The 129401-nt window shown below is 40.7% G+C and overlaps 3 protein-coding genes across 4 annotated transcripts; 1 reads left to right on the forward strand and 2 right to left on the reverse strand.

Annotated features, from left to right (window-relative positions):
• Positions 1–13527: 13527 nt before the first annotated feature.
• Positions 13528–14889, forward strand: NDUFB2 (NADH:ubiquinone oxidoreductase subunit B2). The gene is made up of 4 exons (XM_005151826.2): positions 13528–13674; positions 13784–13928; positions 14008–14123; positions 14807–14889. The coding sequence occupies exons 1-3, from the start codon at positions 13601–13603 to the stop codon at positions 14080–14082; spliced, it is 294 nt and encodes a 97-aa protein (XP_005151883.1). The 5' UTR covers positions 13528–13600; the 3' UTR covers positions 14083–14123; positions 14807–14889.
• A 14655-nt stretch (positions 14890–29544) lies between these two features.
• BRAF (B-Raf proto-oncogene, serine/threonine kinase) lies at positions 29545–98731 on the reverse strand. The gene is made up of 19 exons (XM_034063070.1): positions 98448–98731; positions 83230–83331; positions 72449–72712; positions 56680–56783; positions 55654–55756; positions 54223–54371; positions 53020–53139; positions 44859–45018; positions 43274–43310; positions 41770–41889; positions 38996–39132; positions 38211–38328; positions 37438–37522; positions 36023–36199; positions 35205–35251; positions 34500–34618; positions 33609–33740; positions 30974–31108; positions 29545–30119 (listed from the first exon to the last, which is right to left on the reverse strand). The coding sequence occupies exons 1-19, from the start codon at positions 98580–98582 to the stop codon at positions 29946–29948; spliced, it is 2418 nt and encodes an 805-aa protein (XP_033918961.1). The 5' UTR covers positions 98583–98731; the 3' UTR covers positions 29545–29945.
• A 13496-nt stretch (positions 98732–112227) lies between these two features.
• Positions 112228–117108, reverse strand: MRPS33 (mitochondrial ribosomal protein S33). Of its 2 annotated transcripts, none has more exons than XM_005151740.3 (3): positions 117029–117108; positions 114454–114712; positions 112228–112724 (listed from the first exon to the last, which is right to left on the reverse strand). In XM_005151740.3, exons 2-3 carry the CDS (start codon positions 114666–114668, stop codon positions 112619–112621), a joined length of 321 nt encoding a protein of 106 aa, XP_005151797.1. In that variant the 5' UTR covers positions 114669–114712; positions 117029–117108; the 3' UTR covers positions 112228–112618. The 2 variants fall into 2 exon arrangements, with proteins under 2 accessions (XP_005151797.1, XP_033919254.1); XM_034063363.1 differs by having other exon boundaries at positions 116996–117062.
• Positions 117109–129401: the final 12293 nt, after the last annotated feature.

A 129401-nucleotide genomic window follows, 5' to 3' on the forward strand; every position in this document is an offset into this window, starting at 1 on the left:
AATGATTTGAGATACTATAATACTAAATATATTCCCAGATATACTGCATGTGAAACTGTAGCAGCCCAGGTTTTCTGCAGTGGTCCATTTTCGGATGGTTAGGCAATCAAGTAAAGGACCTTAAGCAGACAATCTGTTCTTTTATGATGGTTATAAAATAATGATTAATACATGAAATCTGAAAAATAAGTTTAAATTCCACTTAATATATTTAATGTATTTTCCTTTAATCATTACATGTTCCACTTCTAATACGTAAGGATAAAAGTAACAGTAGAGTTTGAGATGAAGTTTTAGGTTTGTTTCTTTAAGTCTAATAGACTTAAACTCACAACAAGGTACACTGTTAACTAGCGCATGATTTTGTGTAAAGGAGAAATGTAGAATCACAGAATGGTTTGGATTGGAAGGAACCTTAAAGCTCATCCAGTTCCAATGCCCTGCCATGGGCAGGGACACCTTCCACTAGACCAGGGTGCTCAAAGCCCCTTCCAACCTGGCCTTGAACACTTCCAGGGATGGGGCAGCCACAGCTTCTCCAGGCAACCTGTGCAGGTGCCTCAGCACCCTCATAGTGACGATTTTTTTCCCAATATCTAATCTAAATCTCCCCTGAAAGAAGAAAAGCAAGAGAACCCCCAACTTCACTTTAGAGAAAACCTCCATGTGCTGCCAGGGCCTGCTTTCCCTCTCCCACACCCACTTAGCTTGAGAGGCTGAGTCCATCAGCTGTGCAGGTCGGGGGCACAGCCACCCATCTGCTTCATGGGCAAATTTCAGCCAACTTTTCCAGAAACTGAACAGAGCTCAAATCAAATGACAGAATTCAATGTGAAATGCAAAAATGTGCCTCACACGTAGTTTCCATATATGCAGCAAATGATATTTGTTTCAGATCTTAACTAAATGCCTAAGCCTTCACCTTAGATTTAGGTTAATCTTTCCTTTCCCCCCCTTCTTTTTAAATAAAAATCCCAGTTCATGCATATTATAGATTCTAAAGTTAAAAATACCCCTTTTAGCTTTTAAGGCCTTAGAATAGTTTGTAAACATCTGGCTGAGACTTAACTTTAACTGCCTTTTTGGGGAAAGTTGACGGCATAGCTGCTCAGTTATCTCCTAAGGAATGCAGCCTGAGCCTCACTGCTAAGAAGCTGCTGGCCACAAAAGGTTTGGCGGAATTACAGAGGGGCTCCCTTTTGCAAGTTTAATTTTTCTTTCAGAAATTGCTGTTATGGCTGATGCTGTGGTCCTGGAAAAGGGGAGAATTTTCATGACACGCTTTTTGCTGAGTGATGTGCCAGAAAATGTGGAACATGTTTCTAAGTGCACACAGAATGTTAGACAACAACATCTACATTTTGTATCTAGTTCTGTTCTAGGTATTACCTAAAACAAGATACTGGAAATGTTAGCTATATTTCAGCATAATTTTGTGTAAATTAACATTCTTCAATAGAGCCCTGAGTGTACCAGCAAACAAATTGTGCCATGTCCATTCTCCTTTCCTAAATATCCATATGAATAAATCAGTTACCTTTCTGGCTATCCAAGGCTGACAACAGCATTCTGTGATACAGCCGCTGTATTTTGTACCACTGATGATATGAGGAAGAAGGACAGAGCTTCAGGATGTGACAGGCATAACCTCCTCCTCCCCTCTGTGAAAGAAGGCACCTCCACTTGCCAGAATACAGCATGTTAAAAACCGTTTACTCTCCTGCTGACAACACATGCTTCACTAAGTAAGTCACTAATGTGCTTAGAAAATAAGGGAGGGGAGTCATGAGCAAGTAGCATTGGACTCCAAGTGGTAACTGTGTTTTTCCCTGTAGCTAGAATGGGGAACTCCTCCTGGCCCTACTGGCTTCAGTGGATTCTTGCATGAGTTGTTAACTGTCAGTTTACCAATTCATTTTTCTGTAGCATTCTCATTTATTCATGGTGAACAAAAAGTCTGTTTATTCTGACCAGGTGCCCTATCTGCAAAGATACCCGAGTATCCTTCTGGTATAAGATTACCTGCTGTTGGAGACTGCCAGCCTGAACAGAGGATTGTAGGCAAAAGAGACCGCCAAACCCAGCACAGGGCTTAGTGATTCTCCAGAGACAAATACGGCAGAGAACAGACATTTTTCACATCACAGTGCCTAGAAAGGGTGGCTTATCACCAACAAAAACACATTCCTTTTTGCATTTTGGGCTTCTGCAAGTCATTCTTCCTCTAGGGGAGTGGCTTGCGTATTCCAAGCAGTACGTAACCCTGACAGTCAAAGATCTACACTTACCTGGAGCCCAAGCTGGAGGGTTCCAAGTTGTCTTACCAGGTTTTCTGTAGCACCTCACCTGCCCTTGAATCCTTGCCCTGTCCCCTACAGCAGTTTTGGCAGGAAGTAGCACAACCCTAAGGCCAGGTTGGATGGGGCCTTAAGCAACCTGGTCTAGTGGAAGGTGTCCCTGCCCATGGCAGGGGGTTGGAACTGGATGAGCTTTGAGGTCCCTCACAACACAAACCATTCTGTGATTCTGTGAACTTTGTCAGAGGTATGGAGACTTCTCTATATTTCTCTACAACTCATGTGCAATGGGGCACTTGTAAAAGTCAGTTGTTAATAATGGAAACTGCAGTGGGTAATTTACATCGTATTTTAGTGGATACATTTCCATTGCTACAGGATTGGTTTTGGTTTTGCATCTAGCTGGTGTCCAGCTCTCCTTCCCCATTTTTCATATAACTTTAACATAGCAAGGCAAGTCACATGACAGCATCACTTAACCACACTTCCTATTTTATGTGGTCCTTGACCTTAAATAAATGTGCTCTTCTGGCACTGGTCTGGAAGAAACATAGCAGGGCAGAAAGTTCACAGAATGCCGTAGCAGAATGGGGAACTCTTCAGGCCTTTATTTAAGTTCCACACAGGCTTGTATTAGCAGGACTTAACCTGTGCCTGTGCTTCCACCACTTCATGTAATGGACTCATTCCCAGGGTGTTTCTCCTGATCTTTTTTCTTGTTCTTCACCTCCTACTGTATCTATTGCCCATGCCTTCACTTAACAATTCCTTTCTCTGTCGTTTGCCTCTTGAAAGCAGTTACAACCTGACGCCACCACCAGGCTCTAGGTCCTGTGTCCTTTGAATCACTTTTATAACTCAGGTTCCCTGCTGCTCCACTCTGAATTGCCCCATGACATTTTCACCAGCCTCTGACTACAACTTCACATTACAGGCACCAACTCCTTGAAGCCCTGTGGAAAAAGCTGTGCACCTCAAGATGCCTTTGGGGCAGAAACTCGTCAGTATGGCTGTGTTTCATTAAATACCAAGGTAGCTTTTGGTTGCAGAGTTGGGTCTGTCAGCAGGGCCAAAAGAACACTTGAGACTAAAGAACAGCTTGACAGAGGTGGACTAGAACAGTAACTCCAGAAAAAATGTGTGAAGATCCCTTCTAACCCAAACTATTCTATGATTCTACCAAAGTGAACTCTGGCTGCAACGAAAAGGAGACGAAAGACCTCCCTGGAAACCACAGTTCTACTTGTCACAACTGCATTCTCGCACCCAGGCTCCAGTACACTGACACACAGCTACAAGATACAGATGAGGTCTGTGAACGCCTCAAGGGCCTGCTTACCCACTCTGCAGCTTCCTTATGCTAGTAGAGATGCCCGGAGCATCAAAAGATTCTGTTCTCTGAGGTACTGCTGGAGGTCACTGAGTTTCTGGCCTTCTCTCTCCACCTTCTGGCATGAACGGTCTCTGCTCTGGAACACTCTCCCTTTGGCAGCCTGCTGCTTTTTTTGTTGCCTGTCCTGCTCCCGTGATTCTTGTTCCAACATTTCCTGCCGTGACTGCATTCTGCTCCTGAGAAAATCCTACATAAAAATAAAGACATTTACAATTGCACAGCCAGCTTTCATGCTGAATTTCATCCACATTTATCACCAGCAGAAGCCAGAAATGGGTATAATTTATGGAAATTCATTCCTTGCATGTAGAAGGACTCTTTCTGTGGCAGAGATGAACAAATTTACTGCCCATCTTTCATCTCTATACATGTGTCAAAAAAACCTGTTACCCTTCATTTCTTTATCTCTAAATTATATTGGATATATTGCATATGAAACAGGTGAAAGAAATACTCTGGATGGTGCCACTGCTGGAAACATGGTAGTACAGGAAAACCAGTTTGGACTTGCCCTTACCAGCCTTTCTTTCTCTTGTTCAAAGCTCCTTTCATTGCGTTTTGCCTGCAGCTCCTCTCTCTGCACACGCTGTGTCTTTAAGAACTGCAATCTCTGACTTGCCTTCCTCTTCTCCTCCTCTGGCAAGAAGGATTCCTTCCTGCTCCTCTCTGCCCTAGCAGCCTGGAGCAGTGCCATGTGCTGCAAAGCTCTCTTTTCTTGCTCCAGCCGTTTCTCCAGCTCCTGCAATATTCTCTGACGCAATCGCTGCCTGTTTCCAGAACAAAATCTCTCAAATTTCTCAGCAAGAAAGAGCAATAAAAGAATAAGACAGTGCATGAGGCAGATATTCTGGCAATCTGTGCTCTGTTAATATTGCAGGACTCTTCATTAAGTTATGAGGGTTAAACCTGTGTCCTAAGCAGGGGTGGCAGAAACCCCCAAATGGGCTGGTGCTGTCATCTGCTCACCTGACTTTCCTAACCTGGTGGGGCTGGGTGCTCCAGGCCCTGAAGAAACAGGAGCCATGAAAATGGATTGTGCAGACAGGGCTGTAACTAATCCAGGCAACTGTGTGGCTACGTGCCTTGGTGGTAGAGCTACAGTGGCAACAGAAGAGATGGAAGGAGGTGGGTCATGGGGGTGAAGATCTGCTGAACTTAAGTGGACTGGGTCAGGGAATGGGGATTTGGGAGGCAAAAGGACTTTGGGTGAGTATGGGATTGAAGAGAATCTGCCCTTGAAAGTAAGTGTGAAGGCCATGTGTACCCATTCAGCTACATCTCCAGCAGAAATTTTATACCTGTTAGTAAAGTACCATGACCCCTCTACAGAGACTTGTATGAGGCACAGTGGGTGGTGTTCAGAGATTGAATGAGAGCACCAGGGAGTAGACATCACCAACCTTCTCATATTTACTACAGAAACATTTAGCTCGTAGGTATCACCTCTGACTGTCCCTGCGCAGCTGGCGTCGGATGCCATCTGCATCTTGCTCCTGCTCCCTCTTCCGCTGCCTCTGTTCCTCTTGCCGTCTTTTGTGCTCAATCTTGGCTCTGTTGAAGTCCATCTCCTTCCATCTCTCTTGAGATGCACCATTAAGGATTGATTTCTAAGAGGAAAAAAAAAAATCAAACCAAACCCCTTAATCTCATCAGTATATTTTCCTAATGCAAACTGTAAACCTATAGAACCAGAACAGCTCAGTGTTCCTGAGCTCTGGAAGCCACACTGGCTTCCATGAAAACTGTTCCATGAATACTGGCTCATGAAAACTGTTCCATGAATACTGGCTCATGAATACTGTTGTGTCACTTCCCACCCATGAAAACTGTGAGTATGATGCTAAAGCCTGCACAAAATAATAAGCTTAACCAACAAAGGGATGTCTGAAAATCCAGTTTTAAGGTTCTTCTTAGGTCAGTAGGTTCTTCTGTACTGGTTGTTCCAGTGTTGAGCCAATGCTTAAACTGCCCAATCTTTGTGTCAGCTCCTGGACTGGATGGAAACTACAGGTTCTGACCACAAATCAGAGTACAGAGTCCTAATTAGATTTAGTAGAAAGAGAAACATCTGCCTCCCTCTGGCCGAACACAAAATCTTCCCGGAGTTCTCTGCAGGTGTACTAACTCTTCACTTCCTGCTTGAGATTTCTACCCAGGGTCAAGGAGTCTATGTTTATTCCTGTAGTAGCTGCATTGCAACGCTGGGCAGTGTTCCTAATTTGCATTTTAAAATGCACTGTGCTGTGTAAAGATGAAGGAGCATCTATGAAGCTTCTTTTCACAGCCATTTATTTCTTTTGTACTCCTACAGTGCCCTCTATGAAGGAGGGAGCAAGGGAACATCATGAAAACACAGATAGGCTTCTAGATTACAAAGCTAGAGCTGTTTGAGTGTGGAACAGAGTTTCCACAAAACGTTTTCCTCTCTCAGATGCACACACTCTCTGGGCTATGTGATTCAGCTCACTACACAGACTCTCTTTTTTGCTTTCAGTGTCAGCAAAAGAATTATTCCTCTTTTACAATCTAGTAGACCTGGCTGAAAGGTTGATTTAGAAAAGATTAGAGCCAAAATAAAAACCTCTATCAAAAACGCTGAGTAAAAACACCAGAAGTGCCCTGTTCCTGTACAACACTGATTCTCAAGTGGAAACCACATGTTTCTATTTATGCATAGTCATTAGTCTACATAGGCATGATTTTTGTTACAGTCAGAACCTTCGAGAAAGAGATCAAAAGTGGGTTGGACCTAGACGATTTTAAGGTCCTTCCCAACCCTAACCATTCTATGATTCTATGATATGCCCCCATGACAAAAACAAATCACTTGGTCCTAATAGCTAAATCTAGTTTGGACCAAATACTTACTGTAATGCTTTTGTCTTTTAGAAGACTGAGAGTTGTGGATCTCCTAAGCTGCACACTGGAGGTGCTGTGTGGCCTCTGTGTACGCAGAGCTGATCTGATGGTCAGGCTGTCTTTCTGTAGCGATTGATTCACTTGGTCAAAGAAGCTTTGGCACCTGAAAGGAACCAAAGCACTGGTTCCCATGGATGGGTTCCCTTGGGAATGCTGGATTGGAGCTTCTGCCACTCTGGACTCCAAAAGACCTTTCAAATAAATCAGGAACATATGGGACATATGAGGTTATAGGCAGCTTATAAAAAGAAAGTCTTCTGATATAAATTACATTCAAGCAAGACTTCCATAACTTATGTCCCAGTTTTGGCTGGGATAGAGTTAAGGAGTAATTTAGTACCAACATTTTCCTCTGAGGAGGTGGGATATTTTTTGGTTTCCACAAAACAGGTCATAGCTTTCAAAAGCCAAGCTTGCCATTGTAATCAAGCACAAGTTTTGCCTGGTAACACAAGATCACTGACTGCACTTCCAGCTACTCAGGCTTGGGGATTGTTTACATGGTATTTCACAGACACACATGAGCTGCTCCTGCCAGTGCTCTGAGACATGAAAGAACTACACATTCCTTGCCAGGGCAAAGCCTGACCTATCTGTCCTGCTGAGAGACAGGAGAAATTAGCTTGGGCACAGCACTGTGCTAACGCAGCTTTTGGATAACTGAGAACACGAGCAGCATTTGGTTGCACCTTTCTGCTAAAGACAATGTGCACCAGAGTGACAGCTGTTGCATGGAATGATACTGGGACACCAGCTGGGAGGAAATGTGCACTCCTACTTGACTTTTCTTTGTCCCTCTACCAGCAGTGACACAAAACAATGTGGTAACAGAGAAAGCTTTAGGCTTTCAGAATCCTCACTTAGATGCCTGCAGTTGTCACTGGCTTAAATAAGAACAGTAACAATATGTTTAAAATCAGGATCCAGCCCCTTTTGGATGATAAGAGAACAAAAGTTTACTGAAAGGCATTACGAAGTTGTCATTTTCAGCACAGAGGAGGAGTGTTCTGCAGAACAGTCCTGGTGGTCATTCTGCTATCACAGTCATAGTTAACCTTACAGATTGATTATTAAAGTAAGGAAATGTTGTAACAAATTACATTTATAGCGAGCATTATGGTAAAGGTCAAGAAAACTCAAAAGCTGCTACTTCAATAGGTGTAGAAGCCAAAACCCCCAACCTTTCACCTTGGGAAGAAGATGAACAACTACTCAAGCCATACCACCATAGAATGGCACTATATTATAGTGACTGTATTCACAGCATGGCATTATGGCATTTTCTTTTGAAACATCAAGAATATGGCAACAGATCTTAGACATGATGGCCTGCAGCACTGACACTGTGTGGCAAGTCTTATGTTTGAATGAAAGAGCTACAATTTCAATACCATGTTTGTGTTTAAAAAGAGCCTCAGTTTCAGCATCCTGCTGTCTGCTGTCTGCTTCTTCCTTGTGGACTGTCTCCATTAACCAGCTGTCTGTGTTGACGGCAGTATCAACCATAGCATGAGCCATCTCCATCTGAGGACTCTAGAAATAACAAGAAATATAAGCAGAATCCAGACCTAGTGTGCAAAAGAACAGGTTAGTTTCATGAACCTAGAGATCTTACGTTGCAACTAGAGTTTGAGAAGGTAAAAAGAAATTCTGGGCAAGTTCTTTACTACAGAAACAACTCCATAGTAGAGCAAGTTATGATCCCTTTGTAGCCCTCTCTGCATGTTCAAGTGACCTAAAAATTGCAGCACTTCCCCTGTAAGGGTCCAAACTGATACAAAAGAGATCAGGCCAGAGGATGAAGCCAGTCACATTTATGGTGCCAGAAATGAGGATTCTAACCCTTACATAACCATGGGCAAAAGCTTAGCACTAGCTGGCACTCTTCCCAGTGCCCTGTTCACAAGCACCAAATCAGCTACCAAGGATCACAGAAGTCTCTTGTGCTCTTTCACTAGGAGAGGTAATGCCTTTAACAGAGTGGAGAAATCTCTTAATACAATTATGCAGGGACTGCCTTGGTATGGATCAATCCTCACAGTAATCCTTATCCAGGGTAAAGTCTTCTGTCTGAGACTTTTTCCTGTCTTTACTTCCCTCATAAAGAGGCAGGATGTAAAGAAACTGCACTATGTGACACTCCTTCATATTCTGCATCCATGGAAGAGGTTCTAGGAGTCTGTTCCAGGCAGTGATAATAACAGCTAGCTCTTTCCACAGCCGAAGGATCAGGAAGACAGTGCAGAACACATACGTAAGTACCAGGCCTAAAACCTCTAGCAATTTTTTTGGTACCAAGAGCAGAAAACCTAAGTAACAAAGCAGGCATTATACAAATAGCAAACCACATGCTAACAGAAGAGCCAGGGTGAAGCATTTTTTACCTTCTTAGGTTCTATAACCTCATTGTTGTCTTCCAAACAAGGCTGAGCTTCATTGGGAAGATTTTCTGTCTTCAATCCCTTATCTTCCATTTCCTCTTCTCTGAAAACACTTTCCAAGCATGAAATACTCAGTTCAGACATTTGTTCTTCTATTTTATTGCTGAGCTCTTCTTTAGTGAAGCTTGTTCCTGGGATCAAGGTATCCTCTTGCTGCACTTTGCACCCTGTAGGCTGCGTAGATTCCCAGGCTTCAAGGCTGCAATGGGGAAGCGAGGTACACCTACAACTGCACTTAACACATGGCTGAGTTGAATACAGACCCCTTGGCCAGTAGTGCAGGTCTGAGGGATCCTGTCTGTAATGGCCTGAGGCTCTATAACCCGGTGCCACGATGTATGGATAATCCAAGCTTGAATCTACCACCATCTGCCTGGCTCCTAAAGGCATCTGCAGTTCCAGGATGATGCGTTCACTTAAGGGCAGAGGAATCCGCAGAGCTTGGTCAGAAGACACCTCCTTAGTCTGCCCATTCCAGAAATTCACAAGCACTCCCCTTCTGTTGTCTGCTGTGCATATTGAGAAAGAAAATAAAGGCAAAGAATGCATATCAACCTGTGTGCTTTATCTCTTAGAAGGCAGGAGATAAAAGCAGCAGCTTGTGTTTCACACAAGTTTGTGACAACTTCTGTGATTTTTTTTCCTGAAAGATTTAAAATTTGACCTCGTTTTGAACTTCCTATGAAGAGTCAGCAGATAGCAAAATTCCTGCTCATCACAGTGAGCCAGGATTTTACTCTGCAAAAGCTGGAAACTAGACAGACAGATCACCAGGTGAATATTCATGGGGGCCAGGAACATTTTTCTCCTTGTGTTAGGAGGATGTGATGTGCCTCTCTCCCAAGTTTTTAGGAAGTTTCCACTCACAGAACAAAGCAAAGATTAATTCTGGGGCCTGCATTAATTCTGGCACCGATAAAAAACAGGCTGCTTGGTGCCAACAACAACAACAACAATAACAGCGATGCTGAAGAGAACCCAAGCAGCAGGTGGTGAATGCTCCCTGATTGAGACTTCTCTTTTCTGTATAGTAACCAGCAGCTGTTGCAGGTGTAGCACTGTCAAGAAAGCCAATCCCCCATACCTAAACGTGCTTCCTTGTTCTCCAGAACCTTTAGCACGGTGCCTGGGCCAAAACGTTCAGCTCTAGCCTCCCATGGTGCCAAGACCCTGTCTCCTGGTGCAAGAGGCTGTCGCCTGGCATCTTCATAGTGGACAATGTCGTAGAGTGGGGTTTCCTGTATTCGAAGCTGTGCCTTGCCTTTCAGAGTGCCACTCCTGTCAAACTCAATTACAAAGCGCTCCCTGGAGCCCTACAAGAGTAAAACATGCTGTTTGTGAGACACATCTGGGGCCAATTAACGGCCAAATGTAAGTGCTAAGAGGGAAGTGGCAGAAATCCCAGGAAGAGAAATGTAATCTGGGAATGTAAATTTCCTCTTCTACCAGGTTTTTCACTGTACCCTGTCCATGTTGGACTTTAAAAGCAATTATGAGGCTGGGGCTCCAGGGGCTGGCAGCCTTCCTCTTTCTTTCCTTTTGGACTTGGATTTTAGCAAGAACACAGCATGCTAAGGCAGAACTTTACCAGGAAAACCTCCCATCAGAAAGAATAGCCAAAAGAAACTACTGTGTATGGTGTGGTTTGTTATGCAGTAATTAAAAGGATAACAAACCACTAAAATATCATTAACTGTCATAAATCTGAATGCTTTACTTTAAGCCTTCAGCAATGGGTGAGGGGAAGATCTATTTCTGAAGTCTCAGTCTCCTCTGCAGTTCTGTGAGTGCACTTACACAAATAATGCCATCAGCAGTTCTACTGCATTAGACTCCAGCTAATGTCACTTGTGCCTTTAGCTGTCCCCATCTGTTCCACCCCATGCTGGAGCTTGCAGCCATCCTGACCTATAGTAGTATCACTATTTATTTACAATGTGAACTGCAGAACAAACTGGATTTTTAAAGAAAGCCTGCAAGGGGGGTTTTCTGTCTGGAACCCAAACTCATCTCACCAATCCCAGAAACATAGCTGGAAGAGAAAGAGGAAAGCTTCTGGCCCAGTAAGGAGGAGGGCATGGTCCCTGGAGGAGGATATTCTGGGTTACTGATACTGGTTTGGCTCATTGACTTTGCTGCTAGACTGGGCAGAAGCAAGTAACAGAGATAGGGGGCCTGGTTTGTTTGACTGTCTCTGGAAACCAGCTCATTATAACTACTAAATGTATTGATTTCTGGGCTGCTTTCACTTGCAGGACTCCTCCCAGTAAAGAGCCAATCATCACCAGGAAACATGAAAGTAGGATGTGGTGAGACTCTACTGGTTCTAAGTGCACCGTATGAAAGGAGAGCCACCCCACAGCAAGTGCATGGGACTGGGGAATCATGGGAAAAACGGGGAAGATGCACAGAGCAGCAGAGTTCCCAATAAATAGCTACCTTCACCTCCTGAGCAATGTGCCCCAGGTAATAATAGCCGTCAGCTTCTCTCCTGGCCAACACACGAGCCCCCCTCAGGAAATTAGAAGCCTCTGGGGATGAATCAATGAAATTCCTTTTTGCTGAGGATATCAAGGACCCACAAAGGGAATCTGGGTTCCAGGCACAGACAGGAAAGCTGCGGAAAATGGAAATACAACTAATGAAGACTCTGGCAACAGAACTCCTGCAACTTGCTGTAATGAAAACAAGTGAAGTACCCATGTAACACCCTTCCCACCCCACAGATATTGTCCTTGTTTCCTGGCTTTTTCTCCTATGCCTTTCCAGTGACTCATCTATAGAATTTGAACTCACTGTGTTGCTGGACATGTTGGCAGCAGAGAGCCACAGGGATCTTTATGAGCTGTGTGACAGCACCGGACACATGAAAAGGACATGGAGTTTACCTGGAGGGCAAAAGGAGATGGAAGCAGAAGATGAGAATGATATTTTAACATTTAAATCCTTAAACAGGAATATGATTTATAAAACTGAAATTTACTTCCCAGTGTATTACTTCCCTCTTTGTTTTCATTCTTCCATCAAACCTCAGGATACTACGCTATTTATCTGTAAGCTCATCACAGATTGTTAGGGTCTTAAACACTCAAGCTTGAAAAGGAGACAAGAACTATATTATAAAAGAACCCTTGTGTTTCACCTGCTTTCTATTCAGCTGCTAGGTACATAGCAGCTGCGTCACTCTTTCTTCAGTCACTATGAGGTATATTGTTCAAAGGATGAAGTGTCATTTCAGGTATACACAAAGCTATAGCAGATATCCATTTTGGCCCATCTCAGATCCTGTCATCATTTTACTCTGCCATGAAGGAGGTACTAGACATGTGGTTCTTGAATCAGAATAGTTTTACCATCTTACTAATTCTTACTCCTTTCAGTTAATTGAGTTTAGTAAAGAGCTTTGAACCTGGAAAACACACCAGTTTCTCAGACCAGGCATAGCTTGGAGACAGGCAGCACATCGCTGGGGCTGCCTCTCCATGCTCAGCACTGATGCAGGTGTATCAAACTTGCTGGCCTTCTTCCACTCCACTCACCCTGGCTCTCAAACAGCAGGTTATGGGCAGCCAGTGTTATGTGTGCATTGCTGCCTCTTGTACCCTGCTCCTTAGCTGTCCAAGCTCCCCGGGCAAGCAAGAGCTGCGAGGTCAACGAGAGGATCTGAAATCAAGGAAGAATGAAAAAAGTGGAGATTGGGAAAAAAAAGGAAAAATAAAGGGAGGAGGAAACAAAGCAAAGAGGACGAACAGGAGCGCCCTTCACACGTGCAGGTTCTTGTTAACGTGGGACAGGTGTGCAGTTCTTCATTGGGTGCTGCTGTGCTCAGGCACCCCACAACTCACCCCTACATCCCCCCCTTGCCTTGCCCCCTGCGGCTGCCGCCCTCCAGCCACCGGTGCCCCCCTCCCCTCCTCTCCTCTCCGGGGAAGGCCACCACGCTGGCGAGGACCCCGGCCAGCAGTAAATGCTCCGCACCAGGCGCTCCTTCCGCACGCAGCTCCCACCGCTGCCTCGCTTGAGCACCGTTGCTACGCAACTGGACGCTGTGGGCTGGACCACCCGGTCCTGCTAGGGGGGAGAAGAGGAGCAGGTTATACCTTTAGCCCCTTCCTTACAGACGAACACCCGGCATCGCCTTCTCCCGTTCCGAAGCAGGCACTCGCCGCGCTCCCTCCTCTACGTCCTCCGTGAGCGACAACTTCTGTACCGCACGATGGACTCTCTTTTGCCCCCGCCCGTGTGTTGGTGCCATCCTGCCTCTTCCAAGCGCTGGGGGAGGCGGAGAGGCAGGGCTGCCCCCGCAGACACAGCGGGCTTACCCGCGGGGTGGGAGCGGCACAGCCTGGCGACGCCCCGTGAAGGTGTCTCGGTGCCCCCGCGTCTCCGTACCAAGCCGCAGCCTGGTACAGTGTGTTTCGTCTCCCCCCTACCCAGGCTCGCTCATCCCTCCGCCGCCGGAGTTGGTATGCGCCGGTGGGCGTGGAGGACCAATCGCGGCGGCTGTTGTTGGCCGGTGCAGGGTGACATTGGGGGGTGGTGGAGCTACCATGGTGCTGGCGTCGTTGGGCCGGTCGGCGGGACGGCTGCTGAGTGCCGGGAGCGGCGCGGTCGGGCGGCGGCAGTGAGTGGAGCGGGCCGGGGCCGGGGGCGGGGCGGGCCGGGGCCGGGGGCGGGCCGGGCCGGGTACCCTCGGGGCCGGGAGTGAAACAGCAGCGGTGCGGTTGTTGTAGCGCTGGCGGCGGGGTGCACATCCAGCCGCGGTACCGGCAGTTCCCGGAGCTGACGCGGGCGCAAGTGATCCGCAGCGAGTTCCTCAGCGGCTTCATGTGGTTCTGGATCCTGTGGCACTTCTGGCATAGCTCGGACATGGTGCTGGTGAGGCCGGCGCGGCGGCGGGGGCCGGGTGGCGGGGGCCCGTGGCTGTGGCCGGGCTCTGAGCCTGCCTCTCTCCCAGGGACACTTCCCCTACCCCGACCCTTCGGCCTGGACGGACGAGGAGCTGGGGATCCCTCCGGACGACGAGGAATAGGAGGCTCCAGTGGCGGTGCCCTCGGTCCCCGCAGCACACCGGTACGGCTCCTCTCGCACAGGCCCCCGGGCGCTGCGGCTGGGCCGGGATTCGCTGTAAGGAGCGATGAGCGCGGTCACCAGGCCAACCGCAGCCCGGCTTGTGCTTTACCTTTCCTTCCGAGCTCTCGGTGCCAGGGCATCGCGCCAGACGGTGCTCGCTGGGCGCCTTCTCTTGGCACTGCTACAGGTACTCTGCTTACAGAAGTTATTTGTGCACTTCTGAAGGTAGATGTGCCAAAGCTCTGTTGTACAGAATGCAGGTAGCTGTTGGCACCGTTTACTGCCTTCGCACACACTTGTCTTCGGTACCAGAATGCTCCAGTGCTGACAGTTGAGTTGTGGCAATGTAAGCCTGCAGTGTAGCAACTGAGTTGTAGCTTAACTGCTGCCCATTAAAGATTATTTTCTTCATGCTGTCCTGTAAACCCAGCATGACCTATTTTCTCTGTTTCTAGAGCGAGACCTGTGCACTTGTCCCTTTGAAGGGCTGAAGCTTTTGCTTGGTTCATATTCTTAATTGCTCTCTCTCTGAAGCTGCTGTGTCACAGCAGGGCTCTAAACCAAGCAGCTTAATCTAGCACAGAAGGCAGTGTGGGTTCTGTCGAGAGGGTCCTTCCCCTGCTCTCAGTGGTGGGAAAAGGGTGGGTGAAGAGGTTCTCAGGATTCTCTTCTATTACTTGCAGGTCCCTGGAACTAAAGAGGCCCCTGGAACCAAAGCTTTGGCTCCTCAGGTCCTTATTTCAATAAAAGTAACTGTAAACAAACACTAGGTTAACTCTGTACTTTGTTTTTGAGTGCTGTAGAATTGCTGGAGAATGAACTCCAGCTTTGGAGTCGACATGAACTTCTCTAGTGTTTGCTCACTACTGCTTACTTGTTGCTGCCTCAAAGAAATGAGGTGATAGATTAATGTCCAGGGAGTGATTTAAAACTTCATAAATGCACTGTAGGTAATAATCTTACCAGTAAAGCTCTGTCAAATAACTTCTGAAGGGGGGGAGGAAATAAAACTTGTCTGTGTTAGAATGCAGAAAAGCTAAGTTAAACACATTCTCCTGGCATCTTGTCACCACCTAACAGTTGCCTTAGAAGCAGGGTAAATTACCCTGAAGAGAACTCAGGCCAGGCTTTCTCCAGGGTGAAGGGGAACGGGGCCCTTGGATGTTACCAGAGCCCAGAATAATCCCTGGTGAAGCAAAACCCACAGCAAAGGTAAAAATCCCTGATGCTGCCTTACTGTGCTTAGCCCTGGGGAAGGTGGTGGTGGTGTTGGGGTTACTCTCCTGGCATCCCTTCATTGTTTTTTCAGTTTATTTCTCCCCTCTTTTTTGGTTTTTTCCTCCCACAGTTACATCCAAAAGCAACATAAAGTAATGTTTTCACTGCCCTTAACCACCGTAGTCATACCTGTGGGGAAGGAGGAGTTGGAACTGCACGATAAACAAGCTCCTTCACTTTTCCATGCAGTCAATCTTTATTATAGCAGTATTCTCATATTCACATCAAGTACATAGAACTTTTTGCCTTTTATATAATACAGAGTTCTTTAAATAACTTTACACAGAAATAGTTTTCTTCAATCTGAATTCAGCTATCAAATTTTAATATGTTTTAAGTCTCCATGCTCTCTAACCAAACTGGACAATATTTCCCATTGTACAAATTTACATGAGAAAAACTCCAAAGTACAAATGAAGGGACAACAAAAGTAAAGGGGGAAGGAACAAACAAGAAAAAAGAAGTTGTATTGGCAATTACAGGGGAAACTGGAGAAGGAAAGAAGGGGGGGGGGGTTGCCATGACCTACATAAGAGGAAACCAAAAATAAACATTTTGTAATGAAGTAAAAAATAAATACAAGTTTCAAAACAATTACTCCGTTGTAGGTTTTAAAAAGCAGCTATGGGAATCTACTAACACAATTGGGTTGGTTGGTTGGTTTTAAGTAACCAGACTGGACCTTCTACTTTGCAGTTGCAAGCCCCTTGCAAACCTCTGGTGGTCAAAAACTGAAAAATACAGCTGAAAGGAATGTGTTAGCACAGAGTTTAAATCGGTGGGACATACATTTCATTGCACTAAGGAACAAACAGACAGACAAAAAGAAATCAACTCTGTATATAAATTTCCCTTTCCTCTCCTTACTACATACTTTGCCTCTCATAAACAAGCCTCTGTATTATGAGGTAATGCCATTGTCTTGACTATATATAAAAATAATAAAGTTTAAAGGTTATAGATCTGTGTATCTATAAACTTTAAACAACCCAGTCCTCTCTTACTCCCCCATGGGGTCCAACTATGGAGTGCTACACCTTCCATCACTCTCTAATGAAACATAGGCATTGTGCCTCTCATGGAACCCCCCCGCAGGAGGCCAGTGCACCTTCCCTAATCTAGGAAAAGCAGCCTGCGCTCAAGTAAGAGAGACAGACAGTGCAAGTAATGCACAACGGATTACAACTATACCTGCTCCTTCAAAACAAGGCAGAGTCACAGAAGCCAGCAGTGGCCAGCCTGCACGTGTGTCTGGGCAGAGGGGGAAAGGAATCCATTGGGCACCCAATGACCAATTACATTTGTGACTGTGGAAGGAAAATGTCACCTGTGCAGCCCTGGGAGACCACAACTACCCCTGACACAAGGGGAGGATGAAGGGGCAGGAGGAACACTGCACTGCTGTCATGGCACTGGCTCCTGCCTCCCCAACAGCAGCAGACCCTGCTCCAGCAGCACAGGTCAGTGCCAGATCCCAACGGGACCTCCAGGGTGGCAGGAAGTAGGGGGCAGGGCTTTCCCCAATCCCAACACATGAGATAAAAAGAACAGCAACGTTAATGGGGGCTGCCAACACGTGCAGGTTGGGCACTGCTGGGTTTCTGTCAGTTGAGAAGTGTGGAGAGGGGGAGGAAGGGAAGGCAGGTAGGACACAAGGCTCATGAAGGAATGATGTGCTTTTTTTTTGTCTTTTTTTTCTTAAAGGTTCACAGCTTTGAATAAAAAAAGCACATTTATTGCACTTACATTTTATTTTAGACAGAGTTAACTTAAATTATGCCCTTGGAACCCCTCCCACCATCCCAAAATAACCCAAGTTTGGTCCATTTTGCCCCCTAGACCCAATGGCCATGCCCAGCTGGTAGGCTGCATTTCTTCTCCTAATGTTCCACTGAACTCCCAACCAGAGAGAGAGATCTTTTCTTCAGCCCTGGTGAATACAGCAATGCAACACAGAATAACAACATCTAGCAAAACAAAACCCAGCCATTTTCCAAACCCAAACAAAAAACAGTTATTTTTTGTGGTTTACTCGCTCAAAAGTACATGTCACACAAGGCTTGTTCTACAGTACAGCTGCTGTAAACAGGACAAACTACATCAAATGACCGCACAGGCCACTGCTGGCTCTTAAGGAGGCTGGATGAGCTGAAGACACTGCTGCTGTGATACTGTGAAGCAAATGCCTAGGTAGTTTAGAAGGTTCTAAACTCTCCCATCAGCTCCCTTCTCTTAGGGTAATAGTTTATCCATGTCCTAACATGTGCTTTTAGTGCAGAATCTGGGGTAGGCAGAAGGATTCCAGATAGATCCTGAAACATGAGTAAAATGTTTTTACACTTTGCTGCCTAAAAGGAACAAAGCCAAATTAAAACTGCTCCAAGATTTGGTATGAACTGTGCATTTCGACATAATAATTTACAATTATGCCCAAAGGCTTGCCCCAGAGAAGAAAAAATCTGAAAAGCACTGATACCAAAGCCCATTATTTTGTCCTTTTTGGACAGGTAGGTAAATACGACACTGTTTTTTTTAAGTACTGCCATAAGTCTACATAAGAGGTTTGAAACTTGAACAGATCAAATTCAAACACACTGGTGGTCCCTCAGTTGACAAGACACCTACCACCTCCCACAGTTACTGTGCAGTAACAGTATGCATCACTGTAAGAGGCCAAAACAATGCTAAGGAAACCTGCTGATGTTCCAGAAAGCAATTAATGGCACTTTCTGGGCCAGGGGATTGAGTGTATAGTCTGATACATGCACACTTGAATTACACAAGTACTAGCCATCATTTTCTCCTCATCCAGCTCTCATTTTTCATCTACAATTACATTTCAAGAAGCTATAATGGGGGAATTTTGTAACAGTGTAACTTTGGGCCTCTTCAGGGCTTTCCATTACCTTCCTTTAACAAGATCTTTGTGTCTTTGGAGTGGGAGGAGGGTTTACTCTGAATTAAATGAACCTCATTTAACTTTGGATAGAGCAGATTTCAAGCAGCAGGTTTACTGTAACTGAATTAGGAATCCTTCAGTTCTAGCTTTGAAATGATAATAGGTGTTTTAGGGAATGCTGTCTGCCCTCCTTGCTACTTTACACAAGTTTACCAGCTCCAAACTACCTACCTATAAAGTAATAGCTATGTACAAAACTACTGCACCAGAAGTAAACCAAAGCCACTGCTCTAGTTACAAAGCACCTGGTTTACATTCTGTTGGACTTCTTAGGGTTGTGAAGGCACATGATCATTTGGCAAACTGCAAAGACTGTTGTGGGGTTCCCTACACAAACCATGTAACAGAGGGACAGTCTTGGTAGCTCTCTGTTTGAAAGGAGAGGCCAGTTTTTCATCTGCAGTTCTTCCTGTTTTGTCCTTCCACAGTTTCGTAGTTAATTACTGCTGTCACGGTGCTGACAAGGTAGCTTCTGTGTTAGCATCCTTGAAACTTAAAGCAGGGGAAAAGTTTTAACAACTTTTCTCTGCTCTTCTGATGATTCCATTTACTAAGCAAGAGGTAATGAAGCAATGAAGATAGACAGACATCTAAAATGCATGCCAAAACAAATGTGAAGTGCAAACGCATATTAACAGGGATGCAGTCAACGGAACATTGATTTCACAAACTTCTATTTAAGATGCATAACAGAAAACTGGAACACCCAGCACCTTCAAAGTGATGCCCTAACAGTCCTCTCATGCAACTGCTTTTTGACTGAACTTGACTGTACCTAGAAGCTTTGTCTGTCACATTGTGCTACTGGTGATGCTTTTTTCAACAGACAGAAGACACATCATCTACAGTACTACGAACAGTTTGTGCTACACATGCTGCACTCACAGTCAAGAAGGCAATGAAATCTATAGGCTGCGAAAGTGTGAAATGTCTACATGCTTCTTCCATAAATTTAGCCCCTCCAACCTATCAAAATGTCAACTTGTACTTGTTCGTGAGGTGTCTGGTGATCTTGCTTCCCTACATATTCTATTAAATGCTGGATGCATTGACATCAACAGGTAAACAGAGAAGCAAACCTATTTATGTGTGATCTTCAGTGTATTTTCTTCCCCTGATTTGGGCTTTTGTGGAAAGATGTGGTATTTATTAACAGTCAGCATTTCACTCATTTTATGGCATGAAGGCCAAATTCTGCCTCTCCTGAGCATGTACTAATCCAAGTAATATTGACAGGCCACAATGAGATGGCAGTATTTGGCCTCAAACATTCTGCATCAGCAGCAGCTGCTAAAGCATTCAGGTGCAAAGAAAGATGATTTTGGGTAAGTGTGAAAACTAGAAGCGGCTTCATTTAATGGCCTGCACAAGTTTAGCAATAAAGAAATCACTGGGCTAATCATATCTGGGGCTATGTAGGGCTTAATTCAAGCAGAAATGACTTTCAAAATAACCAGGCCTCTATGCTCATACCATTTTGTTTAAGCTCCATTATTATGTTCCAGGTCCGGCAAATACGCCACAGGAAACGAGCCTGTACTGACAGTGAAGATGTAACAGATAAGAGGCCTCTTCTAAGTGTATAGAAAAGGAAAGGCAGAGGGGAAGGTATATGTGTGGTTAATAAAGGCATGAATAACTGGAATTGGATACCAGTAGTTTTCTAAATGATTAGGTACTAGATACGGTAGAGCTAAAAGCTGTATGACTGTCTGGATGTTTGTCCCAACACGCACACTCACAATCATAGAATCATCACAGAATCACAGACTGGTTTGGGCTGGAAGGGACGTTAAAGCTCATTCAGTTCCAGCCCCCTGCCATGGGCAGGGACACCTTCCACTAGACCAGGCTGCTGAAAGCCCCGTCCACCCTGGCCTTGAGCACTGCCAGGGAACCATCATATCCATAATATGGCATGTGCTTGTGGTTAGGACACCACAGAGAAACTTGAGAAATTTGGTGTAATGGACAGGAACACATTGGTCATTTATCTCCTTCATCCCACTGCTATACAGGGCACTCAGTTCTTGTCTACTCTTACCTCCCCGTTCACTAAACATCTACAGGGCACCTTTAAGACTGGTTCTGATGGCATGCAAGACATCCAGAAAAAATCCCAAAGGAAAAGATTAAAAAAAAAATTAAAATCCCAAATATCTACAAACCAAATTTCTTCCAAAGTTTTGCAAGAGTATGACATGGGACCTTGTACAGACAGACACACACTCCTACAGCTATCTGGAGGGCAACAAACAAACATGAAAACCAGTGGAAATGCATCCTGAAAGGACTTCTCTAAACAGCAGCCAAACAACTTGCACATTCCTCAGGGAAAAAGAAAAATACCCAAACTCCCAACGCCCCTCCCAGAACCCCAGAAAAAAAACCTTACAAACAAACCCCGTAAGAAAAAACCCAAACAACAAAACAAAACTGAAACCAAACAAACCCCAAACCCCTAAAAACAAGAGAGATAATGTGTTACTTATAAAGTGCTTTGCATGGACAAGGATAGCAATTTTCCTTGTGCTTTTCCTATGGGCTCAAGAAGCATACTGTAGACTAATGGGTAATGAATCTTCACCAAAAATAAGTTCATTTTAAGCAAAGGTGAATGCAATTCCTAACAGTTGTATTTTAGCAGACAATCTTCCGCCAGCATGACTTTGTGGAAGGAACCCAGGGCTTCTAAGAAGCTCTGTGAAACAAATGACTGTTGAACCACCTTGCTCCAATAAGTTTCTTTCGAGAGAACATTCATTTCCAGTATGCCCAACACCTACAAACAGGGCCACAGGAGAATAAGCAGCGACTACTTCATCCTCCCACCTGCCTGCTGACCACAGTGGCCCTGGCCCCTTCCACCTCTTAGGTACTGGCCTCAGATGATCACCAGGGAGCACTATGGTTTCACCGTATGCACGCCACAGTTTGTGCATCAGCTTCTCCACAGTGGGAAGTGGCTATTGCTACTGTTTAAATTCCTGCCAATCTCAATAAGGAAAAACCTTACAGCATCTGAAGACCCACAGCAGACAAGAAAAAATTGTGCTTTTTTTTTGTTTGGTTTTTTTTGTGTGTTTTTTTTTTAAATGCATCCTGTACACAAAGTCAAATCTATTCATGTACCAACATGAATCACTTCATTCTTGTAGTGACTATCAAGTCATTCACTATTGCTGTCTCGCTAATGTTTGTGGAATTAATATGAATACACAGTATTTCAGTTATAATTCCCACTTCAGATTAGTCCAGTCCCTGTAACCCCAGTAAATATTTACTGACAAACATAACAAACTACCAGCAACACCGCAGAACTCCAGCGGTTTAAAACTATGTCCCACTACCGATGTGCGTTTCTCCCTTCAACTGGGAGCAACCTTCTACAGACAGAAACAGTCCAGCTCTCCTAGGGAGGGAAGGACAGTGTCCTCATCCAATAAACCCATGTTTAGCATGGACACCACATTCACACACATTTAACTCCTTCATTTATTTGTCACTCCTCTCCTTCCCAGCAAGTACCTCCCTGCAAGAGGGGGGGGTCGGTTCTCCTGCCTCACCTTGGAGTGGTACAGGGCAGATGTGAATCAAACTCTGAGAACTTCTGTCTGAGCTTGGATTTCTTTCTCATGTGGTCTGACTTGCCTCTGTACAGATAATTTACATGTAATACCACACACCAGAGAACTCTGCAAACAGATCACATCACAACATACTCTATGAGAGGTAAATAATGTGCAGGACTTGATGAGTTGGGTTTTTTCTTCTTCCCTGACTGGGTAACTTGTGAAAAAGCTACCAACCATCCGAACACCAGGACTGGAGGACAGGAAAACAAAGCACTCTAGTGGAAATACCGCCACCTTCATCCTAGTTCGCAAAGCGTACATAAGGGAAAGACAAACGGAAGGGAAGAGATGACAGGGCAGAAAGCTGTGAGAGGAGAAGTAGTCAGCGTGGATCCAGCAAGTACCGTTTTGTTTTGATCTAACAACTTGCCATTAGGACAAGATGCTCCACATTTACACACACACTATCAGAGGACGTTTAGTTAACAGGATAAAAATCCTTTAAAAAAAGCTCTTGAAAGTACCAAAACATAATTTTTCGGAATGTCTAATTCTAGGGGGGTTTGGATTTGTATTCAATTCAACCTGAGAACTTTTTTCCCCGTTTATGAAAACATTACATCTTGGTAAGGTACCTGGCATTAACCTGCACCCTCTTTTAAAATAAAACTTTTAAAGTAGGTACATACACCATTCACAGTCTGTATCGGGAATTCTACAGACTTCAGATGCTGTGGTAGCATCTTTGATAAACACATTGTATCATATGATACAAAAGAAAAAGAGTAAGAGAGGACAATCTCGCTACATTTTTTGTTTTGCTTTTTAAACTTCAGTTTGTTGCTGGATCAAAAAGAAGGATCTATCTAATCCTTCTCAAAGATGCTGTATATGCATACACCAAGAAAACACTGGAAAAGGAAACAGGTTAAGGTTGGTGGTGGTTGTATGTTTTTTTGAAGAAGTGAAAAAGTAAATCTGAAAAAAGGTGCAGCAGCATCCCCTTTTCCTTCAGATTAACCTCATTGCCTTAGAGTCACATCTTCTCCAGCTCCCATCACCCCCCACTTTTAACTTTATCAGAATAAGCCCCAATAATATAGACAGATTAGGTGTCTGACGTTGTAATACAGTGAAAAGGGGATACTGCATTGTCCATAAATCAGTGAGTACACCGGGAAAAAAAAGATCAGAACAGAGGATGATTCTTGTAAATTAGCACTCATCAGATTTTCAGCCTCTGATGGTACGTTGTTAGAGGGAGAAAGCTGACCGGCAGACCATCCAAAGCAAGACTCCTAAGTTGCAGCAGCAGTTCCATCCCCTCATGCCCGAGCACCACAGTCAAACCACGAGCGCTCTCTCCTCTCTCCTGGGAATGATGCCAACGGCACAGGCAGCCACTGCGGGTCTCCGAACGCACGTGGTGGTTTGTGTTGAAGGAGAAACACTGGCAGCAGAGGATTCTGGTTCCCAAAAAGGTACTTTTTCCCATTGTGTTGGACTGGCAGTTCCATTCTGCTCCACTTTTAAGCTTATGGATATCTTTTCTAAATTACTTTAGGTTTTGTGGAGCAGAATAGAGTTTGGATGTTAAGAAACTGTCGGAACACAAGACTTAAATAACAGAGTGGGTGCTGCCATGGTGCTGTGGCTACTTGAACGCTGCAAATTCTCCTGTAGAGGGAGGACAAGAGCTTGGTTTAAAAAGGCGGTATCAGTTACCAGGTGGTCAGAGGTTTTCTCTAGACTAATTGAACATTAGATTGAATATAAAAGATGTTAAAAAATGCAAACTGTTAAAATCAGAGCACAAGAGAATACACAGTGAGAAAACATCGAATACAGACCCAGCATATTTTACCAAAAAAAAGGATTTCTTGAAAGCAAGCTGTACCTGTTCTTCCCAAGATAGAGATCTGAAAGTTCAAGCAAAGCCTAATTCACTATGCATTTGAAAATATGTCAGGTTAATTTCAGTTTAAACTCCTTATTGCACATACATCCTCCTGAAAAGCACCAACTGCAATAAATGCGCCAGGCTGCAAGCTCATTTCTAGTTTGGTGTAAAACTGGTTTAATAACAAAGACACACTCGTTAACCTTTAAAGACTATGTACAGTAAAGTGCCTGAATATTAAACCAGTATTAAAGAATGCTGGGATCTGGTTTAGAGACCAACACAGCAACCTACTGTGAGAAAAAGAATGGTGAGATTGTGTGCTCAATCTCAGACCAGAAATTAGGCCTTGCTAATAGAGAGCACAACAAATCCAAGCAAACCCCTGCTTTCTTCACAGTTACTGAATAAACAGCATTGTATGCAGTGCTTTCACATGCAATGATCTCCTGAAATTCTACAGTTTGTTTTTAGTGTCAGCATGCCATGAGATAGACTGGTAGTCCCGTTTCAGAGAAGAAGAAACGATGGCACAGAGTAAAAGTGCTGCCCAAAGTCTTCAGAATTTTGCCAGCACACTGAACAGAATCTGAACCTAAGATGCTCATCCTCGTCATCTTATACTTCAGCCAAAAAACTCTCCTGCCACCCATAAAGAATTTGCATTTCATCAGATTTTTAGGGAGGAGTGTTCCATTATGCTTAACCAAAAGGACTCAGGAGCATGAGAAAAAGAAACACATATCTAAGTTCCCCATGCTGGGTTTCACATGAGGTTTGGGTTAGTTTAAGCCCCTTTCTTGACAGCATTCCTCAGAGCTCTGCTAATAGTGAAGGAGAGATAAGCAGACGTCAGAGACCCTTTGTTGTGTTCAACAGAGGCATGCTGAATGCCCTTACTTCCAAACAACTGCTGCCTACCATGCTGTCCTTCCATCCTTTCAAGAGAGTGTTTTGTTGGCTTTGTTGCTTTGTTTTTTCCTAAGACTCTTATTCTGATTATTGGAAACAAACCATAAACATCCCTGCAAACAGGATTTTAGGCTAATATCATTAATTCCGTGAATGTCTTGTTCTCTAAAGAAGAGAATCAAGAGCAATCAGGAGACTGCATGAGGATGTGGAAGAAATCACATCTACACAGGGCCTGGCAGGAAAAGCTGATCCAGCTGATCTAGGGGAGCTTGAAGAAAGCAAGGAGAGGGCTCTGTCTGTTGTAGGAAATGAGCAGGGAGTGCATTCACAGTCTAAAGTAATGGTGGCTGGAACAGGCAACTGTGACAGACCCCAGGCTCTACATGTCTTGACAGACTGTGGTGGTAGGTTTAAGTTTTAACAAGAAAAGGATAAAAGCTTCACATTGGGTCCCACCGCCCATTTTACCAGTTCTACCAACAGGTGAAACCTTTGCTATAAAATACTCTTAAGTATTTGGTAATTTTTCTTGCTTCTCTGACACTTTTCACCTATTTCCCAACTCTCTTCACAGGATCTTCTAGAAACAACTCACTTTTGGTACTTGTTTTTTGTTTAATCTTTTAAAGACAAAAAAGTCATCAAGTATTTGCCTGTGAGGCTAATTTTTAAGAATGACATTCAGGCTTAGCTACGCTTTCAAAACATGCTCTACTTAATTTATTTTTCAGTCTGCCTTCCTAAACTGCTGATTAAAGACCAATTTATAAACAAGAGATCGCTCCCTCATTACTCATCTTGTCCTTCTGCCCATTTCTGGTAATAATTCAGCTTTTAATAGTCATACAGGGATTTCAGAAGATAAGATGAACCATTAATTGGGAAAGGGCAATGGAAAAACAGAATCAGAAGTCAAGAAGCAACTCAGATAAAATGGTAGCTGTAAAAAGGTGATTTTCAGACTTTTCTGCCATTTAAATAAAACCGTAGCAAAGACATTTTATTTTCTTTGACAAGTTAATGTTAAACCTCTGCTTTCAAAATTAAGGTGCTACTCTGATCTCCAATCAGGAGACCAAAATATCTAATGATGGGATTATGTTGATTTAACACCTATGAGATACATTAGCAGCAATGGCTTTCCCTACATGAAGAATGTAGATAAGATAGCTAAATCCATCCATAAACAGGAATCTTCCATCCTGGGTGTTGACAAGACTGAGGAGCAGCTAAAATGCTTTGTGTCACCTTTTCTATTCTGAATATATAAAATATTTGTAAGTTGGTTCCTTTTATCTTCTGAAAGAAACTTTACCTGTAGGAAAAGGAGAGAGAACACAGGCAACCTCTTCCTGAGACTGAGATGCACACATATAAATGAAGCCACCTCAACTGTGAATCTATCAGGACAGGAAGGTCATCCCCAGGGGAAATGAACGGATGAAATGAAGACAGCCTTAGGAACGCAACCCAGTATGCCCCATCCTGCAGGATCATCCTGATTCTGCCCTGCTAAATCTCTGGGCATGGTTCCGTAACAGCCAGTGTTAATCTAAACTGGGATTACTGCAGTCCCACTCTCCCTACTGCCTGTTGTGCCACACTGAGCACTGTGCCTCACTGGCCCTGAAGCAAGATGGCTCAAGGAGCTGACCTAGTAAATGCTAGCTTAGGTTGGTGGGAAAGAAGAGTTTTGTAACTAGTTTTTGGATAGCTGCTCTTCTGATGGCAGGGGGAACCCACTCAACTGTGTGGAATGGACTAGTGGAATTTGCCAGTGTAAGGGTAAGGAGCTGGGCAACAGCTGCTCCAAATGAGATCAGCTTAACCATGAAGCTATGAAACCACATACTTCACGATTTGTGATGTAAAAAAAACCCCAGACATTTTCAGTCATTGTGAGCCAGGCAGCTGATGTACTTTTTACCAAACAGGGCTTCAAAGACTTGCTTGGACTGGTAACAAAGAAATTCCTTTCCAAAGGATGAATAGCATTTGAAAATATACACTTACAGAGCCCTTTCAAGTTAGTTGCTACAGTCTCCACACTTGTCACATGCAAAGCCAGAGGAATCTGCTCTAAATGCGCTTTTAAAAAAACCTGTACTAAAAACATGATAGAAGTTCTTTCACGTTGTTTCCAAACAGTACATTGTAAGGGCATGACCTGAGTGAACCTGCTGCCCCTAATTCCTTGAGAGATAAGATGCCGTTACCAATCTCTACTATCAGAAATTCAGAACTTATCTGGACTCATGAGGTTACTAGGTATATGCATGACATCTTGACTGTACTCCTTATCTCTTCATCCTGGGGTACATGCCATGTTTCTCAGAATGGTAAGAATACTTCCCTTCCAGGCCTGTGCCACCTTGTGTATCAGCAGAGATTAACTGACTTATCAAAGGGAAACACCAAATTCCAGCACCTTGCTTGGATTACATTCACAGGAAGTAGGTCAAAAAGGCAATTTTCTGTTGGATCTCATGCCAACCTTCTGGTATGGAAGCCATTCACTAGCTGAATAACAATCTGGATGCGGGTAATTAGTATCCTCAGAAGACTATACAGCAGTGCTTATGAGGATCTCTCCTTCTAGAAGGTACCAAGACAGATTTTGTTTCTATACTGAGACTCAGGGAAGTAAAGAATAAAAGGAATGTCATAAAGTATAAACTACCCCTTCAGAAAAGACAGGGATCCTACAGACCTGTTTTTAGGACCAACTGGTATGAGTTTCTAAATAATATAGATGAGTAGCATTTTTGAGAACACTGACCCAAATCCACGGGTGTATTTAGGTATTTTCATCCTACATACGTTCCCAAATCTCACTGAAGCAGCAATTACAACTTATAGAAGTTAAACCCCTAAATGCCTTTATGTCAGATAAAATTAATGATCCACAAAACCCAGCCTCCTTTTAGGCTTCAGAAAGTGTTTAGTGAGAAACTAAGATCACATTATGGTCATGGGTTCCATGGATTACAAACCATGCTCAACATGTAAGAGCAGGTGACAGAGGAGTAAATCTAATACACTGACCACACTGCAGGAAACGGGTTCAAGTGTTTCTAAGGATGGCAGCATTTTTCCCCCTGTAACTGCAGTTCCAATAATACAGAAAAGCAATCTTAACAAGGAATAACTGGTCTGAACTCATCTGGCAGACCTGAAAAAGACTAAGCCTGGGCAGGGCAGTGATGATGATTCTGCACTCCCTGTAACTCCCCCTGTGGTTAAGGCCTTTGCTAGGTGGGATGCCACCATTTCTAGATTTTGCAGGAGACCCAGCAGCACCTTCTTGCTCTTACTGGGATGAGCATTGTAGCCTGTACTCAATATAATACTTCAAAGCTTAGGAAGCATTGCTCCTCACTGTCTAGAATTAAATTAGTGAATAAGAGGAGAAAAGTCCTGTTTTCATGTTAAGATAAACCTGCCAAAATGAGGTGAAGCTATCAGAAAGATGGGAAACAGATTTCCTAAAACAATAACAACCTTCATCTTCCATCACTATTTCCATGGATTTCAACAGCTGCATTTTCTCAGCTAACAAGATGAGAAGACAAGTTAGTTTCCCGAACGGTTCCAACAGCAGAAGCCAAGATCACTTGGATCTGGCCAGAAAATGTAGAAATGACTTACATATCTTCAAGCTCTCTAATTCTGCTCCCTGTTTTAAAAGGCTCAGTTGCCAGACAGAAGAAAACCAACCCTGTTTTGAATTCCTGATCTATTTCAAAAACCTATGGCTAGCAACATGCAAAATTCTCTGCAAGTATGTAAATCAGAAGCCATTAAGAACACTCTTGGCCTTTGAAGTTCTAACAACAGCAGCAAGAGCTTGTTTCTGATGCAGAAGAATCTGTGAAAATTAATAGCTTAGTAGTTTAAAACAAACAAACCCATGTAATTGACTTCAAAATAAGCAAGAATGCAGTCAATAACATTAATGTTTACATATCTGACATCCAAGACTGATACAACCTGAACCACTACTCTGATTAACCTGTTCCAGGGGAATGCTCCAGGGAAGAATACAATCTGTAAAGTGAGCTGACAGGACCTGGGTAAGGTGTCTAGCTTTCTTGGTTAGATATCTGGTCTAACTGATTCACTTCCAGTCAAACTAGCAGCTTTTACATGGAAGTGAAAAAAACAATTCATCACTGAACAGAAGCATGTTCAGTGGTATTCTTAACAATATTAAAGTAATTAAATCCTTTCATCTTATCAGAGTTCATGGTATAATACTGACTTCCATGAAAGTATCTGCTTTTTCAAATCCTCTTTTCCCATTATGGGTGTTAGCAGCCTTTTTCTCCTAAAGTATTTGGCTATGCCCAAGATTTCAAACATTTGTGCTCTTTCTAAATTTTGAAATCCATGCTAATTGCAGGATAGAGGCACCAGCACCAGCACTGCTCTTGCAGTTCAGCAAAAGCAGGTTCAGAATTTATTCTATGTTGCATTGTAATAGAACATTTTGGGATTGTCTGAAGCACAACAGGTCAGGGCATTCATGCAAAATTAAACGTTAAGAAACCCCACATCACCACTCCTCTGCAGGAATACACGTTCTCTAAACTGCTCTATTTTAAACTTCAACTTTCAAAATAAGAGTCACATTTCACTAAGGTCTTTCTTTGGATCGTGTGCTGTATCTGATCACCTCTCCTGGCCACAAGAAGTTTCAACTGTGCTCAGGCTTGAACGTAAGTTTATTTTCCCAGTTGCTTCCCACACAGGAGTAGCATTTTTAACGGAGGAATCTAAAGCCTATTGCTCAAATATAATGACATCAACTGAAGTAAAAAAAACCCCAAACCATCATAGCTTGAGTAGATTAAAATTAAATACACTCTAATTCCAATCAAATAACTGGGCAAAACCAACACAGACAAACAAAAATGACACCCAATGGCCTTAAGAGAATTTTTGCTTGTTCTGAAGTGACTTCTCCCATTTCTCTTATCTTATAATTCTTCTTGTGCCAGCTGCTCCCAGGGCAGTTGTTACCAACATGGACTTTGTGCTCAGGACATTCAATGCCCACTGTTAGGAAGAGAGTCTTCATTCCCTCAGTAAACCTTAAAAACATAGCTGGTAGGAACCGAGAACATACACATGTGTTGCACTCATAGGAACACACCAGCACACAGACACACAGGCACATGCTTTCACATTTCTTTTCAGTGCACTGGAAACCCACCGTATCCCCCTGCTTGGATGGGCGTTTTTGGAGAAGCACAAGCATATAGACTAAAATCCTCTGTCTGGAAGCCAGCCCGGTTTAATGAGGGCTCAGATGCACTGCGGTGAATTTTTGGCAACGACCGGGCCAGAAGCTCAATGGAGGCAAGAATCTAAAACATGTAGAAAATAAGCGATCAAATCCGTTGTCCAAAGCTGCAACACTCTCTTAAAACCAAAGGCAGAACATAAATTAACTACAAAAAAATAGAGACATTTAAACGGGAACGTTAAAAAATAGATTACTGTCTTGAGCTCTGATGTTTGATCCTGAAAAGCTAAAAAGGACACTTCAGAAAAAATTGCCTCATTTTACCCATTTAAAGGGCATACTGCTTTCCCTCTGTAAGCATAGTGAATATAGCCACCTTTTATTTTGCCTCCTTGTTCATGCACTAGTACCTATACCTCCCATTGCTGCAAATAAACAGCACTTTGGCAGCAGTTCGCTTAACACCATCCGCCATAAAGCCAGCAGGTGGAGCTCCTTAGTTTTTGGAAAAGCTTCGGTTACATTAAGAATAAAATCCAAGGTTCCCCCCCTCAAGCTTGTAGAGCCCAAACCTTCCCCAGCAGGCACAGTAGACCAAGTTTTGTGACAAAACTACCAGCTTGCCTTCATAAAGCTTAGGGCAGAGCAAGGAGGGTGGTGTAAAGATTTCCAAGAACCTAGTTGCAGTTTGTGTGTCTAACTGTGCTTATGAATTTGACTGTCTCCCTGTTGAAACTCTCTCCAACACAAACACTTTTCCACCCATACAGGTCACTTTAATACCTGCTTTTTGAATTCAAAAGAAGCATTTCTAATTAAACAATACTAACCAGGTAATGAACCAGCACTTTGAAGAAGTTATGCTACAGCACTAATCAATGAGATTCTGAATTGGCCAGGGAGTTCATAACCGATCTTAAGTTTTAATATTTGAATTGTAAAGTCTACTGAGAACTAAAGAGGAACACTTCTCACCTGTGGGAAAAGGGGTCTCTCATCTCTTTTCTTTTTTAAGCATTCTGCCATTAGTCTCTTCATAGCTTTTGGACAGTTGCTCCGTACTTTGCTGAGGTCTGGAGATAGGTATCCTCGTCCCACCATAAAAATTATCTTTATTTAAGGGAAGAAGAGATGAAAGGGGAAGAAGATGAGTCCATAAAACAACACTTACAAAAGATTAACATTCTACTAGACCATTCTAATCCCAGCAGCAAGTTTTCTGTTCCCAGGAAACAGAGTCTGGTGCTGAAATTGCCAAATTTGTTGGGAGTAATGCTTGCTAAACCTATTCAGTATAGAGAAAAAAAAAGATTTCTTCCTCCTCCTCCTCCAAGGAGAGATTTCAGTGGAACTTGAACACTAGTAAATGGTTACCATTTATAGCAATTACCATCTAAGGAGCGGTCCTTCAGTGTCAAAAACTGTTACAAAAACAAGAATAAGCAACTCTGTGGCAGGAACAGAAAGCCTAAAAATATTCTGTTTTATAAATCAACAGCAAGTTTGCATGGAAAGGCATTTTAAAAATACACAGACTTCAAATAGTAAGAACCCTTACCTTTTGAGAATAAATTTCATCATCTACTTTTTCCACCACAAAAGATTATTTTTGACTCTCATCACCTTCCCCAGCCCCCCCAGAGAAGCCACAAAAGAAAAAGGGAAACTGTGTCCTCTGTAGAAGAGGAGACAGACAGGCTTTGTATTCTTACAGTAATGCCTTTAATATGGAAGGCTTATATTTCACCTAAGTATGGTTAAGCATAGAACAAAGTAAACTAATAGAAAGCAGGAAAGCAAAACATTAAATACGGTTACTGTTCTCTTGGATATACACAAATATACCATCAAACATCATCACATCAAGCCAATGTTAAATGCAGTGTGATGAGTACTGCAGTTGTGCTGACACTAAAAACCCCTTTCAAACTAGCTAATCAAAGCTCCATTCATGCTGCCGCAGATAATCACTACCTTTTCTGAATACTCAGACAGACCCAGCAGGTGTATCATACCTTATATTTAATGAAGTGTAACTATTTTGTATCTGGACACTGGCAAAACCAACAGAAAACCCACACACCTCATGCAAGCTATACGTTTTATTTGTACTAACACAATCCTGGTGCCTTTTCAACTTTCTGATTCAGTCGCATCTGTGCTGGCATCAAGGAGATTAAAACTCCCATATGGTTTCTTTAGAAATCTCCATGTGCAAGAGCAGCATTTCATAGTAGACTTGTCTACCCCATCCCTTACCACTGCTGCAATTAGAGTTATCATCTAAATATTACTTTTCTCTAAACAATTACACTACTTAAGTTGAAATTATTAAAAATTCATTATTATCTATGTTTTCAACACTCTCTTTACCAATAATAGAGGGATTAAACTTTTATTCTAACTGGAGAAAAGAAAGTATCACTAAAAGAACAGCCCTAGTCTGCCTAGAAAAATCTGTTAAGGTGAGAGAAACAAGAAGGATGCTTTGCTCACAAAGAATCCCAGTTGTGCCATAGTAGCTGATGTAGATGCACCAACAGAGAGTGTGCAGTACTTCCATCTTCTCAGACAATCAACTGGGTGTGACAAAACCCAAGGCATCAGATTACATTTTATATGTTGGCTTCACTTGCAGTTTAGAACTTGCTTCAGCACTCAACTGTTAGCACCCACATCACTGGATTCGTCTTTCAAATCTCAAGAGGTAAAACCAAAACAATGCCCTAATACTGCTTTTAGAGGATAATATCCACCTGGCCAGGAATCTGGATATTTCTCATCTTCCAAACAGCAAACCCAATTAAAAATAAAAATAATAATAACAAAAAGTCACTCCAAATTTGATGAATTGGAAGTGTTCTGACAGATATGGAAGCAGCCTTATAAAATGGCATTCACAAATGAACGTTGCTATGGTTGCAATTCTCAAGTACCGACAGTGAAAAAACAAGAGATGTGGACACAGAAACAACATAAATATATCACCACCCAGACACTGAATAGTTTACACCAAAGATCTTAATGTATCCTGTGGAGATACATTACAGGTGTGAATATTAGTTCACAATTAAGTAATCTTCTTACAGAATTCACACACTTTGCAAACTCCATCAAGCAGGATTTGAGAAATGCTGGTAGCCTGAAATTCAATTAGATGGTGTGTGCATTCCTCATGATCAAAATGAATACAAAAACCCCAGAAAGGCGACTGCTGCTCCGTTTTGTCAATCCCATTGCTGAACTATTATTCATTGCAAGGAAGGCAGAAGAGAGGAATAACTCGACATATGGAGGATCATTTTGCCTTTGCAGAACTATTCTAAACTGGATTACTATTAACTAACCTGCTCTCTCCTTAATAAGTATCCTGGCAACCAGCTCAGAAGCTGAAAAGCTATACTTGAAGTATAAAAGAACAAAAAAAAAATACCTCTAGTGAAGTGAATTGATGCTACATGGCTGAGACAGAGCTAGAAAATTTAGAAATGTCATCTCATAACATCAGAAACACAAATCAAACACACAAACCATCAGAATGTGCACTTCACAAAGCTGAATCTCTCTCTGTTTCCGGCCATAGTTGACTGAAGTCAATCCCTTCCCTTACCTGGTCCCTGTTGTTGATGTTTGAGTATGGTAACTGTCCAGTCATCAATTCATAAAGAACAATCCCAAACGCATACACGTCCGACTGAAAGCTATATGGGTTTTTATCTTGCATTCTAATAACTTCTGGTGCCTGTACCGGAAAAGGAAAGAATTCATTTTTATTTCACCATGTCAGGCTGCACCTCACATGCCAGGAACAAAACACAGACTTGTTCAAAATATAACAGTGCAAATCCCACTCTTGCCTCCAGATGTTACTGGGTCCTAATACAGAGTGGATGTTGATATGAACCTCAAAGTCCACTGGTTCATTTTAGCTTGGTGATCCTTTTATTTATACAGAATTACCTTGTTTGGGCCAAGAAGCTACTTTGAAACTAAGTTATAACAACATTGAAAATAATGTCTAATAACAGAATCTTCAGGGTTTTTGGGGGGAGAAAAATGCACAGTTGCATAGTAGGGTGCAACTGCACTTCTTAAGACTTAAGCAAGTTGTACAGTCTCTTGAGAGTAACTATGCTTGAATGCTTAAAACTGAAAGAGCACCTTCCTTTTGGCTCTGCTCCTTTGTGGGACATTTTCCATGGCTTTTCTCACCTTCTCAACCCTGGATATATGATACCCTTTTTCCTCAGCCATCATTTAATTTTCAGTTTAAATCTCAAACTAAAGGATGAAGACACTAAAGTTTTTTTTTGCTGACTGCTCAAAAACATGTGCTTAAAGAAGAACTAAAAGGCATTCATTTTAGTAATTCATATTACTGCTTGTCACTTCCAGCTTAAGACAGTTTGTACATGTCAGTGTGCTGGAGGGGTAGTCTTAGAAACTTTTGACAAAGGCAACTGAATTTGTTGAAACAAACTCACTACTTCCCCTTGCTTACCATCCATAGAATAGATCCAGACAACTGTTCAAACTGATGGGATCCACTCCATCGTGATTTCACTGTAGCTAGACCAAAGTCACCTATTTTTACTGTGAGGTCTTCATGAAGAAATATATCTAAGGGGAAAATGTTAAGGGAAAACAAACAAGTGGTACTTCTCCTGTTCTACAAGAACAATAAACAGCTACACATGTGCACCATTAGACATAACAGTTCTAACTATTCACCATCATTAAATAAGGTTTTCATGTAATACAAGTTCTACACAGTCAGCATGGTGAATTATGCTACTTAAGGGTCACAGAAGTAACAACTGGGCCACTGCTGAAAGGACCATGGTCCAGGTGACTTTCTTGAAATGCCATATACATGAAAAGCCAAAAATATCCCATGATCAAACTAGTGTAATCTTTCATTGCATGCAGAAACCAAATGATACAAAAATGTCCTGATACCACAACAAAACTTCCTACATTATGGCAATTGCATCAATAGACACAGTAAGTATTCCTTACTTTGCTAGTGATATTACCCCTTCTCAGTGTAATTTCAACTCAGGAAATACTCACACACGAGCAGCATTTTACATCAGTAAGGTCATTTGTGACAGAAAAAAAGCAGAGCAAAGCAAACAAAAAACTCAACTCCCCCAAAACTGGGAATGCTGTCATGTTCCACAATCACATCTCTGGGAAAGGATACTATTACTCTTGAGGTCTCTGTGGATGATTGACTTGGCATGCAAATAACTGAAACAGAACATCATAGATTAGGTAGGTTAAATGATATTTCACTAATCAAAACCTCAAACTCCACCGTATTACTGAAACACGATTTCTGTAGATATTCAACATGCACATATTTATTAAGGTAAAACTGCAGTAAAAGTCTATAAACTAAAGCTTACATTTCCAGCTCAAACCTGATGCTACCAACTTCTGCTTTTCAGTTCTAACTCAATATTCAGAATAAAAGAACTTCAGTAATTTTTGACATGCCATTCTATGTTGCACATTTTTTCAAACGCTGAAATCTATTATCTACAGAGTTATAATACTTAACAGGAGAAAAAATTGATTCTTTTTGCTATCAGGACTGTTTGCCTTCTGTGCTATCTTATAGGATTACACCCTATTGTTCACTGGGTGTTTTTTTTTAAACTATGTTTTATCTCCTACCATAAGACTATCTGCACTGTCAAGATCAATCATAAAGCCTGGAACACGAATATCTACTCCAACGATTGAAAGGTTAACTGAACTAAAATTATCTTCATTCTCCTATTTAAGACTATATTTCCTTCACGATTTGTAATTCCCTACGTTCCAAAAAAAACAGAACACAGTCTATCTAACTAATGAAAATAATAAGCACTTCACCAAACACTCTGCTCATCAAGGCAGGACCCTGGGCTTGGCTAAGTGAGTAGTTAGTTGGCCTTATTTGCCAACATCAGTCAGTGTGAAGAGAATAAGTAAGCCTTGCCCCAACACTTATTTGCAAAGTAATACAATACTTACTCCATGCCCTGTGCAGTCTGTCGTGCAATATCAATTAGTTTGATCATTTCAAATTTGGTCTCAATGATATGTAGATGGTGGTATAAGCTGGACCCCTCACACCATTGTGTAACTATAGCCAACTGGGGTTTTGTTGAATAACCCATAAAAAGCAAGATATTCACATGTCGTGTTTTCCTGTTGAAATAGGATAAAAAAAAGGTCAGGAGGAAATCAGACAGATCAGGTAATAAGGATAAAGTCAGGCAGATCTATCACCATCTAAATATATATTTCCAAACAGAAATTGTTGGGTCAATCTCTACCAAGATAATAAGGTAATGTGTTGCTAAATTCAGTTTAATGAATTATTCCAGCAGTCAGCCTTTCTGACGATGACACAGAAGAGCTATTCCAGGGTAAGCACTGCTTCTGCAAGCAACCCAGCACAGGACTGCTCAAAAGATGCTGTTACCACTAGGTCCCCATGAGACAGCTACAGTTTGCACACAGGTCTGCTTCTGTGTAACTCCAGTCCAGCTAGGAGATGTTGCTTCCCATTAGGAGGGCATCCAAAAGGGAATTCTATTCTCAGAGGCTCCAGGAAGGACAACCCTTTTATCAACACACCCCAGAAAGCCTCTACTTCCAAACTATGAGCTTAGATTTGTTTCAGAACTAACATTTCCTGGGGGAAAAAAGCTGACCATCTCCTGTTTGCCATGTAGTTTATTAGGTATACTCCTCCAGCACATGTGCCTCGCTCAGCAAATCAGTCAGTTTTTCAGAGGCAAAAGCCTCCTTTCTATTTTATTTCTTGAACTGAATTATGTCTGAGACTGTTCAAGACTGTACTTGGATACTGATGGTTGTCCCCAATAAATATTCTATTGTATCGTACTGATGGACCCTTTTAAGAAATGAACCCAAGATAAAGGCTTCCTCTGAGAATGTACAAGTAGTAGATAGGAGAAAAGGATATCAGGAAGTGATTTTGAGAAGTACATTAAAAAAAACCTCAAAACGCAAAAGAAAAGTCAATGCTACTGAACAGAAACTATTAAACAATGAATAATAGGGGCAGAAGTGTAGGTCAAAATAATTAGTCATGCTCTCCTTCAGTCTCAAAATATGGATGAGGAAAGGAAGGCCTACAATTCACACTAAGGCTTGACTGTGCCCTGGGATAATACAATAGCTAAAATCAGTCCTGTCTTGAGTGGACATGCACATATTCACAACATAGGTATATAGACAAACACATGCAAGGGAAAGAAGAACTAGGAGTAGACACAGAGAAATACTTTTAAATGGCAAGCTACAGTTTTTGTCCATGGGGGAAAAAGACCAATGTGTTTTAATGGAGATCTAAAATTCAGTAATTAATGAAGTCTAAATCTACACACATTATTTTATGCCATTAAAAATATTCTTACCTGAGCACTCCTACTTCATTTTTGAAAGCCTGTAACTGTTGAGGTGTGGGTGCCGTAACATTCAACATTTTCACTGCCACATCACCTTTAAGATAGCAAGTTTTAATAAGTGTCATTGATAAATCTTGCTTATTGAGAAAATCTATATAGAGCATCAATAATACTGAGATACCCTATTTTCTAGTTTTTGTAAAATAAACCACTACAATATTAAGTACATATCCTGTAAACCATATAAACACTATTCCTAGTTTACTCTGAGAAATTCTCACCAAGTCAAAGCTTTGTAAATACACTTTTAAAATCATTATTCATCAAGATGGATACTTTAGTCTTTCTAGTAACTGTGTTTCATCTTGACCCTAATAATAATTAATTCAGAAGAACATGCAGGTGTTGAGCTTCTAAACAGTCTCAAGTTCTAACGTTATGTACACACTACAGCACTTATTAATTTCAAAGTCACCTTTATGGCTCTTCAATGAACTCTCTCCAGTACGTCCATGTCTCTCATACAGAGGAGCCCAGAACTGGGCCCAGCACTCCAGATGTCACCTCACCAGTACTGAGAGGAAGGATTAACTCCCTTTACCTGCTGGCAATGCTTTGCTAATGCAGTCCAGGATATCATCAGCCTTCTTTGTAGCATGGGGACACTGCTGGACCATGTTTAACTTGATGGCCACCAGAATCCCCAGGTGCTTTTCTGTAAAGCTGCTTTCCAGCAGGCACTGTTACTTGCTTAAGAACTGTTTGCCATGACGGCCACATACCGTGCCATTTTCCTTTGTAGACTGTTCCAAATGATCCAGATCCTATCCTTTGCCCAACTGTGATCTGTCCATCTGGTATCTCCCAGTCATCACTTGAATCCCGTCGACCAAGAGTTTTCTTTATAGATAGACATAAAAAATAAGAAGGAAGAAAGCATGGGCATTAACGTCTGTGAAAACACTTCCTTTGTTAAAGACTTAGTACAAGCATTTTGTATCTCTAAAGTCTTAAAAAGAACTTTCTTTTTTCAGATACCACATTTGACTTCTCAAGCCAAGCATACACAAAACCTCAGCATGCAGGTATACTAAATTATTACCTGGCATGAAATATTTGTCATAGGTTTCTGGCTGTGTTAAAACCAGTAAATGTTCAAAAATGTTCAAAAAGAAAGTCTCAATTATAATGCCAAATTGTGATTTAAGAAAAAAAAAAATGCAGTCATTTTAATGTGTTGTTAGATTTGAGAATTACCAGAGAACTTTTGAAGTTCATGAATCATGGTGGGAAAAGTTAAGCTGTTACTTGAAGGCAAACTGGCATTATAATACAAAGCACACCAAGACATTTGGATGCAATGGAGGTGAGTATAGCCAGTTATTTTACCTATCAGTCCCACAATTTCAATATTCCATTATATATCAGTTTAAAGCCCTTGATCATTACCATACTGATCTTCCAAATAATTCAGAAGGCTTTGACCAAAGAGTGAGAGGAACATGGTTGTGTAGTATCTCTATACTATGAATATACTACAAATGAAAACAGCTGATCTCTCCCTTACCATTCTATTTCTGTCTTCTGAGGATGAGGATGATTTCCTTTCCCGCTGGGGTCCTGGTGATTTCTGTAACGCTTTCACATTGGTGAGTGACCCAGGCAAAGAGGCAGGAGGTGTTGCAGACAAACCTGCAGTTGAACCTAAATTTCAGAAACAGGATGATTTTATCTATAAGAAGCCAGCTTATTGATACTAGGTGCAAGAACTGTCTTTAAGATGCAGAATCTCCAAACATCAATGTAAATGTTACAAGGAAACAAACATATGCTAGAAATATTCTCCTATTACTAGATAAGTGATCAAGTCTTAGATGTCAGGAAAGGAAAAGTCTGTATCAGATATCCCTGTTCACCACATAGCCCCCAGTCTCTTGTTCATGAACTACCAGAAGGACAATGTCTCTTTAAATAGAGGAAAAAATAAAACAACCCCTCAAAAATGTATTTTTTTAATTCCACCAGATTCTTTGTGAAGAAAAGTAGTAGCAATTTAGTTAGCAGCAGCTACCTCTCAGATTTCTTGTAGCTAACCTTTTAGGAACCCAATAAATAGCTGAAATGCTGTACTTTGGAATCAAAATAGACTAAATGCAAAAATAAATTAAATATTTTCTAGTTGAGTCTCCAAGTGCCACCTGAAAAACCATTTGGCTGTTTTAAAGCTATCTGTTAGCAGAGTGCTCTTTTTTAAAAGTAAATCATTGAAAGGATTAAAAAAGAACAAGTACTTTAGTTAGCTATTTGTAGCATATTCTATTAAATACAAAAAAGAACAGTACATCTGTAGCCAACATGTTATCTAAACCAAATCTATGCAGGAAAATGTCACCAGCAGAGCTATGTTTCAGAGCCCCAGTGGCTCTTTACAAATAGAGCACTTCAACTAGACACTGCTTTTTAAAATACACCCTAATTATTCGTAACAAGGTTATGGTGACCCTCCCAATGTGAAGGATATAAAACAGGGTCAACTGTTAATTAAATTCATGCTGCTCTGCTAAACAATTTCTGTCACTGTACTAGACCTCCAACATTCCAATGTTTCTCCCACATCAGTGTTCTGGGAAGTGGTAGAACACAGTACTCCTCAAATTTCTTCAGCAGCTCACTTTTTTTTCCAAAAAAGTGTCTCCTAATGCCAACTTGGGCTCAAAATCTGATTTTATGACTGTTGCTCGAGTTCAGTCACTCAGTGCGTGCTAATTTATCAGACTATGTATATCCATCACTGCCTGTCCTCAGACCTAAAATCTATGCATTTAGAAGTGGAAGTACAAAATAACAACATACTGACACATCAAAAAGGGGACAGAATACGTAAACCTTGTCCCATATGCTGAAGCAACAATAATGATGCATAGTGAGCATCCTGACTATATATACAAGAAGCTGGAACCCAGTCACCTGAAGGGTGGACTTCTGTTCCTATTCATGTTATGGTCATTATGCTGTCATATATATATTATTTGTCTGAAATCACATATGTATGGAATTAAATGTTCCCAGAACATGACCAATTTTCCAAAAGTTTACTGGGTTACACTTTCTCTGCAATAGCAAAACTCTACTAGAATGTGTTATCTTTAGAGGTAACTAACTTCTCCTGTTTCAGTAATACCACTAGCACAATATTCACCCTTCACTAAAAATGCTTACAGCACATGGTAGAACATTACAGTTAATCTGTTCATAATAATACCAGATGGCCTGTTTCCCAAGTTATTAGAGTAGAATACTTCAGATAATATTAGACTTAAGTCATTAGCTTGGACTCTGAAGCTGTACGTAACGTATTCCATTCTGTAGACAGTTTGCTTGTTGGGAACACCTGTCTTCTTACAAAGACTTCTGGAAGAACTTTACAAGTTCATAAGGTGAAATGCTCTTGATATATTCTGAAACAAAAGTCTTTGAAACAGCCAAGATGGTAGCATTTGAAAACAATACTACATGCACTGAATTATCCATTCCTATATGTATAGACACAAATATTTACAGTTCATGCTATTACTCAACAGGTGGTTTCTCCAGCATATGCAATCCCACAGAGGGGGATTTTGTGCAATACAACAGATCCATTGACAGCTTTAGGCCTGAATTATCTCCAGAGTCAATGACATGAAAATGGAAGAGTCTTATTTTACATGGTACAGGACAAAAAACAAGTACTGTTTCACTGGAAATTTACTAACTAAATAAAAAGTGCATGGTCTAAACCATCTAGGGCCCCAATGTGGTATCAAGAGCAAAGTGAAAGTATTTGTTGAAAGCTGACATGCACATTATGAAAAGCTTGAGACCTAACAAGGTATCAATGGAAATGGTTGTAATTCACATCTGATTTCCTAGGCTGCTTTTCAAGACAAATAATATCAAATATAGAAAACTGTTAAAGCACTGAACTGACTTAAACTGAACAGTCAAGGAAATTCTAAGTTAAGGACATAATTTTGTATTTAAAATCACTGCAATGCACTCTAAGGACCTCTGTTTAGTAAAGTTATGCTGAGGCCCACATAAAAACCTCAACTATGAAATTCCTTGCCTTTGAAGATTTAAGTCAGACTTCATTTACAGTCATTTTCAAGTGTGTAAAGGTGAAAGTGGGTATGTGTGAAAAGCACATTCAAAGCATTCCAGCCAGGCCAAGCAAAAAAACAGAGGTGTTTCGATAAACTCACACACTTACATACACACGGTGTGAGGGTGAGGCACAAACAGCATCTGTGGTTTTACTTATTTTGTTTGGGTGAAAACAAGAAAGAAGAGCCCAACTACCTCTGAACACTGGGCCAGGCTCAAAATCAAACACTATTTCACTGGGGACAGAATGAAGGAGGGGACTGGGAGTCCGGGATTGGTATTTCCGAAGACAGCGCATCAGCTGGTTCAAAGGGGCTGTTAGAGAGAAAGAGACGGGCAGGCAGAGACAGAAAGACAGACACATAGAAGAAATGAAAGAAGTCATGGGAAATAACTAGGATGCTTTGACTCCTATGCATAGATTGCTTCTGTACTTTGAAGGGAGGAAAAAAAGTCAATTACTAATAACACTATTATAGGACTGGGAATAGCCAATTGTTCTCAGATGCCAAGCAGACAGTTTATGATCAAAAGTTAAAACCAACATGATAGCACAACATTTAAATGCTGGACAAAATGGGCAAAACTGCGGAGTGCCACACCTACTGACACATACGAAAATAGCTGAATCTGGCAACTTTAAATTAGTAGGCTTGCAGGAATAAAGGAAATTTCTTTTTAAAGAGCATTCTATTGCTGGCATAAGAAAAAACAGCTCCATCAAACACAACACAGTAGGTAGGTGCTGTCCTACCAACTACCAGATTTGGATGGGAGACACGAAGTCAGTGATAGCCCACAGTACAAAACCTTAATGATCACAATAGAGTGCACTAACATAATTCAGACTTTACTCATGGCTGAAGCAAGTTATGAGTTGACTGTGTTAATGATTTGGAGTTGAAAAAACTGTCATATGCCAGCCCTACTTACTATTTTTTTATTGCTACATTATTATTGTATTCATAGGAATAAAGACAGCACACAAGAGGCCAGTGAGAGAAGTGACTTAACAGGCCTGTGCATAACACATGAAGAAATCTTTTGGCAGTAGTTCTGACTTTACTGTGACAGGGTTGTGTTACTGAAGAAAACATAAAAAGATCTGGCTTTAGTGTAGGGTCCTAACAACCTGGTTCCAAAAGTAGCACAGGCATGCAGTACAGCAAAGCAGCATCTTCAGCAGGGGTAGAGGGGGAGAAGAACTGGAGTTATTTCACACTGCTTTAGGATGCAGCAGTTCATATGGAAGGTCCATCTACCATGTTGATGGCTTTCTATGAAAACCCCTGTTGTTTCCATGGGTGGAAAGGTAACAACAGGCATAAAAGCATCTTTGAGAGTTGGGAAGTTGAAGCATATCTGTGTGCAGCCATGTGAGTGAATGAGGGGGTGTGTGTGTGTGTGAGAGAGAGAGCAAAAAAGTGATGGTGTGAGGTAATTTTAAAACTAAAAAACTAGATACCACTTCAAAACTTTTTCTCCTTCTGTCTCCCCCACTCCCAGAATGACCGGCAAATGACTCGAACCTTTGTCAGACATATATTAAGTTCATGGACAAGCAAATGCAAATTCATTTTTTGTCCTAATCATATTTTCCTTTGTGCCTGTGTTTTGTTGAAGGAAGTAGAACAAAAGGAAGGGATGGAACACTTGTGTGATTAAATATAGCACAGTAGGTAGTTTAAACACTACTTACCTCCCTCTCCTCCTAAACCCTGGTCTCTAATCAAGTCCTATAAATAATAATAAAAAAAAAATGTGTTTAATTTAGGTATTATTTTTTCATTTACATTCCAGAATCAACTGAGACTGATCAAATTTAGAATCTATAAACTTGTATGTTGTATATGAAATAAGTTATTTCCCCACCATGGCTAACTAACAGCAGCGACTCCAAAGAACTATTTATAACTACTATAGGCTTTAAAATTAGTTGCTTTAAAACAGCATCTCTCAGTAGTAAAGCGAAACGTACAGCACTCAAAATAGACGCTGACAAGATGCTATTGATTTAAACACTCAGCTGGCCAAAACACATAAAGAAATATTGAACCAAGCATTCTCGTTAGTGTTTGTGGCACAAACTATTTGAACTGTCATATCAGGAGCTGGGACACCGATTTCCCGTACCAAGATGCATCAGTCAAATTTGTTCTGCTTCATTTTTTTCTTATAACAAATCACCTCATTTGCATAGCCAGGCGCACACTGTTCTCAGAAATTACTAACTGCAAAAGGTTTCCTTCACTTACAATCCAGCGAACTGAGAACAAGCAAACTACACTACAGATTTTCTAAAGAGAAGGAGAAAATTCTAGCAGTTTCCCTCCTTATTTAATTTTCATCAGCAAGCTGGGTTTTTTTGGTTACACAATTATTTTATTCCCTTACACACCTGCACTGCTGTTGAAAGCAGTGGTCTTGCCTCTCAGATGCACTGCTGCCATATACCATATGCAAATGTCTACATGACCACATTCTTAACACTCAACTAGCAGTTCACTTATCACTCAGCTCACATGCAAAACATTTTGGGCCTCAGTGTTCAGGCAGACTGATAAATAACTAATTTCTAGAGAGTAGGCTTAAGGCCCATACAAGCTATATATGGTGGCAAAATTAAAAAGATGTTGTTGTGACCAACATTTTGAAAGGTCTTAGTTGGCCTTTTACCTAATATCAACCAATAGTATGATTTATGATTCAATGTCCAGGAATTTCAACAATGTGGAAAATAAATTAATTGTAACAGCTTCTGAACACTCCGAAAGAACTCTCAGAACAATATATACTGGGCTTTTGAAATACTAAGGAACATTCTGTAAATCTGAACTCAGCCTGCTGCAATAATTTAATATTCTTCAATGCCAGAAATATTACTGAATTACAAATAATAAAAATCCTTATTCCGTGTATAAAGAAATATACTTTACACACAGAATGGTTTGCAAGAGTGGTTACTGGCTTTCACATTCTTAACACTAGGGCATAGCTAGCAGTATGAGCCTAGGGACTAATGACAAAAATTAGCAGTGGTTTGTGGCAGAATGTTTCTTTGAATGAAAGGATAGGACTGTCAGAAGACAGTTTCTGCTCCTGGAGGATGAGTTATTTGGGTACTTCCAGCTCTCTCAATGGCAAAAATATCTTACATGGGATCTATTATATTCTGACAGACCACTAAGGATTAGCTTAATGTACACATGGTAAATTTCACACACTGATAGTCATAAGGGAAACATCAAATCTACTATTCCTATTCAACCATTATCAATACTTACATCAATATTGACTGGCTCGATTGTATTGATGTGAACATTGGGAGCTGAAGAGGATCGGTCACGTTGCCCAAATTGATTCCGATGGTCTTCATCTGCTGGTCGGAGGGGCTGTGGGATTGGAATGGATTTTGAAGGAGAAGGACTAGGGAGAATTGGTGGTCTGAGAAACAAAGTCAAGGAAAAAGAGGATTTAGGTCTACAAATGGCTTCAAATACTGCATAGTGGGTGTGGTAAGTCCTTTTCAACTATAATAATACATACATTAAAAAACCTCTGATCTAAAGACCTACATAAAACAATTTATAATGAACGATCTTTACTCCCTTATGATCAATTGCAACAACTCTAAAAAAACTACCTAATTAGATGGCTGTGTTCAGAGTTAAAACAAAATGAAAACCCTCTACCATAGCATACCAAATGAGTAATAATAAATCCTGATCTGAAAAATGCATGTAGCCCAACATGCACTGCAGAAAGCAAGATACTCCGCAGTTTCCTCACTTGAGACTTAATGTAGTTAACGTTTTTTAATGGCAACCTACTGAGAACTAAAAGCACTTAACATCTCACATCAGTACTACTATCAGAAGATGTCACAAATTGTATGGATGAGATTATTGCTCAATGAAGAAAGACTGAGAATTACATACTGGTTACTGAAAATAACTGATTAATGTTATGGCCAATGTGACACAGATTATTGATATTAAAAATAAACAGATCACCCCTTAACCTCAACTTTTAATACATAACTTTGAATGGTGCAAAATTTCAAATGTCAGTTAGTGCTACAGTTAGGCAACAGAATAGTTTTGGCTTGAAAAATAAGCATTCACTCTATACAGACAAGCTTTCTGAAAAAACGTAAATGCTGCTGGTCATAAATGTACATAAATTCTTTAATTTATGGTATCATGAATCATATATTTAAAAGACAAACATTTAAATTCTTGCTTTTTCATTTGTGTGAATATAAATTCTTCGGTTATCCACTTATTTTGTCAAAGTACAATAAATCAGCATTTAGCTCTTACTCAAGTCATGGGCAGCCACTATTAAGTCTAATTTAACAGATTTAAGGTAAAAGGTCAATCAGAAACATTTGTCACCTTTGGCAGTGAAAACTTCCATGTTAAAACATACATGATACTTGACAAGGTTTTTAGAACTGACAGAAAACAAAACACAACTCCTGAGAGAGGAGTAGCATCCTCCAGGTACTCAGTTACTCATGGGTTAGTTACCATGTACACAAAGGCTATGCCCACAGGGAGAAGCTTCAGAAATAAGCCACAGAGCAGCATACTGCAGCAACAAGTCTTGGTGCTGCCACCTGTAAATGAACGCTCCTTAGCCCCTCCGAAGACGGCACCTAACATTTTCAACAGGCTCTCTTAATATTTTCTCAGAAACACGTCTGCCTTAAAGACTATTACCCTACCTTTCATTGAGGAGTTTACAGTTTGGCACTGGTCCCAGAACTCAGTGCTATCTGTATCCTAAGTGCCTGTCATCTTTTCCTTCCTGGCCAACAGTCTCACAATTGAGAACAGCAAAACAGAGCGCTTGCAAATTCAAGTAACAATACAGCAACTCTCATAATGAAATACTTCAATTATATGTGGGAAGTGGGGCACAGCAAGGGGGGTTATCCCTGCTAAACTTAAAAAAAAAAATTAAAAATTACCTATTGTTACATGACAATATAAATACTGAGAAGATATGGGGAAGCAATGAGCTAAAACTGCCAATAGACACATCTCTGAGAAAAGACCTTAAACAGCCCAGCATTTCAGAAGATGCTCAGAATTTCAGAGATGTTTTTAAACGCAGCTGATGTACATATACATAAGCTTTCATTCACTGCTAACAAGTGTCTTTGGGTAATTCTCTATTGTAGATGAGAAAGGTTTGAACTCCTGGACATTTCTTGTAGGAAATCATGCAACTAGAACCCACATAAGTAGGTAAGACACTGCAGATACAAGTGAAGCACTTGGTTAACGTTCTAATGCACTGCATTTCTATGCAAAGGCAGGCATGTCAGGTGCTGCACAGAAAGATTTAAAGCCTAAAAATATCTCAGCCAGGCCAGTACTGTCATTATGATAGCTAACTCCTGCTCAAACTTCCCGAGAGTTCTCAGTAAGAATGGAATTAAGGGCAACATGTAACCACAGACATCAGACCATTGCACTAGGAGTGACCGCAACAGAGCATTTGAGCTCTGCCACACTGTGAGAATAGAAGCAATCAGATTTTCTGTGATTATGAGTAAGCCAAGGGAGAGAAAACCAAATTGCAGAACGACTGTTTCAATTACATCCTCCTTTGAGTCATAAATGGTCATCTGCTAAGGGAATCTACAAATAGTTCTGTATTCCTGCTTACAGGTCATCATGCCCATCATGTTGCTAGCGCAGACAGCATGCTATGTCATACCATGTCTAAAACCAATTTGAATAACTTTTTCTACTCATTAAATTCTAACTGGGCAAAGTGCAGATCTTTCAAAAACAATTACAGGCTGACAAAGACCCCTTTCTAGTGTATCTCTGGGCTTTAGACACCAAAGAATCCAGAGATGGGAACCTCATAAACAGCCATGTGCTCCAGCTACATACAATCAGAATTTCATTAATGGGTGTCCTTGGGACACTTAAAAAAGGTAAGCTATTTTTGCTAAGTGGGAATTTTTCTTGAACAAGGTAACTAGTGAAGAGAAACACAAAAGCCATTTGCTGGCCAAGATGACCTACTGAGATCACAAGCTGAGGAGCAATTACCACCAGCCTCTGCCAGAAATAAAAGCTAAAAGTCAAGAGGACTAGAACATAACTGCTGCAAAGAACTGCTTACAATAGTAACAGGCTGGGGCTTAAAGAAGCAGCAGTTCAAATACCAGGATCCGAGTTTCTGGTGCTCCTGTGACCCTTGTGAGCAGTTAACAGCCAAATGCTAGCTAGAGGAGACCTTCTATAAAGGTCAGTACACAGACAAATTAGAGAGGTTATTCCACCTCATCTTGCACACTTACTTTCAGCCTCTTAGATGCAGGAATTCCTTTAACAAACAATTCTCAGCTTCCAAGGCAACAAGCTGGTAAGAGCTATCAAATTCCAATTTAATGTGTTATAACCTTTCCTGGCAGTATGACAGAACGTGCTTTGGACCATGGACTTGGGATAAGCACGTTGTTCCCTCCCTTTCTATCAAAACCAGAAAGGTTTTGTCAGGAGACAAGAGTAATTGCAGACAGACATAGATTTTTTCAATTTTGGCAATCGTCTTTGTCAATCACAGCAATTGCCGAGGAGCCCACAGATTTACTATTCCACGAACCTGGGTCCACAGGGAAGAGGAAGGTAACTGAGGAAAGTGCCCACGCATGCTACGTTATAGATAAACAAATAATTTTATATAATCATATACAGTACCTCCACTGGATCTCAGAATTTGCAATGATACAAGTTAGTTCACTTTACAAATACAAAATAAAATTTTAATATAGACTTCCCTCAGTTTCCTTTATCTGACCAATGTGATGTGATGTTTTGTATACTTTAGAGCTGGTCTACTCAGGAAAGATTTTTCTTAAAATAGGTTTGTTTTGGCTTCAGGATTTTAGCTTGGATTTTTATTTTGCTGTAGTTAGGCAAATACACTGCACATGCACATTCCCCCCGTTTCAGTTACAAGGTGTGTGCCACTTCTCTTTTAAAATGACAGCATCCCTACTATCTGTTCAGGCCCTCCTGGCTTCAACAAGTACATCTCAGTTCGGACACAGGGCTCAGTGCAGTACATACTATTCACCTCCTAGACTGCTTACTCATACCCAAGTTAAACCTACTGCAAGCAAAAATGCATACCAAGTGGTTTTGTTTTGTTTTGTTTTTTGTTTACACCAGAGTATTGTTTGCTTTGTTTTTTGTTGCTGCTGTTAACGCACAACACAGCACACCTCCGTTGTCAAGCAGTTTCTAAGGACTCCTAAAATATCTTAGTATTTCAGCTACACTAGCAAACCATTAAACTGTAAATTTTGGAGGCCAAACATGTTCTAATTTACTTACTCTGGTACTCTATGGATATTGCCAGAAAATGAAGTAATTTTTTATCTTTCCCCACCTCTACAGTTATTAACCCTAAATCAACTGTTGATTTGGAGAAAAGAATAGCAGTACAAATTTTCAACTATAGGCTGGAGAAGATCCTGTGAAACATCCTGTGAAATCTGTCTAAAAGCATCATGGCACGGATCTGAAACAGTCATAACTTCATATGGATTAGTACTTTTTTATACTATGATAACTTGTTTTCATCCATGTTGGCCTGTAGATGAAAAACAACTGCCAAGACTACCACAGTGGTGTGCATTTATACTGGCCTTTGGGCCCAGATCAAAGCTTAGCAATGCTAAGGAGCTAGGAAAAGAACCTCCAGAGCTGTCATTAGTTCTCCAAATCAGGTTTCAGTTCACTAGCTTGTTTTTGTAAATAAGATTATGGGGAACATGAGGTACTCCCCACCTGATGAAAGATGATTTTTCTACAAGATTCTGTTACCAGGTCTCTTCTACTCATTAGGAATGCATATCAAATTGGATAACAAAATTTTTAGGTGAAAAGCTCATCACTGTTTTATTCATGAAACCACAAAGCTTTTGTTCACCTTAACACATGTGGATCTAAATGGTGATGTAGCACTAAATATAATATTTTAAGACTGTGCCTTTGCTTCTTGGCTTTTCAGAAGCTTTTCTAGACATCTAAATATCTTCAGCCCAGGCAGAACAATCAGCGAACATTTGGAAGACAGAAAGGAAAGCAGAGGTGTTTAATCACAGGCTGGAGCCTGCTCTAAGACAGGGACTGGCAAGCTTCCAAGAATGGTGCACCAGACAGTCCCCCTTTTTTTCTCACATTTTGAAGATTAAGCACGTTGAGAAATGTTGTTTTTCAAAGAGCCAAGATGTTGCCAACCTGCTTACCAGCAGTGCTCAGCCTCAAGCAAAGCAGATGCTTTCAGCTCCTATTAAGTTCAACCTGCCTCTGTGTTACCCAAAGTCTGACCATGCATCCCCTTACCACCCACTCCACAAGTTCTGTACTCTGCCATAATATCTGCCTCACGAGTTTGCTGAGTTTTGCTCAACATCAGAATATCTGAGAGAATAGACATTAGTTGAAAAAGACAGCTCTGGAAAGTTCTGGATAGCTAATCTATCACCTTTTCATGTATCTGTAAGATCCATGGAACTGGGTTCACAGAAACTCTGTGCTGATATTTTACGCGCAAAAATGTAGAAGAAACTTCATGATAGTGCAATGAATGAAAGGAATACAATGTATTATATACAGTTTGCACACTTCAATTTTATTACAAATGGCTATGAGGGAGACCTACACTTTCGGTAATTGTTTTCAGTTAAGTGCAGATTGTAACTGACTGCTTTGGCACAACAGAATAGTGCAAACTGGAAAAACTAAAATGGGACAAAAAGACCTAAGGTGGAGGCTGGACACATTTTTCTAAAGAGTTCAGAACTGTGTAAGTGGGACCATATGTGCTCTCTTCTCTTGGGGTGTAAGATCTGCAGGGACTGCCTACAGCTGACAGAAGAATGAAAGGCTACAGGACTGGATTGCTTTAAGATGCTACACATGAGCAAAGTGAAACAAAGTTCTCCATGCTTAGCAGCTTTTACATCATGTCCAGTTGTCTTTTATGTCCCTTTCTCTTTCCAACTTCTCCATTTGATCCCTTGACAATTTCTCAGCATATCTCACAGGCCTTTGCTCTTGAGCTTGTCTTGCAACACAAACTCTTCCTTTCTTTGGGCACTTTGCCTGCCGTTGGAATCCCTTCACAAGGCTAAAGATGAAGAAGGATGTTTGCCTTCTCTTTCCTCAGGTTTACCAAACGATTAGTAACATCCCTTCTTCTGTGGGCTGTGCCATGCAAAGTGCTAGGAGAACAGAGAAATCAAAGGAATAATTATTAAATTATTAAGTGTTAATAAAGCACTAGGTTACTCACAATTTCAAACCCATTGCCCAACTGTCAAATTTCAATCCTTTACACTCTCTTAAATTACAAAATAAGCTCAAACATCGGACTTCACTCCAAATTGGGTTCTTGTCCCATATTGTAGCAATACCCTTTAACAAAACCATGCTCAAGTATATTTTTCTAGAAAAGGCCAGCATATTTTTAAACTCTAAAAAATCAGAGAAATTAGTATTTCCGCAATTACATATTTAAAAAACAGAGAAGTATTTTAAAAGAAAGGCAAAATGATAACTGTAGAAAGGTACAGACAGTGCTATACGCTCATACAATAGCTGCTTCTGGGGAAGAAATGCTACAAACACAGATGCCTGGGGAAAACTGCATGACTAACATGCACACTACTTATGAACACCAGCTGATAATCACAAACCATTTTCAATATAAACCAGATTTTGAAGACACAATGTATGCCTTTTTGTTGTTGTTGTTTAACAATGAAGTGCACAGCAAGGCAAAAAAAGCAAATAGGAGAAAGCTGAAAACCTTTTACAGTTCCTGCAACCACAAACATCTACACTCAGGAAAAACTCCTTAACCTAAACTGATAAGTATGTTCAAGTATTTTTATATACATGAAGTTAAAAACCTTAAGGCATTAACCAGCTTTGATCTCAGTTTCTCCTTTCCCTTTTTACTTCACAAGCATAAAAAGCCTTCTCATAGTTCATGTATCAATTAAGATTTTCTATCCTGTTGTATCCTCATAGACTGCTAAGAAAGCATAAATGTGACACAGGAGCAATTAAAAAGTTGGAAAATTTAGCATATTCCAGCACCAGGACAGGGCTATATGTAGTGCCTTTGGCATCCACAGGTGTTTAACATAGCTGGTATGAACAAGATTTTTCACAGATTAGTTGTATCATGGTTGTAGTTTCAGCTTTACCATGAGAAAGGCAGAGCCTGCTTAGCTTAGAGAACAGCAGCCGCCTTGTCCACAAACTGCTGTACCAAAATCCATGGGATATAAAGGCAACATCCACTACCTGGAAAAGGCACTTTAAAATTTACTTGAATCTGCACAAAGTAGTACAAATAAGAAAAATATCTTTCTTTGTACTTACCAAATGAGGTTCCCTCTGCAGGACTGTCAATCTGTTTTCCTGGGAGGCATTGTATTTGATCTTTCAGAAAATAGCCTTGGCTGTCCAGGGAATTTCTCTTCCAGTTAGAGTCCATAGGTGCCTGTGTAGCTTCCAGCTGTGTTTCTCCTTTAGTCTGGGCACAATGCTCACTACTCCAAGAGAGCCTCTGCTAAGTTCAGTTCATCTCCATGCAGCACATGTCACAGAAACGTTCCTCTGAAGGCTTTTGTATTTGGTGTTCCTAATAAATCTGCATCAGTTTTTTTTTACTTTGATGTACATCCTTGAGTTACCAGTTCCTGAAGATTTGTTCTACTATCTAGTGCGGGGTGGTTACAGTGATCTCTTAGCTACTGGGAACATAATCTCAATATGATCACTTATCTTTTCACAGAGTGGGTCCCAGAATCTTTGGTGGCAATACAGAGGACAGGGGCTGTGGTCAGATTTAGAAAACTGATTTTACAAAACCTGATGCTATTGGTATATCCCAACATCTAAATAAGAGAAAAACAGCTGGTCTGAAGGATAGTAAAGCAGTGTGCACATACAAAAGCAACTGAAGAAGTATCATGAACCTGGAAACATCTCTTTACACTGATCTTATAATGGAGTGGCTTATTCTGAAACAGAGGTATGTCACTTCAAGGCACATAAACTGTAGTTTGATAACACAAACTGAAAGAATTTGTGAGGATACAGGTTCAGTTAGCATTAATTTTAAGTATAAAAATCTTTCCAGTTTAGACCAGGAAATCAGTTTAACAGGTAAGACCCCAATTCTACAGACACTTAAGCACATGTTTAACTTTGGTTCATTACTAATTCATATCATTCATGTGAACAAAATTATTCACTTCTCTGAAGGTAAGCATAAGTATATATACACGACAAGTCAGATTACAAAATGGAGAAAGTTGCAAAGAAGTATTTCAAGTGTTTCTAAGCATACAGCACTGAAATGTTACATCATTAAACAGCAGGAATAAGGTCATACCCAACAGAATCTGAGGGGGGTGCCGAGGGGTACGATCCAGATGCTGGGGTGGTCTCTCCTAAGGAGGCCTCCTCCTGTGGTATGGGGTGATGTTCAAAGAACTTGGAGACAAACAGCAAACTGTGAGGCAAGAACAAAACAAAAACAACCTAACCTTGTGCAAAACCCAGAAGCTTCACTCAAAGATTAAAACAAACCCTGTCACTGATCAAATTCTGTATTTTGAAATTAAGACTATGCTAACACATGGATCTACAAGATTTGTCAATTAAAAATATTATTTAATTGACAAAGGATCAAGTGATTATGCCTTAAACATATCTTTGTGGAAAGTAATTTTTTAATCTTTTAGTTGAAATTGCAAACATCTGGTTCCTCAAGACAGCACAACTTGGAACTGTTTTTGGAGTACATGAACTTATGTTTGCACTGATGCAATGCCAAAAACCAGATGTCAAATAGACAGAACTACCTTATCAACAAGCCCTGAGCACAAATTCTAGAGATACCAAGAAAACAGGTATAAATACCTATGTAGGCAGAATTTAAATTTACTTTTGGGGGAAAACCTAGAATTTGAATGATTCCTTATATGAAAGTCTTTAAACTTGATAGCCTCTGCTCAAACCAATCAAATAGAGCACAAAGACAGTTTATACCAGATCCTTAACCTACATTAGATTATCAATAATTAAATTCAAGAACACATGACTGTTTGGGATTTTCTATGTTTCTTACCTAGGCATCAAACTCACTAATGGATTATTTTAAATCACTGCAAAACTAACTGTAATTTTACCATATTAAACTAGTGTTTCTTCACATTTTTTTTCTGTGAAGAAAATAAACCTGCATCTAAACCCACATCTAAACATTTAAACAGGGCTCTAGCCATCACATAATAAAGAACCAGTTTGATTAAGAACAACAACTGCGAACAATGAGAAGTCTGTCTGATATAGTCAAGTGCTCATCCAATCCATTCATGCTACAAAGAAAGCATTTCATAGTCCAGCAAAAAATATGAACTGGTTGTCTGAGTTTGCAAAGAAAGAACATGAATTATGCAGCCTCACAAGAACAGTTCAACTCCTGTATTTTTTTCAGGCAACTCCTCTGACTTACTGAATTCCAGACCTAAAACACTGACAGCTGTAAGCTTAATAAAAGACTCGACTTTTAAAATCAATTGTGATTACTTACTCAAGTTGGTCATAATTAACACACATCAGTGGCACTTCTGTACTACAACGCTGGTGAAATTTGTAGCCACATGTCTGGCATCGGAATCCCTGGAAAAGCAGCTTTCGACAAAAGTCACAGAACGCTAACGTGAAGAATGTTTTTCGTACCTATATTGTCAAAAAATAATCATAATTAGAGTCCTTTTTAAGCCTAGCACACGCTATTTGCTTTTACCTCCCTCTAATACACTTACAAGCCTCTTTATGCTGGAGCTACAGTCTAATGTATCAAACAGATTTACATAAAGGGTTTGCCTCTTTTTCAAAGAGTCTTCATGCATTAGATTTTTCTTTCAACTATTTATTAGACATAATGCTTCACTTCATTATCAGTGTGAAAATCAGCAAAAAAACTGAAACAGAACACTGCACTATTACCATGCTAGAGACAAACATTCAGAATTTAACTGGATACAACCTATAAAAACAAGAGCTGCTGAAATATTATCTCATCTTCTAATTTTTCCAGGAACCAAATTACTTTTCTATCCAATATTTACAGGACTGTAAATATACATGACCTGTATATATGACTTCTGTATATGATTACATATATAGTTGTAATTTTGATTACTGAAACTTAAAACATTTAAAATCACAAAAGGGTGAACATACATTATCCACATATTATAGGGGGGAATTGATTTAGTTTAATTTTCAGATTTAGCAATACTTGGTATAAAACCACATTCTAGTTGTATTACTACACGTAGTAAAGGAAATTCAGAAGGATATCAAAAAAATGTTAAGCTTACTACACTTTCATCTAACTAGCCATAGCCAAACTAAGTTCTTTGAGTAAAACAGTTTAAGCAGCTTGCAAACATTCTCAGGTTTTAACTTAAATAAAAGGTCTTTCTTGTCAATGCTACAAACATTATTTCTGGGATTTTGTATGTAGCTGTAAGAGTTCAGATGGATTCTGTTTAGCAGCTTTCATTTACTTGGTGCCTTATCAGGTCAAAACATATTTGTGCACTAGCATCACTGATGATGTCAGCACTGCTCTGGGAATAGTTAGTTCATTAGTTAATTGCTGCTGCAGAGCCAGCAGGGAGGCCCAGAATACATTTTATAGATACAGCAATACAAAAATAGTAGATTATTATTACAGCTCTGCAATGCAGTGCTGATTTAAACCCCCTACGTTTATAGATTTTAGAGGGTGTATTCCATCCAAATGTGAAAGTTTTAAGGGTGATGAATACTCTAACATCACTTACTTCAGTTACAATTTTATCTAATTCACTTAAGCTATTGTGATTCGAAACTTCTTTTGCGACTCCTACCATATTCCACAGACACAAAATATTATTCAAAGCTGTTCATTTGAATTTGAAAGTACAAAGTTGATTTAACCCTAGTCAACATCTCAAAAACCAGTACATACAAAATTGTGTGTTGTGAGCGGCACATTCTCCAAGACTTCCACATGCAATTCCTCCCCTGTGAGCCAGGAAATGTCAGTGTCCCAGCCAATTGGCTTCTTCTCTCTAAAATGTAAATAAGCTTTTTATGTATAATAATAATAATAATAATAACAATAATGCCTTTTTTGTTAGCACCAGTGCAGGAGGCCTGCAATGGCTCATGATATGAATTTGGTAAAAGGGCAGGAAGTTATAGGGGTTTACTACTCAGTCTCTAATGGCAGGAAACTTTAAAAGCAGGACATTAAGCTCTGCACACACTGAAGAAAGCACACCTTCCCTGGACAAACTGCATGAAAGAAACGCACTTTTTCCAGTCAGCTCTAGTAGTGGCTGATGCCTTGCTTCTGAGGTGATAAATAACATTCTTGTCAAATAAAGTGCTTGTGAAAATGCCTGTTCCACGAGAGTTTCAAAGAGATGGCTAACTTTGTGCATTAAGATAATCTACAAGCTTTTTAGGGCTGGAAACTCATTTTTTTCCCCACAGGAACTCTATCTTAAGCTAAGAATGCGCTATAACCAAGTCAAATAAATTCAAAAACTGAAGAAAAACAATTTAATACTTGTTTGGTTAGCATGAGTTTGATTAATGAATCAGCCAGCAGTCTATAAGCTCACATTACTCTATATGTACCCTATACTCAGTGTTCAAGGTCAGGTTGGATGAAGCCTTGGGTGATATGGTTTAGTGTGAGATATCCCTGCCCATGGCAGGGGGGGGTGGAACTAGATGATCTTAAGGTCCTTTCCAACCCTAACTATTCTATGATTCTATATCATGCCCATTCTTGAAGTTATTCAATCTTTTTCTAGGAGTCTGCCATTCTTTTTAGATGTATCTTCAATGCACAAGCTGTTTTAGTGTAAAGTATCCTATTATTCTGAACTCTGAAAACAACTTCCATGGTGTTGGATAAAACCAGACATACTGGGTAACTCCAAATGAGATTCTATGAGCAAAAACCATCACCCACAGACCATACCCATCTTGTATTCTGTAAACAGCACAACACTCTGGAATAAGACCTCTCATCATCAGAGCCTTCTTTAGGCTGTCTCGGACTGTCACTCCACATCTTGCTGGAACCTAGAGGTCAAAGAGAAAAGAAATAAATTAAAACAAGTTCCAATTTATCTCCCCCCCCCCATACTGACACAAACATTTTGACCTCCAAGTGCTAAACCTCACTTTTCATGATTCTTTACAGAATGCTCGGTTTTTTCAAAATCTTTTTCTACTGTGTACAGTTTTATTGATGCATAGTATATAAGCAATTTAGCTCAGCTAGAAAGAAAACAAGCTTTACATTTCTACTAACATCTAGCATGAAATCTTGATCCAGCTCCAAAAGTGACTTTCCAACTCTTCTCAACTCAAAGAAGGTGGAGACACAGCATGCAGATAGCTAACAACTACGTACTTATACAAAAAGTTCAGGCCAAGCTGTAAAATTAAGTGAGGAAACATGCCAAGGAATTAAAATGAAAGAACTAACTTGGACTTCACTCAAAAAACCATTAGGATAAAATGTAAACATTTTATTTTCTATTTCTAAAAGAGAAGATAAGCATGCAAACAAGTAGAACAATCATCTGAGTCAGGCAGATCATCACCTCTCACTTCAACTTTTATTTGCAACTCCACAGACACTTCCTGTTGGGAAAACATACTCCTTTCTTCTGTTTCATTGTCTGAAAAGTTTAAACATCTAGCAGCATGGGAAGAATGGAGAAGCACACTAAAACTAGTAAAAGATCTGCAAACTTTGAAAAGGTATTTTCCCTGACTCTATTCTACCTGTAGGCATATCTTATAGGAATAAATGTATCATATCTAGGTATACCTGTGACTTAACAGTGTATAGCATCAAGCCACAAAACCAGAACAATACATAATCTGGTGATTAAGTGTAGTTAAGGTGTTGGGTATTACCCACTTACTATTTCTAGAACTCAAGAATGAAAATACATAATGCTTTAGGTGGTATACACACTGGGACATCTGCTGTAATCATGGACAGCACCACAAACATGAACCAAAAGAAAAACCCACAGACTTAACTAACCAAAAAAGTCTGTCTGAACACCTGAGACTTAATTCTAGCTTGCTAGTGGCCTAAACCAGAGCTCTTAGTAGCCAAAAGCAGTCTCTTAATCAGCTTCAAGTGGCTTTGGATTGGAGCCTAGTTTTTGCTCCTTGCACTTCATTTTCCATGAGTATTTAGGGGCCCTATGTCCTACTTAAGGGTGACAGTGAGAAGTAGCAGTCTATTTCAAGCAGCTTTGTGAACACCACTTGAGGTTACGCTATATATTGCATGTCTAGAACTCCAACGTATGCTCTTCTGAGAAGAGACAAATTAAAGGATTATCTTGCTTCACAATATTGCTCCTATTAATATGAAAACACTTCTTACAGAATATTTATGCATTTCATCTGGTCAACATATAAACATCTAAAAAAGAGAATTTCTACTAATTCTTAACCTATAGCATACTGCTTTACAGTCTAGATATTGAGCCTTAAGTGACTTTGTTTTGCACATTCCATTACTTCTTAATGCATCTTTTCATAAATATAAATAATTGATCCCATCCTGGAAGTTAACACTGTGGCTTTCACTCACTTGTAGGTCATTCCTCCGGCGTAAGACATCCTTAATTGTTACTAATATCCGTCACTAGTATTAAGAGGAAGGCTGGGTGCATCTATTATTTTCAGTGTTGTCAACAACTTCCCATTGTAAAACTCAGTCCTCTGTTAAGTCTCTACCAAACTCGGTTGGTTCACACTGAAAACAGCTGCTCATAGGGTCCTTCTCTGACTGGTACCTGCTGCTCCCAGTCCCTGGCAATGCAGTTAGCATAACCAGCATCATTTTACGAGGCAAGTGGCCATTCTCTGTGACCAAGTGGATCATGTATTTATTCTCTTTCCCCTCATTATCAGGCCCTAAAAGTCTTGTGAACCGAAGAGACATACCAAACAGATTTCTTCTTTTCCTCCCTCAGCCTCAAGGTTCCCGGATGCCAGGCTGACTATTCCATCCCTTGCTAGCCTTGAAAGTTCCAGGAACCCAGGGCCACCAGGTGGTAGTGGTGGCCCTGCCACAGAACAGGGAAGCTTAACAGCACCCAGAGCACTGTCTATAAAACTCAGCAGGTACCAGTCATAAGACAGGAATTTGGACCGGACCTGCTCCTGGACAGCGACACTTGGGACCAGGCAGTGCCAGGGATGCCTCCATCACCCTCTGCTTCCTCTGAGGATTAAGGGAATTAGTTCAGATTATGATTGTTCTATCGATACAGCAAATCATGTAGTAAAGATTTGGCTTGATCTGCAGAGGGTGCAGCTGATTAGAAATTATAAGTTATAATATAAATTCTGTATTACTCCACTCATAAATTGTATAACATCAATTCTGACTGGCAGGAGTTCTGTGCTATGCTAATCACAATATCCTGTTCAGAAAATAAAGCTTTAATTGTAACTACAACTTAGTGCCATCATCATTCTGCCAAGGATCCCTAAGAGAACCTGGTGTCCCCTCAGTGTCAGGTGACAAGATCTCCCTGCCTCCAACACGTATTTACAGAGTAAACGTTTAATAATTTTAGTAAAAATCTCTGAGGATTTCAGAGGTGTGCTCCAACCTCCCACACACATCAGGTCCAGTGAGCGATTTGATGGAGCAAACCAGTGTTCTTTGGCTCAAGGCTATTTTTCCTTCAAGTACAGCTCCTGCTGGATTGAGGTAGAGCCCCCACAGACATTTCAGGTCTACCTTTCCAGCAACCTCAGTTACTTCACCACTTCCACATTGAAGGAAGAAATTCAGATACTGGGAGGATAACAAACAGACCATGGAGGAGCAGGCAAATGAAGAGAGTCAGGAAAAGAGCTGGGCATGAAGGAGAAATGGGAGAAAAGAATCAGGACAAACTTAAGTACTGACCAGGGAATGCATGTGTATACTGGAAGAGGGCATCAACAGCAGCAGGTTGGTGGGAAACAAGCAAGCAGGACAGAAGAAAGACAGACTGAAGAGCAAAATGAGGCAGAGGGCAGGAAACAATGATACAATGACTCCCTGTCACGTAGGTGGAGCTGGGGAGGCAATCACATTCTGAATATGGAGCTTTCATGCTGTGACTAGGAGAAAAGATTGCTCTTTTTGGATAAGAAGCCCCACAGGGAAGGGAGTGCCTATGAGAAGTGCTAGAACTGAGCACAGAGGGGAGAGAAAATTTCAAGACAGTAAGGACTAAAAGAAACCAGGGTATTAAAATCTAGACCGAGATGAGGGAACAGAACAGGACAAGGAGGAAAAGCCAAGCAGCGAACAATGACTAACATTAAACAAGAGATTAAAAGAAAAAGAGAAGGAGCCTTGTGCTCACTGGAAGGTATTTTCTTCCTCCAGCACTGCTCGTCAGCAAAGAGCGACAACACCCCCAGGGCCTCACAAAGCAAAGATCTGCACCAGAAGCCTAGAAGTTCCAGCTTTACTAACGAATGGCACTGGTTTAAATAATGCCTCTTCAGCTGATTTTTTTTTAAATTTTCTTTTAATTTTGCTGAAAATGAAAAGGATTTGTGAAGTTATGGGCTTCCATTTACGAGATTAATAAAATAATTTCTCAAAACTTGGAAAGTATCAGTGAAGGTTGCCTACAGCAATGCAAGTGCAATAGGACTACGAAAAACATGCATTAAGCATCTTGCTCACTTACAGTTCGCTATTTCTCAGTATTACTTCCCCAAGTCCCCTTAATTAAAGTCTGAGACATATTTATGCAACTTACAATAGAAACAGAACATTTGCTCTCTTCATTGCCATCTGCAACAAGACACCCCCCCCCAAAAAAAACCCACCCAGAACAGTTAGGGAACTTTTTTGATTACTTTCAAAAATCACCAGGACCCTGTACTAGCATCACATTTAGAACGTTCTCTTACAGAACTCTTGAGCAGAGAAATAAAAGGCTAAATTAAAAGAACTAAATACTAGAATATATCCCTGTAATACTGATTAATCATTTTCTCAGACTGGTACAGTACAGTCTATCACCATCTGTGCATGCAGCCTCTCCAGCACCCTCCTTCAGACCCTATCAGCACCTGCTACAGAGCAGAAATCCCACCCTGCAAAGCATTCCCTCTAAAAACCTCTCTTTCCCCCCACCTCATCCTCTTCTCACACCGAAATCATGGCAGTGCTAACAAAAAATCCTGCTCCGACACACTGATTTGGAAAGCAACTCAATCTTAAGAAAGAACACAAAACAAAGAACAAGTTCTTTTTTTTTCCCCTGCTAGCAGACTGGCTCCCTGAAGCAGGATTTTCAGGACAGCCTCCTACTCACCCCAGCTGGAGGGAGGGCCCTGCAGCATGGGGAGCAGGAGCCGCAGCACAGTGCAGTCCCCCATCCTGCTGAGTGCCTGCCAGGAGCCAACAGCTCCAGCAGAGTGGGCAGGCGAGCACCAAGCTGCGTTTATCAATTTCATCAAAAGCATTGACAGGATTCCCTCAGAACATTTTAACCAAAACACATCAGCATTTTTGACAGAATCAGTTTCTCTTGAGATCCCCTCAGCAGTCCTGTGTTCATCCCTAGGGCCCCCAACATAGTAAGGACATGGACCTGCTCAAACAAGTCCAGAGAAGTCTGCGAAGATGTTCAGAGGACTGGAGCACCTCTGCTATGAAGACAGGCTGAGAGAGTTGGGTTTGTTCAGCCTGGAGAAGAGAAGGCTCAGTGGAGACCTTAGAGCAGCTTCTAGTACCTAAAAGGCCTACAAGAAATCTGGAAAGGGACTTTTTACAAGGACATGTAGTGACAGGACAAGAGGAAATGGCTTTAAACTGGAAGAGGGGAGATTCAAACTGGGTATTGGGAAGTTCTTCACTATGAGGGTGGTGAAGCCCTGGCACAGGTTGTCCAGAGAAGTTGTGGCTGCCCCAACCCTGACAGTGCTCAAGGAGAGGCTGGACGGGGATTGGAGCAACCTAGTTTAGTGGGAGGTGTCCCTGTTTGTGGCAGGGGGCTGGAACCGGATGAGCTTTAAGGTCTCTTCCAACCCAAATCATTAGATGATCCTATGAAAAAATGCACCCTTGTGATTGTAAACTGAATAAAACTTGCATTTTACTGAAACAAAGAATGCTTAGTATTATTTCAAACCCATTTTGCCCACATCCATGCACCTTTAGATTCCTCTGGTTTATAACTATGAATCTAAATATGTTTCATAACAATTATCACCTAGAAATTCATGCTACTGAATTAGTGGGATCTGTTCCTAAATTGTAATTGCTAATGATTTTCTTTTAAAGTTACTCACATACCTAAGATTTGTAAATCAGAAAAGGTGTAGGTTTTTATAATTTGCAAGTTTATTCAGCAAACAATTTTCAAATGAGAAAAGCATGAAAGATTACAGCTATACAATACTAAGGAATAGCAGAGAAGCTGCCAATATAGACTGTACGATGCGTTCGATATGTAGCTTAATAATATGCCAGAGGTAGTAATTTCTTTGTGCATCTGGCATCAGGTAAGTAGTTATTCAGGAAAACACCAAACCACATGTTCAACTTGGCCAATATGAAGTCCCAAAGAAACAAATGAAAATTATTACAGATTCCAAAAATTCTCTAAGCAGAGTCTTATTACCTAGACAGATCAAACAAACTTTAGCACTTTTCTCATTTCTTTTAATCATGTAAACTATTTCTATGGACAATAAGCATTCGTAACAAATTGCTGATAGATATATTTCGTATTGCAGCCACACATTTAAGCAATGCATAATGTATCATTTATTTCTGTAAATCAGGTCATTCCCAATTCAGTACGAAATTCAGGGCTACATCCCTAAGTAACTCTTACATCACTTTTCTACCATCAGAGCAGAAACTGGCATAGTCTCAGTAAGTTAAACACACTTCCTTACACCAGTGCCGTTTCTAGTATCTTACAGCAATAAAGAAACTGAAGAGTCTGAGAAGCACTTCAAAAATCAACACAAAGGTGCTCTCTGAAAGTGGAGAAGCTGAACAGCTCTGAGTATCTAGTGTTATACTTCTCACAGTCAGCTGGTTCAATTTTTTCCTCAGCTTATTACTGCAGTTCAGCTCACTTTAGCCAAGTGGTATGTGTGCATGAATGCATGGTATGAGTAACATAATTTAGAGCTTCAGAAAAATTCTAGACAGTTAAACAGAGTATTAGGTACAATACTGAGAATATTCCAAGTAGTATGTACTTTGAATTATCACTTCAAAGTACTGATTTACTTACATACACCTTGAAAAGATCACACCTTCTCCTATCGCAGTACCTGTATGAGACTAAAAATGCCAGCAATGTGCTCACAGAATTCAGTGTTTTGGACAGAAATAAGCTAAGCTTTCTTTTTGCCAAGTAACTAGTTTTGCTTTCCAACATGTTAGGTTTTATGGTAAGAAATATACACATGAGCTCCACATTTACTTTTTCCATCTTAGGTATGAAAGGTGAATGTTTAACCAAATCAGCCACTTTCCAGGAGAAAGCAGCATTTAAGAAGATACATTCTTAATGGAACACATTAGTAAGACAAATGGGAGACAAGTCCACTGCATTCAGTCTTGTTTCCAAGGGAAGTTAAACAGAATTTACCCATTTTATAAAGCTGTTGCCATTCCATCAAATGCATCCTATTTAACTTGCAAAGACATCAGTTACCAGCACCCACTCGCACCTCCAACACAGTCAAGGGGTATTCATTTGTAGAACACAATGGACTCATTTATGTCAAGAGTATACCATCACTAAACCATACTGGATCAAACCTGCTGTGCTTAGTCAACAGCAGCTTCCATACACTATCATTTTTCAACCTTTTGAGGGACAGCTCCCAAACTGCATTCAGAAGAACACTGATCATTGTTAAGGTTATAGTAGACCCACTCATTTAAAAAAAAAAAAAAAGTGGAAAAATACAGCTTTAGACTTCAGACTTGAGAGAAATGCTCATCTAGAAAAATATCTGTAGCCACTATATGTGAATCAAAACCCAGGACCTTTAAGTTTTCTATTCAAGTGACAAAACTGTCAGCTGGCTGCTCTCCAAAACCCACACACATTAGAAATTTAAGTTTCAAAATAGTTTAAATAACTCATATAGGTCAGTTCCAGAGTCCACTTGTGTAGTATGATCACACTCCATATGCTTTAAAGGCAGGGAAGCAAGAAACTGTACTGCAGAAGGGCTAAAATTTACATCTCTCCCTGAACTGTTGCAACTGATCCTAAAAACAGATACTCTCATCTCCAGGTAATATACATGTTCTCTACAAATCTTAAAGTTCTGGTTGGTTAAGCAACACAAGAAGCCATGAATTTAGGCATGACTTACCAGACATGAAATTAAAACATTTCTTCTGATTCTTTTCAGATTTGCGACTTGCGTTCTGTTTCACTGAGTGCCTGCCTAGCATATCATAAGATAAAGGAAACACATGCCAAAGAGTATTTTCTTCTATCATTCATTACATCCTACAGACAGACTTTCCATCTCTTAGGAAATCACTAAGCTCTCCTTATTTCAGGAACACTCTTAAAAAGTAGCAATCAATGTTGCACAAAGCATTCCAGATGACAAGCCATTTTATAATAGCAAGCTTTCAATATTGTTTGACTTTGCAATCTAAGACTGCGTGTCAATAAAACTGAAGTAGATTAAATTACTTTCTCTTCAACACATACTACTTTGAATTTATCCAACACTGAGTTTAGCCTGTGTGGTGGGTTAACCCTGGTAAGCAGCTAAGCACCACCCAGCTGCTTCCTCGCTCAGTGGGATGGGGGAAGATAACTGGAAGGATGAAAACAAGAAAACTCCTGGGCTGAGATAAAGACAATTTAGTAAGTGAAAGTGGGGGGGGGGGAAAGGAGGGAAAAAGAATAAATTCCTAGTGATGCAGAAGCAATCACTCACCACCAGCAGACTGATGCCCAGCCAGCCTCTAAGCAATGGTAACCTTGGAAAAAAACTCCCCTCTGTTTTATTGCAGAGCATGATGTTATACACAATAAAATATCCCTTTGGTCAGTTGCAATCAGTTGTCCCTGCTGTGTCCCCTCCTCAGCCTACTTGCTGAAGGGGCAGTGGAAATGGGGAAAGTCCTGGCCCTGGGCAAGCACTGCTCAGAAATCAGCACTGTTTTGATCACCAGTCTAAAGCAGACCTGTAGGAGCTGCTGTGAAGAAAATTAACTCCACTCAAGCCAGATCCCAGTAGAGTCTGCTGTAGCACTACTGCTCACCTTGCTTCATTGAACACCTCTCAAAGACACATTCTTCAGGCTTTCCTCATGTCCTGGGTTCAGCAGTAGCAGTCATTTTTCTCCTCCTTAGTAGCTGGTGCAGTGCTGTGTTTTTGACTTTCAGCCTGGAAACAACACTGATAACACCGATGTTTTTAAGTTGTTGCTCAGTAATGTTTACTCTAACCAGGGACTTTCTCAGTCTCATGCTCTGCCAGGGGAGAGGGGAAGCTGGGAGGAAGCAGAGACAGGACACCTGACTCAAGCTAGCCAAGGAGGTATTTCATACCACAGCACATCATGCCCACTATATAAACTGGGGGGAGTTACCTGGAAGGGCTAGATTGCTGCTCAGGTCAGGCTGGGTATCGGTCGGCGGGCAGTAAACGGTTGCATTCTCTTCCCTTGTTATTTCCCTTATAATTATTATTATTAGTGGTAGCAGTAGTGGTTTGCGTTATACCTTAGTTACTGGACTGCTCTTATCTCAACCTGTGGGAGTTACATTATTTTGATTCTCCTCCCCATCCCTCTGGGAGCGGGGGGAGGAAAAAGGAGGGAAGTGAGCGAGCGGCTGCATGGTCCTAAGTTACCGGCTGGGCTTAAACCACGACACCTAAACATAAAGGGACTACTCATAGTAGCTTGTAAAGCCTATTTCATTGTACAACTTCTTTGATGCATTAGAATTTCATTTGCTTATTGACAACCTAAAGGAGGTCTTCCATAGTTAAATCTCTTCCCAGTGAAAACTGATAACTTGTTTCTAATTTGATTTTGCCTTTCAGCAACAGGCTAGGTAGGCCAGTAACTTTCCGAGATGATCCAAGTACTTAAAAAACCTCCAAGCTATCAAGTGAGTTTCACTTAAAAGTAAATGCTGCATATTACCTGTCTGTTCATATGATGCATAAAATTCCAAAGCATGCAGATACATTCAGCAAGCATCCATTGGCACAGGCTACAAGTAAACTCAATTTCTGCTGCATGTTTGATATGACACAGGAATTTTTTAATTGTTTGGTTAGAAAAAACTAATCATGTTAAACCAGGTGTGTAATTAAAAGCAACAAACTAGTTTATTCACCTGCCTGAACATTGCTTCTCTTGATTTTCCTTATATTGACAGGTGAAACTGGTAGGACAGCTTGAATGCCTACAGAAATCCAACGCTTACTACTCAGGAAGCTTGAGGCACAAACTCACAGCATAAACTGCAGAAAGCAAGATGCAAATCTTAAGTCACAAGAGATGCATCGAGTACCAGACTTAAAGCCAGAACTTTTGAAGGATCCCAGATGGGCATGCGTGATGAATTAATATATGCTAAGAATTTAGGTAGGGTAAAAATACCCTATTCTTCCAGTCTTCATGACTGCAGAGAAGACCATGATTGGTTGTCTAATTAAAAGGCAGATGTACTAATTAACCAAGGTGTGACAAGGGTGAGAAACCTGAAGTAGGTGTTGCCCTCACGCACAGCATTCACAATCCTGGTTAGTTTCTGTAAGCCTTAAAAAGAGAAATTCTCCCTTTAAAAAAAACAAACCTGTGTCTCATTTTTTGCAGTTTGAGAATATTCATTAACTTTCTAATACATATGTAATTATGACACTTACATGAAGCATACCAACACTGAAAGCGGAGAATAGCTTCACTGGCCCAAATTCATGCTGAGTTTTTACACAGCTCGTTTCTAATTACTCTTAAAGATAAAACAAAGAATGCCAAAACCCCACATAATCTATAGTTGAATATAGAAGGGAAATTAAAAAAAAAAAAAACCAAACCCAAACAAATGACGTATTTCTTTTCGTTTCAAAGCTGCTGTAGGAAGATTTTAGACCTCATGGTGAGTAAAAAACACACACAGTGATCTGATCCTATTGAGACTGTGAGGACAACCTGAAGTACTTGAAGGCTACCAAGCTTTCCCAAAGTAGGAACAGCACCAGCTACTCTTCCTCCCCTCCTCCACTGGCTACTCAGACCATCACTGAACAGCAATTAAATTCAAAATGGCCAAATCCACTCCTTGTTCATGCTCAAAAAGACACCAAGCACTGGAACTGCAAGAGGTCCCACTATAAACTTCCTGAGCACAGGAGCAACCTCCTTCCCACCCTTTAAGCCACTCCACCAAGAAGGCCAGAAAATGCAAAGCAAACATTTCCTCTAGAAGCTAGGAGTGTGTGGCAAGCAGCACCAGGCTATGTACAGATCAAGAGCAACTTCTAACTTCTCATAATCATTTAGGACATCTAATTTGCTTTCAGATTGTTTCTTCCCACACTGTAACTACTTGGCTGGAAGAGACTTCTTAGGTAATCAAAATCCTTTAAGGCTGCTAATATCAAACAAAATATATACATAATCTTGTTCATAAAGAACCTGAGTTAGAAGTATCCCTGTCATATTCTCTTCTTTCCTACTAGACTTCATGTCCTGGTTTCAGCTGGAGTATTTTTCTTCTTAGTAGCTGGTGCAATGCTGTTTTGGCTTTAACCTGAGAAACAACGCTGATAACACATCAGTGTTTATTTGTTCCTAAGTAGCACTTACTCTGATCAAGGACTTTCCAGTCTCACGCTCTGCAAGGAAGGAAAGGCACAGAAAGCCAGGAGGAAGCAGAGACAGGACACCTGAACCAAACTAGCCAAAGAGGTATACCATACCACAGCACATCATGCCCAGTATATAACCTGGAGGGAGTTACCTGAAAGGCCCAGATCACTGCTCAGGTTGGGCTGGGTATTGGTTGGCAGGTGGTGAGCAATTGTATTGTGCATCACTTTTGTTTGTTTTGGGTCTATATTCTCTCCCCTTGTTATTTCCCTTACTATTAGTAGTAGTAGTTGTAGCAGTTTTGTATCGTATCTTAGTTACTGGCTGTTCTTATCTCAACCTGTGGGGTTTACATTCTTTCAGTTCTCCTCCCCATCCATGCCCAGAGTGCGGGGAAAAGGGGAGAAGTGACTGGCTGCATGGATCCGAGTTACCAGATGGGCTTTAACGATTGACACTTCACTACATCAGAAACCTAGTATTGTTCCTCTAAGCAGTTATAACTAGTTTTAGCTATTTGGTTTTGTACCAGGCCTTGTATTAAATGGCTTCTCTCAGAAGCCTTTATTTCCTCCAGTACAAGAAAACATGTAAGTGTATATATATTAAAATGAGAGCTAGCCTGTGGCAGATTTAAAGATAACACAGAATATGATTACTCACACCACACAGAATCATGCATGTGGAATTCCATACCATAAGACACAAATTTCTAGTATCCATAGTGTGGGTTTAATAGGGACTGGACAGAGGGTTTCCAATCAAAAGATGCTTAAACTTATAAAATTCCTGAATGAGAAACAGCTCAAATTTGGAAGAGGAGTTTGGGAAAATATTACATGTGCCTGCCCTATTCTTGTACTCTTTCAGTGCAATAGAGACACTACAGATACATCCACAAAATTTATGTTCCATTAAAGGTCTCAGAACACTTTACTGCAAGGGGCCAGCCACCACTTACGTGCCACAGGAAACCTGTCATAAGTTCTACAGTACCCAAGCAATCTAATAGCTGACACTGTAAAATAGTTTTAGCTGTTCTGTCAACTTTTACAGAGAAAGGCAAAACTTAGAACAGTCCTTACAATTGGGAATAGGCATTTTTTCGTTATCCCAAGCCTATCAGTTTCAAACTGGAAGTCCTAAAGACATGCAAAACATACTTCATCCAGGTACGCAAAGAACATTCAAAGAAGGAGAAAAAAAAATAATCACACAACAAGAAGCAACACCCAAAAAAGGCTTAAATCTTTTCCCATATACAAAGATCGTATTCCAGTAATCTGGGATGATATGGATAAATAAATGGAATAAATGGAATGAGCTATTTATGCTCATTGCCTGGAGCTCCTTCAGTTCATTTTCAACTTTTCCCAGTTTTCTGCCTCTTACACTAAATTGAAGTTACCCTGTTTTGATTTTTAATGGCTTCTTCCCATACCTCTAATCAATTGCTAATCCTCATTCTCCCTGAATTACTACCCATTCCCAAGAACCAGCAATGTGTCTCCTCCTGTTCATTTGTATGAGTGTCATATTCTGTCTCTTTTCTCTCTCTGCTGGCACCTTCAAACATATAATCACATCATATGAAAAAAACAACCAAACACCCTAGTCCACAACACAATTATTTAAGGATTCCACAAGGCTGCATTTTCTTCTGGCTCCATGCATTCTCTCAGAAATCTCAGCAGTAAATGTCAACTTCGTTTTGTGCTGACACACTATCATCTGCTTCCCATTCCGGACTATCTCTCTCACGCCAAACCCAAGTCTCAGCATCTAAATCTCTGGGACTTCTAACAGCCAACTCAAGGTCAGTCCTTACATCCCTCTCCCATCCAGGAAGCTCTCCCTTAATTAGCAGGTTTGTTGCTATCCACCCCACAACCATTTAAATTCCTAACCCAAACAAGCTCTAAACTATTTTTTCCCTAAATTCTCCCACCCACAGTTTGGATAAGTCTCATCATTTTGTTCTGCAAAACAACCAATGGCCTCAGGTTGAATTTGACCTTCTTGCATTTTTATTAGTTCAACATCCTTCTCTGTGGCCTAGAACACAACAAAACAAATGCACCCACACAGACTTATCCTGGGCACATCTATACAGAATGCTTCTTCCAAAGGACACTTAACTTGCCAGTTGAACAAAACCACTGAGGAAAGAGGAAGTCTAAGTATTTCAGACATTTATCTCTCTGTATTATAGGGGATAAACATTTTTCCCCAGCAGAAAACAGCAAACAAAATCTTTTTTAAGAGATTGTTCAGTGAAGGAAATCTCTCTTCATCCCTTCCCAAGCTGACAAGAGAGGGAAAACAATCTTCAATTTCTGATGCTACATATTCATCAATTCCACTCCAACCAGCTAAGCTAGCTACTTGGTTTTGCTTTCAAAAAAAGTTATGTTCTAATCCTGCTCTGTCACTGGCTCAACCAAGGTGCTGACTTCCAACTGCTAACTGGTCAGCGCCAGTAGGGTCTACCACATACTGGCTAGGCTTCCAAGGAAGCACCTACTCACCTTTTCCTACATTAGGAAAAGCTTTGTTCAGCACTGTGCTTTACCATGACACATACAAAAAAACTTGACATCAGTTACCCTAATTATGCACCAAAATTACTTACACTGATCAATATGGTCTAATTTCTTTGTACTTGTCCTGGGTTCAGCAGTAGCAGTCATTTTTCCCCTTCTTAGTAGCTGGTGCAGTGCTGTGCTTTTGACTTTCAATCTGGGAACAATGCTGGTAACACCGATGTTTTTAGTTGTTGCTAAGTAATAGGGACTTTCTCAGTCTCGTGCTCTGCCAGGTAGGAGGGGAAACCGTGAAGAAGCAGAGACAGGACACCTGACTCAAGCTAGCCAAAGAGGTATTTCATACCACAGCACGTCATGCCCAGTATATAAACTGGGGGGAGTTACCTGAAAGGCCCAGATCACTGCTCAGGTTGGGCTGGGTATTGGTCGGCAGGTGGTGAAAGGTTGTATTCCTTTCCCTTGTTATTTCCCTTATTATTTCCCTTATTATTATTATTGGTGGTAGCAGTAGTGGTTTTGTGTTATACCTTAGTTACTGGACTGCTCTTATTTCAACCCATGGGAGTTACATTCTTTTGATTCTCCTCCCCATACCTCCGGGAGGAGGAGAAAAAGTGGGGGAGTGAGCGAGCAACTGCGTGGTTCTGGGTTGCTGGCTGGGCTTAAACCACAACAGTACTCCACAGTTTTCTCACATTACATTTCTAACTGGAGCCAATTCAAACAGATGTATTTGCTTGCTCCTTCACACAAACAATACTACTAATAAACAAAAAAATGTAGACAGCTCTCAAGCAACAAGGCAGCTGCTAGTCAACAACGTAGGCACTCCCCCTCCTCCCCATCTCCTGCATTTTTAACAGTTCTGAACAAATAGCAGAAGGCTGTTGTAGCACTTGGGACTGCTTCAGAGACAAATAAAGAGGTTGGTTCTCTGTTACCAACTTAATTTCAGTCACTTTAAATTAAGTCATTATAAGAACTGTCACTGCATTCCCAGATAAAAATAGACTCCCTAACATAAGACAAGATTTCTCCCATCCTAAAGTGGGTCTGTGGTTGGAAGTAAAGACTGAAAATATTATTGTGATATTAAGTAAGATTTCTTTCAGAAGTAGATATTAATTGAAAGCAGTTAAGGTTGGGGTGGGGGAAGCTTGTTGCAACACTGCAACTTTCACAGCATCTCTCTTCTCCCAGCTACACACCTGGTTGTAAGGACACATTTTATCCATACTTTAACAGCCATATGGAATAGCAAACTGGATGGGAGGTGAAACCCTAATGGCAGTTACCCTGTATTTTCACAAGCAGTCTCCTTCCTGCTTCAACCCATCATACCAGAAACTATCCTATATACTTAGAAACCCTAAACTACCATCATGGCTACATAAGCAAACAGCACACTTAATGGTACAAGTAAGACATGACAGGTCTGGTTTTAAAGCCAGAGGTTATGAAGGAAGACTAAGATGCATGCAGTGTGCAGCACTTCTCTATCCATTGAGACTATGAAGGAAGTCTATCATAGCAAGTAATGTCAGTGTTCACTGAAAACTGCTGGGTCCTTTTTAGGCTAGTACCCTATTACCTGACTACTGGCAGCTAAACCTGCACTGTAAGCTTTAATTCTGAACTGTGGTTGCTTTTGAAACTTCCTTAGTTTTCAATAGACTACATGTAGGATCAATAAATACTGAAAACAGAGTAAATATATTGAGTCACTGTTAAGAAATTCCTCGTCTTCTCAATAAGATGAGAACTACTTCAAGTTTCCAGAGAATAAAACTTCAGCTCAAAGGCCACTAATAACAACACTCAAGAGTTCCTATAAGCATCATTTCCCAGATCTAAACCAGAGATAATTTACTAAGTCTGTAAAAAAGTTCAACTTAGTAACGCAACTGGATCTAATTGTGTGTAAAACTGAGTAAAAAGACATCAGCTCACTCCCTGAGCTGAAGCTGAACCATTAGTTTGTATTATTTGCTGACCAGACCAGAGTATATCTTTCCAATTTACACACAAACAATACTACTAAATATCTAAATTTTGAGGTATCTTCATTGTTGTAGAACTTCTAAAAGTCTTGTATTCTGTACTGTTGGTGTAACACACATCTTTGTTAACACATCTGTGTTAACCCCCTAGAAAACATTCAAAAGATCAAAACAACTGAATGTGCAGAGTACAAATACTGATTGTACCACCTCTTTAACCTCCGCACAGGTATTTTTTCAGCTCCTAAATTAACTTTTGCATACAGAGGGAGAGAGATACAGGAAATACCGAGGTTACAAGTACGTGAACAGAATCTGACTCACCACCGTCCTTTGCTTATTGGGCAGGAAGACTCTAACAATAGGCTTCTGTGGAGACTTGGGGTTATTCCGTGACATATCAGCAGGGTTTTGATAAACTGAAAGGGATGAAGGTGCTACAGAGAGGCTAGATGAGGAAGATGATGCAACCGTGTCTGTTGAAGCTGAACTAGAGACAGAGAAATCAGTTCCATTCCCCATGGATTCCAGTAACTGCTGTTCTCTCTGCTGTAGAGCATCTAGCTTGCTGGTGTACTCTTCATAGGCCTGTGAAGGAAGAGCAGCTGTTTTAATGATGCAGTAGCCTGAGACAAAACCAGAAACGGAAAGTCAGAATGAACATGTAACAAAACACATTCTAAACTAATTCAAAGTTCTCAGCAACATAAACAAAGTCTCTGGTGAAATTTTTCACTAGGATACAAAGAAGAAATGGCTTTGAACTCTTTATGTTTAACCTGCTGAACCAACAAAGCATTATTTAATAAAAATAACAGGTAATAGGATAAAAGACACCATAAGTCACAGTTTCAAAGCACCTGCACTAAACAGTCTAATTCAAAGCCATTTTAAGGACCACAGCAGCCTTTTACAAATGTTGTCAGCTGCACTGCCAAATTGCTGTGCTATAGCTAAATTTATCATACTGTTGGAATGACAGCTAATACATCTAATGTAGTAATTAAGTGAAAGCTGAAATCTGGTTTTTACTATCTGTATCTGAGCTCACCTAGTTCACTGCTCACCTTTATTCACCTCTGGCACTGTCCCTTTAACACCAGATAATACAAAATTCTTTCAGTTACAAGACAGCTAAGTTTGCTCTTAATGTATGTTTGCCCTGTTACAAAGTCATCCATAAACATGTAACAGTGATTCTTTGAAAGAATGCAACATCTGTATGAGAATTTGATTTTACACCAAGGTTTAAAAAAAAACTTGACTGCACACTGACCAAGTTTGTTAAATAAACAAATATCCAGTAATATTAAATTCACGCACTAAGTTAAATGCTATTGTCAAGCTCTACACTGCAAATATATAACTGGTACACATTTTTGTTTAAATACTATTTCCACCAACTTTGTTTTTATAACAAGAAAATTTTTATCTGTATGTAACTATCAGAATTATTTTTTCAGCATGAAAGTCAGTAGAGAGTATCTTAAAAAGTCTGAGTCAGTTAAGGAACATGTGTTTCATGCTACATATCAGTGTTAACCAAGGACATGTTAGACCTTTACAGACACAAGGAAACAAAGATCTTGCAAACCTAGTATCTAAGCAGTAGGGAACAGGATTTTCTACTTAGCTCTGCGGCACAACCAAAATCTGCCAAGCTGCTTTGTCTGTTTTCAATGCCACAAAGGATATTTACGATACAGAAACATAGCATTTCTTTTAATTTGATTTCCTCGTGTTTTCTGTGCATAACGTGTTGTTAAAGTTATAGGCAACCTGAACTGACCAAAAAGTCTAAAGGGTCTACAACTGGAAAAAAAAAATCTATATAAATAAAACTTAAGCAGAAAAAAGTAACTAGCAATCAGTAATGCTGCCACAAATACTACATTATACTACAGATTTATTTCTCCGGTTGTACGTGCAAGTTCACCTAACCCAGGCTGATTTTGTTGAGTAAACAGTGGTTGGCCCCCACCTTTTTATGAAGATTTAGCATCCCCTAGGATGAGCCTATGTTCAAAATCTGTGCCATTATCCCCACAGTGTTAACAGAGAATGGTAATTTGACAGTGAGGACTACGAAAGTGCATTTCAAACAATTGTGGTGAACACAATTTCAAATTCTCAATTTTAAGTGTCCATTTTTAATATATGGAGATTACTTGCAGGAAACTTAGAACTACTTAGTGTTTCTATTTAAACTGAGCATGTCTAGTGTTTCACAAACAGACTCCAAATTTGGAAGCTTTAAACCAAACCATATTCACTGTAGCTCAATTCTACTGTCAAAAGTAAATTGAAAGGTTACCCAATTATAAATAATGACATTTTGGGGCTGTACAGTAACATAAGTGTCTCTCTCCTACTTTCAGGATCAACTTCTCATACAAATTCCAGTAAATAGCTCCATGTGTCAAGAATTATTTTCAGTAAACAAATATTAAGAATCATAAACTGTTACCATTTCACCAATGCTTTTCTAAATATTTACTTCCTTTTCTCATGAACATTGCAAAATATTATTTGAACACATGCAACATTACATTGCTTCCGGATACTTGTGGGCTTAGTTCCTTCACAAAATTACACACATCTTTCAAAATACTCAATCCTACAATGTTTACACTGGCAGCTTAATCTGTCACTAATGCAAACTCCAAGTCTCAAGTGATTTATCTTAAGAGAATAAACAATGAGCATGGAACACTGGGAGCTGCTGCTGGTTTTGGGTTCTATATCATTAAGTTCAGCATGAAAAGCTCTCTTTTTTATGGAGACAAAAGCTCTCAAGTATTATACTGTTACCCAACATCTTACAAGAATATCCTGCAATAAAATATACTGGAACCAGAAATGCATCAGTAGGCTTTAAATATATTTTTCTCTTAAAAAAAAATTATACAGAAGGAGCAACAACAGAAACAATAAAATCCCATTTTCAAAGATTAACTACTTTGGCAAGACATTGATTTCAGCTGACGACTAGCACCCACAGACCCTACACAGCCAACAGCACCAAGCCAAAACACAGAACCATCCCACAGAATTAAACTGAAAGAGTATTACAACAGCAAGTTGTAATGCCGAGTATTCCTAGCTAAAATAAAGATTATGCTGCAGAGTTGGCTTATCTACAATAGATCCCTGCAGCACCATGGCCATATCAGCAGACAGGCATCGAGAACTACACAAAACTTCAAGTCAGTCAAGGTCCTCTGGGTCAACTGTAAGAAATTTTCTAAGCTTGTTTTTCAAAAAAAAAAAACAAAAAGCTCCTTATTTTTAAGTTTACAGAGGATTCACACCATGAAGATGAAGCTGAACATTCAAGCAATTCATTAAATTAAGGATTTTAAAGGTGTTTCAGAAGCAAAGTTTATGAAATCCATTCAGTTACACACTCTATTAAGAACTGAGTAATGTTCTACAAGAAAACTTAAATCTTGCTTTCAGCTTGACATAGAATCACAGGGGGGAAAAAAAAAGGAAGAAGAAAAAAAAGGTTGGAAGGTATCCATTGAAGTCATCTACTCCAAACACTTTTTTAACACAGAGGTATTTTTTAAGTTCAGTCAGGTTGCTCAGGGTCTTGCAAGTTCTTAGAGTATCAAAGGATGGACACTCCACAACCTCTGGGCAACCTGTTCCAGGGCTCAAAACCCACTCTCATAGTGAAGAATTTTCTCTTATGAAATTCACTTGATACTCTCTGTGGCATTGCCTCTTCCCCTTTTTGCTGTGCATGTCTGAAAAAAGCCTGGCCCTCTCTTTGGATTGCAAAGGCCTGGCAGGTTCCTCCTTAGCCTTCTCTTCTCCATGCTGAACAGCACTCCAGTGCAGTCAGTCACACGAGTAGACAGGTCCTTCTTCATGCCACCTTCCAGCACTGATGGACTCCTTGTCCCAGGTTCAACATACTACATTTGTCTTGATTATTGTGCTGCTTCTTGCCATGAGGCTTCTGTTCTTCAACTCCTCCAGTGTTTATTAGTTACCAAAAAAGGACTGTCCTTAACAACATATATTATCCTCAGCCAATATTTTTACTGATCAATAAAGGGCTACCAATTTAGTATGAATTTCAAAGTTTGACACATATATGAAAAACTGAATATTAAAATCCGTACATCCAAAATAGAACAAAAAGTTATTTTTAATTATATTGCATATAAGTATATATGCATATCATATAATATAGTCTCACACATGGGGGAATACTCCTGAGGCTTCAAATGAGCAAAACGTATAAAGGCCTGGTAAGCTGCCAAGTCCATCTAAAGCATTAAAAGTTGGCATGCTTATATACATGCCATAACACAACTGCTGCTCACTCAGGAGACACAGAGTTAAAGTTACTCCTTAAAGGCTGCAACCTATTGACAAAAACTGACCTCAGAAGTCAAGAGAATTTACATGATGTTTACAGATGTGCCAAAGTTCTGTCAACAAGATGTTAAGAGATTTTCTAAATATGCATTTTAAAAAAAATCAATTAAAAAAAAATCACATATTCTTTATATTATATTTGAAATTTGCTTTCTTGAGCCATAACCAGGCTGCACATTCTAGTAATACCATCTACGAAAACAAAAAGCAACAAGTCAAATATTTGAGTTTTTTTAAATTAAGCTGGTACAAAACCAAGTAGCGAAATATGGCTTCTCCTTCTCCCTGTCCCTCTCCACATCTGGTTAGCAACTCAGTCTAAACTCATATAGGTAAACTGGGTTTAACATTTTCTCCCCCTTCATTAATTTTAGATATTACTCACACAGTGCAAGGCTCTTAAAAGCCTAAACTATAGTTTCCTGGTCTTTGAAACTGAGATTCTGTTTCTATTTAAAAGATGTTTGACCTTTTAGGCTGTTGATCAAATGCAAATCCCACTAAGTTAAATGGGAGCTGAAGATAGACAGTAACGTACGTCAGGATTTCTTCATTTAGTAAGACTGCTAAATCTGTTCTTAGTCTAACTTTAGACACTCCAGTTTTGGTCCAACACATTTGATCAGCATCTGTTAGGAGCCTGGTAAAAATTAATCTGAATTTCCCCAGAGGACTGCCACACTTCCCAGTGCCTGCACTCAGACTTGGTATTTTCCTGGAATCCCACGAACAGTCTGAAACAACCTGAGATTCTGCACTAAGATCCATTTCAGACTGTATCTGCCTGCTGTTGCAATAGGCATACTTTAGACCAGCAAAGAGGTAATCTTCTTCAATTAATTAATTTAACCTCCTGCATGGATTCTTCAGATACACAGGAATAAAGAATTAAATACCCTCCTGAAATTCAACAGCCAACTCTCAAACATGGCAACAGTAAGGCCTTTGAGTAAGATACATTTAATAATCCAGGAAACAAGTTACGAGAAAAAAAAAAATCATTACAGTAGTTGAGGACAAACACACCTCTACCACCACAAGTCTCATTTTAAATTGGTTCCAGGAGTAGGAAAGAAGATGATCCCTTCAAGACAGCACTAGAAAGCTGAGTTGTTTTAAAATGTACTTTGAAACCACTATCATGCTACCTATGCATCTGTATACTGCTTAGGTTTGTGTGGAGTTTGAATAAAAAAAATGAAACAAAAAAACCCAGGCAGCTTATTTCTTACTGTTAAACGAAGTAACCTACAAGTCCATGATGCAACCTTATACCACATGAAAAACTGTTTATATGCAAATGGGCTAATTCCCGTTAAGTTCTCAAAGATGAGACCTTAGTGGGTAATACTGTGCACATGACTATGAGGCAAGGACAAACAATGCATATTGGAAGTTTAAATAGGTAAGGCCTCCCTGAACAAAGTCTCTACTAAGGCTAACAAATCTGATTAAGTAATTTAAGCAAGATCCCTCCATTCCAAGTTTGAGCTGACTGCTTTTGGCCAGTCGGAATCTGTACAACCCATTTTAGTTTGTAAACAGTACTTTTTGCCAATGCTAAGTTGAAATGCACAGATCTTTATTCTCCTCTCCTAAACTCAAGTTATTCTTTTCATCAGTACTTTGGTCACAGAGACAAAAAAAATAATTCTTTATATCCATTTTATAATAATATGCAACTGCATATTTTAACCATAACCCCAGGTGTTCCCCATATCACAATATTAGACTTCTCTGCAGTAAAGACTTCCAATATTTACGATGCTCAGACAAACCCTTAAGAAAAGGGTTTTTCCACAGTGAATCATAAACTGTGTATTTTGGGAAACAGTACTTCAAGGACAGATATAACGCACTAAGAAATTATGTGGGAAGACAAAAACCATTGATGTTTTCAGCTGCTGTGATAGAGTGCTTCCAAAAAGAGTGGTAAAACCTACTTAGGAGCTCCTGCAGCCTCTTTTCCAGAAGAAAAGAGAAATGCTATTAATGATATTTCTACATCTACTGAGTCAAGTAGTTATTTCAAACATTTGACAATGATTTCCAGGGGTCTGTTAGATCTGAGATACACGCAAGCATGCGGGGGATGGAAGAAGTTAAGAACTAGGATTGCCCAAAGAATTTTAGCTACAAGCCATTTTTAGATTTTAATACAGCCATTGCTTACTACATTCATTATTTCTTCCATCTGGAACAAACAGAAAATTTTTTCTTGTAATCAAATTAGAGAACATTGATAAGACTCCCCTAGCTATTACTAATTATAACAATTAGAACAAAACTGTCATTAATGAGAAATGTTCTTTTCTTTCTTCTATTTATTTTGTTTCCTACCCCTATACCTTATGCACAGAACACTCAGAAATCTCTCTGCAGCTTTGGTTTCCACTCCTAGCCCACTCAGGCTTGCAGGCCCTCCTCCCCATGCTCTACAGTCACCTTTAGAAGGCCGTCACTGAGGAGTGATGGATGAAGATGGATATACCGTTGAATCCCAGTACCCCCTCTTGCAGGAATAATATAAGCTGAACTCAACATAGCACACATCAATCAAGAGATGCCTTCCTCTTTCACAGTCAACTGATGAAACCTGAAATGATGGCTGCAACAACAGCTATCAGTTTTAAAGCTCTTTTGATGTAAAACACATTGACACTCTCACCAGAACTAAAAGAAAAAAAAAATCTGCAGAATACCCCAATTTTTGTCTTTGTACTCTCAGACAAGCACAGAAACAAAAGCTTCTATTTTCTTACGCAACAGTAACTAAGGCATAAGTTCCTTTCTATTTTTAAATGAGGTGTATGTTTTATATTCAATACACAAATAATTTTACTATATCCTTCTAATATTCAATTTGCAGAATTAATTTTCCTGTTAAATTATTTGGCTTTCCCACACCTGCTTCTGCTCCCCCACCCCTTCCTTTCCACTTTCAACTGAAAGTCAATTTTGTTGCCAGATTTAATTACATCTGTACTGGACAGGTCTACACAGGCAGCCCCAACACAGACCAGGAAACAGCAGACTGGACACTCCGAGTGCTGTGAACATGAGCAGCAGGTAAGATCCGTAAGAAATGAAAGATATAAAAGCTATGCAGAGTACAAAAAAACTGAACAAATTCTATTGTACTGAAAGACAGATGGATAGCTGTCAAGCTTTTCAGAGTGTAACAAAAAGCCAGAAAGCATTACAATAAAACTAGATGTTTACAACAGGGTAAGGCAATGTGGGTGAAAGCAAAAGTACTTAACTCAGGAACTAGTTTTGGCTAATTCCAACTTTTGCTAAGAGAAGCAGACAACTTGCTTGCTGATAGCACCCAAGAGGTATCAACAGGCACAATCTACAGAAGTCCTTAACAGTCCCTCACATTTTAAGGAAGATGCAAAGAGACCAGTGCAGTGGAATGATTTTAAAACTGGCATCAAAACAAGCTTGGGGGATGAAGGGATTGAGAGCAGCCTTGGGGCAGAGCACTTGGGGTACTGGTGGATGAAAACTAGACTTGAGCCAGCAAGGTGCAGCCCAGGAAGCCAACTGTATCCTGGGCAGGGTCAAAAGAACCACGACCAGCCGGTCAAGGGAGGCGATTTTCCCTTCTCTTCTGCTCTCCCAAGACCCCACCTGGAGTACTGTGTTCAGCTCTAGAGTTCTCAGCACAAGAAACACATGGACTCTTTGAGTGGGTTCAGAGGAAGGTCACAAAAATCATCAGAGGAATGGAGCACCTTTTCTACAAGGAAAGGCTGAAAAAGTTGGGTTTGTTCAGCCTGGAGAAGAGAGGGCTCTGGGAAGATCTTATAGCAGCTTTCTAGTACCCTAGAGGAGGCCTTTGAGAAATATGGTGGACACTTTTTAGCAGGGCTGTTGCAATAGGACAAGAGATAATGGTTTTAAACTGAAAGAGGGTAGATTCAGACTAGATATAAGGAAGAAATGTTTTATTATGAGGGTGGTGCAACACAAGAACAGGTTGCCAAGAGAGATGGCAGATGCCCCATCCCTGAAACTTTCAAGGTGAGGCTGTACAGTGATTTGAGCAACTCATCCTAGTTGAAGACGCTCACTGCAGAAGGGACCTTTAAAAAGCCCCTTCCAACCCAAACTATTCTATGATTCAAAGGAAACAAAGGGAAAGATGATGCACTCCAAGGAGCAGACTAGCAAGGTTACTCATACAGATTCTGGGTAAAAGCAGAGCAACATTACACTTACAGCCAGAATTGAGACTTCAGCAAAAGAGTAAAACCAGAGAAGTCAGAAGAGAATGGACAGAGCATCAGTTACATTACTTTCCTGTTCAAACACTTCAGAGATAGTACACAGATCATAGTTTCAAGACCTAGACATAGCCTAGATGTGAAAGCCTGGGGAGAAAAAGATGTCATGCACAGAAATCCATAATGATGCCCAGGCATGAATCTTGAGCAACAGGACCAACACTGCACAGTGGCTCTGTACATAGAGTTAGCTATTTCTAACAGATGTCAGACAGGTCATCTATTGAACCACTTAAGTTACTCACATGTATTCTACATGCTCTCCTGTTATTTCTATTCATATCAAAACTCCTATGCTTTCTTAGTTCTGCATTTCCTAGAAGCAAATGTGTTCTTCCACACTTCATATCACACTACTTTCATAACTTTTTAGATACAGCTTTGTCCTTCCATGTTGCTACCAGGACTGCTCTGTGACCTTTTACTGACAGGTAGAAGAATACAGAAAATCAAAACACTAGCTCTAGCAGTGACAGATGAGATTCAGGGAAATTGCTGCAAAGTAAATTCTCACAATAGATAGCAACCCCTCTTCTTGACCAAGCCAAACAGCAGCAAAAAAAGTGTGAAAAGGCACACAACACACTAGATAACTTCACTGGGTTGAAATGAAGTCATGGGTAGATAGTAATCTTGCTTCTTACTGTCTCATTTACTCTGTAATACACTTTTTTTGTTCCCTTCACAATTGAGTTCTATCACACAAAATCTACACATTAAGAAATGTCAGGTTTGCAGCATTTATACCTATTCTCTTAAATCAGTCCATTTGAGAATCATCTAATCTAAGATAATGGCCAAATAGAAAACTCCTCTCTTCTCACACCTCCTTTCCTAGGTTCTTGGCACACAGCTGAAAGTTCTTGCTCCTTCCTCCCTTTCCCTATGCTTAACCACATCTTTGGGGCTCACTGGACTTCATCATGACCAAGTTGAAGCTACAGACAGTATAGCAAACTAATCCCTTGGCTTTTCATTTCAACGATGGTAGGCTCTTTTCACAGGACTTCATTGTCTCAAGGGATAATTCAACTGAAAAAGCAGAATCCAAGTCACTTCCATCTTCTTCCCAATGATTTACTGGTCCCTAGTCAGCACCAGCACTACTTCTCACAAGGCCTTCACGATCCACCAGAACTCATGCAGCAGAGAAACATGCTGCTCCACCTTGCAGGGGTTCCCTACCATATTGATGAGGCAGTTTCATCTCAGTAGCATATGGAAACATTGAACTTGCAAATCTACTTTAAGCTTTATAATCTGTAGTCACTGAATATTTCAGACTTAATACAACTCTTTACACGATTATAATCGCTTCCTGTTATGCATTTATGACTGTAAATGCCCACTTCTCTATCAATGAACTATAGAATAATCAAAAAGCTTCCAGTGTGGAGCTCTCAGTTCTAGTTTGGACACAGGTGACAAATGGGTGTAATGAATTAATGATTTCACTACCTAAAATCCAGACTTAGTACAGATTAAACTCATTATTGTTGAAGTTTGACACACAATCTAATGAAACAAATATATATGTTGCAATATTAGGAACACATATGGAACAAACTGGTTTATATAAAAACAGAGGTCTGTTAATATATCACTGAGTGGTTTAAACAGTGATTATTGCTCATTCAATATTCTCATTTCACATTAGCAATAAGCAAAGCAACTAGAGAGCCTCATTTGACCTTAACTGTTAAGGACATTATGTCAACATTTGTACAATCAAGCTAGTGCCCTGCTCTGACATATTAAGATAAAAGCCAGAAGTACCTCAAATAATGAGATCTTTATTTTTAATTACCCATTGCCTTTAGGCAGCAATCACAATTGAAAAGACTACAAAAGAAATCTGTTTGACCTCCAGTTATTTCAGTACTTGAAAGAACCAAGAAAAGGGCAGGGTTTGGAGCAAGTGATACCATTCAATTCCCAACAGATCAAACTTATGTATGCAGTCCTTTTTTAAGCACTTAATGATCTTATGTCAATGAAACTTCATGAATCTGGAGTGACGAAAATAGAGAGATTTAATTTGTAGTTAGTTTACAAATTAAACTCAGTTTAAAGATATTACTCCACCCTACAACCTTTTTTTTTTGATTCCACACAATTAGTTTTCAAAGAGACAATTTCTATTATACATAATCTTCCTCCCCCCAGCACCTAAAAAGGATACTTGACATTTCAACTGCACCAACATAACTATCAGATTATGCCACTGATCTTGCCTTATTCATGTGTACCAGGAATCCCATACAGTTTCTCCTTATCTCCAGGGAAAGTGTTAAGCTTCTAATACACAAGGAGAATATTCTCTTTAACTACAGGTAGTCTCCATTTTAACATAAGATGTTTCGTATAACGTTAAGATAACATACCATTAATCTAATCACATTCATTTCAGTGTAAACTTACCTCTAAATATATCGATGGTGGGTTATGCTCTCCTCCAAATTTGTCTAGCAGTGCCTCTATATGTTCTTGTGTTAATTTAATCATCTGTTTGATATTCCACACCTAAAAGAAAAAAAAGATTTTTAAAATCAAAAGAGGCTACAGAATTCGCCCTTAAACAAAAAAACAAAACCTCATTTTCTTGACACTTAATAGCAGAAGTCCATAACAAAGTATTTTAATTATCACTAAAAGAGTGCACAAAGCTACCCTATTCACCCACTGTCAGTGATATGAGATAAAGAGAGCAAAATGACATTTGGTTTTAAAATTTGGGAACCACTGAATAAACAACTTAAGAACAGTTTATTTTCATGTTTACTGAAATCATATTAAGTATTTTCCTTGCCAGACTTTGCAACCCAATTTCTACAGTACTACAAAGCTTGGTGCAGGAGTGTTGTATAAACAACATTCACAAAACCTAGACCTAGTGTTCTATTAGCATGGGAATATAATGTCTTCATCTTAAACAGCACCTTCTATAACCTGACTTTTATACTCTGTGTAACCTTCAGATTTTCTTACAGACCTTGGACACAGTCTGAAAAATACATTTACCTCTAGTGCACATAGAAAACCATTCTATGATTGTATGAATAACTGATTCACTTCTAGCCCAAGTTTTAGAACATATACCAGAACAAAGATTTCATCAAGAAGCTATAGTCAAACATAAATAGTCTGCTCAGGAGCAAGCAACCCAAACTACAAAGAGTCAGGAGAATGGAGGGACATGAAATGAGGAGTGTGCTCTTCAGTATTCTATATGTAAATTCCCTTGAGGCAAGTACGGAGGTCAGCCTGCTTCTCAACTGGCAATCAATTTATGTCACTGAAGTCGGGACTGCCAACCACTAGCAAAGAAAAGGACTCCTGGATTTTGCTTGTTCTTCTCAAGATGGCAAGGGCTAGTTGTATGCTTGGTGAAAAGAACAAGCTTGGATCAACACTATCTCCATTAACCTGTTCAATGTAAAAGTTTAGGATGCTTAGTTATTGTATAACTGGTAACATGCTGTTAATGTGGGTGTGTATACAGAAAATTCCCAGCAAACTAAGGAATCATCTCAGGATTACCTTCAGAAAGAGGTTTCATTGATGCTTAATGCAACTTCTATTAATTGGTCATTCTGGCAATTTTAACCCACCAGAAGTCTTCCTGAACATGTACTGGACTACAACCAGTATCAACAATTTACATAAATGCTTGGCAATGGGTAAGGTGGGGAGGGAAGACGCTACAATGACAAAGTAACCCAAAATCAGAGAAAAGTTGAGGCTAGAAGGGACCTCTGGAGGTCATCTGGTTCAACCCCCTCCACAAGCAGGTCGCCCAGGACCATGTCCGGCTGTCTTCTGACTATCTGCAAGGATGGATACTCCACAGCTTTTCTGGGCAACCTGTGCCAGCACTCAGTCACCCTCAAAGTAAAGCGTTTCCTGATGTACAGAGGGAACAAACTGTGCTTCATCCTGTGCTCATTGCCCCTGGTGCTGTCGCTGGGCATCGCTGAAAAAAGGCAGGCTCCACCCTTCCTTTCACCAGGCCTTATCATCTGTGTGGCCCTTCACTGGACTGCCTCCAGCAGCTCTATATCTCTCTTGTACTGGGGAGCCCAGAACTGGACATAGCACTCCAGGTGATGCCTCACCAGGACCGAGTAGAATGAATACCTGTCAGATGAGTTTCCAAATACTTTTCCTGAATATTGGTAACAAATAATTTCCTTGCTTATATGTTCTTTTCTTTCCTGTATCTATAACCACAACTTTGCTTCTCTCTTCTCTTACAGTAAAGATCCAGAGTAACAAATATAACTGAGCAACAGCAATATGCACAACAGAAGCATATTATTTAGGAGGTGCTGGCAAGAGAATCAAACAGCCTCTAACAAGGGCAGAAATCTTCCTGCCAAGTTATTATTGTGACAAGAGCAAAATCTGAGTGACTAATGAAGAAAATAAACTTAAAAAAATAAATACATACATTAACTTGCTGCCAGGCTATGGTAAAAATGCCTTCACCTTGAAGATGCTGAAATTAAAGTCTAATGGAAGACAACATTGCTCAGAGGAGCTGAAAATGGTGCCCTGAATTACCTACTGTACACCTGTGCACTAAACGAAGAGCCTTCCAGCAAGTGAATCTCACAGGCAAACTTAATATGGATTTCTACCACCTTCAAAAGGCTATTCATACAGTTAAAAGTATGCTGAAAGCAGAGGGAAATTTATCTAAGTCAACCACAGCAACAAATCATTACTTGTTGCTCACAGGAATGTAAAACCTATTTTGTGTGCCATATTCATCAAAAGTCTTCGGACAAGACGAAAAAAGTTTCACAAATCCAGTACTGACTAGCATATTCTATCGCTAATCAAGTATGCACTAGAACACATATGCCATGGCAAATTTCCAAACTTCACAATTTCCCCTTAAGAAGCAACTTCTACTTATTTTTTTCTTATAGAAAAATTACCTTCTGGCTTTCAATATCAGAGAATATGCTTATACACAGGGGGTTTTGTGGTCCAGAGCAGCCCTTAACTAGCCAGCTCTTTGAGAATCAGCCCCCTTGGAAATACACTGCATTCTACTATGCACAGTTTGTGACTACTTGAGTTCAACTGAAGGAACTCAAGCCTTTTTCTAATTAGCATTTGCAACTGGTACTCTATGCAAACAACCTCATGTGACTTGAAAATGTCCCCTTCTGCACACCACAGTACCCACAGCTTACACCACACAAAACACACCATTCCTGTTACACAGCCAGCAGAGCCAGCAATTTCTGCCCATCTTTTCTCCTTGCAGAACTACTTGTTCAGGTAACTTGGCTAAGTTTGCACCATGGGCACCACCCCAGCCTTACAGCCTTTCAGCCAAACCATATCCCCATCATTTCTGTGGAAAAAACCTGAAGCACTAGGTTATTTGCATACAGGGGTTTCTTTGAACTGCCTGAATAAATCCTAAATGCACAAAAATTGCTTTGGATTTTCATGTCTCATTCCCCGTAAGCACGGACATTCCAGGGCAGCAACAGAGAACCACCCAACAACAGAAACAGCAAAACCATGAAATACAGAATCCTTTCAGCAATCTGTTGTACACCAATGGGCTTGCTCCTAGACAACAGAATAAACTCAAGTTTTTCCAAGTTAAATGTGTACACACCAATAAAATTCCTCCCTTGAGATCTCACTGTAACCCTTTATCCACACTGGATTCACAATTTCTCTAGATATAAAAGAAAACTGAAGAAGCCTACTGGTCATCCAGAAAGAACAGACCTATTTTTTGTTACTCTTATGAGCACTACACCAGACTTACACTCTACCCTGTAGGAACCCATAAAACCACAACTGCCAAGTATCTTGCAGAAATACAAAAATCGATGCCAGCCTAAGAGACAGCTGTTAGAAACCTTAATATGAATTAAATCTGCAATGCACCTAGTATAGTCTACATGTGAGACATACGATTTCATTTGAGATACATGGAAGAAGCATGATTATTTGAGATACACTGTTTCATTCTAGTTCCATGAAAAAGTAATGAATCCTTTGCAGTCTGGATAATCTCATCTTTTTTTCCAAAAAAAGCCTCCATTTTTTCTGTCCTATCTGGTAGCATTAGGCTAAGGTTATTCTCTATCACAGGAGATTAGATTTGATTCTCCTTTTAGTGCTGCTGACACAAGGAAGCTGACGCAAGCTAACATGGACACAGGCAGCCAGAAGACTGGAAATATTCCAGATATACTGGAATATATCAACTTGTATCTGCCTATTGTGGATAACTGTGCATTAATTTTGCAAATAAGCACTCCCCTGCAAAGTAATAAAGACGACCTATTTCAAGCCAGAGGGAAGTCAGCCAAAGTAGAAGCCTAAATCCATTCTATTCAGATAAGCCTATGGCTCCACAAACGTGAGGCTATAAGCCATAATTTTTTCATCCTTTGCTGCTTGTCAAAATATGCAGTACCTGAGACAGCACAAAGCAAACTACCTTTTTTTATACATTTTGCACCTGGCAGAATCACCTGCATGATTCACCTTTGGCAGAAGTCACCTCAGAGTTCAAATCTATTCTGTAAATTAAGGAAGCCATGATTTGTCCAGGCACAGTATGTCCTGCACTTGATTACAACACTTGTGATGATGCAGAATACTTTAATAGAACCAACAAAGTAATAATAATAACAATATATGAAAAAGGTAAGCATTTGATTTGGAAACTGCTTTATAAGGAGGCCAAAATCACCAATACCCATCCAATACTATTTTAATCAGCCCCTTCAGGCTTGCTTCTTAGACAATCAATTCTATTGTTTGGTCCACTGAGCTAGGATCCACTTTGTTAGAAAATGCTCTAGAAAACTGTAATGTACAAGATCATTCTTAGCTGGACTGATGTCTTAACTAACTTAAAGTGAAATATTAAAGTGAAAGAGAGGGAAGAGGACATATGAATGGGGTAATAACTCAGCACCACACTTTAGCATTTACACGTCAATGCGCAGAGTCCGCATTTTTCAGTTTCTTTGCTGAAAAATCACTGCTACTTCTGCTTCACATTTTTGATATATTTTCTTGGATACTTTTCCAGCTCATCAACCTCTTGGCTCTTACAAAGTTTGCTTTCCATTTTCTGCAGACATCTGTTGGAACATACACATACAGCAAAAAGGATAGTCCCTTCTTTCTTCCTACACTTCAGGCTCTAGCTCTTCTCCATCTCTCAGAGGGAGCTTCTCTCAACTTGCACATCAACTGTGTTCATTTCTGCATTTCTCCTGCTTTTCACGCTTACCACATTTTCAACAGTGTAGTTAAACTTTTTATTAAACAAGTATAAAAACTACTAACAGCTGAAAAACTTTACTGAAATGAAAACCAGCCTGCAAAGGATTTCACATGAGTTTGCACAAGTGACATGAATGTCACTGCCTTTCCTAGTTTATCTTCCATAACTTTTTATTAATGTTAGTGAATCTTTTTTATCACAGCTCCTTTAAAACATCCAAGATAAAGACTTCGACAATGTATTTTCAGTGTTGGCTAGCTAGACAGTTCAGAGTAAGTCTGTTAAAATTTAGAATGGCAGTGTAGTAAGTTACAGATAATATCTACAGAAGTTACTGTAGCTAAGAGAAAAACCATCTGGTATCTCATTAAGTATCTTTCTAGAATGATTAAGAATGGTCTTGGTAAAGATGTGTAACAATATATTCAAGCAGGAAAATCCTCAAGATGTGGTATAGTATTTTTTGTACCACCTTGTCCAATGACTAGGATTGTAACTAGGTCTGCTAATACAGTAATGTGATCAGCAGCAGGCATCTGCTGTAAGCACAGCAGTTAGTAAAATACTAAAAAGCCTTCAAGATGAGAACTATTTTCCATTTAACAGGTTATATTTTTTAGGAAAGAAAGACCAATTCTTAATGCTCTGTAACCAGTAATGCAGGTTTTCAACTGTGTGTGTAATGATACTTGTTCCCGTTAAGCAAAAACACACCACCAAAACCAAACACAACTCCCTCGCTACTCCCAAAACCTAGACACATCTGAACAAGTTAATGCTCAGATTATCATCTTTGAGGATTTAGTGGCAGAGACTTTATTGAAAAAAATTCAGTGGAAGACTAACTGCAATTGTAAGACACGCACATGGAAGAAAAACTTGCTGTCTTTTCCAGGGGACTTTCACCACAGGAGATACTGGTATTACTAACACTTAAGTTTTTTACTTAATATGCTTACATCTCATTTATTTGCAAACCATCAATTGCAACTGAGACTAATCTATGTCTTTTCCTTTGTTTAATTATAAACAGATTAAATTACTCATCATTCAGCTCTGCTCTTACAGCAGAATAAACAGCCTTTCAGTTCCTTGAGCCTTGCCTCTTCAGTTTGTCTCCTCTTTAACAAAGAGGAGACTTCAAATGTTCTTTATTTCTTGTAAGTGTTTAAGAATATTTTTTAAATAGAATGACAAATTGTAAGGGATAAAGCTCAATAAAGATATTCTTTGTAACATAACCAAAAAGCTTCTCTATCAGAACAAAGTCATCAAGAACCTTAAGCAGTGGTTGCTTTGTAGCTTACACCAACCTAGAAGGTGGGTGTAATTATTGTATTGTCCTTGACTATTTACCCCTGCTCCCTTCCTTACTCTTTCTTCAGAACTTAAGCCTTTGAGATATGCTAAACAAGCAGAAAATTGTTCTTTTTGTCAAAGCTAGTTCTACACCAGTCTAGTATGCTGTAACAGCTTGGCAAAGGACACAGTGACCACTACCTGAGCTGGTGCAAAAAGTTATCTTCCCTCTCTATAATGCACAGTTGGATGGATTAAGGCTACCATAAAGCAGTAGGCATCCTGTTTAAGTTTCAATTCTCTTTCATTCCCCCACTTTTTCCATCACCTGCCATCTTTGCTGCTTGCTGCTAAGTAAAATTTGCCTCCAAGCACTATAAAAAGGAAAGTTAGCAAATGTTTTCTACCACAATAGAACAGCAGTGTGAAAAATAAGAAATATCTGTACCCTTCATTTAAATCATTAACCATGAGTTGCATGGTTTGCTTTGATCTAACTAAATCTTCCATTCGATTTTCCTTGAGGTTTTTGTGTTCCATTACTACCAGTCCCTTTTATTCACTTTGGTATTAATTCGGTAGTTATGAGGATCATGCACAGAGCAAGTTCTGGTACAATTAATTCTATTTACATTTACAAATTTCAGAACTTCTCCCTAGACTGCTACAGGTTTACAGGAAAAATAAAGAAAATAAATAAAATGAGGAAAATAAATAATTAAATAATAATTTCTTTTAAAATGAATAAAAGGAGGAAAAAACCTCTCCAGACTTCCTAACTCATTTAAGAATGCAATTTTGCTTTACAGAGGTAACTACCGCAAACTCTCAACAAATGTTAAACCCATACAGCAGTGGAATTTAAAAGATGACTATCATGTGTATACCAGACTATTTCTCTGCACACCTTAAGCTGAAGATAAATCATATTTGTGATGGAAAGAAAGCAGCCAAGCAGCTAATTACAATAATTGCCTAGAAGAAGCAAATGCTAGTCAAGCAGAGCTCTTACACAGCTTGGGTCACATTAATTAAAATGACAAAACAAACCCAGTCTCAGCTGAACTGCAGGACTTACTCTGCTCTCTCCTTGCCAGAGCACACAATTAATTAAGACTACCTAGAAAAAGATAATCAGCACCTATTTAAAAGTTCATGTTATCAATCTATAAAATAACTTGTTATACACTTTGCAATATTCCACTACTAAACTGTTACTATCCTGTGCACATATTTCCCACCAACTGGTTAGAAAATGTAAGACAGCTGGAACTGTTAGTCAAGAATAAATATATGCAGTTTGTTTAGAAATATCTGTGATCCAATAAAATAACCAAGGTACCCCATCCTTATCACAAACAGGTCTCAAGTCCTGAAACAGAGCAACTGTACTTGCACTTGATTTCTTTTTTTATTTTGAAAATAAAAGTCATTTGCGTCCAATCACAGACCACAATCACAAATAGAAACTGCCACAGACATCACATTCTCCTATACTGTATTCTGTGTTCTACTCAGCAGACCATGCTGCCTTAGTAACCCTCATACCAATATGAGAAATGAAACACTTTAAACAGCAGAATTGGCTCCTGCTACTCACTGTAGAATTTAAAATGACAAAAAAGTCCAAACCAAGATACAACAGCTATCATAGCAGGATGGTGAAAAAACCATCTGATTTAGAAAACTGAAAGAAAAAAATTATTTAAAAGGCTGAAGGTATTTTCATTTGCCTCAGTCAAGCCTTAGCTGATCAAATTGAAGAACTATTAAGTTCATAAAACCTGCTGCAAGACTTAGAATCTGTAAGTATTAAGCTTGGAGACTGGAAAAATTTACATCAATTTTCAGCACTGTGCATAACTTAAAAGTGTCACAAGACATTTCATTAGCACTTACAAACTGCCTTCTAGAAAAATTATGAGAATGCTTAAAGAAATCCTCTCTAAAAGCTACCTCAGATGATACTAAAGACTCACATTTAAATCTCCATTACTTACGACTAATAGAGAGAATGTTTGACCTATTAAGATTTAATGAACAAATTTACAAAACCAGTTGAAAGGTTGACGCACCAACATACAAACATGCAGCTCCAAAAACCTGGCTCCTACCAACTTCTTAGTCATAATGATGTATTTTATTTCATGTTGATTTTACTGTTTTCAAACGCCATTAGTGAATAACTTGTACTAAAGAGATTAAAAGCTAGACATGCTACTCAGACTTCAGGAATACTTCCCCTCAAAATAATACCTTTATCTGAGATAAAGAAAAAAAACTCCAAACAATTAAAAGTTACCAAGTCTGAGCTCCAAGTGTCAGAACATCAACTGAACACAATATGAAAGCATCTGAAAAGTATTTACTGCTTATCAGTGCATTAAACAACAGCTTTACTAATAACATTACTGTTTAAGGGGCTTCTACATAACTATGTAACAGATAAAGATACTAGAGCTGGTATCCCCCTTCCTGCAGTTAAAAAATCCTAGGCACTCAGACACCACATTTTTAAACAGTAAGTACATTTTGCTCATTAACAACCTGACTTGCTTGCCTCCTAGAAGATTTTAAGCATAAAGATTTTAAAGAAAGTTGGTACCCTTCAAATAGAAATTGAATTGCCTCTTCATACTAAATTTTGTGCAGGTATACTGGGAGAACCCACAATAATATTTCACTTGATCAGAACCTTAGTAAAACAAAAGCTTTCTTCAAAGCCAAAACATACTCCTATGATCTCCTGAATTCAATAGTGTGGAGAATTCATTTGATAGCAAGCGCTGCACAATAAGCTCCATTTTGAAAGGAGCACAGGTTTTGTTTTCTTATCTCTAATGGTCATGCTAACCACAGAGTGCCATGGTGGGATGACAGCTGGCAGCACTGTTCCCTGAAAACTCTTGCCTGAATTGACATCATGTTTGGGCAACGGAAATGGTTAAAAATTAGACCTTTGCCTGTTTCACCCTTTTTTTGCTAGGATCAGCATTCATAAACTGTCATCAGAAACAAAATAAAGGCACTGTTGCCACTCCTTCACATCACACAAATGCTAAAAAGGTGGAATAACAAGCCAAACACTTGCAGCAAGGGGTTTCAACAAGAAAAAAAGAAAAGGCATGTATTTCTGCACTGAGCAGCCTTGTTTAACTTTAGCAGTGGCCACAGAAGAGGAAATCAGTTGCATAAATATGTATTTCATCATTTTAGGAAGATTCCATTGTACACCCAAAAAGCTCATGAGCAACTGAAATAAAAAAAAGAAAGCAAAGAACACATGTATTGCATACTGGCTTCTCTGTCTTGCACTAGCTGTGAGAAAGCAGCTGTGTTCACACAGATGTGTGAACAGTTGAAAATTATGAAAACCATGTCAAACCTCAAAAACCTGAATACTGTACCTAGAACTCACGTGGTCAAAAGTGTTGGAAAGTGTACTTACTATAAAAGCAGCTCACAGAGGACCTTCACACCCCCAGCACGCTAGCAAAACTATGTCATGTAATCATATTTCTCTGAAAGATACACTTGGAAGTAGTCCAGAGAAATCAAGTGAAGTCGCAACCTAGCATGGGAAGCTATATAAAAACAAATAAAGGCCAATGCGCTTTCATAAGTATCAATGTGGTACTAAGCTGGTACAAGGGAGCATACCTCCCTGGCTGAATGGCCCGGTGCAGCAGAGCAAACAGCAAGTTTGCTTCCCCTCCAAGTGCTAGGGAACCATCTGATTGACTTCAGTGACACTGCAATGATAAGGAGCAACATCAACCCTTGGTTGATGATAGAGCACTTAGAGTAGATTATATAACCCTTCAAAAGGGAGTGGTTCAAACTGAAAATAAAACTTTTACTTGGCCAGAAAGTGTATTCAAAAAACTCAGCCCTGAAGCAGCTTCTGTATAAGGCTGGACTGAAGGAGACTTAGCATTTTCACAATCTTTAGAAACCTTCCTTTGCTTCCCTTGGCAGTACAAACAAGTATTTCCTTCTAATTGAAATTTCCTCCAAAATATTTCAAGTAGTCAAATTTTCTATAGACATAACAATAAAACTGAATTACAGATTTGTTACAAAATCACAAACAAAAATGGAGTACTGGCACTTTAAGGAAATCTTGTTTTATTTTTTTCTTCGTTTGTTTTAAAAAATAGCTACCATCAAAAGGTATCTCCACAGAAAAAAAAATAATTAGTTCTACAGTATTTTTAACCGTGTCAACAAAAGAACTGCCTTTCCAGGCTAAACAAGCATTGAGGATATTATTAGAGCAGTTTTAAAAATAAGACAGGTCTTTAACAACTACAACAAAATACAAATGGGAATAGCATTAGTGGCTTAAGTAACAACATAAATTAACAAAAACCTCAATACCAAATGCATTCCACCTAACCAGTTTGTGGATATCCACAGAGACAAGAAACAAGCCTCCTAAGGTATCAAAAATTTCTAGAAGATACTACTCTATTAAGTAAGTTTTGTGCAATCAAGCAAGCTACCACAGGACAGAGATGCTAATACTATTGCCTTTTGGGAAAAATACCATGAGCAGGAATCTCTTTAATATCCCTACCAAACTAAAGTATTTCAAGGTTATGTTCTAATATTCGATCTACCTTGCAACAAACAACCCAAAAAGCCTAAGAACAAAAAAGACAGAAAGTTATCAAGGCCATTGTTTTTTCTATACCTGGATCAACTTTCCCCCATTGCTCTTGATATATGTTCGTCTGTGCAGGTGACAGAATCCATTAATGAACATTTTATGAATAAATTAAGAAAGTCTATTTTCATGTTTCACTATACTGAGACGTAATGAAAAACATCTAATAGTAACATGAAATCATCTCCTCTGCTCTCATTTAAGCTCACTACTTCTGGCAGCAATTGCCACAAGCCTGGAGAACAAGTTATTTGCATGCTTTGTTGCATCAGATTTGACAATTTCCATTTCTTTCTTAAACAACCGCAGCTTATTTTCAGCCTTCCCTCAAAGCTCTGCCGTTCTAGACTTCAGACCAATGTCACTACTCTTCCCTAGACTCTCCACAGCTAGACCATGTACTTCTTGAAGCTGTGACCCAGACATAGTATTCAGCCTTTCCTGTGCTCTGTGAAACAAAAGTATTACTTCACTTATTTTATTTTTTGAGATACACTCCTGCAGAACAGAGCTGGATATGAAGCATCTTGTAGCTAAAGTTTAACTTCTCACAATTAAACAGGATGTCATTCACAGACTATAATGTTAGCTTAATCACTGAACACAAATGCAATGAAACATAATTGAGATTCAACATAAAATGTATTCCCAAAACTACAAAAGCAGTGAAGCAAAATAATGTTTGTATCATTTCAACTTTGCAAATAAGTAGCACATTTAATTGTAAACTCTTCACAGAAACAGAAACCTAAGTTATCTTAACACCCAGCATGACAGGTTCTCTAAACGTTATCACAACAAAAATAACCCCAGTTTTTCTTGGTGTACCTGTGTTACTTTGCAAGAATTTACCACTTAGTTCGTACTATATGGTTTGAAGCACCTTTTCATCCTATCTTCCTTTTATTTATCTTTCCATTCATTCTTAGCTTTATTTTTCTTCTTAAATCTGTTTTATAAGATGAAAGTTTCTAAATATATAACTAATATTCATGCAGGATAAATTGCAGCATTGTCACCAAGAAAAGGATTGACCACCCAACAATTCAAGCTCTTGCTTCACAACCTTCAAAGTAACTTTCATCTTTCAAAGAGCCGTTCAGGGCACAAAGCTCCAAGTACAGAAAATCCCATTTGAATTATTTAATATTAGTGTAAATAATCTCTAGCAACAAGAACGGAGCCTTTCCCCTCAGCTGTCACACACTCCTTACTATATCAACAACCCTGTAATACTCTGAAAACCTTCCATCCAAACAATCTCTTGTCCTGAGGATTCATCCTGGGGAAGAAGCCAATCTACGTGCCTTCACACAACGGCACTCATCCTGGGCCTTCCGACACAACTGAAGGGTGAGCAGAAGAGGAAAATTTCTGCTAAAGTCACTTGCCAATAACACTTCAAAACCTTATGCCTCCAAGAAGTACCTACTTCCTAAATGCCGTTTATGAGTGCATGGGCAAATGCCCTTGAACTGTAATGTAGAAAAAAAAAAGAGTATAATAATTGTGACAGCTTTTATGTAATGACTTCATTATTATAACTTTTTTAGTATCAGCAGTTAAGCTACTGAAGCAACTTCTAAAGCACTAAGTTCGTATTTGACTGAAAACTGACCATGAGTTGAATAATATGGCTTAAACTTGTTTTTCAAAGTCCTGATCCTTGAATTCATCAGCAACACTGATGCGGTTGTAACCAATAGAGAGCACTCAATTAGGATCTTGATATGGAATGTCTGCTTTACCAGAAGGCTCCAACTTAAAAGTCTATGTGAGACTACTTCAAGGTCTGTCAGAAATTCTTGTTGTCCACCTCACTTTTACAATTAGAAACAGAGCACAGAACTGAAGGTTTTCCTCCCGGAAAGCAGGAGTGCATTTCCTGAAAAATTACAGAGAAATGAAACCTTTCCAGGTGTCTCTTCAAAATAAGTGATGTTATGCTCCTCGACAGGCTTCCACAACAAGGTTACTTTCTAAACTCAGATTTACCTTGTCTTGAAGGAAACACTGGAACATGTACTTGCATTAGAGACATGAGTCAGTTAGAAGCACTTTTCCTCACTTATGTCACTTTGAATTTGCATTACACTTTAGGTTTGCTTGTTTTAGTGTTAAGGACAGTTTCCATTTTAACTGTATGAGCAGTTTTTCAGTCTTGAGCTTTATTAGAAGTACAGGTTTAAATGAATTATTAGGTGTACTTCTGCAGCAAACAAGATTCAATTACTGACGACTTGAGGAAGGGCTAGCTAACTAAAGAACAAAACCACATCAGAAAATGAAAATTCTAGTGCCAGCTCTTAGACCTCAGTTTTTCACTATTTCCAACATGTAAGAAGCTGGCTTTTAAACAATACAAAAATGCCCACATACACTTCCTAACCTTGACTCTGTGCACCCATACTTGCAATGTACCCATCTCTTGGGCTGGAAGGTGTTCCAGATACCAGCTTGCTGCTCTCTCTCCCAGGAATGTAAGATACGGGGGGAGAAGCAGCTTCACGGCATGATTGAGCATTTGGAGTCAAGTCTAACAACTGACAGAAGCTAAGACATTCCTAAAGTTCAAGTGAGTTACAGCAGTTTCACAAACACACCACCAGCATGAAAATGTATTCCTAAATTGTCCTGCCTCCTGCCACTGCTTTCCCCTCTCTCTTGCACTGCTGCAGCTACAGCTTAGCTGTACTGGTGTCACTGCTTCTAAGGCCACAATATAAACCAGATATTGAAATAACTCCACAGAGATTTGACGGGTTTTCTGGTAGAAGTAACAGAAAAATTCATTTCCATGCACAACTGCACTAGCACAGTCTGGGCAACAGAAGTCAGCAAGAAGCTTTTTACCCTAATTTTGCTACTGGAAGCAAGCATTTGTTAAAACCCACTCTCCAGGTATTTAGGTTTCTCAACCAGTTGAGAGTTTCTCCTTACTCAGGAAAGTTAAGACTGGGCTTGCATTACTCAAAGCATTTAATATCACTGCTGGTTAGTTTAAAACACATGTATACTGCTGAGGTTTGCCTGCTTTCAACAAGAAAGCCAGCAGCTCCTTAAGGCCAGGGAATCGATCGTATCTCTCACTAGGATCAACAGAGGCTGACTTCTTCCCCATTTCTCCTTTCTTGCTATCTACCCAGTATGAGCTCTACTATTTGTCACACTTCTCAACTCATTAATTCCACTATGCTATTAATAAATAAAATGGATAAAAAAGTAGGTTTTTTTCCTGGTAAGTTGGGATTCAAACTGCATCCCCCTGTGAACTGATGATCGAAGCCTCATTTTTCCTGCTTGAGGCTCTCCCTACGGCACAGTAAGGAGACATTACCTAGTAGGGTCTGCTCCTCACATGGCCACAAGACCCTGTTTACAGATGAGAGGTCTTGTACTGAGGACAGAAACACGGTTGGGAAAGCTGAGCTTAAGTAATCTTCAGCAACTAAGGCTTGGAACAGGAAGGCAGAGCTTTTGGCATCTCTATTTACCTCCAGAATGGACTTGATGCATGACATTTGGCAATTCATTCTGACTCCAGTGCTCACAGACTTCAAATCTGCAAAATACCTTGTGCTGTTACAGAGCACTTTCCGTCTGAGAGGCCTCAGCAACTTACACTTTAACCCTCGTAAAACAGGTAGTACCGCTCGCTCTCCATGGGATTGGGAAGTTAAGTAATATGCCCCAAAACACAGGAAGTATGTAAGAGAGACACAGACCAGAGGCCTGATATCCTCAATGCCTGCACAGTGTCCCGTCCGTTAACATTTCCTCACACTCCTCGTGCAGCAGCGGCAGGCCATCCACAGAAGGAAGCGTCCCCGATCCTGCTTTTAAAATACACTTCGAGTGTTTCAAAACCACGAAAGGAAACCGATTACAAAACGCTCATGCAAGCCCTTTGCCGGCCACAGCCACCAGGTAGAAGCAAGCATGACAGCGGGGGCACGGAGGCGGGCTCCGCTGAAACCAGACCGTGACCGACACCCTCCCGGACTGAGCGCAGCGCAACGCGGCGGGGAAACCCCGGCCAGGCGGGTCCAGCCGCACCGCCCCCGGGACAGAGCGGGCGCCGGGGGGAGCTCCCTCCGCGCCTCGCCGCGGCCTCGCTCCCCCGCCCCGGCACCGCATCCCTGGCGGCGGCGAGAGTGAGTGGCGCCCCCGCCGCCGGAGGGGGGAAGAGGCCGGGTACTCCCCGGAGCGGGGATCCCCGCCGCCGTCCCCACGCCTCGCCCTGCTCCGCAGCGCCCTAGGGAGCCCCCAGCCGCCGCCTCTGCCGCCTCCACCGCCTGGTGCGGGCCCGCCGGCGGCCCCCGGGTGCGGGCCGGCCGCAGGGGGCGGGTGCGCGATGGGCGGCGGGTGTCCGCCGCAGCCGCCGTGTGGGCTCACCTCCTCCGGGATGGCTGGATCGCCGCTGCCCGCCGCGTAGCAGGCGCCCAGCGCGGGCGGCGGCGGCTCGGGTTCCATGTCCCCGTTGAAGAGCGAGGCCCCCTCCGCGCTGCTGCCGCTGCTCAGCGCCGCCATCTTGGACCGAAGCGCTGTGGCGAGGGAGGGGGAGGGGGCAGCCGCGTCCCCGCCGCCGGGACGCCCCCAGCCGCGACCCGTAGTGGGAGGGGGGAGGGGGGCGAGCGCAGGTCCCGGCCAGCTCCCAGCGGCCCGTGCCACCGGCACGTCACGCCCGGCCCCGTGACGTCACCCAGAATCGCCGCCTCGGCCACTGCGCATGAGCTGCCTGACGTCACCGGGAAACACCTTGACGTCACGGCGCGACCACCCGTCGCCCTGGGAACTTGAACGTGGGTTCGGGCCACGCCCCCGCGCCGCGGCCACGCCCCCCGCGCCTCTGCGCCCCCTTGCGGCACGGTAGCACTGTCTGCGGCGCTGCACCCCCACCCCTCCCGCTGGACCGCTCCGTGGGCTCCGGGAGCCGGGGAAGGCGGCGGGAAGGCGGCAGGAGCCCCCCCCGAGGCCCGGCTGCGGGCAGGGAGCGGAGGGGGAAGCTGTGGGGAGGTGCTACAGCTGCACCTACCGGCAGGTCCTGCCAGCAGCGGCCTCCGTCACCGGGCGGGAGCTCCGCAACGGTGAGGGGGAGAAAACCGGGAGTCGGGTGCCGGCAAGATTGAAATGAGAAAGAAAGAGGGTCGTACATGCGGTGTGAGCTGAGCGTGTGCTGCAACAGGAATGCGGGTAGAACGGTGAACAGCCCACCGGGGAGGGCCGTTCCCGGGACCACCGGCCCCTGCACCGGTGTGATATCGTTTGTCGGACTGTAGTGTTGTGGCTTTGAGGTAAACCTTTGTAAACACGTACCGTGTGACCGTAACAGCGATGCTTCCAAAAACCACATTTCCATCTGAAAACGTTGTGCCTACTGTAGTCATAAGTAAAATAATTGCTAGAATTGATAAAACGTTATTTTTAACTTTGAGGCGTTAAGGCCTCCAGCTGCCACAAGCTGGTGCTTTATTTATATGGAGTGTGTCGAGTGAGAGAAGGGGCTGGTGTTGAGCTCAGAAGAAACTAGGACCCCTTCCTTGTCCTTGCTAACACCTGTGTTTTACCCACCGGCCAGCTTTGTCCAAACTGGAGGCCTGGGAGCAGATCCCAGCTTCTGAACATGAGTGTCCATCCTGTCTGCACCTTGTCTGCATGACGGAACACACGCTGGCTGCCCCAGCGGTCTGACTTAGGAGGGTGGGCTCACAAAACGGACCTGCTGTAGACTTCGGTCCGCTGTTGAGAAGGACAGAGGAACCAAGCTGGTAGGCAGGGTGCGTTGCGAAATGCCGCTTCCTCCAGCTCAGAAACAAGGACCTGGAGCCGGCAGCCACCGTGTCCCCCAAAGCCCCAGTGCCTGTGGCCACCTTCCCCCAAAAAAGGCAGAATGCTTCCATTTAAAGCAAAAAATTGAATAGTGTCTTATCTCTGTATGCTCAAACACTGAAATGCTGCTTCCACACATAAAGCATTCACTAAATCTGTGGTTTAAGTTGCTTTCTTGCTGAAAAGCTGTATATGATAAATACCGAATTGGTAACAGTATTTTAATGCACTGCAAAGAAAAGCTGGCATATCAGCACAGGAGCAGGATTTCAGAGAAGGTAAAGGCTGTCCTATCACAACCTGATATATTTTATGGTAGTCAATTAAAATAACAAGTTGAAACATGCAAGTGCAAACATCCTTATCTTTGGTTCATTTCAGTTAATGCATATGTAACCGTACAACCTCTTAATGTAACAAACCTGATGACAGATTTGAGGTTTATATTTCACCTTTCACACTGGGGGCCATCAATGTGTAAAAACATTCCAAATTCAGTCTGATACTGGCAGTGCTGTAGCTGGTAAATAAACACAATGTTAATTTACTGTATGGGCACAGCAAAACCATGATGGAGTCAGGAATACCAGACCCTGTGGAATGGAGGGAAGGAGCTTCAGGCATGAATTTATCAGAGGGTCTTTCCTGCAGAGAGCTACACACAATATTAAAGATCTCCTGAATGCCGAAATAAGCCAAATAATCTAGTTAATATTTAAATGGATTTTAATTAATTACCTGACAGGCTATGCTTTCCTGAGATAGGTTCTCCTACGACTGGTGGTCTGCACTCAACAAAAAGGCTGCACAAATGTGAGAACCAAATGCACAAACTAAGCAGCTTGCCAAGTTTAGAAATTTCTCTCTAATAGCCACATTAATGAAGAGGATAATTATCAGCAATTCCTGCTATTTGATGGGAATGTGTAATGGTAGTGGAAAATGCACACAGACTCTGGAGAATAACACATATGCTGAGGACTAAATGCTGGGACAAATTTATCTGTAAAGGAAGAGGTGGTGGAGGCAATACGAGATGGCTCTACCAGTACATAGCCCGTTGTGGAACAGCCAGCAGAGTAATACAGGCTTAACTAACAGAGTAAGTGCATTCATTTCAATGACATTTCTAACAAGGGATAATGTAGTCTCAATGTACAGAATGTAGTCATAGCCCTTGTTTTATTCCCCAAGGAGTTTGTGTCCTGGCCATAACTCTAGCTGTGGAATTAGTAGACTACTATCAATCTTTGACTTGTAATACATTTCTCAATGATTTTAGTAATCTTGTGTGACTTTGTTTCTGAGCTTCTGATATTTTTTTTCAGAAGGTTCACATTCACATTAAGGTATATTTGCCAAGCTTTCTCACTATAATTGATGTACCACCTGAAAACTTACAGTTCTAAACCCTAGTATTGAAACTGGTGACCAGGACTGGGAGCACAGCAGTTACCTCCCGAAATACATGAGATAAAAACCCCCAGTGTTCTACCAAAAATAAGGAATAGAATACTACTTGAAAAGAGAGTTGTGTAGGAAAGAGAAATAAATTTACTATTTATACTATACTTTAGTTTGGGGAAATCCACGCCTAGTGATAAATGGAATTTATTTATAGTGCCTCACATGATAGCATCTTTGGTCTGTCTGCTTAATCCGTCATGACAGAAGATAAATCATTAATAACTGTAACTATTTCTTGGTGATATGAAATCCTGTCTACTGATAATTGATATCTTCAACTTTCACAGAGACTAGCTCTCATTATCAACATAAGTCAAAATCAAAATCACAACCTAGATGTGAAAGGCTGGTTTCTGCTATCAAACCCATAAGCCACCTGGTTAATTCCTACAATGCAGTACAGCCAGTTTATCTGGTATAGCAGCAGGTAATGCATGCTTGTAAATACAAATCCTGCCACCTCCCATCAAACTCTTAGTTACGCACTGGGGTTAGATCCTCCTCTGAATTTTCTTAAATTGAATTCAGATCAGAAAACAAATCCAGCTGTTAAAAGACAAACCCTCCTCAGATAGATTGGCCACTACCAGCACATTCATCTGATTTAACCAATACCTGAACTTCCAGAGAAAAATGTTTTAATGAGTCAGTAAGAAAAATTGTATGTCTATCTGACAGCATCTGTCTCATTGTGAACATTTGAACATGTCTTTGTCTTTTCCCCCCACCAAGAAAAATATTAGTGAAATGCTGCAAAACTTGAGTGTCCAAAATGGAAAGACAGATGTTGATGGAACACATATACTAATGACAACAGTCATGTTCACTGTTATCTTGGCCAGAAAATGTGAAGCAGAACAAAACTTATGCAGTTGTCCAGAGTTCAGTCATTTTTGATTACTAGTGAGAATAATATGTACTTAAGAAAATTATTTTGCTCTCTAGGAAAATAATGTTAAAGACATTTGTTGAGAAAAAAATGATTTTTTTTCCACTTCCCTTTAGCACCTATATTGGTTTATTATCCCCCTCACTTTAGGATCTACTATACATCTTTTCATATCTCTATGCATCAGTGTCTGCTCCAGTGTGAAGCAATAGAGTGAACAAAGCTGCTTTATTTTTCTTTTTTCCTGCTTTTTTTTCCCACTTCTCTTTAAACTGCTCCTGCACAGACCTCTTGTATTTTTATCTTTTGTATCTTCCTGAGAACTAGGATACAAGATTTATCATTCTGTGATGCTGCTAAACTTCAAACTTTCATACCTTCACTGAGAAATCAGGTAATACTCAGGTGCTGATTTGAGCTTTGCAGCTGAACAGCCTCAGCCGTGTTTTATTCAGTTGATGGAGACTTCATTACCCTTTGCTTTTGAGTGAAATACACAAGCAGAAGTGATGAGAATGGGTGGAGACTAGGAGAAAAAAAAGAGGTAGGGAAAAAGGAGAAAATGTGATTCCCCTGATTCTTTACTCAGTTTTCATTCTACCATTAAAAGCAACGCTGATCTAACAGCTTTCTTTTCTATATAAATAATAATGTATTCTGGATCTTCTGGAAATATTTACATAGTTTTCATTTGATTCCAGTATCATTTATTTTAAAGTAATTATTTATAAAACTGTAGTTTCTTACAGTTTATATATCACAGCACAGAACTTCCAAAAGTAAACCCAAAACATTTTCTTCTGGAGGCGACCTGTGGGAGGCAGGGAGCAGGGTGATGTGACAGGGACACAGGAGCGACTTTGCATATATGTCGCTTCATACCCTGCATGTTGTTTGGCATTGCAAGAACAAAATGCAAACCTGCTTCCTTCCTTATCTGAGCAGTGATTTTAGGGTCCAGCAATGTATGTGCTGCACTGCACTGCTCTGCCTCACTCTCTGCTGGCTTTCTGCCTTCCCTCGTGCTAGCATGAGAAGCTAAGGAAATCACACATTTAAATGAAAATAAAATAGTATAAATACTGACAGATGTGTCATATAAGGGACCACTGAGAGAGAGCATGAGCCTTGAAACCACTATTAAGAGAACAGAAGTAGCAGCCAGTAGAAAAGGAGGGGAAGGGATGGGGAAAATGATTAGGTGGAGAGAGAATGCAGTAGAACTAGGCACTGGAGAGCAAGATGTGGCTCTCCTAGGAAATGAGAGGCAGATGAAAATAGGGAAACAAAGGAGTAAGGAGCACTGATTTTCCTGCATGACATACTTTGCTGAAACCAGGACCAAATCTTAACATTTGAGAAGATTAGTCAAGACAAGATATTTTAGCATCCCTTGTCTTTTCTTTAACACATTCAGCTTGTTTGGATATCTGATTTCTGAGTCCTTTGTGTTGGATAGTGATAAGCTGATCAGCTTTAAAGACTGTATAGTTTTAAGTTTCTCACATTATTAGTCCAGTGTGAACAGTCATATAACTCAAACCCATCCCATTTAGGCACAAAAAACTGCTAATGAGATTTAGTGAGTTCCAAGAAAGGACAGGGTTAGGGTTAGTACCTCAAACAAATTATTTTGCTGTTCAGAAAATGACTGTTCATTTATGTTGAAGGATCTTAGGATTTTTTCTTCGTAATATCCAGCCTAGCTGAGTTTCCCCTGGACTGAATACCTGCTGTAATTTGATTCCCCAGCACTTTACAGACAGGTTTTCCCAAACACTTTCCAGATGCTGTACACCTCTGATCTAATAAGTGTTTTGATAGGAACTGCACCCTTCAGTTTCTAACCTCTTCACTGAGCAGGAAAAGTCCATTAGGGTTGGTATTGGCCTGGAGTAAGAAACCTTAGAGAGTCCAAAAAGGCTAAATCAGTAATATGTATCCAAAACAGAAACTGCAGGTTTGACATGGACCAGAGAGAACATGGTGACTGATCACAGTTACTCAGAGCAAAACTTCACGTTGCTGGAGTTTAAAGAGTTATTCTTCCTCAGTGTTATGTCAAACAGGATGGATGACCTTTTTAGATAAATGCTTATATTGTAAAATACACATCTGATGTATTTAAACAGAGGTATCTTTTGCTGACAGAGTCAGTATCACAGTTAATAATCCATCCTTGTCTTTTAATCCTCACTACCACCAGAACAACACAAGCCTCACAGACAGCCTCTCCTATCAAGGCAAGCTGCCTGCTAACTGTGTGGGAATTGAGACAGTCTCATAACCATGCTGCTATATTCTCATTGCTCCTGCGAGTATACGCTTGGCCAAAGGCAAAATTTCTGGTGTAGTGGTCAACGACCTCTTGATGCTGTGGATTGCTTGAAGCTTGCAGTTATGCTAGAGGCCCTTGGATGTGGTTATTCCATTTTAATATAATATGACTTCTCTCTACAGAAGACACATTTGTTTTGGTAAATGGACACAATTTCTGTTACCCCCCTCTAGGGGAATTCTTCAAAGTTCCAGCTTAGATCTTTGGTTTATCTTATTTTAAGTAGTTAGCATGGCTAGTCAATACCCTACTATCTGTCCTCAGAGAGCATTAATGTTTATTAATAAACTTGATGATGCTATCAAACAACTTGAGTTTGAAAATATAGAGACACATCACATTGTTGGCTGTAATTGGTGTCAGGCAACAGAGCAGTATTTTGGCAAACAAAATGCACAGCATATAAGCAGAATGACTAAGTGCAAAAGCAGAAAAATAAAGAGGCTGCAGTGTTAGTTTCTGGTTGTTAGTAACAACTCTGGCATTCCCTATCCTCATTAGTACTTTTTGGTTTATGTTGTTCATTGAGGAAGCATTTGTGATGTTTAGAGCTTGTGAACAGTGCTTACTTGCACATCAGTTGCACCAAATCGACCCAGGACAGATAGCCAAGAAATAACACATGCTGCCTCACATGCAGCCTGCCGATCAGTCACTTCACATCCACTCAAGCAAGAAATGTCATCTTTCTAGGTGGCATCTGCACTGCCTCATTCATGAGCTCCTCTCTCATATAAATGTGTCAGTTTGGACGATCCAGCTAAATACTGCTTTAGGTTGGAGTCTTCATGTAAACGCTCCTATGCCTACAAACCGAACATAATGCTAAGATCATCGGTCATATCTCTCCTACATAAATAAAATGCCAGCATAAGCTCTGACATCTTAGAAATAATTTTCTTAATTAAAAAAATATGTAATAAGCTTCTCTGTTAACTAGCCAGCTCACAATACCCTTGCACCTTTTAGATCATCTCTGTTATTGCCTGCTGATCCTTCAGAAATACTCAGAGCAGCAGCTGGGTGCTGCCTGTCACACACAGACTCCTTCCCATGCACATATAGAAATTAAAAATGTGGTACCTTGTCCAAAATAGTTGCTGGTTGTAAATAAGATGGCATCAACCAGATGCACAGCACACCTCAACTGTACCACTCCAATCTCTCAGTAGGTGAGGGTTTCCTTAAGCTCTCTTCTCTGCAGAAACCAACTCATGGTACTCAGACAGCCTAATATGATTCTGATCAACACTGAATATCACTGGGGAAGCAGCTATTGCATGCATACATATGACAGTCTCTAGAGAAATGTTTCGTCAGTCCTGTCCTGAAGAGACCATCATTAGTCAAAGGCTTAAAGGGATTACAACCCTGTATGCTTGGCATAGGATTTACCTAGCTGTTATGCAGAGGTAAGTCCCATTGATACCAGTTGCAGATGCTCAATATTCACTCAGCTTCTAAAGTTAGACCACTTCTGTGTGTGCTTGAATCTGGAATCACATTTGAGACATCCAGTTTTGAAAGCTGGGGACCAAGGGACCCCATTCATTTTTATCCAGGCAAAACTGTAATGGAAACTAAGGAATGTGATGCATTTGCAATTACGTATTTGCATCAACACACCATTGTGTGTGGCAGCAGAATGGATTTTAGACTTTCTGGACCTCAGGTGGTTTTTGCTCCTAATACCATTAAAAGCCTATTTACTGAAACAGCCCATAAAGCAAACATCAGACCCACAGAAACAACAACTGAAGTGGGAGAGACCCTCTGAACTCCATGAAATATTTACAAAAAGCTTTAGGAGCCCTGGGATGAAGTAAAGTACTTTCAAGCATAGACAGAAAACCTAATGGATATAAAAATCCCTTTTTAGCTCTTGGTGAGATTTGTTTTCACAGACCTAGGTACGACATGAGGTCACCCAGTCTGTCTCCTCCTCTTCCAGCAGAGAAGTGGTCCCAGTGCTATGTTTTATAGCATTTGGCTCAGCCTGTTTCTGCCTGACTCAGACAACAGAAGCCAAACGCACTTCTTGGGAACCTTCTCAGTTTTTCTAAATATTTCACTTTGGGGAATTTCCCCCAGTATTCTACTCAGAACAATTCAACACAGTATGTATAGAGACACTTGGATGTCATGGTTGTTATCCTGTTCATTTCATGTTTATCCCCTTGGACAGCCCTAAGTAATTCTTCAGCCAGTGTGGTGGTGATGTCCTTCTAACATCTGTCTACAGTCCATGGTCCTCACCATTTGGGCATGCTATAGTTGTGCTCTGCTGTGACTGAGCCTTCACAAGCAAATTCTTTCAGATGTTTTCATGTCTGTTCCTTTCTTTCTGTACTAAAGACATATTATTACAGCTTAAGAAAAGGACAAGGAGAAGTGAGGAGGAGAAGGAAGGGAAAAGATGAAAATGCCTTTCTCATGCTACCCCAGCTCTGCAGACACAGAAAAATACATTCTAAATATTTGGCTCACACAAATCACTTAAGTTTTACCTCCAGGATTTATGATACATGTTTTATTTTCATGTCTGCTTCCTTTTATATACTTAATAGATTATTTTAAAAAATAAAATAGACTCTTTGAGGTTTCCACTGTTTGGACAGTTTAGAGAAATGATGCTGCCCTTAGAAGAGGTTAAACAGGAGGAGTTTCTGCCCTCACACATCTTAGCATCAAGATGACTAACAGAGAATGTCCCATTGAAGGATTTTGTTTCCAAGATCTACTCCCAAAGGACTGTACCAAAAGTGTCACAATCAAACAGTTACAGAGAAGAACTGAGTCTAAAGGAATTGGAGATCCCCACAGCATTTGTTTGCTTTGCATTTGTGTTCATTTGTTATCCTTTGTGCTTTAAGTTAAAGAAAAAAAAAGCATACAAAACACAGTCATTCCCTTATCAAAGCTGCCTTTCAGGTTATGAAGCTTTTCCAAAACATACGGACTTGATTGATGTTTTTTTAAAATGATCCTAAAATGGCCTTCAAGCTCAAAGTGGTAGAGGAATATGTACACAGATACTTTAAAATCTCAAAGATATTCACAGTTTAAGAAGTATATGTGATATTTTACATTATTTTTACTTTCTGACCAATGATTTTTGCAGCATTTGAAATCTCTAACATCTAATGCAGAACAGCAAACAGAGTAACTTACCACAATTTATTTTATGTATTAAAAATATCATCAACTGTTGTGTACAATCATCTCTCTGAAATGAAGCTCTGAAATACACAGAGGTACAAGTCCTACCATAACCAGACTAAGCTGCTCTTTACACAAGGTTCTCCTGGGGTAAGTTCTCATCCTAGAAGCAGCTTACTCTCATGATGCTATTCGCCAAATGACCATTATTTTAATTTTACTCTTGAGGAAACACATGCAAATAAGACAAAACATTTGTCTAAAACCATAGAGTCACTCAGTTGCATTTCACTGACCTGGATAAACTCAGCACATTGTTTTAATAAGTAGAATGAACTCTTTCTACCTCAGGAGAAACTTCTTTCAAGTTAATACTTTCCTAAGCAGAGCACATATTGTAACACACTGGTACCTTTGCCAGAAAGCAAGACTGCTTTTGTGGTTTTTTTTTTCCCTTTCACCATTACAGTCTGGTCATATGCAAGTGGACTTCTGTCTGTCTGCAGGACTTTCAATAGTAACAGGTTCTTGCAATAGCTGCACTCCCTATAGGATATATACAGCAACAGGGGCAGCCTATTTACAAAATAACTTGTGATTATCAAGGCAGTACTCAGCAGCTATGACTGTATTATACCAGAGTACAATGAAAGACAGACATAGTTAAAGCATTGTAAAATAAGGAAGCAGTAGCTCTTAATAAAGCTGTTCAGGATTGGGAAGAAATTAGGGTCAAACTCTCATTTCCTTGGAGATCAGCTAAATAGGTTTATTCTAATGAAGAACTGAAATAGCCATCTAAACATCTGCTGAGGACAGTCAGCTCATACACTCAGGAAAAGAGTGAATTTCCTAACAAAACACAGCAGAATTTGGTGAAAAGAATCATAGTAAGGGAAAAGCCAGAAATAAAACTCTAATTGAACTTGATTATTTGTACATAAAATGGATATGCCACTATACCAACAGCTGTATAAAGCATAAGCATTTCCATCCTTACCCCTCAGAATACAGCTGAAACAATCCTTCTGCTCCTAAATACACATACTACATTAATACCCAGCATGATGCTTCAGGGTTGAGTTCCAATTTGTCTAGGCCCTAAAAAACATGTGGTCTTCTTCAGGCAATATCTGTTCCTAAATGACAGAGCATAGGTTAGAAGTGAGATAGGAAAGTGCCTATTTCTGTTGCAGCTAGAGAGGAGAAGGCTGTATTTTCTGCAACAATTATGCTAACACAGCAAGCAATGGCTTATCCTAATACTAGGATATACTCCAGTAATGGCTGAATCATCATTATTTTATGGTGAAGCCTCAGGGAGGGAAACCCACCATTTTTTAGAAGATCTAGTTCTAGTAAACAAGTACCACAGAAGAAAGATCATGAAAAAACATTCAGCAGCATAACCTTTCTTATACTGCTCTTCAAAAAAGTTATACTTTTTCAGTCTGTTCACTTGGCTTTTGTAAACACTGCAGGGAAAAGATAAAAATCAACCATTTGCTCCAATAGTCTCACATGTATTTACTTCACAGGCACTTCCATCGGTTCTGTCCCTTTTTGAATAGGCTGTTGTGTCTTCCCAAGTATGTTCCCAGCATAGTGCTTTGATTCTAGAGCAGGTTTGCTCTGTCAGGTTGCAAAGTGGATCATTCTAGAGGACTAGCCAAACAAGCCTTTTGCTTTCCTGTTCATGACAGGAACTTCTCAAAATCCATAAATAGATAGGTGGCTTGGAGTAGACAAGGAAGAACAGATTCAATCTCCAAACCTAATTATCTAATATTACACTCCCGAGTCCATATCTGTGTCTTGCAAGGTGCACACTAAGGTACAGATTACCTGTAGTGTTCATTGCTGCATCCCTCCATAGGCTCTATAGATGTTCCATCCTTAAGTAGGCTAAATGTGGATTCAGAAGCATAAGTGTGGCCTATCATGCTGTGTAAGTATTTCATAATCACACACACAAGGTTTAAGGCCATGCATACTTAATTTACTAGAGCAGGACCATAATTCACTTTTTGATGCATGCAGACTTTCTCTTGCATGTTTATACTATCAAGGCTTTAAGTGTTTCAAAGGAACAACAAAGAGAAAGATGCTGTTGAATTTTCTTTTTCAGTTGCAGGGAAGACATCTTCATTGATCTTTGGTTTAATTTTAGAAGACATTGAGTCCTTGTGGATATAGCTGCTGTAAGTACAATCACCAGCTGTCCAAAGCTGCTGCAGTAATTCTGCTGAAGAGGTTCAGACCTGGTCTTTTTCTCCATCAAAGAAAGCAGCTGAGCAACTTCACCCCTCAGCCATAGGCAGAAACACAGTGTCAGGCAGCAGTAACCTTCCTACTCAGGCAATTCTCTCTCTCATCTACGTGGGAGTACATGGCTCCATGCTGCTCTTCTTTCTGAAGAGGAATTCGAGGGAACCAGACTGCATCCCCATGGCTGCACACGTGTCCCAAGAGCCAAGTACTTCTCAGAGGGCCCATCACAGGATCTGTCCACTTCAGTACCAGACAGGGTACAGCCCATAGACAACTCACAGAAAACTAAAATGCCCATAGGCAAATCAAAGTTGAGCAAATGTTGTAAGTTACTAAAAGGGTTTTAAGTAAGAAACTTACCACTACAGTATAGATTAGATTCATATTTTACTAACTTCCATGGTGTTTTGTTGATTGTGATAAGAACACAGGTGCTTCAGCCACAACACTGCACATACCCTAAATTCAGCTTCTCTTTGAGCTTAGAAAACCAGGTAACACTTAGTAACAGTACTGATCAAGAACTACAAAGCTCACCAGAAACACCTTTAATACAGTCAGCACCTCTTCAGTTAGTAATCTCAGTGATGTACAGGGGTTGAGATGTTACAAATTTATGCAGATCTGCTGATTTCAATGATCAGACAGATCCCTTCAAATACATTTACATTTGAACAATCTTGGTTTAGTAATGTCAGGTTAGTACTGCTCCCTACTTCAGAATTCCTCTCTATGCAAAATCAAGCATACCCCAAGCTAACTGTGCAAATACTGTTTGCTGCAGTCACTCTGCATTTTTAATAGGTCTCCTTTACTACCTCAAGGAAGTTCCTCTAAGCTCACATGTTCTGGAAATTAAAAGATGCTGTTTCAGGGTACACACAGCAAGATGCACACGTGGCCAGGCAGAGCAGCACAGCTGCATTCTGTATTTTCTGTTCCCTGACAGGGACTGACAGTTAAGAGAGGTAGATGCATGCAGTCATTAATAATAGCCGCACTGAAGTGATAGCCACCCTAGTGACAAACCCATGTACTGAATACCAGTAAAACTGTTCATCACCTTATGAAGTATTTCATACACATCCTCCAAGCAAAATACATTAAAAATCCTTTTATTGCAGAAAATATATTATAATTAGTAGGGGGCTTTCAAACTGGAAAACAGGTTGAGCCTTTGTATTTCAGCCTCTTCAGTTTCAATATCTAAATACTCAGGATATCGTAAAGAGTGCTGTAGGCAGGCAATGGATCATGAAGTATTGTCCAGTGCAAAATACAGAATGAGAGATTCTAACTGTTGACAGGTATTAATCATTTAGCTTAAGTAAGTTTCAAATAGAATTAGTCACTTAGAGTCATAACACTGCGTGGTTTAGCATGCTGTTTGCTTATCTTTACTTGTTCAGCCTGAGTAGCTAGATTTGCTGAAGCCTCAGGCTGTAAGCCATGGACTTTCATCTAGGTACAGTTTTGGCTGGAATTTTGTTAGTAATTTTTCTAGTAGCTGGTACAGTGTTGTGTCTTTAGTATGGGAAGAATGTTGACAACACAGTGATGACTTAGTTGTAGCTAAGTAACATTTATCTGAGGTCTAGGGCATTTTTAGTGTCCTGCGATCTGCCAATGAGCACAAGAAGCACAAACCAGAAGGTAAGGAGACTGCAACCATGACCAGAAGCTGCAACTCAAAACAGGTAAGGTCCTGTCTGTGTGGACATGGAGAAAAGCATCCAATAAGAGGCTAGAAGACCCCAGACCAAAAATCACCATCAGACCAAAAAGGCACACAAAGAGCCTGTGAGGGACAGGTACATAGGTCATAAGAGTGTAACTGCCCAAGGATTTGTCAGGGTCCCTCTCCAGAAGCACCCAGCTCAAGCTATCCCCATTGCTGTACCACTCAATTGTTAGATTTTCTCCTAGAATCAAATGTTTGAGATTCTGCTGCAGGAAACCTCAGGCCCAGTGTGAAGGAGAGGGAGTGCACTGGAGTGTGTGTGTGAGCTAAGGGTCAAAAAGGGCAGCATCCATCAGCTCACTGAAATGGACTCCAGGCCCATCAGTTTTAACTCTCAGGTGGTGTCTTCAATGGTGTGTAAAGGCTCCAGCAGCAGCTTTTCCCCTAAGACCACCAGCAACTTGAAAAAAACTCCAAAACAATGAACACTAATGCAGCCTGCAGCGAAACTCCTTATAAAAAGCAAGGTGATGATCAGAAATAGAAGCAGGAAACCTTATTTATTTTGTCACCATATGCAAAACAGTGTTGATATTAATCCAAGAAAGTAAAACAGACAATGAAAAGCAAATTTTCCAGATCCAGAAAAACTGAAGTAGCTACAGGTGTTGGCAAGAAAAAGAACACTTTTTTCTTTTCACTATTGTTTTTAATACTTAGGTACGAGAGGGCTCTGACAAACCAACATGTTACCTTATCCGGTATATTTAATCTACAGAAATTCAAAGCCAATAAAACCAAAGACCCAAGTGCACTTCTGAGGTGGACTCCAGTATTTCACAATGTGTTTCTCGTGCCCACATGCAGCTCATATGCCAAGCCCTTTGTCCTCCAGCATTTACAGAGTAATTCATTATATTGTCCAAGTGGCACTATTTCTTCTTGAGAGCTCTCTTTCCTTCTCCCTTCTTTGGTTTTTCCTTCCCACGGAGCTTTTTCAATCGCCTCATCTCCTCCTTAAAGTCCTGATGCTCATCCCTAGATGGGGGAGGAAAGCAAAAGTTTATTTCTTGACATACCCAGATGTGAAAGGTTCTTTGAATTGTATTGTAGTGAAAAACAAAACCTCAAAGCTTTGTTTAATAGTGAAGTCCATACTGAAACTCACTGCAATATGTTCAAAGTTACTGCTAGCAGTAATTTTAGACTGAATAACATAAAAAATGTCTTCTGGTACTTTCACAACTAACAAGGTTGCCTTTTTTTAGTAACAAATGGTGTGTGCATATATATATTATTTCCATTGTGTTTGTTGATCCACTGCCTTTTAACTGAGCAGTAAATATAAAATCAGCAAAAGCCAAGAATGAGTATTTTCCCCTTTTTATCTAGCTCAGCAGTCTAGTAATAGCACATTGTGTTTCCGCACTAGATGCTACATTCGGGTCATTAGCTTCTAAGAAAACGGGCATGCTGAGCAGTAATTACAATGCATAACACTGATCTCAGGTGACTTCAAGAATGAGTTATGAAGAAAGAATCAGCTACTGGTACAATCTTAATAACAGAATAAAACAGGAAGGAGTATGAAGGGGCTGGAAGAGATAACGAATCCTCAATAATGCTCTAATAAACTATTTAATCTCTGTCCCTGTATTTTTCAGTGGGAAGATATTTTTCACAAGTCACAACTGCATCTTAATGGCCTAAGACTGCTGTGCTTCTATTTTTAACACAACTCTTCTAAAAAGGAGACAAAAAGCTTGAGAGTTATCATCAGGCCCTATTAGTCTGTAACTCTTCATTACATACTTCTGGCCAGCAAACAGATCCTCTACAAAGCTCTCTGTATACAGAGCAGCTAGAGAAGAAACCTGAGATTAGGAGAGGAACAAGAAAAGAAAACTAGCATGTCTTTGAGGCTTTCTGTGTCAACAGACAGCTACTGTAGAAAGTGTTTGCATGCCCACCTAAATCAAGAGCATCCTGGATGCAATCCCTGATGGCTACTATTATGACACTAGCAATAGGAATTAATCTGTTTTGACTTTACAAGGTTAGTAGCCTCACTTTTAAGAGATTATTTAAGGCTACCTGACTGAAGTCAACTGCATTTGACTCCTGCTGATGTTTTTTACCAGTGGAGTTTTTCCTACTTGAGACTGTGGAAATTCATTTACAGACAACTGGTTTGGATGAAGCTGGAATTAACAAGGCTATTTAAAACACATTTGAGTTTCATTTACCTTATTTTAAAGGCTAAAAAGCCCTTCCAGCCTAACTGACCTCCTTTCTCTTCTAGATTTCACTCATTAGCTGTTGAATGATTGAGGGAATATATGGTAAGACTGTCTTAGTGCAATTTTTGCATTAAGGTAACACCACCTCCTTGCAGCTCATTCATGTGCCATATTCTGAACTACAGACCCATTTCTTGTCTATGAGAATGCTCTCTTTCCTTCCCCACAATGCCAAAGCAACAACTATTTCTTATATCATTGGTTGCTCATGACTACACCTAAAGTCTTTCTCACCAAAGGTTCTACTTATGGTGAAAGTTACCTAGGCAGTTATCACTCATTTAACTCTCCTTGCCCTCAGTGCAACAATAAAGTGCAAATTTCCATATATATTTTTGAAGTAAACTTTTTTCTAAGACTTATCTTTCCTTGAAGAAAAAAAAAGAACTCCGAAACTGTAACTGAACTCACTCCCACCCCTCTCCCATCTCCAGTCCTGCTCCCATCCTTATAAGCACAGAGATTACCTGTAGAGGCCGAAGTAACGGAGTTTCTTCATGAGGGCGTAGTAGGTGTTATGAGGAGGATACCAGTTATAGACCTCCTCCCTCTTGGCCAGAGGCTGCTCACTGAATAACTTTACTACTTTCATAGATTTTGAGTCAGTAGGCCTGATAACTTCTCCGAATATCTGAGCACTCAGGCGGGCCATTCGAAGGGCGTAACTGGAAACATTGGACATCTCCCAAGGTAAAGCAGGCACACACAGACAGGAGAAGGACCTTCCTGCAAAAAGAATCACAAAAGATGTTTAACTCTTAAGATGGCTGAGTATTGCAGGCTATTCCAGAATTGAGACAAACAAAATTACTCATCATACACAGATCACGTGTCTGAAGTCTACATTCCTTGCATGAAATCAGTCTTAATTCTGACTACGTAATCCCACATATAAAGAATGTCCACACTAATTCAGGTACAACTACTGGACTAGCTGGGACACTATAAACAGTAATATGGATGGCTGGCTTATTAGCAGATCCCACTCAGCTTATTTAAGGCTACCTTTAAACTCCAGTCACAGGAACAATTACAGTGTGTACTCTGCCAAATATGGTGCCCACTGTGATGCCTCTGACTTCTACTCAGGCACAAGGTAAGAGACAGCTCAAACATACTGAGGGAGCAACCTGGAAGTTTTTCCTCATGAAAATGTCTCACCCTATTTAAAACACTGCATGAACATTGTTACAGTCCATTTAGCAAAAATGGCCTATTAACTGTAAAAAATAAATGTTTTGCCGTATGAATAGCACAGATCTTTCCCATCTTCGTTCCCTTCGCTTGATGGCTTCCATCAGCTTTGTCTCCATTCTCTTTCTGTGTCTCCTGATATCTGATCTTCTGAAGAAATGAAATAAATCATTTCCCTATGCTATTTTTTGCCAAGAAAATTCCCCATCAGCAGCTTCCCATTCTCTTTCAGCCATCTCCCACGTAAAGACACCTTTCAACAACAACAATCTGAGTACAAACCCATTGATATTAGGCCACCAGAAACAATATCTGCTTCCTCTTAAAGGAGTGTAGAGACGGGTTTTCTCTCAGCTTTCCTACCTCTCCCCATTTTTTCACTTCTTTGTATCTTTACTCTTTCTTTGCAGAACAGGATGCAATGAAGACAGGAGTCCCCTAATCCTGTATTTGAAGTTGTATGTTGCCTGTACTGTGCCTTTTTGAATAAATGATAAACATAAGTCTCCAGAGAAATCAAATGGGCTTTGTTCCAAGCACACTACACTGATGCTAAAAGTTTAAAATTCTTGTTTTAAGCACTATTGCACAGCTGATTCCAGAAGATTAGCATAAAAAAAAGTAAAAGAGCATGTACAAGACTACTCAACAGGGCTAAGTCAATTTTAGCATGATCACAAGGGGCCTGTTTAACAACACAAATCAGAAGTATTCATAACCCCACTTACATACATGTGCCCCCTGGATGTAGAATTGCCTACTTTTGATTCACTCCTGTTAGCAAAGGACTAGAAATAAAACAGGAACCCCCCCCCCAAGTATGAAAATAGTAATCTGACACAAAGAGAATAATGGGAAGAATAACAAAATGGAAATCAGTGTCAGACCTCAAGTTAATGTAGCAGGAATAGAGAGAAGATAGAAGCTCTTAAACGACTGCAGGACAGCACTGCAACTTGAGCACCTATTACATAGGGGAATGATCAGTCAGTCTTGCTAAACCATCCCTTTCAGAACAGCCAGTCCCAGTTCCTACACTCAAACTCCAAATTGTCCCCAATACCCTTCACCACATCATCACTCTGAAACTACCGCCAGACTCAACACAAAGCTTGCTTAACCTCTTCCAACTGCAGCTGTAAAGTCAAAATGCCTTTAGCTCCTAAACGATGCAAAGCAAGGGGCTGAGGGATCTGCTTTTCACTTCAGACTCGCTAAACCAATCTATACAGCCCAAGTCGAGGCTGGATAACTCCTTTAACGCTTGCCAGCCTAAAAACGTTTGAAAGGAAAAGGCAAAGGCTACGAACTCCTAAGAGCCAGAGCTATCCAAAGCCTCTTGGTTCTATGAGAATGTACCAGAACATTTGTGTTATCATCCCTTACAGAAACCGTATTATCAGGATCACCTACCGGTAATGCACACGGTGCTGCTTCTCCACCAGCCCCCCTCTCCCTATTGCTACCCAAAGCCTTGCTTTCCCATCCTGGGCTGGGTTTTCACTTCCCAATTTGCTGGCTTGCCTGGCTAGGGGGTGTACCAGGCCAGGCAGGGTCCCACACAGCCCTCCAGCCAACCCCGCCGCCTCCAGCTGCACGGCCCGGCTCCCTTCCGGGAGGACAAGCGTGGAAAGCCAGCCGCGATCTGCAACCGCACTTCAAGGCAACCGCCGGCAGCGGCTCCCGGGTGACAGAGGCCTGCGATACCCGCCCGGCAGCCCCCCTGTCCCCAGAACACGGCGCAGGCTGGGCCGATCCCCCAGGACCTGGCGCTGAACCCATCTCCCCCCTGTGCTGTCTGCTCCCGGGCAGCACCTCACAACCCTCCCCCGCAGCCCCCGCGCTAACCCGCGGGCGGTGCGGCACAGCGAGGCGGCACAGCTGCGAGCAGGACGTCCGCTGCGGCGCATGCGCAATGGCCTCCCCGCTGAGGCGTCGCGGCGGGTGACGTCGGGCTCCGTGAGGCGGGGCGGTCGTTGAGGGTGTTCGTTAACCCGGTTCGCCAGGGTCTGCAGATACCTGGGTACACGACAGTGTCGGTATTACGTTTGTAAGCCAAATGTGTAATGGCATCAAGGTATGAAAATTGGGTTTGGCTGGCTGGGTGTCTTTCTAGAAGAGCTGACTGGCATTAAATAACACTCCTTAGTCCTTGCTTGATTTTCCCTCACCTTTTCCATATTTGCCTTGGATCAGCCTAGTGGCTTAGGCACCCTCCTCACTTCTCTTTGCCTTTTTGAAATAAGTGTGATCTGTCATTTCCCTCATTCCAAGATTTAATAAAAATTAACATTCCTGTGTTATCTTTAGCCAGTTCTCCAAAGATTACTACACAAAGGTTCTCTAGATAGCCTAATTCTTAAGTGTTTCATATCATACAATCACGGAATAGTTTGGGTTGGAAGAAACCTCAGAGTTCATCCAGTTCCAACACCCTGCCATGGGCAGGGACACCTTCCACTAGACCAGGTTGCTCCAAGCCCCTGTGTCCAACCTGGCCTTGAGCACTGCCAGGGATGGGGCAGCCACAGCTTCTCTGGGCAACCTGTGCCAGGGCCTCAGCACCCTCACAGGGAAGAACTTCCTGATGTTTAATCTGCATCTCCCGTTTTTCAGTTTAAAGCTATTACCCCTTGTGCTGTCATTACATGTCTTTGTTAAACGCCCCTCTCCGTATTTCTTGTTGGCCCCTTTGAGTACTGGAAGCTGCTCTAAGGCCTCCTCGGAGCCTTCTCTTCTCCAGGCTGAACAAGCCCAACTCTTTCAGCCTGTCTCCATAGCAGAGGTGCTCCAGCCCTCAGATCATCTTCGTGGACTTCTCTGGACTCGCTCCAACAGGTCCATGTTCTTACTGTGGTGGGTGCCCCAGAGATGGACACAGGACTGCAGGTGGGATCTCATGAGAACAGAGTAGAGGGCAGGATCACCTCCCTCGACCTGCTGGACACACTCGTGTTGGTGCAGCCCAGGTTGGTTTTGTGGACTGCAAGAGCACACCACTGTGTTATATTGAGCTTTGCCATGTTATATTGAGCTTAATACTTGTTCTAGTAGGTTTTGTTTATCATCTCCGTTACTCGCGAATGGACTGAAAAGTGCTACTTTTTTTTTATTAGATAATAAAGTGCCTCTTCCTTAATCTTTCTAAGGACAGAAGAAAGTTTTTACCACTTTTGCCAGTTCTGTGCTATTTTAACATGTCTATCTAGTCATATACCTCAGCATTACTGTACTCCCCATGTTACTGTCTGTAGTTCATCACTCATGCATTTTCTCTAGCCTGAATTTTTTGCATACTCCAGAACATTTTTTTTTCCTATGGTTTTGCCTTTCCGCAGTGTTCTATGCCAGGCTTTTAACTTCTGAGTGTTTCTGTCACCCTGCTGCTGACCCAGAATTGTCCGTCAGCCAAAATTGGCCATTTTGTTAATTAAGCAATCACCATGACTTTCAGACTATGGAGTAACATTATAAAAATTCAAAGTTACATTTCTATCTCTATTTTTGAATCATAGTTTCCTCATAATTCCTCTTATCTTGATGGAGATAGTCTTTCTGAAGCAACTCTGTGTGTGTAGGAGAATATTTCCCCAGCTGGGATTGTTCTTTTTTACTCATTATAATCAAACTGTGATTGCTGGCTCTTAAGCAACCACTGTGGGTTTGTCCCATAATTAAAATTTTAAACATTAGGAGTTCCAAAATATTTTTTCCATACAGACTGGAATAACTTCTCTCATAGAAAATAAGTTTTAGAAAAATCTAAGAGCCATGGCTGCTGAATATCTGGGGAGTTTCCTCACACAGCTCCAAACTGAGGACACTTTTTGTGCGCTGGAGGAGTAAGCTATCCCACTCCGTAGCCATCTCTACTCCATTCCATCCTTCTTCAGTGGGGTTAACTGGGCCAAGTTACTGTCTCTGCATTTCTGAAATAATGGTGGTGGTTTATTACATGCCATTACCTTCTTATATCTTCAATTTTATTTGTTTAAAAGGATTATGGGAAAATATTTTCTATATCCTAATTGGGTAAATCATCTTGCCTGTTTCAGTAATTACCTCAGTTTGACCTCATTTCTCTTCATCAATTAAAATATCCAATTCTTCTTGCATGTTGCCTGCACTTAGACTCTTGACACTGAAAAACATCTTGTTTCCCTCAAAGTATTGATTTACCTAAAAATGGACCCAGTAGCATGGTTCTGGTTCTATTTCTGGTTTTCTGCAACTTTATCACCCTGAGGTCTTATTGTCTGAAGTTATTCTTCTGCGCTTCAGGTCAGAGACATTTAGTGGATTAGGCTGAGATGAGAACTATGGCTCTTCCTGATCAGGGCAGTAGGAAACTGACTTTCTCATTCATAGTTACACATCACAGGTCTGGATCACTAGGAAGGAGTCATAATGCAAAGATTTTCTCCTTGAAAACCAGCATGATTGGCTACACTTTGTAGGCTCCAGCATGTCTCTTTTGGCATAATGCAAGCAGATACATATGAACAGTTAGTGAATTTCTTCTGGCCTTTTTTCCTCTAAAGTCAGTTGTTTCTCCTGCAATAGCATGCAAATATTATTAAATCTGAGGTCAACAATGAAATAAAAATGTGCACTCATAGGAGCATTTTTTTGTTATTATATCACTGTTATTACTGTGGTTATGAGGTGCAAAGCACCCAGACAGGGTGAGTGTGCTAGCCACTAAGGCAGTGTACAGACACTCAGGAAAGAATATCAAGGTTGCAACAGTCAACAAAGTGACAACACATCTGCAGATTTGCAGAGGCAGAGCATGGTCTGTTCTGCAATCCATGCAGCCATAATTGGCCTTGTGCACCCCATCTGACTGTCTGTGTATCTCTAGATTCTGCCAGGGTGTTGAAGTTCACTGGGGAATGTGCTTCATCTGTGGAGGGCACTGTCCATGTCACTCTTCCTGAGGTGATGGGCATTGTGAGAACAGGTTAGACAGGCCAGCCTGGCTGCCTAGAGTACATCCCTGGGAGTAATTAACACCAGCAGGATACTGGTGGCTGCACTCCTGTTTTACTTGCTAGCTGTCTTCAGGATGACAGCTGAACTGCTGTCCAAGCTCTTTATTTCTGTGCTTCCAGTCACAGAAGACACTGCTTTGACGAATTTTTTAGTTATCATCATGGGGAAATAACAGGAGTGGAAGACATTTATGTTCCACTCCATCTCTGTGAAGCTTATCCACCTTCATGCTATTGCAGAATGGTGGGGTGATTATGGAGGTGGGGTGCACAAGAGCTAGACCTCCAGTTCCTGAAGCTGATTGTATCTAGACTGCTATGCAAAGCCACCTGTCTAATCAGACCAATGTACTACTATTTATGTAGGGCAGTAAGTGTGTGTGGTCTTTCACACACATAAAATGGACACCCCCACTCTGAGGTTTTCACAGTCCTCATTACATTTGACATACTAAAGGCATGACCTGTTACGCTGATAACAGGGAATGGAAGGAAACAGCAGAGGCAGACCACAGGAGAGGGATTGTGGTGAGCTGAATTCTGTGGATGTGTTGTTAGACCTTCCTGAGCTTTTTTGTTGTAAATAGAGAAAGGTGTTTCTACTTGTCAGCAATTATTCATAGGAAAATCAGTGGCAGACACGTGAGTAAAAAAGGTGTAACCCTAGAAAGGAGTTAACATGAGAGTGAGTTGACATGGGACTGGGAGACAACATGAGCGTTCTCTACATAGGGACTGTTGTGAAGGAAAAATCAAGGGAGTGGAGAGAGATGCATGGAGCACATCAGAGTAGCAAAAACAAGGAAGAGAGCTCATGATAAAGTAGAGGGAAGTCCTTTTTACAAATAATTGTCAGTAATTTGGTCTGAAATGACTTTATTTGATCAATGGTGATCTGGAATTACTTATCTGGTTAATTCCTTTTGAGTATGTATTTTAGTTATAAGTGCATGTTGAATAGCCTTAGGGCAGTTTCTTGACAAAATGCAACACTTGAGCCTCTGTGAGTTTCTTAGAACTATCATCTCATGCTGGAAGACAATCTCTAACATTTTCTTGTTACAAATACTGACATGAGGGAATGAAATCATTATCTGAGTCAAGTAGAAAGACCTCTGAGCATTTGGTAAGACTGCATTGGCTACATATGTGTTTAGAATACATTTGTTATTCTTCTTTTATGTGGTCATGATTAATTGGTGAACTTCAATTGTATTCTGTTGTGCAGCAGTTCACGCTAAGCTATGGAGATGTCCAGCAATGCAAATTGCTCTGGAGAGCATGTCTTGTTTTAAGACATTGATAGACTCTAGGTGGACATTCGAAGGCTATTTTGACTTTAAAATAACTCTTCAAACCAATGCCACAGAGTGAAATCTGTTTATATACTGCTGCTCCAGCTATGTAACTCTGGAAACACTTGGGAGGAGATGAGAAAGGGATAAGAGAAAAATAGGAATTATTTTTCAAAGCCAGTTGGTGTGTTGAGTTTATTGCTTTCCCAGTCAGCCAGGCTGTTGAGTCAGCCTTCTCGCCTCCTGGGGAAAGAGAGCAAGTGCTCTTCCTCTCTGTCAGGATGATATGATATTGACAGTTCTCCAGAAGAACTGTAGCACATCCATTTTTAATGGAAGACGAGTTGTTTGGCATGAAGCTGAACAGGCAAGTGAGGGGAGGATACTGTAGATCTCCACACATTTACATTGTCATTTAGACTGACTAATTTGTAGTTCAACAATATGTCAGAATAAATGATCAGTCATAGGTGGAAATTAAGTACTTAGGACTGAAGAGAAAAAATGTTTGTGAGTGGTTAGAGCAAGAGACTGGGAATGAGAATAGTTGAATCTTGGGGTTTTGTAGCTCCATTCCTAACTCACTGGATGACCTTGAGTGACTTAATTAACCTATCTGCCATTTCATCCCGCTGTAAACTGGAGGGTAATAATGTCTGCTTCAGAAATGGGTTGTGAGGAATAATTGATTCTTAGAAGATGCTTCAGCTTCCCCTAGTGAAAACATGCTGCAGAAGTAAAGCATTCTTGTTATTTTACCAACAGCATGCACATGAAACTTTTAAAGGCAACACTAACAGACACATCTTTCTTGGCTGGAACAAAGTATTGCAAGGGTGAGGAAAAAAGGAAAATTATGAAAATGATGGAATCAGCTGAAAAGGGAAGAAATAATGGAGACATCTAGCTTACTGCTTATAAAAGCTCTTATAGTTTCTCTTCCATCATTCCTTGCAGAACTCATCTGAAAGGACATCCACTAAGGTTTTCAAAAAGGGTCAGAACAGCTGTCCATCTCTAGCTCTGTTTGACTAAGTGTAAAAATGAATAGAGAATAAAAATGCTCCAGCAATAATACCTTCAGGAAGACATCAATCTCTTAAACAGAAAATCTAAGGAGATTGGTTGAGTCTGTTTGACTTCACGTTTCTGTTCCTGCATGCTGAACTCTTGTCAAGATCCTGTATTAGATCTAGAACTCCTGGGTTTGTGAGCTATTGCCTCCTGTAAGTTTCACCAGACTTTGGTATTCCATATCCGTGTTGACCTCAATGGTGTATTCCAATGGAAATTTCTATGTGTTTTCCTGGTTTACATCATAGAATCATAAAATCATATAATGGCTTGGGTTGGAAGGGACCTTAACAATCTTCTAGTTCCAACACCCTGCCATGGACAGGAACACTTTCCATTAGACCAGGTTGCTCAAAGCCCCATCCAGCCTGGCCTTGAACACTTCCAGGCAGGGGGCAGCCCCATCTTCTCTGGGCAACCTGTGCCAGGGCCTCACCACCCTCACAGTGAAGAATTTCTTCATAATATCTAATCTAAATTGATCCAGTTGTCCTTGTCCTAGAAGTACTTACCCTTGTAAAAAGTCCCTCTCCAAATTTCTAGTACCCTTTAGATACTAGAAGCTGTTCTAAGGTCTCCTCTGAGCCTTCTCTTCTTCAGGCTGAACAAGCCCAACTTTCCCAGCCTGTCTCTGTAGGAGAGGTGCTCCAGTCCACTGAACACCTTCATGGCCTCCTCTGGACTCACTCAAGCAGCACCATGTCCATCTTGTGCTGGGGGCCCCAGAGCTGAACGCTGGACTGCAGGTGGGGTCTCAAGAGGGTGGAGTAGAGGGGGAGAATCACCTCCTTGACCTGCTGGTCATACTCTGTTCGATGCAGTCCAGCACATGGCTGGCCTTCTGGGCTCCGAGCACACACCACCAAGTCATGTTGAGCTTAAAATATCCCTTCTTGTCTTAGGGTTTCTCGACCAATGCTGACCACAGGATACGTTGTTATGTCTTTGGGAGCACTCTAGATACCTACTCTCTGACTGCCTCTATTTTTTCAAGTCAGCTTTATTTTTACAGGTCTGGCTGGACTGATACAGGGGTAACCAGTGTACAGGGGGGTAATACAGAGAAATTGTACAAGGCAGTTAAAGGAATTCCTTTGCTTAAACAAAAGTATTGTCTGTCCTAAGTACCTGCCATTGCCATCTTGCCAAGGCATTGATTACTGCTGGAGGGGGAGAAGCAGATGCTAGTTCTACTGACAAAAGCAGATGATTGGTCCTGCTGATAAGCCGGGGAGAGGCAGACTGGGCGACCAAACCCTAAGACCATGACAAAAGCACAGGTGTTTGGTCCTACTGAGAAGTGGGGGAGAAGCAGACTGGGCACAGACCAAACCCTAAGGTCTGAAGGTTAAAAGGTGTAAAGTTTAAGAAGTGGAAGACTCATTTACTTCATCCTCAGACCCCTGCCCATGACCAGAAGGGGCACTGCGCAGGCGCAAAGAACCTTCCAGCTCATTATAATACGAAGCGGGGATAGATAACAAATATGTATAGGCAGATTGAGCAACCTCATGTCTATGTATACCTTAAAAGAATAAATGTAAAGGGAGAACACCCCTGAGGTGTGCATGCTTTGGAGGAGCTATCCCCCTGCACCTCAGCACTGAATAAAAGCATACCTACTTTACAACTTTAACTAGTTGTGGAGTCTATCTGCGCATCAATTTGGCGAGCTAGCCAGGAGGCCTCTGTCCAGCTGCAGGATCGGCCAAGGGGTGGACATCCTCGACGCCACAGGCTGCTTGCCTGGAGGAGCTCCCCTTCTCATCTGCTCACTGCGGGGACAACAACCTGTGCCAGCTGTGGAGAAACGGTATGCTTGGGGTTTAGGTAATTTGGGTTTTGATAATTTAGGTTTTGGTAATTTAGGTGGCCTGTAAGGCATACGCGTGGCCCAGGGCTGCTGGTAAGGCACGCAGAGACGTCTGGCGCACAGCGAAGTTCCCCTTGGTAGGTAGGGCTTGCAAGCGGGGGGCTTGCCGACCGGTAGAGTGGCTGCTAGCGATCCTGGAAGCGGATTGGGTGAGCCCGGGTTTTCGCTGCATCCCAGGTTTTGGGAGCCAGGATGGACCTGCTAGGGCAGCAGGTGAAGTGTAAGCGAACCCACCAGGTTTCTGCTGCATCTCAAATTCTGAGAACCGTGACCATAAGAAGCAGGAGAAGGGTAGGCAGAGCCATAGTGTGAGTGTGTGGGATCCCATGTGTAACTTTGTGTTTCTGTGTGACTTGAGACGTAGCAGAGCTACGAAGGGAGTGTGGAGTCCCAGTCCGCGGTTCCGTGTCTCCGCGAGGAGAGCGGCCGGAGACGGACGAAGAGTCTATGTTTTTTGGTCCTGTGTGTCCTGTCTGTGTGAGCAGTGGGGCCTGGCTGCCCTCTCGCTGTCCTTCCTGTGTAAACCTGTGTGTCCTTACTCAGTGAGCAGCTTAGAAAAGGAGGGAGAAGAGTGTTTGGCTGCCCCTCTCGCTGCGTTTTTCTGTCCTGTGTATCTTCTTGTGTGTGTACAGTTATTAAGTAGCTCAGAAAGTCCCAGTGTGCCTTGTGGGAGTGTAACTGTATGTGACGTGTGGCATTTTGCTTGGATACTGTGGCAGTGCTCTCGGTGCAGATTCCACGTTTATAGCCACTCAGGGTGCCAGTGGGGCAAATATTGCTCGGGTTTTCTTATGAAACACTGGTGGGTGGAAATTATAGTTACCCAATCGGTAATTCTCTGAGAACAGAAATAAAAAGATTACTTTGTAGAGAAAGCCACAAAGTCCCGGTGGACTTCCTGGAAGTGAGAAGGAAAAACTGGGAAGGGATTTGTAAAAAGTATCAAAGAAAATATGAAGAGGCATGGTTACAAAGGAAATGTTACTGGAACTGAAACTATGATCTAACAACAGGGGAGCTGATCTGCAGAACCCAGAGATATTATTTTACTGATCCCCTTAAGAATATCGAAAACTTGTGTGTAGGTGCTCTCATATTTTCATAAGTGCATTTGCAGAGCACCGAGAAAGAGAAGCTATAGAGATCTGTAAAAGATTGGCTGAAGTGGAAGCCGGTCAAATCAAGGAAATTCTGAAGAAAAGCCCATTGGGTTACATTTTGGCACATTGGAAAGAACTGAGAGGATCTTCTGGGGCCTCTGTAAACAAGAAAACGTTGGTAAAATATTGTAACCAATGCTGACCTTCATATACTTTGGAAGATCAGGAAAAATGGCCTAAAATGGAACTTTGAATTATGATACATTGTTATAATTAATGTTGGTTTTGAGGTGGCAAGAAAAATGGAATGAAGTAATGTATGCAGATGTGTCAGAGTGCAAAATTAATATACCTCTGCCTGATCCCTTAATTTTGGCTTTGGAAAAGGACAGGAAAAACTGAAAGCTAAAGAGATGTTGTTCAGATTGTGATACTGCGGAAAGATGTTTAAAGTTAAGGAAAACCAAAGGGAAAGGAGGGGAGCTTGAGCAGCTCCTGTGTTTGAGCATGGGATGGGTGCCGGGGTAGGCAAACAAGTGGAAACAGACATGTTGATAGATGGGACTGAAGGGTTGTTGGATAAATGTGGACTGGGAGTAAAGGAGGAAACATGGAAAGTGGATAAAAAAAGAAAAGTGCTTGCTTTGAAACTGGTGGAGAAGGAATGTTGAGCAGAGGTGGGGGAGTAGGCTCTTCTGTGGAACCGGATTGGTGTGTGTTATGGGGAGTCTGGACCCTGGAAGTGAGTCTGCCCTGGGGGAAATGCCATGGGGTGGCTCCAGTGAATGAATTAGAACTAGAATGACATGAAAGCTGGAAAGCAGAAAATTTATCCCCTCTTTGGGAGGGACCATTTCTTGTTCTTTTAACTACAGAAACAGCGATAAGAACTGCTGAAAAAGGGTGGACACAGGCGTCTTGAGTAAAAGGACCCGTAAAAGAATGGAAAGTTGTGACTGAACCCGGAGACACCAAGCTGACCCTCAAGAGGACTTGGATAAGTAACTGAGGGAATTCATATTGACTCCTGTAAATTTGATATGGGAAATACAGATATAGTTGAAATTATTTTAAGAGCCAAGTGTCCCAATTGTTTGAAGTATATTATTACTCGTAGGGGAGACCACGAACAAATTTTGAGAAATCAATTACAGTTCTTTTTTGCATTCGGTGTGAAATCACCACCTCATTGGAACAGTTGTTGTGGGTCAAATACTATTGCCGTAATAGCCGACGAATATACCTTTGACCTACCAGAGAGGGCAAGACCGGAGGGAGTCGGTGCTGCAGCTGAAAAGGTCTGCTGAGGGCTGCAACCCCTGGGGCTGTGACTGCTGAGCACTATGATCCTGACCGGACCTCTTTTGGTGTCGGTTCTGATAGGAACCATATGGGAAAATGCCGCGGCTTCTAAAAACATTCACAACTGTAGTGAATGCATTACCACAACTAGACAAGGGAGAGTAACCTCTCAAACGCTGATGTACCACACCGTTTATGAATGCAAAGGAACAAAGATATGCAAGTGCATATATAATCAAACTTGGTACGAATTGTGTCAGAAAAAAAACCCAAACAAGCAAAACTGTGTGTTATGATCCAAAGGAACTTCCAACCTTGTATTGGGTAGAAATGAGAACAAATTCAGAAGAAGGAAGACTAATTGGAATAAGTTATAATGAAGTTATAACCAATTTGAGTACTTCACTGTCAATAATTTTTTATTTGTGGAAGTTTAGAGTGGAGGTGGTATTGTAGTAGCCAACCAAAATGTATTTGCTCAGTTGGATACCAGTGTCACATAAATCCTGATTATGTACCTAGTCAAACAGCTAGGTATCAGTCACCACGCCTGTAGAAGAAAAGGATGGTCTTGTGTATGCTGGGATACTGCAGGCTGGGGATATGACAATCAATGTAAGACTCTAGCAATACAAACAAACAGTAGCGGTACAACCCGTGCCTACAATCCAGTAAATTTAACTCTCATAGATTTGAAAAATTGGAAACAGAAAGAAGTAACTAAAATTGGACTTAAGATATATGGAAGACCCAGGTGTGATTATTAGTATTAAGAGCAAAGAAAAATATAGAGTCAATACAACATCATTTATTATCATGAAATGGAAACTGGAGTCCAATATGAAATTCCCACAGTTGCTCTTTGTAAATCTTGCTGAAAATTTAGCTAAAGCATTGAATGTAACTAACTTCTCTGTTTGTGGGGGAACTAACCAGGGAGACAGATGGCCCTCGGAGGCAATGGAGAGTAATATAAGCAACCCTGCAATCTGGAAAAATCGAAAAGGGAACAAAAGGAGACAACAATGGATCTTGCAAATGGGTATAATTGGAAAAAGTTGTTGGCAAAATTTAGAAAATGGTGTAAAACCAATAGGAAATTTACTTTGTGAAGGGGGTTATATGTGGAATTGGAAAGACAATGAGCGGCCACCTGAATGAATAATCTCTTGCAACTTGGGCCAAAGATGCGTCCTGGGGATACAGGACTCCTATATATATATGTTGAATAGAATTATAAGGTTACAAGCTGTGGTAGAAATAGTAGTAAATAAACAAAAAATGTATTAGGATTAACTGCAAAGCAAAATACTAAAATGAGAAGTGCAATATACCAGAATCATATGGCTTTAGATTACCTGTTGGCTCAAGAAGGAGAGGTCTGTGGAGAATTTAACCTTAGTAATTGCTGTTTGCAAGTAGATGATGAAGGAAAAACCATAAGTGAACTTGTAAGGGAAATACTAAAAAGAAAAAAAAAAAAAAAAAAAGAAAAAATACTCCCAAACTCAAAATGAGCCAAATTGGAAGGGGCAATGGACCAGGCCAACAGTGGCAGATTGACTTTATGGAACTGCCAAGGAAAGGGGGTATAGGCATTTGTTGGTACTAACAGACACCTTTTCGGTTGGCCAAAAGCCTTTCCAACTAGAAGTGCAAAAACCCGGGAGGTAACAAAAATATTGTAACAGGAAATAATACCACGATATGGAGTTCCAGCCACTGAATCTTCGGACAGAGGACCACATTTTACATCAAATGTGGTGCAACAAATTAACAAACAACTAGGTATTGATTGGCAATTTAATACTCCCTACCACCCTCAGTCAAGTGGTCAGGTGGAGAAAATGAACCATCTAATTAAACAACAAATTGTGAAATTGGGACAGGAGGCCAGTTTGCCTTGGCCCCAGTTGCTTCCATTAGCTTTGTTAAGAATTCGAACTAAACCAAGGACTCGAGAAGGGTTGAGTCCTTTTGAAATTCTGTATGGAAGACCATATGGGGTCCAACAGGGAATATCTCCCCAAGTGGGAGAAGAAACTATGAATAATTATATAATAGCATTTGGAAAACAACTCAGGAAAATTGAAAGACATGTGGCTGGAACTCGAAGCAGAGGACTGGATAGTCCAGTACATAATATACAACCTGGAGATTATCTATACATAAAATCTTTCAGACCCACAGAGAAAGAAGATCCCAAACCAAGGTGGAAGGGGCTGTTCCAAGTATTACTCACAACTTTCACTGCTATCAAAATTAGACAACAAAGCACCTGGATTCATCACACTCGAGTCAAAAAGGCCCCGAAGGCTCCCTGGAAAATCACATCAAGTGGTAATAACAGACTGAAATTAAAAATAACTCACGAAAGATAAAGTAAAGTAACATAGCTAGTTAAAATGAAGCAGTTATTTGTATTAATCTTTTATATCTATGCCATGGTCCAAGCCATAGAAAAGGAAACATCAATACTAGGGTCAAACACGAATGTCTGGCTCACATGGGCAAAGAGACTGGGGTTACTGATTTCTGTCTGACCTTGGCACAGGTGGGAAATCCTTTTCAAACATGCTTAAT

The sequence above is a fragment of the Melopsittacus undulatus genome, chromosome 5 (genome assembly GCF_012275295.1).
Source record: "Melopsittacus undulatus isolate bMelUnd1 chromosome 5, bMelUnd1.mat.Z, whole genome shotgun sequence".
Classification (NCBI taxonomy): Eukaryota; Metazoa; Chordata; class Aves; order Psittaciformes; family Psittaculidae; genus Melopsittacus; species Melopsittacus undulatus.

Bases quoted from the DNA above. Each gene is read 5' to 3' on its own strand.
- NDUFB2 (XM_005151826.2), top strand. From the start codon at position 13,601: ATGGTGCTGGCGTCGTTGGGCCGGTCGGCGGGACGGCTGCTGAGTGCC. The intron at 13,675-13,783 runs GTGAGTGGAGCG...CGGTTGTTGTAG, and splicing joins GGCGCGGTCGGGCGGCGGCA to CGCTGGCGGCGGGGTGCACA. The intron at 13,929-14,007 runs GTGAGGCCGGCG...CCTCTCTCCCAG, and splicing joins ATAGCTCGGACATGGTGCTG to GGACACTTCCCCTACCCCGA.
- BRAF (XM_034063070.1), bottom strand. From the start codon at position 98,582: ATGGCGGCGCTGAGCAGCGGCAGCAGCGCGGAGGGGGCCTCGCTCTTC. The intron at 55,757-56,679 runs GTATGGTCTGTG...TTTACATTTTAG, and splicing joins GTTTACAGAATACAAGATGG to AGAGAAGAAGCCAATTGGCT. The intron at 36,200-37,437 runs GTAAGAATATTT...CTATTTCAACAG, and splicing joins AATGAAGTAGGAGTGCTCAG to GAAAACACGACATGTGAATA.
- MRPS33 (XM_005151740.3), bottom strand. From the start codon at position 114,668: ATGTCCAATGTTTCCAGTTACGCCCTTCGAATGGCCCGCCTGAGTGCT. The intron at 112,725-114,453 runs GTAATCTCTGTG...TCCCCCATCTAG, and splicing joins CGTTACTTCGGCCTCTACAG to GGATGAGCATCAGGACTTTA.